This window comes from Gorilla gorilla, chromosome 19 (genome assembly GCF_029281585.2).
Source record: "Gorilla gorilla gorilla isolate KB3781 chromosome 19, NHGRI_mGorGor1-v2.1_pri, whole genome shotgun sequence".
Taxonomy (NCBI): Eukaryota; Metazoa; Chordata; class Mammalia; order Primates; family Hominidae; genus Gorilla; species Gorilla gorilla.
This window is the reverse complement of record NC_073243.2, coordinates 22,683,800-22,799,183: the sequence shown is the minus strand read 5'-3', so window position 1 is coordinate 22,799,183 and position 115,384 is coordinate 22,683,800. Positions and strand designations below refer to the sequence as shown.

Sequence of the window (115,384 nt, the reverse complement as noted above, 5' to 3'; positions counted from 1 at the left end):
ACATCATTCTTTTGGGCTTGGATAGAGTCGTTGTAAGCTAAAGAGGTGGGAGGGAGAGAGTCAGGGGCCAGATGTTCCACTTCCAAGGTCCCCAGTCCCCTGCCCGAAGTCTTGAACTGACACATAACCAGGCCCACACTCACGCTCCAAGAACTTGTTGAGCTTCTGAACATGCTGGTCCCAGCTTTCAGTGTCACTGACATTGACAATGACATCAAGGTTCTCAGTCTTGGGGCGAATCATCAAGCCTACAGCCAACAAAGGCAGAAGTTGGGGGTATCTATAAGATGAGGGACTGCACACAGAGAGAAGAAAATGGACACAGGGAACACCAGGGTGGGGACAGCGGTGAATATCTGAGATCGTCTTCATGGGAGGGTGATCTCCTGTGGCTATCTGCCACATGCCCAAATCACACAGCTCCCAACTGCAGTAAATGGGAAGGTGGACAGATTTCAAGAACTTCCAAGCACGTGGGGATTGGGTCATCAAAATCAAACTCCTGGAAGAACTATGAGTTCCTTCTGGAGGTTTGGGGGCACAAGAGCAGTTAGAGTAGCTGGCAGGGGGAGCCTCCACACTCACCCGGTGTGGCCAGTCGGTCCTGGTACTTGGGGGTATGGTCGGAGACAGTCTGCAGCATCACCCACATGGTGAGGGTGAACATGGCGGTGAGGAACCCATAAAAAACGAGGTAGAAGAGGAGGATAAAGGCTAGGGAGGAGGAAACAGGGTCAGCAGGGCCCAAGGTACCCACCATAACCTCACCTATCCCCACACACCCCTCTACCCACTCTGAAGTTCTGCACTGGGACTGATCACAGAGCCACAGGGATGTCTTAGAGCCTTCCTCTGGGAGCAAAATGAGACAAAGTGGAAACAGGCAGTTGTGTCTGGCTTCTAGCCATGGCTCCCAGCCCCCTCCTGGTCCTAGGGCACAGTGAAGCCCGACCTTGTGGAGGTCTGTTATTTTGCCTCCAATTACATTTCCAACTTCTCAACCATGCATAGTCCTGACAAGGCACACATCTGTTACCTCTGCATTCGTACTCATGCTTAAAGCTGTGCTAGCATGGTGCCTTTTAAAGCGGGTACTGGTCACCATTCACAAGCAAACCCTCAAACCACCCCGCAGAGACTGGACCCTCAGATTTGAATAGCAACATCTCTCTCCTGGTGCCCTTCAGAAGCCAAACTTTGAACACAGTTCCTGAAATGAAAGACCTAACACTAGCCTAGCTACAAATCTCTCAGAGACGGCTTGTTAGAACCTTCAACAGTCACCCCACCCTCAGTTCACACCCAGCACCCTGGGCAGAGGCAGGGAGGAAAGGCAGAATCTCCCACAGCCTTTCCTTGGTGGGATCTCTCCATGGCTCCCCTCCCCTGAAGTAAGGACCCAAGGGCCGGCTGTTCCCACCACCCTGGACTCCCAATCCTTCCATCTCAGAGGACACTTCTTCCATGAAGTCCTCTGGCTCTCCCAAGCATTGCTGGATTCTTCCCATCCCAGGGGCTGGAGTTTGAGTTCCCTGAGGGAATGGATTGCATGGGACCCACTTCGTGTAGGCCCCTGAATGGGTGGACTGATGGGGACAGTGCCCAGTGTGGAAAGATTGTAAATCGTGTCACACAGTGTCCTCTGTCCCCTGTGTCTCAACGTCCCAGCTTGACCATCCCTCTTGGAAGAATTCCACCCCTCACCTGCACCTGTGCCGGTCACCAGACCCCTCCACCCCCCCAACCCCCGACCACTACAACTCCCTGAGTCCTGCCATGGTCAGCCTGGGGAGGCTTCCAAGTCATCCGACTGTCACAGGCACCTGGCTGGCTGATGCACACAAATCACCACAGTGACCACTCCTCCCTCCGTCACCGACATGGGAGCAAAACCTGCAGCCTCGGTAAAACTCATACCATCAGCAGCCCCCCAACCCACAAAGCAGTCCCAGAAGGCTCCCAAGGCCAGGCGGTGGGATACAGACAACTTCCGCCGTGAAGAACCCCCCTAACACACCCCCCAAGACCCGCCCCCTCATGAACGTTCCCAGGGTCCAGGGGGTGGGCACGAGCTAAAAATAGACGGGGCTGCGGAGCTAGTGAGAGCCGGAGGGAGGGAAGGGGCGCTCTTTGGAGGTGGGGGACGCCCGTGTGGAGCGGACAGGCCCCGAGAGGGAGTGTGAGCGCCGCGGCGCGGACACGCAGGCGGAGCTGGCGACCCCCCGCCCGAGGGGGCTCCGCGGGGGGCGGGAAGGCGGCTGTGACCTACTTTCTCCGCCTCCGCACGGCCAGCCGGGGAGATTAGACTGGCGATTCGGCCCCCTCCCAGCCCAGAGCCCGGCAGGGAGGCTGGACGCCGGGGACCCGGGAGGGGAGCTGGGGCCGCGTCGGCGGGACCCTGCGCCCCTGAGGCGTCGCCCCGCGGCTTCCCCCCGCCCCTTGCGTGCCGGCCCTGCGTACCCCAGCTGGTCCCGGTGCGGCCCATAAACTGGTGCGTCCTCGGGTTCCACACGAACTCCTTCCACTCCTCAACCACCTGCCCGCAGCTCTTCTTCTCTTTCTGGATGACCATCTTGGCGGCGCGGGGCGAGTCCGGGCGCGGGGCGGGGGGTTGCGGAGAAGCGGGGGCGCCGCGCGCTGAAGCCCTCCACACACCCAAAAGCACGGGAAGCGAAGGCGGCGGGGGCAAAGGAGACCCCTCTCAGATATGCAGCTGCTGCAGATTCCGGGGTGCACGGCCACGCGCTGCGGGGTGCTGGCAGCGCGGCGGGAGATGCACCGATCCTAGGCCCCCCAACTGCGATGAAAAGGGGTGCTGTCAGAGCAGGGGAGAATAACAAGAGGAAGGGGTATGAATGCAGCTTCACCCCCCCCAAACCGTCTAGAAACAAAACGAAATGGGGTGCAAAAACAGACGGCTACAAAAACCGAGCAGAACGCAGAAAAAAAGCGGGGTACAAAAAGGCAGAGAGAGGTGGGGGAGGGGGCCGCCCCGAAATCCAAGACGCAAAGAAGCTGTGGAACGAAGCTCAAGGCTCGCTCCGCCAAGCGGAGACCACTGCACCGGTGGTGGCTCAGCCGCGGGGGTGGGGCGGGGACGCGCAGCTGGGGGACAGCCAGGGATGGGGGGCCCCCCAGGCGGAGGCTCCGCTCCTCAGCAGTGCGGGGCCCGCGGTCGCCGAGCGCGGTCTTTATACTCTGCGGCTCTGGGGGTGCCCGCCCCCTTCCCACCCCCAGAAGCTCCGCCTCCTCGCCACTGGCCCAGGCGACCTCATACATATGTAAATATGGAGAGGTTGGGCCCGCCCCCCTGACTCCTCTTAGGGACCTAGCTGTCTCTCCATTACCCCCACCCCAGGTACTAGACTGGGACAGGGTGGGAGGAAGAGATAGAGGGCGTGTCCGGGCGGAGTAGAGGGAAAGATAACCCCACAGAAACACAACGGCAGAGAGAGAAGTCGATATATACTCAAAGGTGGGGGCCCCAGGCAGGGAGTTAGAAAGAGACTAAGATACAGATGCGGCGGAAGAGTCCGGGAGCAGATGGGGCAGAATGTCAGAGGAATAAAGAGCTAGAGATCAAGAAAGAGAGCGAAGAGACCAGCCGGGAGGCTGGCCGAGCCAGGAGGGAAGCTAGGACAGGCCACGCAGAGATGGATAAAGGCCACCCCCAGAGGGACGTTCCCCTGTTGGGAGCCGCTACCAGTCCCCCAGACGCCTCCTTCTCCAATCTCACAGCCCCTGTCCACACCACCTGGCTCTGTCCACGTGCAGAGGCTTCCCCATCTTCCCATCACGTCTCCCTGAAGCCCTCTCAACACCACATTCCCAGTCCCCAGCACTGCCCTGAGATCCCAGCCCTGCAGCCAGGTCTACTTCGGTTCTCTGCCTCCTGGCACCCCCACCCCCACGTCTGAACTCACCTCTTTATGTGTCTACTTGGGTCAACAAACATTTATTGAGCACCTCTATAGACTGTGTGCTGTAGCCCTGGCGAGGCCAGAGAGGTTACACTGAAGCCACATCTCTCACGGGGCTCACAGTCTAGGGCCGGAGTACACTTGCTCTAAATACCACATGTTAAGAATCATTATCTCAAGCCGGGCACGGTGGCTTATGCCTGTAATCCCAGCATTTTGGGAGGCCGAGGCGGGCAGATCACGAGGTCAGGAGTTCAAGACCAGCCTGGCCAACATGGTGAAACTGCGTCTCTACTAAAACTAAAAAAATTAGCCGGGTGCGGTGGTGGGAACCTGTAACCCCAGCTACTCAGGAGGCTGAGGCAAGAGAATTGCTTGAACCTGGGAGGTGGACGTTGCAGTGAGCCGAGATTGTGTCACTGCACTCCAGCCTGGACAAAAGCAAAACTCCATCTCAAAAAAATGGTATGCATTGAATGAATGAATGAATGGGAGTTGGGGCTGGCCTCTGAAGGGTAGGTAGTCTTCCAGGACAAAGGAATGAAAGGCACACAGGTGTGAAGTCAGGAGTAAGCACAGTCTACCCCATGAGTGGCTGGCTTGGCTCCAGGGGAGAACTAGTCGGAGACTAGTGGGAAAGGAGGTTGGGGACACAGCATGGGTGTGGATTGCGGAGTACCCTGCAGGTTAGACTGAAGAATCAGGACTCTATCCTACAGGCTAATAAGAAGCCACCGAAGAACTTTCAGCTGAGGAGTGGCCTAATTAAAGCTGTATTTTGAGAAAATTAATCCCGAATATGCTGCAGAATAGACTGAAGCATGGCCAGCTGCTTAATTGTCAGGATCCAGTGCAAAACGGAAATGCAGGGACCCTTGTTCAAAACCTAGGGGAAAAAATGCCCTTAGAGGCACTAAAATATAAACTTTTTTTTTTTTTTTTTTGGAGACAGAGTCTCACTGTGTCTCCAGGCTGGAGTGTAGTGGCATGATATCTGCTCACTGCAGCCTCTGCCTCCAGGGTTCAAGCGGTTCCTCCCTCAGTCTCCCGGGTAGCTGGGACTACCACCACGCCCGGCTGATTTCTGTATTTTTTTGTAGAGATGGGATTTCACCATGTTGGCCAGGCTAGTTTTGAGCTCCTGACCTCAAATGATCCACCTACCTTGGCCTCGCAAAGTGCTGGGATTACAGGTGTGAACAACCGCACCCAGCCTAAACTATTTTCCTTTCATCCATAGTTCTTTCAGCTTCTCATGGTTTTTTGTTTTAGAGACAGGGTCTTGCTATGTCACCCAGACTGGAGTGCAGTGACATGATCTTGGCTCACTGCAACCTCCACTTCCCAGGTTCAAGCAATTCTTCTGTCTCAGCCTCTTGAGTAGCTGGGATTACAGGCACAGGCCACCATGCCCGGCTAATTTTTGTATTTTTACTAGAGACAGGGTTTTGCCATGTTGGCCAGGCTGGTGTGGAACTCCTGGACTCCTGGACTCAAGAGATCCACCCACATCAGCCTCCCAAAGTGCTGAAATCACAAGTGTGAGCCACCGTACCCAGCATGTCCATGAACGACCTTCCAGTCTCAGCCTCCAGGTAGCTGGGGCCGCAGGCACACATCACCACGCCTGGCTTTCTCATGGTGTTTTCTTCGTTGCTATTTAATGTTTACATGTTTTTTTTTTCTTTTTTTGAGACGGAGTCTCACTCTGTCGCCCAGGCTGGAGTGCAATGGCGCGATCTTGGCTCGCTGCAACCTCCACCTCCCGGGTTCAAGCGATTCTCCTGCCTCAGCCTCCTGAGTAGCTGGGATTACAGGCGTGCACAACCACGCCTGGCTAATTTTTGTATTTTTAGTAGAGATGGGATTTCACCATGTTGGTCAGTCTGGTCTGGAACTCCTGACCTCGTGATCTGCCCACCTCAGCCTCCCAAAATGCTGGGATTATAGGCGTGAGCCACTGCACCCGGTCTCTTTCTCTTTCTTTTTTAGAGATGGGGGGGTCTCTTAAAAAACAAAGATGGAGGTCTCTGTGTTGACGAGGCTGGTCTCAAACTCCTGGCCTCAAGCAATCCTGCCATCTTGGCCTGCCAAAGTGCTAGGATTGCAGGTGTGAGCCCCGCCTAACATTTTTCTATCTTCAGCTTCCTGATAAGGAAGGAAGGACTGAAAGGAAAAGGAACTATGGGTTACCTCAGCCTTCCCTTTCCTTCTGTGTCATTGTTGCCAGCGTAAGTGGCCAAAACAGGGACATGACTAAGAAAAGATCTGGTAAGATATGGTGATCATCCATGCCTCCTACAATGCCATTGCTTCCTTTCCATGTTCATAGCCAAGTTCTGCTTCCAGTGGAGAGTGTGGTCTCTCAGCTGTCAGCATTCCCACTTACTCTTTTTTTTTTTTTTTTTTTTTTGAGATAGTCTCTTATTCTGTCACCTAGGCTGGAGTGCAGTGGCGTGATCATGGCGATCCAATCCTCCCAGCTCAGCCTCCTAAGTAGCTGGGAGTAGCCCGGTGGCTACTAGTCTCACCGGGCTAAATGCCTATCTACTAGTCCACCTGGCTAAAATGCCTGGCTAATTTTTAAAGAAGTTTTTCATAGAGATGGGGTCTCGCCATATTGCCAAGGCTTGTGTTGAACTCCTGGGCTCAAGGGATCCTCCCGCCTGGGTCTCTCAAAGTGCTGGGATTACAGGCAGGAGCCATTGTTTTTGAGGTTCCTTGCAGAGGGAGCTTTTCCATGTTCACGTCCAATTCAGCAGCTGGCCGGGCTCAGCCTCACATATTCAGTTGCAGACATAATGTGCTTACCTTATACTCATCTGGAGTCTGGCTGAACTCCCACACGTTGTAGGTTCCCCAGAATTCTGTGCCCATGTTGCATCTGGAACGCTGTGTGAATGGGACGTATCTCCTCTGCTCACACGCATGCGCCAATGCTCCACTGGATGTTACTTACAAAGCACAAATTCAAAGATAGAACTATGAAGAATTTCAAGACGGCGATGGCATTCAGCTCCATGAATGTTTGGGAGGAAAAAAAAGCAACAGCAGAGTTTTAAACCAAACAACTATGAGCATGGGCCTTGCGCCACTGTGCAGGTCGCACGTCAGGAGGCTGGCCTTGGACTGGAGGGAGTGGGTTTGAGGATGTGGATGGCAGTTTGGATGTGAGGTGTTGAGAACTTGGGCTAAGGATTTAAGGTGACAGTTGAAAGGAGAAGAAAAACTTCTCCAAGGAAAACCGGCAAGATTTGAAGAAAGATTAAAAGAGGTGGAGATAATGATTCTTTTTTTTTTTTTCTTGAGACAGAATCTCGCTCTGTTGCCCAGGCTGGAGCACAATGACATGATCTTGGCTTACTGCAACCTCCGTCTCCTGGGTTCAAGCGATTCTCCTGCCTCAGCCTCCTGAGTAGCTGGGATTACAGGCTCCCACCACTGCACCCGGCTAATTTTTGTAGTTTTAGTAGAGACGCAATTTCACCATGTTGGCCAGGCTGATTTTAACTCTTGGCCTCAGGTGACCCACCCACCTTGGCCTCCCAAAGTGCTGGGATTGTAGACATGAGCCACCATGCCTGGCCCACTCAATGCATATCTAAACAGCATTCGCTTAGAGTCAGGTGCTATTACTATTCTGGTCCCTGTGTTCCTGGGGCTGCCACTCCAGTAGACAATTAACAAAAGCAAACAAATACAACGTTTATATTATTATTATTATTATTATTATTTTGAGATAGAGTCTTGTTCTATCGCGCAGGCTGGAGGGCAGTGGTACAATCTTGGCTCACTGCAACCTTATCTCCCGGGTTCAAGCAATTTTCCTGCCTCAGCCCCCCGAGTAACCGGGATTACAGGCATGCACCACCATGCCTAGCTAATTTTTGTGTTTTAGTAGAGACCAGTTTCACCATGTTGGCCAGGCTGGTCTCCAACTCATGACCTCAAGTGATCTGCCTGCCTCGGCTTCCCAAAGTGCTGGGATTACAGGTATGAGCCACCGCACCCAGCCTAATAATGTTAATATTATGCAGGAAAAAGAACAGGCTAAGCTACCAGAGAGTGCCTGGATGGTCAGGAATGGCCTTACTGAGAAAGCAACTTTTTTGTTTTGTTTTGTTTTTTATACGGAGTCTCTGTCGTCCAGGCTGGAGTGCAATGGCGTGATCTCGGCTCACTCCAACCTTCGCCTCCTGGGTTCAAGTGCTTCTCCTGCCTCAGCCTCCCAAGAGGCTGGGATCACAGGCGTGCGCCACCATGCCCAGCTAATTTTTGTATTTTAGTAGAGACGGTTTTTCACCATATTGGTCAGGCTGGTCTCGAACTCCTGACCTCAGGTGATCCACCTGCCTCAGCCTCCCATAGTGCTGGGATTACAGGCATGAGCCACCGCACCCAGCCACAACTTTTTTTTTTTGAGACAATCTCTGTCTGCTGCCCAGGCTGGAGTACGGTGGTACAACTGTGGCTTACTGCAGCCTTGAACTCCTGTGACAGAAATGACTGTTCATGTAAGACTCACACACCCAAAAGGAGGTCTGAGGAGAGGTAAGGGAAGAGATTTCCAGGAAGAAGGAAGTGAAAGTACAAAGGCTGGGCTTTAATGAGCAAAGACAAGATGAATACAGCAAGAGATTGAAGACCTAGGCAGGGGCCAAACCATAAAGGGTCCTTGTAGACCCTAGAGAATGGTTGGATATTTTTGACCTCATATCTCATCTAGTGGATGTGGTTTGGATTTTAATCCAACCACCATGAAAACAATTCTGTGGTTTCAGGAAGGAGAGTGACATAATCACATTTAATGAAAATTGGCCGGGCCCGGGAGCTCATGCCTATAATACCAGCACTTTGGGAGGGCCAGGCGGGCAGATCATTTGAGGTCAGGAGTTCAAGACTAGACTGGCCAACATGGTGAAACCCCATCTCTACTAAAAATACAAAAATTATCACGCCTGTAATCCCAGCACTTTGGGAGGCCTAGCCGGGCGGATCACTTGAGGTTAGGAGTTCCAGACCAGCCTGGCCAACATGTGAAACCCTGTCTCTACTAAAAATACAAAACTAGCTGCGCAGCCGGGTGCAGTTGCTCACGTCTGTGATCCCAGCACTTTGGGAGGCCGAGGCGGGAGGATCATGTGGTCAGGAGTTCAAGACCAGCCTGACCAACACAGTGAAACCCCATCTCTACTAAAAATACAAAACATTAGCCAGGCATGGTGGTGGGCACTTGTAATCCCAGCTAATAGGGAGGCTAAGATAGGAGAATCACTTGAACTCAGGAGGCAGAGGTTGCAGTGAGCCGAGATTGCGCCCTTTACACTCCAGCCTTGGCAACACTGCGAGACTGTCTCAAAAAGAAAAAAGACCAGGCATGGTGGCTTATGCCTATAATCCCAGCACTTTGGGAAGCCGAGGAGGGTGGATCACCTGAGGTCGGGAGTTTGAGACCAGCCTGACCAACATGGAGAAACCCCGTCTCTACTAAAAGTACAAAACTAGCCGGGCGTGGTGGCACATGCCTGTAATCCCAGCTACTAGGGAGGCTGAGACAGGAGAATCACTTGAACCTGGGAGGCAGAGGTTGCAGTGAGCTGAGATTGTGCCATTGCACTCCAGCCTGGGCAACAAGAGTGAAACTCCGTCTGAAAAAAAAAAAAGGGCTGGGCGCGGTGGCTCACGCCTGTAATCCCAGCACTTTGGGAGGCCGAGGCAGGCGGATCACGAGGTCAGGAGATCGAGAACACGGTGAAACCCCGTCACTACTAAAAATACAAAAAATTAGCTGGGCGCGGTGGTGGGTGCCTGTAGTCCCAGCTACTCGGGAGGCTGAGGCAGGAAACCCGGGAGGTAGAGCTTGCAGTGAGCTGAGATCACACCACTGCACTCCAGCCTGGGCAACAGAATAAGACTTCCTCTCAAAAAAAAAAAAAAAAAAAAAATTGGGCCGGGCGCGGTGGTTCACTCCTGTAATCCCAGCACTTTGGGAAACTGAGGCGGGTGGATCACCTGAAATCAGAACGTCAAGACCAGCCTGCCGGGCGCGGTGGCTCACACCTATAATCCCAGCACTTTGGGAGACTGAGGCAGGTGGATCACTTGAGGTCGGAGTTCAAGACCAGCCTGACCAACGTGGAGACACACCGTCTGTACTAAAAATACAAAATCAGCCCGGGTGGTGGCGCATACCTGTAATCCCAGCTACTCGGGAGGCTGAGGCAGGACAATCGCTTGAACCCAGGAGGCAGAGGTTGCGGTGAGCCGAGATTGCGCCATTACACTCCAGCATGCAAAAAGAGCGAAATTCCGTCTCAAAAAATAAAAATAAATAAATAAAAATAAAAAGTTCAAGACCAGCTTGGTCAACGTAGTGAAACCCTGTCTCTACTAAATATACAAAAAAGATTATCAGGTGCCGGTAATCCCAGCTACTCAAGAGGCCAAGGCAGGAGAATCACCTGAACCCTGGAGGTGGAGGTTGCAGTGAGTCGAGATCGCACCATTGCACTCCAGCGTGGGTGACAGAGCGAGACTCCGTCTCAAAAAAAAGAAAACTCTTGTGTGTGTTTTATCTCTTCAACTAGACTCTAAGCGCTCTAAGCTCTTTGAGAACAGGCCTTTGTCTTAGACTATTTATACTGTCTTCAAACTCAAGAAACCCATAGAGCTACCAAAGATAGTGCCTGGTTGAATTGGCATGAACATGGAAAGGCTCCTTCTGCAAGGGACCTCAGAGGCAACTTGCTCTTTCCTTCCTCAGGCAAGCAGCACTGAAGTGATACAGCCTCTGTTTGTAAAGATGATACCTGGTCCTATCCTCAAAACGTAAAGCTTAGCAAACACAGCCAGGGGTGGCCTCCGGATTCCCGGCTCAGTCTCTACCCTTGTACCCCATGTTCACTTGGAAAGAAAGAAATGTCTTCTCTGCACTGTAGGGGGTTTATGGAGTAAGGATGAGATACCTGTTGCTCCCTTTCCTTGCTGTCTTCTCCTGCAAGTTTGGAGGAGAGAACGGAGGAGGGGGGAGGAGCCCCAGCATTAAGCGCAACATTGGTGTTCTGAGGGAAACACGCTGAGAGAGGGGAGATCTGAAAAATTTCGGGGAGAAGAGCTGTTACAAACCTCCAGCCTCTTCCTGGAGCCCACCTTTCCAACCAGCATCTCCAGAAAGAAACCAGGGCATGAAAGCCTTCACACCCCCTCTTTCATATCTAGACCTTGTCCTGGTGTGTCCGGAATTGGTGGGTTTTTGGTCTCACTAACTTCAAGAATGAAGCCACAGACCCTCGCAGTTGAGTGTCACAGTTCTTAAAAGGCGGCGTGTCCGGAGTTTGTTCCTTCTGATGTTCGGATGTGTTCGGAGTTATTTCCTTCTGGTGGGTTCGTGGTCTCGCTGGCTCAGGAGCGAAGCTGCAGACCTTCCCCGTGAATGTCACAGCTCTTAAGGTGGCTTGTCTGGAGTTCATCGTTCCCGCCAGTGGGTTCATGGTCTCGCTGGCTTCAGGAGTGAAGCTGCAGACCTTCAGAGTGAGTGTTACAGCTCATAAAGGAAGTGTGGACCCAAAGAGTGAGCAGCAGCAAGATTTATTGCAAAGAGCAAAAGAACAAAGCTTCCACAGTATGAAACGGGACCCAACGAGTTGCCACTGCTGGCTCCGATAGCCTGCGTTTATTCTCTTATCTGGCCCCACCCACATCCTGCTGACTGGTCAATTTTACAGACAGCCGATTGGTCCATTTTACAGAGAGCTGATTGGTCCATTTTGACAGGGTGCTGATTGGTGCATTTACAATCCCTGAGCTAGACACAAAAGTTCTCCAAGTCCCCAGTAGATTAGCTAGATACAGAGTGTCAACACAAAGGTTCTCCAAGTCCCCACCAGAGTTGTTAGATACAGTGTCGATTGGTGCATTCACAAACCCTGAGCTAGACACCGGGTGCTGATTGGTGTGTTTACAAACCTTGAGCTAGATACAGAATGCCGATTGGTGTATTTACAATCCCTTAGCTAGACATAAAGGTTCTCCAAGTCCCCACCAGAGTAGCTAGATACAGATTGTTGATTGGTGCATTCACAAACCCTGAGCTAGACACAGGGTGCTGATTGGTGTGTTTACAAACCTTGAGCTAGACACACAGTGCCGACTGGTGTATTTACAATCCCTTAGCTAGACATAAAGGTTCTCCAAGTCCCCGCCAGACTCAGAAGCCCAGCTGGCTTCACCCAGTGGATCCCGCAGCGGGGCAGCAGGTGGAGCTGCCTGCCAGTCCCCTGCCATGCACCTGCACTCCTCAGCTCTTGGGTGGTCGATGGGACTGGGTGCCATGGAGCAGGGGGCGGTGCTCCTCGGGGAGACTCGGGCTGCACAGGAGCCCCCGGAGTGAAGGGGAGGCTCAGGCATGGCAGGCTGCAGGTCCCGAGCCCTGCCCTGCAGGAAGGCAGCTAAGGCCCGGCGAGAATTGAGCACAGCAGCTGCTGGCCCTGGTGCTAATCCCCTCACTGCCTGGGGCCGGCAGGGCCGGCCGGTGCTCCGAGTGCCACGTCCACCCGGAATCGCGCTGGCCCGCAAGCACCACGTGCAGCCCCGGTTCCCACCCACGTCTCTCCCTCCACACCTTCCTGCAAGCTGAGGGAGCCGGCTCCGACCTTGGCCAGCCCAGAAAGGGGCTCCCACAGTGCAGCGGCGGGCTGAAGGGCTCCTCAAGCGCGGCCAGAGTGGGCGCCAAGACCGAGGAGGCACTGAGAGCAAGCGAGGGCTGTGAGGGCTGCCAGCATGCTGTCACCTCTCACTGAGGGCTGTACCCGTCGATCTCCTTCCCGTCAGTCCATGCAATTCCAGGGACTTAGCCGTCTGGGTTCCCAACAAAATGGGTGTTTGCAAAGACAAGAACAAGGAAAGAGAAGACTTCTGAAACACAGATATGTGGGGAGAGGGGAATGGAACAGTGCTGTTTAATGGGGACAGAGTCTCAGTTTTACAAAGATGAAAAGAGTTCTGGAAATGGATGGTGGTGATGGTTGCACAACATCGTGAGTGGAGTTAATGCCACTGAAATGTACACTTAAAAATGGTTAAGATGACAGGAGGCTGAGACGGGAGAATTGCTTGAACCTGGGAGACAGAGGTTGCAGTGAGCCAAGATCGCGCCACTGCAATCCAGCCTGGGCGACAGAGCAAGACTCCATCTCAAAAAAAAAAAAAAAAAAAAAAAAAGGTTAAGATGGTCCAGCCGCGGTAGCTCACACCTGTAATCCCAGCACTTTGAGAGACCAAGGTGGGAGAATCATTCAAGCCCAGGAGTTCCAGACCAGTGGGACCCTCGTCTATACAAAAAATTTAAAAATTAGGCCGGGTGCGGCGGCTCACACCTGTAATCCCAGCACTTTGGGAGGCCGAGGTGTGTGGATCACTTGAGATCTGGAGTTCGAGACCAGCCTGGCCAACACGGTGAAACCCCACCTCTACTAAAAATACAAAAATTAGCTGGGCACGGTGGCTCACGCCTGTAATCACAGCACTTTGGGAGGCCGAGGTGGGTGGATCACCTGAGGTCAGGAGTTTGAGATCAGCCTGGCCAACATGGTGAAACCCCGTCTCCACTAAAAATACAAAAATTATCAGGCCTGTAATCCCAGCTACTCGGGAGGCTGAGACAGGAGAATTGCTTGAACCCAGGAGGCAGAGGTTGCGGTGAGCATTGATCGCACCACTGCACTCTAGCCTGGGCGACAGCAAGACTCAGTCTCAAAAAAAAAAAAAAAAAAAAATTAGCCAGGCTTAGTGGCGCATGCCTGTAGTCCCAGCTACTGGGGAGGCTGAGGTGAGAAGATTACTTGAACCCAGGAACTGGAGGCTACAGTGAGCCATGGTTGCACCAATGTACTCCAGCCTGGGCAACAGAATGAGATCCTATCTCAAAAACAAAAAAAGGGTTCAGATGGTAAATTTTATGTTGTGTATATTTTACCACAATCGAAAGAAGGAAGGAAGGGAAGGAAAGAAAGAAAAAGAAAATAAGAGAAGAGGCCAGGAATGGTGGCTCGTGCCTGTAATCCCAGCACTTTGGGAGGCTGAGTGGGGAGGATTCCAAGAGTGGGGCCAAGAGTTTGAGATCAGCCTGAGTAAGATAGCAAGACCGCATCTCTACAAAAAATTTAAAAATAAGCTGGGTGCAGTGGCCTGCTCCTGTGGTCCCAGCCATGAATGCACCACTGTACTACAGTTGGTAACACAGCAAGGCTGTCTCTAAAAAAAAAAAAATAGAAGAAAAGGAAGAAAGAAAGCCAGATGTGGTGGCTCATGCCTGTAATCCCAGCACTTTGGGAGGCCAAGGCGGGTGGATCACTTGAGGCCAGAAGTTTGAGACCAGCCTGGCCAAATGGTAAAACCCCGTCTCTACTAAAAATACAAAAAATTAGTCAGGTGTGGTGGTGCATGTCTGTAATCCCAGCTACTCAGGAAGCTGAGGCAGGAGAATCGCTTGAACCCAGGAGCTGGAGGTTGCAGTGAACTGAAATCGCGCCACTACACTTCAGCCTGGGCAACAGAACCAGATGCTGTCTCAAAAAAAAAAAAAAAAAAAAAGCCTGACATGGTGGCTCACGCCTATAATCCCAGCACTTTGGGAGACCGAGGCGGGCAGATCACAAGGTCAGAAGATTGAGACCATCCTGGCTAACACAGTGAAACCCCGTCTCTACTAAAAATACAAAAAATTAGCTGGGCGTGGTGGTGGGCATCTGTAATCCCAGCTACTTGGGAGGCTGAGCCAGGAGAATCTCTTAAACCCAGGAGACAGAGGTTGCAGTGAGCCCAGATCACGCCACTGCATTCCAGCCTGGGCGACACAGTGAGACTCTCTCTCAAAAAAAAAAAAAAAAGAAGAAGAAGAAAAAGAAGAATAGATAAGAAAATAAAGTTTATTCACTGACAAGATCAAGCTCCAACTCCTCAGCAGGACACACAAGGCCACATAGCCCAAGGAGTCCCCACCTGCCCTCACTCCATCTCAACCTCTCCATGGTTCATCCACATCACACGCCCTCCCAGATCTTTGATACCCAGCAGGCTCAGACTAATATGTCAGGAACTATGTGAGAACTAATATGTCAGGAACTGTGTGAGATTAATAAGAACAACATTTCTTATATATATTGAGAAATATATATATATATCATATATTGAGCACTTTCTGAATGCCAAGCACTATGCTAGACATTAAAATGTCTACATGATTTCATCAAATCTTCACAGTAACCTTCTAAGATAGAGAAACTTCCCATTTTGTAGATGGGGAAACAGTAATAGAGGTTTAGTCATTTGTTCAACTTCGCCCATCTAACAACTCGTTTCTTTTGTTTTTTTATTTTTTTGTTTTCTTGTTCCGAAGTCTTGCTCTGTTGCCCAGGCTGGAGTGCAATGGTGCAGTCTCAGCTCACTGCACCCTCCGCCTCCCAGGTTCAAGCGATTCTCCTGCCTCAGCCTCCCCAGTAGCTGGGATTATGGGAGCCCGCCACCACGCCCAGCTAATTTTTTGTATTTTTAGTAGAGATGGGGTTTCACCATGCTGGCCAGGCCGGTCTTAAACTCCTGATTTCAGGTGATCCGTTCACCTTAGCCTCCCAAAGTGCTGGGATTACAGGCATGAGCCACCGCGTCCAGCCATAACTCATTTCTTTGATGGTCCTTAGTAGAACTAGCAACTAGGTTTCTTGGCATCTCAGATACCTCTGCTAAAGCATTTTACATGTCTATCTCTCTCTCAAGACCCTGGTTCTGGCTGGGCCCGGTGGCTCACGCCCTTAATCCCAGCACTTTGGGAGGCTGAGGTGGGCGGATCACCTGAGGTCAGGAGTTTGAGACCAGCCTGGCCAACATGGTGAAACTTTATCTCTACTAAAAATACAAAAATTAGCCAGGTATGGTGGTGCATGCCTGTAATCCCAGTTACTTGAGAGGCTGAGGCAGGAGAATCACTTGAACCCGGGAAGCGGAAGTTGCAGTGAGCCAAGGTCACGCCATTGCACTCCAGCCTGGGCAATAGAGGGAGACTCTGTCTCAAAAGAAAAAAAAAAAAAAAAAAAAAAAAAAGGCTGGGCGCGGTGGCTCACGCCTGTAATCCCAGCACTCTGGGAGGCCGAGACAGGCAGATTATCTGAGGTCAGGAGTTCGAGACCAGCCTGGCCAACATGGTGAAACCCCATCTCTACTAAAAGTACAAAAATTAGCCAGGTGTGGTGGCACATGCCTATAGTCCCAGCTACTTGGGAAGCTGAGACAGGAGAACTGCTTGAGCCTGGGAGACAGAGGTTTCAGTGAGCTGAGATCATGTCACTGCACTCCAGCCTGGCTGAAAGAGCGAGACTCTGTCTCAAAAGAAAAAAAAAGGCCAGGCACAGTGGCTCACGCCTGTAATCCCAGCACTTTGGGAGGCCGAAGCGGGTGGATCACGAGGTCAGGAGATGGAGACCATCCTGGCTAACACGGTGAAACCCCATCTCTACTAAAAAAACAAAAAATTAGCTGGGCGTGGTGGCGGACACCTGTAGTCCCAGCTACTCAGAAGGCTGAGGCAGGAGAATGGCGTGAACCCAGGAGGCAGAGCTTGCAGTGAGCCAAGATCACGCCACTGCATTCCAGCCTGGGCGAAAAAGCGAGACTCCGTCTCAAAAAAAAAAAAAGACCCTGGTTCTCCAGCCCAGTACCAAGTTTTATATTCATCTTTAGAGTCCCTGTGGTGGGCTACACAGTATTTAACCAATGTATCAGCAGCCAGTACATGTTAATTGAATGAAAGTTGGGGGTGGGGCGCAGCAAGAAGGGAGGGAGAGAGAGAGACAGAGGCAGTGGGTAGGATGGGGTGAGTGGGTAGATCAGGCCCAGAGGCTTTAGTGTGTGCTGCCAAGCTCTGAAAAGTTTTTGGGGGTGTGGGGAAGGCAGGGGACACTGGGCAGGCATCGTAGGTGCCCTTGGTTGGGGGCCTGGCAAAGTCAATGTCAAAGCGAAGTCAGTCTTAATGAAAGAGTGTAGACAGCTCTGGATGGTAATCAGGAATCCTGGAATCTAGGGCAGGCTGGGGAAAGAGAGGTTGGGGGCACAGTGTCCTGGAGAGTGTGGGGTGGAGGGAGGAGAGAAAAGCCAGCTCCGAGGAGATTCCAGGGACAAAAGGTCAGGATATTGGCACTCGGAACAACCCCCTTGGTGGGTGCCCAGGTACATCCGGGCTCTTTAACCCCCTCCCTACTGGCTCACACTCCACAGGCCTCCACAGGATGACTTCTTTTCATTATTCAGGTCTCTGCTCAAATGACTTCCCTGACCACCCAGCTAATGTTGCCCCTCCCCTCTCCCTCCTATTATATTACAGGGTTTTGTTCCCTTTATTGCTCTAACCGCTATCTGAAATAATCCTGCTTATTTGTTTGTGTTCTTGTTTGTGTCTGCTTCCCCTCTACTATGCTATAAATTCCATCAGAGCGGGGATAGTGTTTGTCCTTTTCTTTTTTCTTTCTTTCTTTTTTTTTTTTTTTGAGACGGAGTCTTGCTCTGTCGCCCAGCCTGGAGTGCAGTGGTGCGATCTCTGCTCACTGCAAGCTCCACCTCCCAGGTTCACACCATTCTCCTGCCTCAGCCTCCCAAGTAGCTGAGACTACAGGCGCCGCCACCATGCCCGGCTAGGATGGTCTTGATCTCCTGACCTCATGATCCGCCCGTCTCAGCCTCCCAAAGTGCTGGGATTACAGGCGTGAGCCACCGCGCCCAGCCTGTGTTTGTCCTTTTCACCAACGAATTCTCAGTATCTGGAACAGTGCCTAGTACATAGCGGGTGCTCAGGTGGCCTAGGTTAGCCCTGAACATCAACAAGGGGCCAGAGTTAAATGTGGATGCCCTCTCCATTGCTGAAGACTCCACTACCAACACTGCTGGCTGGGTGGAGGCAGTTGTAGATCCTGAGAGGGTCTATAGGGTCAAGATTAGGAGAGGTAGAAGGTGGGGCTTGGGATTTGTGTCTTCTACCCTACAGACTCCCCAGGGCCTCCTTACCCTGGGGTCATTTAGGTCCCGGCTGATCTCTGCAGAAGGGGACAGCAGCTCCAGTGAGTGGCTCAGCCTGCTGCCTGGGTTACTGGTGAAAAGATTCTTGTAAGAAACTAGGAGTCTTGGACACTGGGATTCTCATGGGGTCTGGAGATGGAGGATGCTTTAACCTAATGGTTCTTTTTAAGTTTTTTTTTTTGTTTTTTTTTTTTTTTTTTGAGACAGAGTCTCACTCTGTCACCAAGGTTGGAGTGCAGTGGCGCAATCTCGGCTCACTGCAACCTCCACCTCCCAGGTTCAAGCAATTCTCCTGCCTCAGCCTCCCGAGTAGCTGGGATTACAGGCGCCCGCCATCATGCCCAGCTAATTTTTGTATTTTTAGTAGAGACGGGATTGCACTATGTTGGCCAGATTGGTCTCAAACTCCTGACTTCAGGTGATCCGCCCACCCCGGCCTCCCAAAGTGCTGGGATTAAAGGTGTGAGCTACCACACCTGGCTGACCTAATGGTTCTTGAGAGGAAAGAGGATGGGGGGCTTTAGCCCCAGGGCTCCTTAGTAGGCTGGGAGCTTTGGGCTAGGACATAAGGGTTCCTAAGAGGGCTGAAGACTGGGAGCTGGTGGGTAGGGGCTATGGGCTTGGATACGAGGGTTCCCCAGGGAGGGATGCTGGGCACCAGCATTCTCTAGAGGTCTGTGGTTGAGAGCTGGGTCACCGTATTCTTTGAGGGCAGAGATATTCCCGAATCTGTCTGTTTTTCCCAGCTGGGACCAGCACAAGCCAGTTCTTGCTTAACGGAGTACAGACAAATTTGTCTGGGAACGCAGCAAGTGGACCAAGACTAGGAGAGAGAGAGAGAGAAGCTACTTTCTCCCTCTGCTCTCCTCCCTTTTTCTTTCTCCCTGCCTCCACCCCTTTTTCCAGAACCCCTACCCACATCTCTCTGTGACCCTCTCACGCCCCCTGCTGCTTCTTCCCTGGGCAGCAACGGCCAGTCCAAGGACCAGATGACTTGAGATGTCAAAATCCCATCTCTTCTCTTCCTCCTGATCTCTCTGGACCAGCCACAGAGGCAGGAAACTGGTCTCAAAGGGAGTAGCTTCTGCGGAACGAGGTGGGTCCTGGCTTCCAGAAAGTGACCTGTATCCAGAGTATGTCTGTCTGTCGGGGCTTTTGCTGGGATCTCAGCCTAAGAAGTCCTCATTTCCAGCCGGACGCGATGGCTCACGCCTGTAATCCCAGCACTTTGGGAGGCCGAGGCAGGAGGATCACCCGAGGTCAGGAGTTCTAGACCAGCCTGGCCAACATGGTGAAACCCCACCTCTACTAAAAATACAAAAAATTAGCTGGGGGTGGTGGTGCATGCCTGTAATCCCAGCTACTCGGGAGGCTGAGGCAAAATAATCGCTTGAACCCGGGAGGCGGAGGTTGCAGTGAGCCGAGATCACGCCATTGCACTCCAGCCTGGGCAACAAGAGCGGGAAACTCCATCTCAAAAAAAAAAAAAAAAAAGAAGTCCTCATTTCCTTAGAGAACCTCTCCTTGACGCTCAGACTAAGTGAAGGCCTCCTAGTCTCCATGTTTTCTTTTTTTTCTTTTTCTTTTTTCTTTTTTTTTGAGATGGACTCTTGCTCTATTGCCCAGGCTGGAGTATAGTGGCGCGATCTCGGCTCACTGCAAGCTCCGCCTCCCGGGTTCACACCATTCTCCTGCCTCAGCCTCCCGAGCAGCCGGGACTACAGGTGCCCGCCACCACGCCCAGCTAATTTTTTGTATTTTTAGTAGAGACGGGGTTTCACCGTGTTAGCCAGGATGGTCTCGATCTCCTGACCTCGTGATCCGCCCGCCTCTGCCTCCCAAAGTGCTGGGATTACAGGCGTGAGCCACCACGCCCGGCCAGTCTCCATGTTTTCACAACTCTCCAATTCTTCTTTATCAGTGCTTCCAACTATCCACTTATTAGTTAGCCTTTGATGGATGTCTGCTTCCCTATGGGACTGTGGGCACCAAGAGGGTAGGAACCAGAGTGTTTTTGCTCATTAAGACAACTCAATACTTGGCACAGTGCCTGGTACACTGCTAGTGCACAGTGAATATTTGTTGAATAAATGAATAATCAGTAACTTTCAAAGGGGGTTCTTAGGTGGAGCTTTAATGGGAAGTGTCAGTGCCATTGCCTGGGCTCTGGGGGCAGCTGTGAGTCCAGATCTCATGGCTTCTGTTCAGGGCCTGGTCCACATCCAGCCTCTGACCTTGTGCCCAAAGGCCATTCAGGCAAAAAGAGGTAGAAGAGTCTTCTCCTAGAGGGAGGTAGTGCAAAGGTGGCATTAGAGCATTAAGGTGGCTCGGATCCAGAATCTTCTCCCCACTTTTCCACTCCTCCAACCTGAGTTTGCAAAAGCACTACCTTCCACTGCCCCCATATCTTCTTCTTGTGGCCTATTCTTCTTCCCTCCCAGAGGTTTCCTTCCCCTCAAAATGTGCCGCCTCCCTTGAGCTGTTTCCAATGTTGTGCTCGTGAACTTGAACATCATTCTCTCTTACCTGGTAAAGCCCCCAGGAAGAGACGCCCTTGAGGCTTGGCCCAGAGGTTAAGGAGGGGAGCCAGGCCTAAGGGAGGCAGGGCAAGGACCTCCATCTTCGACCCTTGGCCCAAGACCACCCTGGACATACTCAGCTTCAGCTGAAGAGGGAGTCCCAAGACCAGGGGCAGATCCAGCCCTGGCCCTGACCCAGAAGACAACACCACCTTCTGCAGAGTGTGTGGGAAAGGGACGGTAGAAAGAGAGGGAAGAATGAGCCGGGCCTACTGCCTGTGGCCTCACCCCTAGCTGCCTTAATTCTGCCTCTTCGCTATGCCTCCACCTACTGGCCATTCTCATCACTTCAATCCTGCCCCAATTTTTTTTGGCTTGACCCTTTTTGAAACCACACCTGCCCCAAGTAAATATGCAGTCTAAGTCAAAACTGTTTGCTTGCTGTGGGGAGCTTCAAGATATGTCCCTCGCCCCTACCACCCACCTGAGTGCCATCCATAAGCCTTATTTTTCTTTTTATTTTTTTGAGACAGGGTCTCACTGTGGCCCAGGTCAGAGTGCAGTGGCACATCATAGCTCACTGCAGCTTTAAACTCCTGGGCTCAAGTGAACCTCCTGCCTCAGGCTCCTAAGTAGCTAGGGCAGCAGACATGTGCTACCATGCCTGGCTAATCTTTTTTTTTTTTTTTTTAGACAGAGGTCTCTGCTATGTTGCCCAGGCTGGTGTCAAACTCCTGGCCTCAAGTGATCCTCTGGTCTTGGCCTCCAGCACCTGGGATTACAGGCAAGCACCACCATGCCTGGCTAATTATTAATGAAAAACAATTTTGTGGAGCCAGTCTTGCTATGTTCCCTGGGCTGGAAGCCTTCCTAATATTGACATTTTGGACTCCCCTCTTCCCTCATTGCTCCAGGCTCCACTGAATACAGGCAACGCCCCACTGTCCCCCTTTACTTGATCTTGGAGGTGGAGACTGAGCCAAGATGGATTCTCCGGTGTCCCAAGAGCAAGGAGGTGGCCTGAGCCTGCTGCCTGCTTGAGTCCCAGGTCCAAAGAGAAGGCCCAGGGCTCTGCATGAGGCTGGGGAATGTCTGTGGGGAGAAATGATTATCCTGAGGCCTCAAAGCTGGGGTCTCAAGGAGGAAAGGGGCCAGTGGTAGAGGGGGACAGAGGCAGGCTGAGCTGGCCAGGGCGGGAAAAATAGACTCCGAGGAAATCTACCTCGGAGACTGAATTCTGCCTGAGTCCCTGGAGGGAGAAATATCCCGGGATTTGATTCTACATCACAGCTTCTGAGGCTAGTGGGGGCAGATGCTGAGATCTCGGCCTGTTTGTCCAGCCAGGAATCCCGGCGCAGGCAGCCATCCAGGGTAGGAACCAGCTGGAGGGTGACAGAGATAAGATATGGGGATGTAGAAATCAGGGCATCGGAGCCGCAGTCCCGACCTCCCTGCCCTCAGTTGACTCCCCTCTGAGCATTTGGCCTTCCCCTTGCAGCTCTCAACCCTTCCCCTCTCCCTAAAAGTGTGGACTTAGATTCCCATGGCCAGCCACCCAGCAGTGCTTTACCAAGCCTTGGCTAGGGTTCCACCCCTGGGGTGTAGTTACCGGCAACCGAAGGTTGGAAGCGGGGAAGAGCAGCCCCCCAAGCGCAATCCTCATGATGGGATGGCGTTTGCTGGTCAGGGGCCCAGAGACCTGTCTCAGGCGCAGCACCTCCTCCCCATCCACCTTCAGCAGCACAGAGTCCCCCTCCATCTTGACTTCCACCTGCAGGAAGGTGGGAAGCAGAATCAGAGGCCCCTGGGATCTGTTTCTGCCACCTTCCTGTGAGGCAGCCTAGTACTACAGTGGAAAGAACGTGCCTTAAAGAAGCAGCTAGCATGCTGCTAGCCTTGGGTCACTCAGCTCTTGTCACTTATATACTGACTGAGCCTTAGAATTCCCATCAGAAAAGATGGGGCCAAGAATAGCTACTTTGTGGGGGTTCGTGTGGATTAAACGAGATGACAGTGGTAAAGGGATGCCCAATAACTTGGTTTTGTTCCCTTTCCTCAGACCAGCTCCAGACATCCCTCCCCTGAGGACCAGAGCTAGCTTACCTGGTGCCATCTCCCATCATCCAGCCGTGGTCCAGCACCCACCGTAAGCTGGGCCCAGTGATTGTGCAGTTGGATCTCAGGCCTGCCGTCTCGAAGTCCCAGCATAAACCAGTCATCCTTAGGGTTGGTATCCCCATAAAAAATCACTCCCTCTGGGTCCCAGGTTCGAACCTCAAAGGAGGAGGAGGTTCTGGAAGGATACAGAAGGAAAGATTGTGTATGTCATGTGTCCTTTGAGAACCAGTGTGGGTTTGGGGGAGATGGTGTTCACAGATAAGGAAAGGAAGACAGGGAAAAGAGAAGAGCTGATGGAGAGAGGGCAGAGCCAGGGGACTGGGTCAAGGGCTAGGCCAACCCCATACTTTGTGATCTTGGTGAGGTCAAAGGTCATGACAGCGATAGGCTCTTGTCCTGGGCCATTGCTGAGGTGGACAGCCGGAGGGTCGTGGGCGCTCTATCAGAAAGAGAAAACAAACAAAGCTGAGTAGGGACATGTCAGAGACAGACAGAGGGAGAGGCCCTGCTACAGGGCCAGAGGAGAGAAGGGAAGACTGCATGAGCTGAGTGCCCTGTCCCGCTCCTGCACCTGGGTGGGGAGAACAGGTCTCAGGGCCCATCCCTGGCAGGTGTGACGCAGTAGTAGCAACAGCAGCAACAGCAGCGACAGCAGCAGGCGCGAGGTGGCCAGTGGGCCTCTGCTCTCCATAATCAGCCACTGTCCACTCGGCGGCTCAGACAACTCTTGGGAGAATGTGTAGAGGCAGGCAGCCTTGCATGTGGGCGGTGGAGGGTTAAAGGTTGCCCAGGGAGGAGGGGGTAAAGGAAACAGGGGCACTGACCCTTGACCCCTGCCCAGGGGCCCAGTCACAAGACTCAGCTATCACCCCTCTGGGGATCAATGGGGTGAAGGACAGAGTCCCCTCCACTATCATCCTCCACTGCCGAGAAAGTTTCTGAACTGGGAGAGGATATTCCATCTCCCCTCTCCTCCTCTAGGGCCTGATCTAGGTCCTCCAAGATTTCTGTCCACTCGGGGAGCCTGCATTCACAGGCCTGAGGTCTAGAAACAGTCCTCCCCTGCGTCCCAAGTAGCATCCTGTATCAGGACTAGAAATGAGATAATGGAATCCTAAATTTCTAGCTGAGTGACCTTGGGCAAGTCACTTCACCTTTGTGCTTCAGTGTCCTTGTCTGTAAAATGAGGAAAATAATACTTTACGGGGTGACTGTGAAAGAGGGTTCATTGAGAAAATGCAGGCGCAGTGCCTGGCATCTGGTCTGAACTCCTCCCCCAGTCTTTTCCCAGGCCTCTGAGGCCTGTCTCCCAAGAAGATATTGTCTGTGTGTATGATTCAGTGAATATTAAGAAGGGACCTGCCCCCGCCTCTCAGTTATCTTCCCTTATCCATTTATTACAGGGCCTAAACAGTCTAGCAGTAGAAATCACCCACTCCCTGACCCATTTTATTTTATTTTATTTTATTTTAGACAGAGTCTTGCTCTATCACCCAGGCTGGAGTGCAGTGGCGTGATCTCGGCTCACTGCTGCCTCTGCCTCTCGAGTTCAAGCGATCCTCCTGTCTCAGCCTCCTTAGTAGTTGGGACTACAGGTGCACGCACCACCACGCCCAGCAAATTTTTTTGTGTTTTTAGTAGAGACGGGGATTTCACCACGTTGCCCAGGCTGATCTTGAACCTCTGACCTGAAATGATCCGCCCACCTCAGCCTCCCAAAGTACCTGGATTACAGGCATTAGCCACAAGGCCTGACCCTCCCTGACGCATTTTATTTTATTTATTTATTTGAGATGGAGTTTTGCTTTTGTTGCCCAGGCTGGAGTGCAATGGCACGATCTCGGCTCACTGTAACTTCCACCTCCCAGGTTCAAGCGATTCTCCTGTCTGAGCCTCCCGAGTAGCTGGGAGTAAAGGCATGCGCCACCATACCTGTCTAATTTTTGTATTTTTAGTAGAGACGGGGTTTCACCATGTTGGTCAGGCTGGTCTCAAACTCCTGATCTCAGGTGATCCGCCTGCCTCTGCCTCCCAAAATGCTGGGATTACAGGTGTGAGCCACTGTGCCCACCCCATGACCCATTTTAAAACGCAAATGACAGACCGGGCTTGGTGGGTCACATCTGTAATCCCAGCACTTTAGAAGGCTGAGGCGGGCAGATCACTTGAGGTCAGGAGTTCCAGACCAGTCTGGCCAACATAGTGAAACCCCATCTCTACTAAAAATACAAAAATTAGCCAGGTATGGTTGCCCATGCCTGTAATCTCAGCTACTCCGAGGGTGAGGCAGGAGAATCGCTTGAACCCGGGAGGGAGAGGTTGCAGTGAGCCGAGATCGCGCCACTGCACTCCAGCCTGAGTGACAGAGTGAGAATCCATTAAAAAAAAAAAAGAGAGAAGAAAAAAGAAAAAAAAAATTAGCCGGGCGTGCCGGTGCGCGACTGTAGTTCCAGCTACTCCGGAGGCTGAGGGAGGAGGATCGCTTGAACTCGGGAGGTGGAGGCTGCAGTGAGCAGAGATCGCGCCACTGCACCCCAGCCTGGGCGACAAAGCAATACACCATCTCCAAAAATAAATAAATAAATAAATAAATAAATAAATAAAACATTTAAAAAATGCAAATGCCCCCAAGAGGTAACACTTCATGCTACTCAAGAGCTGCAGGAAACAGCTTTCAGAGCTGAGGGTCTTAAGGCTTACCCAGGGTCTGGGCGGGTGAGTGAGCCTGAGGCTAAAGCAGGTTATCACTGCATATGTCAATTTAAAAAGCACTGCGGGGGAGCCTTTGAACCGCGGGGTATCTCGACCCAGGTTGGGACACCCACACAACCGCAAGGAAGCCGCTTCACTCCAACCTTGAACTCTACCCAGGAGCCCAGTCACAAGATCCAGCTGTCGGGGGTGGGGCTTGGGGGGACGCGGCCGTGCCTGTTCTCCAAGCTGATTGGCTGACGGTTGTGCCCCCTGCTGCGACAGAATTCGAGGGGGTGGGGCTTTGCCCGGACAGAGGATCGCCTCGCTGGCCTACTCTCTCCTCCCGTACGGCGCCGGAATCCCAGCTCCACTTACCAGGCCGCGGCTACCCCGCCGCCCCCCCGACTCCCGCCACCCCGCTCTCCCAGGCTCTTCAGGATCCAAGTCTGTAGGCCCTTTAAGGGGTCTAGTTGCCGTTTGCGGGGCCCTGGGACTTTGGTCCCAGACAGCGGGGATCCGGATGGCTTCCGTGCGGATCCGAGAGGCCAAGGAGGGAGACTGTGGAGATATCCTGAGGCTGATTCGGGTGAAGACTGCGGACCGGAAACCCGAGAGTCAGAGTGGCGCGGCCAGAGCGGGGTCGTAGGAGGCCGGGGCAGGGGGAGGGGCTCGCCTTGGGAACCTGCTCGGGGAGCAGCGGGGCCCTTCTGCTCTAATCTAGCTTCCGTACCCACGCCTTAGGAGCTAGCCGAATTCGAAAAACTCTCGGATCAGGTGAAGATCAGTGAAGAAGGTGGGGGATCAGCGCCCAGGTTCTGGCGGAGGCTGGGGAGGAAATGAGGGATGGGTTCCCCAGGCGACAGCTCCAGGCTGGGCATACACCCACGTCCTCTTTCTCTATCTCTTTGTCACAACTCCAATCTCGGCAGCCCTGAGAGCAGATGGCTTTGGAGACAATCCTTTCTATCACTGTTTGGTAGCAGAGATTCTTCCAGCGCCCGGGAAGCTACTGGGTAAGAGCACCTGGCCTTTGGAAGTCCACCTCTCCAGCCGGCCTCAGAGGTCTCCCCACAGGCTCCCGGAAGCCTTACTCCCCTTTTCTCTCTCTCAGGGCCCTGCGTGGTGGGCTATGGGATATACTATTTCATCTACAGTACATGGAAGGGACGCACCATTTATCTGGAGGATATCTATGTGATGCCGGAATATCGGGGTACTGGGCAGAAGCTGAGGCTGGGGTGGGAGCAAAGCACCCCACAGACCCCACTGTTATCCCCTGTCCCCATAGCCCAGCCTGTGTCCTTTTCTGATCCCCTTCAGCTCAAACAATAGCTATTTTTTGCCTCTTTCTCTCCACAACAGGTCAAGGGATTGGTTCCAAAATAATCAAAAAGGTGGCTGAGGTGAGGAGATGGGTGGGGCGACAAGTGAGGACCTGAAGAAGCAAGGGTATATGGAGGGGGGACCCGGGTTGAAAGAGGGAGTGAGAAAACCTTTTTCTTTTTTGACCCCAGAAAAGTTAGTGTTGTCTTCTCCCACAGGTGGCCTTGGATAAGGGCTGCTCCCAATTCCGCCTGGCCGTCCTGGACTGGAACCAGAGGGCCATGGACTTGTACAAGGCCCTAGGAGCCCAAGATCTGACGGAAGCTGAGGGCTGGCACTTCTTCTGCTTTCAAGGAGAGGCAACGAGAAAGTTGGCAGGAAAGTGACGCCGCCATCCCTAGGAGGATCTCTCTCTTGAGTTTCTCCTTCCCCATCAGCTGAAGCACTCTTCAGAGACTATGTCCACAGACACTGACGCTGAGGCCTCCCTGGAGGAAGGAGGGTTGGGGGTGCCTATTCTCAAGTACTGGAAGAGCAGAATTGAGGGAGAGACCTTTCTTCCTTGTTGAGGGTGAAAAGTAAATAAGAATTACATGTCCTGATGTGGTGTTGGGTCTTTCTTTTATTTCTTTCTTTTTTTTTTTTTTTTTGAGACAGAGTCTCTGTCGCGCACGCTGGAGTGCAGTGGTGCGAACTCCGCTCACTGCAACCTCTGCCTCACGGGTTCAAGCAATTCTCCTGCCTCAGCCTCCCGAGTAGCTGGGACTACGGGTGTGCACCACCATGCCCGGCTAATTTTTAGTAGAGACAGTGTTTCACCATACTGGCCAGGCTGGTCTCCAACTCCTGATCTCGTGATCCATCCGCCTCGGCCTCGAAAAGTGCTGGGATTACTGGTGTGAGCCACTGCACCCAGTCCAAAGTCTTTTTTTTTTTTTTGAGATCAAGTCTTGCTGTTGTCCTCAGGTCAGAGTGCAAGGAGTGCAATGATTTGATCTTGGCTCACTGCAACATCCGCCTCCCGGGTTCAAGTGATTCTCCTGCCTCAGACTCCCGAGTAGCTGGGATTACAGGCGCCTGCTACCACATGCGGCTAATTTTTGTATTTTTAGTACAGACGGGGTTTCACCTTGTTGGCCAGGCTGGTCTCAAATTCCTGACCTCAGGTAGTCCGACTGCCTCGGCCCCCCAAAGTGCTGGGATTACAGGTGTGAGCCACCGCACCCAGCCCACAGTCTTTTCTTTTTTTTCTTTTTCTTTTTTTTTTTTTTTTGAGACAGAGTCTAGCTCTGTCACCCAGGCTGGAGGGCAGTAGTGAGATCTTGGCTCACTGCAAGCTTTGCCTCTTGGGTTCTCACCATTCTCCTGCCTCAGCCTCCTGAATAGCTGGGACTACAGGCCCCTGCCACCACGCCCGGCTAAGTTTTTGTATTTTTAGTAGAGACGGGGTTTCACTGTGTTAGCCAGGATGGTCTCGATCTCCTGACCTCGTGATCCACCCACCTTGCCTCCCAAAGTGCTGAGATTACAGGCGTGAGCCACCGCGCCTGGCCCGACAGTCTTCATTTTCAATCTGGTATGCCCTACAAAAGCTCATGCCTGGCCGGGCTCAGTGGCTTATGCCTGTGATCCCAGCAGTTTGGGAGGCCGAGGCGGGTCGATCATCTGAGATCAGGAGTTCGAGAGCAGCCTGACCAACATAGCAAAACCCCATCTCTACTAAAAATACAAAATTAGCCAGGCGTGGTGGCAGGCGCCTGTAATCCCAGCTACTCAGGAGGCTGAGGTAGGAGAATCGCTTGAACCTGGGAGATGGAGGTTGCAGTGAGTCAAGATCATGCCACTGCACTCCAGCCTGGGCAACAAGAGCAAAACTCCATCTCCAAAAAAAAAAAAAAAAAAAAAAAAAGCTCACGCCTGTAATCCCAGCATTTTGGATTTTGGGAGGCCGGCAAATTGCTTGAGCCCAGGAGTTCAAGAGCAGCCTGGCCAACATAGGAAAGCAAAGTCTCGTCTCTACAAACAATACAAAAAAAGCCAGCACGCAATGGCGTGCTCCTCTAGGCCCAGCTACTGGGGAGGCTGAGGCATGAGAATCGCTTGATCCCAGGAAGTGGAGGTTGCAGTGAGCCGAGATCATGCCACTGCACTCCAGCCTGAGTGACAGAGCCATACCCAGTCTCAAAAACAAAAACAAAACAGCAACAACAAAAATCTCAACACTTTGAGAGGTTGAGGGTGGAGGATCACTTGAGCCCAGGAGTTCAAGACCAGCCTAGGCAACATGGGCAAGACCACATCTCTACAAAATTAGGCCGGGTGTAGTGGTTCATCCTTATAATCCCAGCACTTTGGGAGGCAGGCAGATCACTTGAGGTCAGGAGTTCAAGACCAGCCTGGCCAACATGGTGAAATCCCATCTCAACTAAAAACACAAAAATTAGCTGGGTGTGGTGGCACCCATGTAATTCCAGCTACCTGGGAGGTTGAGGCATGAGAATCACTTGAACCCGGGTGGCAGAGGTTGCAGTGAGCTGAGACTGTGCCACCGCACTCCAGCCTGGGTGACAGATGGAGACTCTGTCTCAAAAAAAAGAAAATGGCCGGGCGTGGTGGCTCACGTCTGTATCCTAACACTTTGGGAGGCCAAGGCGGGTGGATCACTGGAGGTCAGGAGTTTGAGACCAGCCTGGCGAACAGGGTGAAACGCTGTTTCTACTAAAAATACAAAAATTAGCTGGTCTTGGTGGTGCAAGCCTGTAATCCCAGCTACTTAGGAGGCTGAGGCAGGAGAATCACTTGAACCTAGGAGGTGGAGTTTGCAGTGAGCCGAGATTGCACTACTGCACTCTGGGCGACAGAGCAAGACTCTGTCTAAAATAAACAAACAAACCCAAAGAAAACAAAAACTAAATAAATAAAATTTGCCCAGGTCAGTAGCAAATGCCTGTAGTCCCAACTACTCAGGAGGCTGAGGTGGGAGGATCACCTGAACCCTAGAGGTTGAGGCTGAAGTGAGTCACGTTTGAGCCACTACACTCCAGCCTGAGTGACAGAGTGAGACCTTGTCTCAAAACAAAACAAAAAAAAAATAGGTTGGGTACAGTGGCTCACGCCTATAATCCCAGCATTTTGGAAAACCAAGGTGGGTAGATCAATAGAGTCCAAGAGTTCAAGACTAACCTGGGCAACAGGGCAAAACCCAGTCTCTGCAAAAAATACAAAAACATTAGCTCAGCTTGGTGGCAAATGCCTGTAGTCCCAGCTACTGGGGGGCTGAGATGGGAGGACGGCTTGAGCCTGGGAGGTTGAGGCTACAGTGAACTGAGAACCTATCAGTTCACTCTGGCCTGGGTGACAGAGCAAAGCCCTGTCTCAAAAAACAAACTTTAATCACTAATGCAGAAGATAAAAGAGTATAAACTAGGAAACTTAATACTTCCAAAATTGTTTTTGTTTGTTTGAGATGGAGTTTCACTCTTGTTGCCCAGGCTGGAGTGCAATGGCACGATCTCACTCACTGCAACCTCCACCTCCTGGGTCCAAGCAATTCTCCTGCCTCAGCCTCCCGAGTAGCTAGGATTACACGCATGCGCCACCACGCCTGGCTAATTTTGTGTTTCTAGTAGAGATGAGGTTTCTCCATGTTGGTCAGGCTGGTCTCCAATTATGACCTCAGGTGATCTGCCCACCTCGGCCTCCAAAAGTGCTGGGATTGCAGGCGTGAGCCACTGTGCCCGGCCAATACTTCCAAAATTTATCTTGCCCCCATCTTGTTTTGTCTTTGGTTTTCAGAGTTTACTTTTTTTTTTTTTTTTTTTTTTGAGACGGAGTCTTGCTGTTTCACCTAGGCTGGAGTGCAGTGGCGCGATCTCGGCTCACTGCAAGCTCTGCCTCTCAGGTTTGTGCCATTCTCCTCCCTCGGCCTCCTGAGTAGCTGGGACCACAGGCGCCTGCCACCAAGCCCAGCTAATTTTTTTTTTTTGTATTTTTAGTTGAGACGGGGTTTCACTGTGTTAGCCAGGATGGTCTTGATCTCCCGACCTCATGATCTGACCACCTCGGCCTCCCAAAGTACTGGGATCACAGGCGTGAGCCAGCGTGCCCAGCCCAGGGTTTACATTTTTAATGTTATTACCCTCACCTTGGTCCCAGATCTTACTAATATTCATAGAATATCTTTGCACTCCAGTATCACTCCATTTTCACAACCACCCCCATGTCTACATCCTTGGGCTCCAGCCCATTCATCACTTCATTAGCCTTCTATAAAATGATCCTGGCCAGGCCAGGCGCAGTGGCTCACGCCTGTAATCCCAGCACTTTGGGAGGCCAAGGTGGGCAGATCACCTTATGTCAGGAGTTCCAGACCAGCCTGGTCAACATGGTGAAACCCTGTCTCTACTAAAAATACAAAAATTCGCTGGGCGTGGTGGTGGGCGCCTGTAATCCCAGCTACTTGGGAGGCCGAGGCAGCAGAATTGCTTGAACCCGGGAGGTGGAGGTTGCAGTGAGACAAGATTGAGCCACTGCACTCCAGCCTGGGTGACAGAGTGAGACTCCCTCTTACAAAAGAAAAAAAAAAAAGTGATCCTATTAGGTGTTGGGGCTGATTGGAGTGGGGTGAAAAGGGCCTGGGTTCTGTCCATTCTAAGGGAAACAGAGTGGAGGGTATTTAGGCTAATGGCTTTTTAAAGGGAGAATAAAGAAAACTTGGGCTGGGCGTGGTGGCTCACACCTGTAATCCCAGCACTTTGGGAGGCCGAGGTGGGTAGATCATTTGAGGTCAGGAGTTTGAGACCAGCCTGACCAACATGGTGAAACCCTGTCTCTACTAAATACAAAAAAAAAAAAAAAAAAATTAGCCGGGCATGGTGGCGCATGCCTGTAATTCCAGCTACTTGGGAGGCTAAGGCAGGAGAATCGCTTGAACCCAGGAGGCGGAGGTTGCAGTGAGCCAAGATTGCGCCACTGCACTCCAGCCTGGCAACAGAGCAAAACTCCATCTAAAAAAAAAAAATTAAAATGTCTCTTAAATCTGTCCATAGCTCTATCCTTACTTGCAAAGTTCTCACTCTTTGAAAATTGCCACAACCTCCTTACTGGTCTCCCAGCCTCCTTCTGTAATTTCTCCCCCAGTTCCATGGGATTTTTTTTTTTCACAGATATACATTATGTACTTTCTTTATTTTATTTTATTATTTAAATTTAATTTATTTCTTTATTTTGAGACCAGTTTATGCAGCTGGTTTTTTTTTTTTTTTTTTTTTTTTTTTTAGACAGAGACTCGCTCTGTTGCCCAGGCTGGAGTATAGTGGCATGATCTTGGCTCACTGCAACCTCTGCCTCCCAGGTTCAAGTGATTCTCCTGCCTCAGCCTCTTGAGTAGCTGGGATTACAGGCGTGCACCACCACGCCCAGCTAATTTTTGTATTTTTTTAGTGGAGACGGGTTTTCACCATGTTGGCCAGGCTGGTCTCAAACTCCTGACCTCAGATGATCTGCCCGCCTCGGCCTCCCAAAGTGCTGGGATTACAGGTGCGAGCCACTGTGTCAGGCCCATAATTTTTGTATTTTTAGTAGAGATGGGGTTTCTCCATGTTGGCCAGGCTGGTCTCGAAATCCTGGCCTCAAGCAATCCTCCATCCACATAAATGATAATACATTTGCCCACGTGGCAATCAAATCCACAACCTTGGTGTTAGCACCTGGCTCTAACCAACTGAGCTAACTGGCTATTGCAAATCTTGATTTTTTTTTTTTTTTTTTTTTTTTTGGTGACAGGGTCTTGCTCTGTTGCCCAGGCCAAGTGCAGTGGTGCAATCATGGCTCACTGCAACTTTGACCTCCTGGGCTCAAGTGATTCTCCCACCTCAGCCTCTCAAGTATCTGGGATCACAGTCAGGTGCTATCAAGCCTGGCTAATGAAAGCAAAATTTTTGGCTGGGCACGGTGGCACATGCCTGTAATTCTAGCACTCTGGGAGGCCGAGGCAGGTGGCTCACCTGAGGTCAGGAGTTCGCGACCAGCCTGACTACCATGGTGAAACCCTGTCTCTACTAAATACAAAAAAATTAGCTGGGTGTGGTGGCACATGTCTGTAATCCGAGCTATTTGGGAAACTGAGACAGGAGAATCGCTTGTACCTGGGAGGCAGAGGTTGTAGAGAGCCGAGATCGCACCATTGCACTCCAGCCTGGGTAACAAGAGCAAAACTCCGTCCCCCCAAAAAACAAAAAAAAAATTGTTAATCTGGGCACCGTAGCTCACGCCTGTAATCCCAGCACTTTGGAAGGCTGAGGCGGGTGGATCACTTGAGGTCAGGAGTTCGAGACCAGCCTGGCTAACATGGTGAAACCCCACCCGTCTCTACTAAAAATACAAAAATTAGCCAGATGTAGTGGCAAATGGCTGTAATCCAAGCTACTTGGGAGGCTCAGGCAGGAGGATCTCTTGAACCCGGGAGGCAGGGGTTGCAGTGAGCCAACATCGTGCCACTGCACTCTAGGCTAGGCAACAGAGTAAGACTCTGTCTCAAAAAACAAACAAACAAACAAACAACAAATTTTTTATCGGAGACTAGGTCTCACTATGTTGTCCAGGCTAGTATTGGACTCCAGAGCTCAAGCAATCCTCCCACTTTGGCCTCCCAAAGGAGGGAGGATTACAGATGTGAGCCACCACGCCTGGCCAGTATTACCACTTCTTGATGTCTCTTTTTCTTTTTCAATTTTTTCAATTTTTTTTTTTTTTTTTTTTTTTGGAGAGGGATAAGGAGTCTTTACTTTTTTAGAGACAGGGTCTTTTTCTGTTGCCTAGACTGGAGTACAGTGGCACGACCATAGCTCACTGTAACCATGAACTTCTGGTCTTAACTGATCCTCTTGCCTTGGCCTCCCAAAGGGCTGGGATTACAGGCATGTGCCACTGCTCTTGGCCTTACTTCTTAAGGTTGAGGCTGAAATGAGGCATGTTTGAGCCACTGCACTCCAGTGTTTTTTGTTTAGGCATTAGCTATTGGCTTTGCACTGTTGAGGATGAAAAGCTAGCCCTTCAGAACAAGGATCACTGAGGTTAAAAAAAGAGAAGCACTTTTTTTCCAATCTGCTTATCACCCCACCTCCACTTCCCATCCTCCTGTGTTTAGTGTTTACTTTTTTTTTTTTTTTTTTTTTGAGACGAAGTTTCGCTCTTGTTGCCCAGGCTGGAGTGCAATGGCATGATCTCGGCTCACTGCAACCTCTGCCTCCCGGGTTCAAGCAATTCTTCTGCCTCAGCCTCCTGAGTAGCTGGGATTACAGGTGCACGCCACCACGCCTGGCTAATTTTTGTATTTTTAGTAGAGATGGGGTTTCACCATGTTGGTCAGGCTGGTCTCGAACTCCTGACCTCATGATCCGCCTATCTTGACCTCCCAAAGTGCTGGGATTACAGGCATGAGCCACCACACCAGCCTTAGCATTTACATTATTATGATTTTTTTTTTTTTTTTTTTTTGAGACGGAGTTTCACTCTCAATGCCCAGGCTGGAGTGCAATGGCGCGATCTTGGCTCACTGCAACCTCTGCCTGCTAGGTTCAAGCAATTCTCCTGCTTCAGCCTCCCGAGTAGCTGGGATTACAGGCATGTGCCACCACACCTGGCTAATTTTGTATTTTTAGTAGAGATGCAGTTTCTCCATGTTGGTCAGGCTGGTCTTGAACTCCTGACCTCAGGTGATCTGCCCACCTTGGCCTCCCAAAATGCTGGGATTACAGGCGTGAGCCACCATGCCTGGCCTCATTATTATGATTATTATGATTATACGAATACACGTATGATCCATGTGGATAGTTACAATTCTTTTTCTTTCCTGTACCATTTTTGTTTTCCCTGGAATTAATAACTGCCTTGTCCTCTCTGTTTGCTTAGTTTCCTGTGTACTCTAATTTATCCCCAAATTCTACCTTAATTAATCTCTTATAAGGATATACAAACACTTAGGGATTTCAATCTACGTCATTTTGAAGAACTTTCTCAAAAAGCCCTTAGACCTGCTCCAGTCCAGAGAGGCGATCTTGAGGCTGCGCAATTGGGATCTCCCTTCACCTTCATCCTGGGGATCCTCTTTGCCTCTCTCTTGTGTTGACGTCCTGTTTTCTGGAACCTGTGTTTCCTCTTTCTAGGTTTACTCTTCTTATTTTGATGGAGCTTTTTGAGAAAGAGTACCGGGAGGTAAATTTGTTGGGAACTTAAAAGCCTGAAAATGTCTGTTCTATTACTGCACTTAATTGAGAGTGTCGGCCGGGCGCAGTGGCTCATGCCTATAATCCCAACACTTTGGGCAGCCAAGGTGGGCGACTCACCTGAGGTGAGGAGTTTGAGACCAGTCTGGCCAACATGGTGAAACCCTGTCTCTACTAAAAATACAAAAAAAAAAACCTAGCCAGCTGTGGCAGTGGGCACCTATAATCACAGCTACTCAGGAGGCTGAGGCAGGAGAATCACTGGAACCTGGGAGGCAGAGGTTGCAGTGAGCCGAGATCATACCACTGCACTCCAGTCTGAGTGGCAGAGTAAGACTCTATCTCAACAACAAAAAAAATTGAGAATGTGGCTAGGTATAGGAAACGAGGTTGGAAACAATTTTTTTTTTTTTTGAGACACAGTCTTGCTCTGTCACCCAGGCTGTATGTAGTGCAGTGGTGTGATCTCGGCTCACTGCAACTTCGGCCTCCCAAGTTCAAGAGATTCTCCTCCCTCAGCCTCCTGAGTAGTTTGGATTACAGGCACACGCTACCACGTGTGGCTAATTTTTATATTTTTAGTAGAGATGGGGTTTCACCATGTTGGCCAGGCTGGTCTCAAAGTCCTGACCTCAGATGATCCACCCACCTCGGCATCCCAAAGTGCTGGGATTACAGGCGTGAGCCGCCACACCCAGCTAATTTTTGTAGTTTTGGTAGAGAAAGGGTTTCGCCATGTTGCCCAGGCTGCTTCTGAATGTCCGAGCTCAAGTGATCTGCCTGCTTCAGCCTCCCAAAGTGCCAGGATTACAGGCGTGAGCCACCACACCTGGCCTTGGAAAATTTTGTTGAATAATTATTACCATTGATTTTAGATGATTTTATCCTTTCCAGATAATTGTTTCTGTTATCACTTTCTGGAATTCTGGTTATTCAGTTGTTGTATCCCATGGACTAATCCTTTAATTTTCTTATATTTTATTTTCCTTTCTTCTGTCACCTTTATTTATTTTTGTTTTTTATTTTAATTTTTTGAGATGGAGTCTCGCTCTGTCACCCAGGCTGGAGTGCAGTGGCACAATCTTGGCTCACTGCAACCTCTGCCTCCTGGGTGCAAGCGATTCTCCTGCCTCAGTCTCCCGAGTAGCTGGGACTACAAGCGCGTGCCACTATGCCCGGCTAATTTTTGTATTTTTAGTAGAGATGGAATTTCACCACACTTGTCTTGAACTCCTGACCTCAGGTGATCCACCCGCCTCAGCCTCCCAAAGTGCTGGGATTACAGGCATGAGCCCTGTGCCTGGCCATGGTTGCAATATTAATAATTATTATAAATATTAATAATTTTTCCAGTGTCTTTCTTCTGCCATCACACTATGAAGTCAGAGACTTCCAAGTCTGTTTGTCTCCACCATTAAATACAAAAATTTAAAAATTAGCCAGATGTGGTGGCTAAGCTCAAAGGGCAAAAAAAAATAAAACTTAGTAAATTCATCACCTTATTTTCTAAACCTTTATCTCCTATGTTATCTCTTCCATGATTGGCATTACCATTTACTCTAATCCAAGAAGTGGATGGAACATAGGACAACTCCCAGAATGTGAAGTTTTCCTGCTACTACCCTTATTTCATGACAATTTTTCCTATTTTGAATTTCCCCAGCATTATTTATTATTATTATTACTATTTTTTGAGACAGAGTGTCGCTCTTTTTGCCCAGGCTGGAGTGCAATGGCACAATCTGGGCTCACTGCAACCTCTGCCTCCCAGGTTCAAGCAATTCTCTTGCCTCAGCCTCCGGAGTAGCTGGGTTTACAGGCATGCACCACCATGCCCAGCTAATTTTTGTATTTTTAGTAGAGACGGGGTTTCACCATGTTGGCCAGGCTGGTCTCGAACTCCTGACCTTGTGATCCACCCATCTTGGCCTCCCAAAGTGCTGGGATTAAAGGCGTGAGCCACCGCGCCGGGCCACTATTATTATTATTATTTGTTGTTGTTGTTGAGATAGAGTCTCGTTCTGTCGCCCTGGCTGGAGTGCAGTGGCACGATCTCCGCTCACTGCAACCTCCGCCTCCTGGGTTCACGCCATTCTCCTGCCTCAGCCTCCCAAGTAGCTGGGACTACAGGCGCCCGCCACCACGCCCAGCTAATTTTTTTTTTTTTTTTTTTTTTTTGTATTTTTAGTTGAGATGGGGTTTTACCGTGTTAGCCAGGATGGTCTCGATCTCCTGACCTCGTGATCCGCCCGTCTCGGCCTCCCAAAGTGCTGGGATTACAGGCATGAGCCACCGCGCCCTGCCATTATTATTATTTTTAAAGACGAAGTTTCACTCATTGCCCAGGCTGGAGTGTGGTGGCATGATATCCACTCACTGCAACCTCCACCTTCCTAGGTTCAAGCGATTCTCCTGCCTCAGCCTCCTGAGTAGCTGGGACTCCTTCCGAGTAGCTGGAACTACCACGGTTAATTTTTTGTATTTTAGTAGAGACGAGGTTTCACCATGTTGGCCAGAATGGTCTCCATCTCCTGACCTCGTGATCCGCCCGCCCGTGATCTCGGCCTCCCAAAGTGCTGGGATTACAGGCCTGAGCCACCGCGCCCGTCCTAATTTTTGTATTTTTAGTAGAAACAGGGTTTCGCCCTGTTGAGGCTGGTGTCAAACTTTTGGGTTCAAGTGATCCACCGCCTGAGCCTCCTAAAGTGCTGGGATTACAGGAGTGAGCCACAGCGCCCGTCTGAAACTGTTCTTAAAGCTTTCTTTCTTTTCTTTCTTTCTTTCTTTTTCTTTTTCTTTTTTTTTTGAGACGGAGTCTTGCTCTGTCGCCCAGGCTGGAGTGCAATGGTGCGATCTTGGCTCACTGCAACTTCTGCCTCCCAGGTTCAAGGGAGTCTCTTGCCTCAGCCTCCCGAGTATCTGGGATTACAGGCGCGTGTCACCACGCCCGGCTAATTTTTGTATTTTCTTAGATGCGGGGTGGGGGGAGGGGGGTGGGTTTCACCATTTTGGCCACGCTGGTCTCGAACCCCTGACCTCAGGTGATCCGAAGACCTCAGGTGATCCACCCGCCTCGGCCTCCCAGAGCGCTGGGATTACAGGCGTGAGCCACCAATCCCGACCAAAACTTCCATTGTATCACAATCTCTTCAAGGTAACAGCCATGACTCTTAAATCTACTACAGTACAGAGTTACAGATTCTTAAAATAACGGCGATGCATACGCGAAGAGGGTAAAGCTCAGCGCGTGCGCACCAAGCACCTTTTTCCTTGCGGCGACTCCTCTTCTTTTTTTTTTGGAGCGTGCGCACCAAGAAAGACAAAGGTGGGGAAAGTGACCAAGCAGTCGTTAAGGCGCATGCCCATCATCCCTAACTTGTCCAAGCCCGGTGGGGCCAGCGGCGGCGGAGTGGGTGTGGCCTGAGCGCTGTGTGACTGTGCGGCCGCCGCCCAATCGGACTGAGCGAGCCCGGCCCCTCCCTCCCTCTGACTGGTTGGTTCTCAGTGTTGTGGGGCGGGGAAAGGAAGAGACGGGGCGGCTGGGCGGTGGGGCGGTGGAGCGGTGAAGAAAGAAGGCTAATCTTGTTCTGCGCAAGCGCTAGCAAGCGACCAGGAGGGGGAGTGAGAGAGTGAAAGGGAATGTGGAAGCCCCGATGCGCTGGCTGGCGCTAGCTGGGGCTCTAACCTTGACGCCTGCGCCGTGGCCCTCGGGGCCCCGCGCGCAGCGGGCGGGTGCCCGGTGCGCCTGCGCAGTAGGCGGCGGTGGCAGGGGGAGGTGGAGGCTGTGGAGCGGCAGCGGCAGCAGCGGGTCCCGGGACTGAGGCAGCAGCGGGGGCGGCGGCGGGCGGAAGCTGAGGTGACGAAGGCAGCGGCGGCGGCGGCCGTTTCCCTCACGGTGGCGGAGACCAAGGCGGCGGCGGCGGACGGGGAGCGGCCCGGCCCCGGCCCCCTGCTCGTTGGCTGTGGCAGGGCCGCCGTGGGGCCGGCCCGGCTCCCGCCCCCCGCGGCTCCCCCTCCGGCTCCTCCTCCGGGGAGACGCCGGGGGCCTGGCCCGGCCCGCACTCAGACTGCTGCTGCAGCCGCCGCCGGGGGAGTCGGAGGCGGTGGCGGCGCCATGGGCGGCCTGGCCTCTGGGGGGGATGTGGAGCCGGGACTGCCCGTCGAGGTGCGCGGCTCCAACGGGGCCTTCTACAAGGTGAGACGGCGCGCCGACTGGGGACGCCGGTCCTTAGCCCCCTCCCCTGGCCGGAGCAGGAACGCGTGGGGCGGGATCGAGCTTCTGGAACTGAGTCCTGGCCCTTAGAATCTTGGACCCTTGCTCCAACCCGCAGCCTATCCTGGGAGACCGCTTAGAGTGAACCCTGTTCCTCTTATTTTTGACCCCTCTAAGGCACCTGCACCTGCTTCTACCCCCATCTCAGGGAGAATGAACTTCAGGCCATTATTGTCCCTGGCTTGGCGCTCCCCGCTCCGCAGGAGAGACCCCTTTACCCAGCTTCTAATTGACTGTGTCCGTTGTCTGGTGGAAGACATACCTTAGACCTTAATCACATCTTCCCCACGGTCCAAGCACATGGAGAATTGTCTTTCTTCCACACGCTCCCCTTGGGAAGGCCCTCTGTCCCGTATCAGATCCTTTCATCTTCCTCAGAGAGGCCTCTGCCTACTGGCTCTGGAACACTCACCCCACTTTCATCTTATATTCCGGTTCCCAAGCCAAGGATAAATGGTCAGATCCATTTACGACGTTTGGCATCTTTGACCTCAGGAACCCTGGGTTGGATCAGTCAAGTTGCTTCCCAGCCAGCCATAAGGTGGCATCTTTCACAAGTCTCTCACCCCACCACACCTTGATCTCAAGGCCCACTGGTCTACCATTCTACTCAGGAATGGATTTGAGGTCTCACTTAGACCTCAGATACCTTCAGGTCATTCATATAGTTTCTTCGTCTTGAGGCATGTAAGCTTCATAGTCATAATCTCTAAAAGGATCTCTGAAAGGAAGCTTATGAGGTTCCCTTCTGTTTATCTTAAGATTTCCACTTCTTGAAGACTCTTGGCCAACTATCCCAGTTCGGGAATCTGACAACCTTTTTTGGAAGACGGGATCATCTTTCAAAGACCCTTCCTTATTTCACCTCCCCCTTTGCCCAGGATTTGGTTCCTTAGAACTCCTTATAATACCACCTTCCTTATCTGCTCTGAATCTATTTTCTAGGACATTTTTTTCCCATTTAGATTAAGCCAGAGAGAGCCCTTTCTTGCCTCCCAAGAGTTTTTCTTTGTGTGACTGTTGGTATTCTGAACCTCTTTTGGATTTGATGCCTGGAATTGTCCTAGAGACTCTCCTGATTTCTGTCTCATTCTTTGATTTCACCCTGGGGAGCTGGGGAAGAGATACCTTCCCATGGCATCACTTGTTAAGAGTGGATCCCCCTTCCCCCTTTCCTTCAGTTCCCCTCAGGCCTTTTCCCCCCACAGTAGTCCTCTCTAGTTTCTCATGCCCCTGGAAATGTCTTTCTTTGACTCCTTCTCTAAATCATATTTTTCTATAACTGCAGAGGGTCTTGTAATTTCTCTTGGGTGGTTTCTGCCTCTACTTCAGTTGCTAAGTGCATTGTAGTCATTTTTTTTTTTTTTTTTTTTTTTTGAGACGGAGTCTCGCCCTATTTCCCAGGCTGGAGTGCAGTGGTGCCATCTTGGCTCACTGCAAGCTCCGCCTCCCTGGTTCACGCCATTCTTCTGCCTCAGCCTCCCGAGTAGCTGGGACTACAGGTGCCCACCACCACGCCTGGCTATTTTTTTGTATTTTTAGTAGAGACAGGGTTTCACCGTGTTAGCCAGGATGGCCTCGATCTCCTGACCTAGTGATCCACCTGCCTCGGCCTCCCAAAGTGCCGGGATTACAGGCGTGAGCCACCGCGCCCGGCCATTGTAGCCATTTTTTACTCACTCTTCATACTTACCCATTTTTGCCTTACTTCCCTCATCAGATTTATTTCTCTGCGGTGACTGTGGGTACCCATGTCTAACTTCTCAATTCAAGTTTTTAGCTTTTTCTCCTAATATTTCTGTATTCCTGTGTAATCCCCAGGAATCACCTTATTCCCTGTCTAGCTGAAGGAAGCTCCCTGCTGATCTCTTTTTGTCATTTTGTGCATACTTGCCTAACTCTTGGGACTTTTTCTTCTAGCCTGCCTCCATAGCATTTCTGTTTTCTTTGGCAAAAGTCTCTAATTCCTTTCTGCTTTTGATAGAGCACATTTGTCTCTCATATCCTTTTCCCCAAACTTGCATTACCTTTGTTGAAATAGCTTCCTAAAGTGGCCCTCCCTGTTTACCTTGGTATCTTTTCCTTCATCTGGGTCCTTACCACCCCCAAATTCTGAGTTCCAAGAAAAGTGATTCTTAAGTTGAGTCCAAGATCAAGATATGATGTTTGCTTTGTTCTAGGAAGCGTAGGAGCCCTGCACAGCTGGGAAAGATTGGTATCCAGTTCAAATGAACTGTATGAGATGGCTGGGAAGGGACACGTTTTCCGTTCCACATATAAGTGTCCAGCAGAAAGTCTCTCTGAATCTTTTCCCTTTCTCCTGTGTGCTGTGGCAGTGATAGACTTGAATAGATGGGGACCAGGATACTGTGATTCAGAGAGTAGAGTTTGGGGTTGAGCTGAAAGCCAGGTAATGTGATAATGTGGATCTGGGCAGGTTAGCATTTTCTGCCCTGTTCCTGAGTTAAAAACCACAAATCCCTAAATTCAGGCTAATCTTCCACTCTCAGTACCCTACAGATACTTATCCGTTTTGACCTTGCTGCTGATTTAATATTCATGACTCAGCAAACTTGGGATGGGTCAGGGAGTATTTACACTGCTTCTGGAATTGTACATTTGGGAAGGTCCCTTTCTCCTCTCTCAGAATTGGGCCCTGTTGTCAGTTTTCTTTTCTTTCTTTTCCTTTTTTTTTTTTTTTTTTTTTTAATTTGAGACAGGGTCTCCCTCTGTCATCCAGGCTGGAGTACAGTGGCGTGATGTCGTCTCACTGCAGCCTCCGCCTCCCAGGTTCAAGTGATTCTTGTGCCTCAGCCTCCCGAGTAGCTGGGATTACAGGTGTGCAACACCATGCCTGGCTAATTTTTGTATTTTCAGTAGAGACGGGGCTTCGCTATGTTGGCCAGGCTGGTTTCTGACTCCTGACTTCAAGAGATTCGCCCGCCTTGGCCTCCCAAGGTGCTGGGATTACAGGCGTGAGCCACCACGCCCTCCCTTCAGTTTTCTTAAAGGATAAAATATTAGATCTGGGATCTAAGTTATTTTGTAGCTATCTGAAAATTAAGTTTGTCAGAATTTACTCTTTTTTTCTGTTTTTTTTTTTTCATGTCAGACTGGCATCCGTAACAAGGGTTGAGGGAGGCATACCTCACACGTGAGCTTGAAACCTCAGTCATCATGCTTAAGACGTACAAAATGGTCTAATGTATTTTATTCTTTAAGTTGTACTCTCCCAAATGAAGTATTCACCGTCCAGGGCGCAATCTTCCTACTTCAAACCTCATCTGGATATCCTAATCCCCATTCCTTTCTTAATCAACATGACATCCTCAGCTTCAGTACTTGGTTTTTACTCAGACTGTTCCTGCTCTTCTCCTAGAACCCCCTCCTTTGCTTTGGGAGTCTAGAACTAGAAGACGGTGAAGGTGGGGACCAATTTTATAACTTCTAATTTGAGGAAACCAAAGTACCTAGGAACCTGGGGCTCTCTCTTCCTCTGCTGGCTTGGTGCCAGGCTCCAGAAGCCAAAGCCAGGTGATGCTATGGCCACTGAATCAAGTTATCCTCTGGATCTAGGTGGCTACCTAATACATTCCACCCACCTGCTCTTGCCTTCCCCTGCTTATTTTCACAATGAGCGTAGACTGAGCAGAACTTGGGGCTCACTTCCACCACAGATACCCTTGGAGGAAAAAACTAGTATGGGATGAATGGGTGGAATTTAGGAGCAGAGACAGGATTGGAATATGAAGTTGGGGACAGAGCTAGTTTTGGAGACTAATTGAAGGAAAAAGACCCTGGAAGTATACGGGTTGAGTGAGATTTGGTTGAACTGCTGAGTAATGTGAGAGATTACTCCATTCTGAGCTTTGCATTTCTGCCTTGGAAGTCATGGTAGCTGGGAAAACTAGGGTAATATTGCTGCTCACCCTGGGGCCAAGCCTAACATGGTGGAGGAGAATTGGATTACACCATAGGCATAGCCGATTTGAATATATCTAGGAGTAGAAATCTCTCCACAAAAGCAGTAAGTTAGTGATTCTCATCTCTGTCTCTTTTCCACTTTTTTCTGTCAGTGTAACTCCTGCCTTGATAAACTGCTTCTAAGGCCTGGAGTAGACATTTTGGGTAAAGAATTGGATAAAGTCAGTGGAAGAGGCTGGTTGGAATAATTCTAGAAATCCAGATGACCCTGCAGCCTCTGCCTCCTGGCTTCAAGTGATTCTCATATCTCAGCCACCCTGAATAGCTGAGGTTACAGCCATGTGCCACCATGCCTGGCTAATTTATATATATGTGTGTGTATATATATATATATATACACACACACACACACACACACACACACACACACACACACGTATATATATAGTAGCAATGAGGGTTTTGCCATATTGGCCAGACTGGTCTCGAACTCCTGGCCTCAGCTGATCTACCGACCTCGGCCTCCAAGCGTTGGGATTACAGGGAAAAGAAGAGGGAATGGATAAAATATTAGTGGTTGTGGGAGTTGGGAGGACACTTGAGCAGGAGCTAAGGGAAGAACCCAAAAGGGAAGAGAGACCCAGGCAAGTAGAAGTAAAAGTGCCTCAGAAGACTTGAATGGAGAACAGTAGGAGTTGGCATTAAACCTGAATGAACATGCTCATAACTCAGGTTCTTTTTGAAAAAGGAAAAAAATCTGAATGAAGAGTAGAAAAAACATTTCTGGAGAAGAGAATGTCAGAGAAAGAAAAAGCATGGGTAAAAAAGAGGCCAGGAAGTACCAGTAGTAATTAAAGCCTTGGGCAGTAGTAAGGCTCTAAGAAAGAACATTCAGTCAAGAATGATCTTGACTGACTGCAGCCTCTATAACAAGACATATCCCTAAAGACGAGAAAGGTAGCTTGTAGGAAGAGTGAAATGCAGGCTTAGATTTTCCCATCGTAAGGAAATAGCAATCTGGTAAGTGTTTGTGATTGATTAGTTCTATGAGGTGGGAGCTGTGCATTTGCCAAGGGCATTTTTGGTGTTTTCTCTCCTAAGTTTAGCCTTTGTCCCTAGCAGCAAAGCTCATGAATAGTTCTTGTGTATTAGCCTTTTGAAACCTCTAATTCTTTTATTTTTGTTTATTTATTTTGTTTTTTGAGTCACGGTCTTGCTGTGTTGCCCAAGCTATGGAGTGCAGTGGTGCAATCACAGCTCACCACAGCCTCGACCTCCCTGGCTCAAGTGATCCTCCCACCTTAGCCTCCTAAATAGCTGGGACTACAGGCACAAGCCATCATACCCTGCTAATTTTTAAATTTTTTGCAGAGATGAGGTTTCCTTGTGTTGTATGGGCTCTCTAAGTTTTTTAAAAAACATCTTTATTGAGCTGAAATTGACATACAACAAAGTAGACATATTTAAAGTGTGCCATTTCTTAAGTTTTGACATGTATGTAACTGAAACCATCACAGCAATCAAAGGAATGAACATTTCTGTTACTCCCAAAAGTCCTCCATCAACTACCAATCTTCTGTCATTATACATTAAATTGCCCTTCCTGATTTTCGATAGAAATGAAAAGGCAGTTCAGTTCGGCTAAGGAAGGATAGTCTTTTCTTTTCTTTTCTTTTCTTCTTTTTTTTTTTTTTTTGAGGCAGAGTTTGCCCTGTTGTTTAGGCTGCAGTGCGATGGCATGATCTTGACTGACTGCAGTCTCTAACTCCTGGCTTCAAGTGATTTTTATGCCTCAGCCACCCTGAATAACTGAGGTTACAGCCATGTGCCACCACGCCTGGCTAATTTATATATTATTATTATTTATTTTTTTTTTTTTAGTAGCGATGGGATTTTGCCATATTGGCCAGACTAGTCTTGAACTCATGGCCTCAGCTGATCTGCCAGCCTTGGCCTCCCAGTGTTGGGATTACAGGCGTGTGCTACCACCCCCGGCCAGAAAGGATAGTCTTCAACAAACAGTGCTGGAACAAGATATCTTTAGGTAAAAAATGGGCTGGGCACAGTGGTCACACCTGTAATTCCAACATTCTTGGAGGCTAAGGCGGGTGCATTGCTTGAGTCCAGGAGTTCAAGACCAGCCTGGGCAACATAGTGAAACCCCGTCTCTATTAAAAAAAAAAATTTAATTTAAAAATATATTTAAAAAAAGTGGCCTGGTGCGATGGTTCATACCTGTAATCCCAGCACTTTGGGAGGCTGAGGCGGGTGGATCACCAGAGGTCAGGAGTTTGAGACCAGTCTGACGAACATGGAGAAACCCTGTCTCTCTTAAAAATACAGAATTAGCCAGGGTGGTGGCCCATGCCTGTAATCCCAGCTACTAGGGAGGCTGAGGCAGAATTGCTTGAACCTGGGAGGCGGAGGTTGCGGTGAACCAAGGTTGCACCATTGCACTCCAGCCTGGGCAACAAGAGCGAAACTCTGTCTCAAAAAAATAAATAAAAATTTAAAAATTTTAAAAACATTGATCAATACCTCACCTTATATATAAAATTTAATTCAAAATGGATCATAGGCTGGGCACAGTGGCTCACATCTTTAATTCCAGCTTTGAGAGGCTGAGGCAGATGGATCACCTGAGGTCAGGAGTTCGAGACCAGCCTGGCCAAGATGGTGAAACCCTGTCTCTACTAAAAATATAAAAAATTAGCCTGGTGTGGTGGCAGTTGCCTGTAATCTCAGCTACTCGAGAGGCTGAGGCAGGAGAATTGCTTGAACCCGGGGGGTGGAGGTTGCAGTGGGCCAAGATTGTGCCATTACACTCCAGCCTGGGTGACAGAGTGAGACTCTGTCTAAAAATAAAGGATTATAGATGTAAATGTAAAACAAAAAACTGAAAGTTTAAGAAGAAGACATAAGAGAAAACCTTTGTGGCCTTGGATTAGGCAAAGATTTCTTTTTCTTTTTCTTTTTTTTTTTTTTTTTTGAGATGGAGTTTTGCTCTTGTTGCCCAGGCTGGAGTTCAATGGCATGATCTTGGCTCACTGCAACCTCTGACTCTCAGGTTCAAGTGATTCTCTTTCCTGAGCCTCCCAAATAGCTGGGATTACAGTCATGCACCACCACACCTGGCTAATTTTTGTATTTTTAGTAGAGACAGGGTTTCACCATGTTGGCAGGCTGGTCTCGAACTCCTGACCTCAGGTGATCTGCCTGCCTCGTCCTCCCAAAGTGCTGGGATTATAGGCGTGAGCCACTGTGCCTGGCCTGGGCAAAGATTTCTTAGATATGAAACCAAAAGCACAGTTGATAAAATAATAAAATTCATAAGCTAGACCTTTTTCAAAATTAGAAATCCCTAATTGTATGTGAAAAATAGGGAGAAGGTAGAAAAATTGGGAGCATAGGGGTGAATGCATGGCTTTGGCCTCCTTAGTGAGGACACAGACCACAGGAGGTGGATCAGCTGTTCAGTCATCCCTCTTGCTCTTGTCATAATATCAAGATTGGAGTCTTCCATAAATTTTATTATCCTTTATAAATTATCAGTGTCATTCTAGATTCAATTCTAGTATTAAAAAACCGATGTTTTTTAAGTCTTAATTTTTCCTTCTGTAAATTGTGTTCATCACAATTTTGAACTTGTCTAGTGTTCCGATTATTGTCTTAGGACCCATGCATCAGGGCAGCGAGTCTGCTCAGATCTCTTGCTGTATTGCGGAGGTAGGCCCTTCTCTCTCGACAGATCCTCATGTCCTCTAGGTGTTCCAGGACAGCCTCACACTGTCTCATGGGATATTCTTAGCCTTGCTGAATGTTGTTGGTATTTTAATTGAACTCTGGCAGGCTGCTTAGCACAACAGGAGGCAGACAGATAGGGAGGCCCCTGTGGGAGCCTGAGTAGATCACTGGTTTCCAGGCTGTTCTGATGCAGGTGGTACATACACCTCTCCATGACAATATCATTTCCTTTCTCTGTTTGACTGCCCATATTCTTTCCCCAGTGCGGCCTTTCAGGCTGTCTCATTACACCACTTGTGTCCCTATCTAAAACTCAAGTTTAAGGTTTTGTGGTGTCTTATTCCCTTGATGGCTAAGGTGGAAGTAAAAGGTCATTTTGTATTTTTTGCTTTTTTCTAAAATCCATTCTAGGGCTTTGTGAAGGATGTCCATGAAGACTCTGTCACCATCTTCTTTGAAAACAAGTAAGACCTTGGGAATAGAGAATCCAGCATACTAGGTCCTAGAAGGAGAGTGGAGAAGAGGGGGCAGCTGAGTCCTATGAGGCATGTAATAGGTTGGGAGAGCTGAGGGTTTGGGTGGGAACTCATATGGATCCCAGGAGAGGAAAGGGCTGAGAATTTGGTGAGGGTGGGGGCATTTGACCCAGTATTTAGAGTCTAGAAAGAGATGGAAGACACTACTACGGAGCAGGGCCTGGGGTTTAGCCTCTAATTATCCAGATAGGTGGAACTCGCCCAGCTGAGGCAATAACCCTTTTGTAAAGAAATGGGCAACCATATCAGTCAGAGTAGCTTTTTCATATTATTGTTTCTATTATAGCTGGCAGAGTGAGAGACAAATTCCTTTTGGGGATGTCCGGCTACCACCTCCAGCTGACTATAATAAGGAGATCACAGAAGGGGATGAAGTGGAGGTAAGGGCTGTGGAGTACACCCTTTCTAAATGTCACTTTTCCCCAGAATTCTAGGCTTTTCTCTGGTTGGTTCATGTTCCTTCCTCCCCAGCTAAGCCATATCCAGCCATGTAGCCTATGGAAATGTAAAATGCAACAGTTCCCCTTTTATCACTGTTGTGATCAGCCAAACTCTCAGGGACATCCCCAGTTTCAGGCGATTTGCCTTCCATTTATGGTAACAGCATCTAAAATCCAGTGCCCTCTGATTTTTTTGTTGTTGTTGTTGTTGTTTTTTTGAGATGGAGTCTTGCTCTGTTGCCCAGGCTGGAGTGCAGTGGCGCGATCTCGGCTAACTGCAACCTCCGCCTCTTGGGTTCAAGCAATTCTTCCACCTCAGCCTCCCAAGTAGCTGGGATTACAAGCACCTGCCATCATGCTCGGGTAATTTTTGCATTTTTGTAAAGACATGGTTTCACCATGTTGGCCAGGCTAGTCTTGAATTTCTGACTTCAGGTGATCCACCCGCCTCAGCCTCCCAAAGTGCTGGGATTACAGGCATGAGCCACCATGCCCTGCCGTCCTCTGATTTTTAATTAGTTCCTTCCTCTGGTTTCTTGTATCCTTGGTTTAAGATACATCCCAGGCTGGATGCAGTGGCTCACACCTGAAATCCCAGCACTTTGAGAGGTCGAGTGGGGCAGATCACCTGAGGTCAGGAGTTCAAGACCAGCCTGGCCAACATGGTGAAACCCCATCTCTACTAAAAATACAAAAAATTAGCTGGGCGTGGTGGCGGGCGCCTGTAATCCCAGCTACTTGGGAGGCTGAGGCAGGAGAATCGCTTGAACCCAGGAAGTGGAGGTTGCAGTGAGCTGAGATTGTGCCATTGCACTCCAGCCTAAGCACCAAGAGCGAAACTCTGTCTCAAAAAAAAAAAAAAAAAAAAAAAAAGATGCATCCCAAATAACTTTTTTTTCTTTTTGAGATGAAGTCTCACTCTGTTGCCCAAGCTGGAGTGCAGTGGCGCGGTCTCAGCTCACTGCAACCTCCACTTCCTGGTTCAAGTGATTCTCCTGCCTCAGCCTCCTGTGTAGCTTGGAGTACAGGCATGTGCCACCACACCTGGCTAATTTTTGTATTTTTAGTAGGGGTGGGGTTTTACCATGTTGGCCAGGCTGGTCTTGAACTCCTGACTTCAGGTGATCAGCCCACCTCAGCCAAAGTCCTGGGATTATGGGCATAAGCCACCGCGCTTGGCCTCTTTTTTTTTTTGTGGAAGTGGGGTCTCACTATGTTGCCCAGATCGTTCTTGAACTCCTGTGCTCAAGAGATCCTCCCGCCTTGGCCTTCCAAAGTGCTGGGATTATAAGCGTGAGCCACTGTGCCCAGCAGCCCCAAATATCTTAATGGTTGTTCTGTTGTTTATGTTGCCCAAGCTGGTCTTGAACTCCTGGGCATAAGCAATCCTTTTGCCTCAGCCTCCCAAAGCGCTGAGATTACAGGTGTGAGCCCCACCGTGCCCGGCCTCCTCATCCCTTTCTTGATGCTTTTGGGTGGTCTTCAATATCTCTTTGATTCTCTACTTTTCTTCAGGTTTATTCTCGAGCCAATGAACAGGAACCTTGTGGCTGGTGGCTGGCCCGGGTGCGGATGATGAAGGGAGATGTGAGTGACTGGGAATGCCTTTGGAGAACTACTGAAACAAATATTTTATTCATAGAAAGTTGCTCAGGTCATCCACAACTTCTCCTTTTTTACCATGTGCCAGTTCTATGTCATTGAATATGCTGCCTGTGATGCCACCTACAATGAAATTGTTACCCTGGAGCGACTTCGGCCAGTTAATCCCAATCCCCTTGCAACCAAAGGCAGCTTCTTCAAGGTTACCATGGCTGTGCCTGAGGATCTGAGAGAAGCGTGAGTGTTAAGGATGGTGGGAATGAGGGCTCTCTTTACAGCCCTAATCTCTGGCTTTATTTCTCCCAGGCATCACTCCCACTTTGCAGTTTTCTCTGTTGTTCCCCTGGCCCTCTACTAGAGCCCTTCTTGCTAAGAAGACACTTAGTTTCTTTATTTTCCCATCCTTGTTCTTTAACTGTGGTCCCTCTTCTTTTCTTTTCTTTCTTTTTTTTTTTTTTTTTGGAGACAGAGTTTTGCTCTTGTTGCCCAGGCTGGAGTGCAATGGCACAATCTCGGCTCACCACAACCTCCACCTCCTAGGTTCAAGCGATTCTCCTGCCTCAGCCTCCCACGTAGCTGGGATTACAGGCATGCACCATCACACCCGGCTAATTTTGTATTTTTAGTAGAGACAGGGTTTCTCCATGTTGGTCAGGCTGGTCTCGAACTCCTGACCTCAAGTGATCCGCCTGCCTCGGCCTCCTAAAGTGCTGGGATTACAGGCATGAGCCACCGCACCCGGCCCAGTCCCTTTTCTTTTCTTATTTACTCAGCCCTGCTCCTCTGAATTTTTTTTTTTTTTTTAATAGAGACAGGGTCTCACTATGTTGCCCATGCTAGTCTTGAACTCCTGACTTCAAGTGATCATCCTGCCCTAGCCTCCCAAAGTGCTAGGATTACAGGTGCAAACCACCATGTCCAGCCTCCCCCGAACTCTTCACTGTACTCTCTGCATTCTGCCCTCTGAGTACTTTTTTCTTCTGCAGCTGCTCCAATGAAAACGTCCATAAAGAGTTCAAGAAAGCCCTGGGAGCCAACTGCATCTTTCTCAACATCACAAACAGTGAGCTCTTCATTCTGGTGAGTTTATTCTGCCTGAATTTCACATAAGCCTTTTGAACATTTTTTCTTTTTCCCTTTTTAACCCCTTTGCAGAAAGAGAAGGGCTTAAATGTGCTTATATTTATTTGTCAAGAGGACTTTATTGCTCCTGACTCCTACAGGCCCAGGTAGCCCTACCTTTTTTTTTTTTCTTTTTTTTGAGACGAAGTCTCACTCTTGTCGCCCAGGCTGGAGAACAATGGCACAATCTCGGCTCACTGCAACCTCCGCCTCCCGGGTTCAAGCAATTCTCCTGCCTCAGCCTCCTGAGTAGCTGGGATTACAGGTGTGCATCACCACGCCGGCTAATTTTTTTTTTTTGAGATGGAATCTCACTCTGTCGCCCAGGCTGGAGTGCAGTGGCGCGATCTCAGCTCACTGCAACCTCCACCTCCCAGATTGAAGCGATTCTCCTGCCTCAGCCTCCCGAGTAGCTGGGATTACAGGCGCCTGCCATCGCGCCTGGCTAATTTTTTTTGTGTATTTTTAGTAGAGACAGGGTTTCACCATGTTGGCCAGGCTGGTCCTGAACTGCTGATCTCCTGATCCACCCGCCTCGGCCTCCCAAAGTGCTGGGATTACAGACGTGAGCCACCGCGCCCGACACGCCCGGCTAATTTCTGTATTTTTAGTAGAAACAGGGTTTCACCATATTGGTCAGGCTGGTCTTGAACTCCTGACATCGTGATCCGCCCGCCTTGGCCTCCCAAAGTGCTGGGATTACAGACGTGAGCCACCACGCCCAGCCTCTGACCTTTTTTTTTTAAACCTGATAATCATGTTGCCATCTGGGTTAGAGACCCTCTCTTGATATTTGGACTTTCAGAAATAGAGTATGTAGCTCTCACCTTATGCTTGCTCCTTGCTTTCTCTCTAAACCATTTTCCTTCAGTACCCCGATAGTCAGCCTTTGTGGGACTGACAATGAGTCTCCTCCTTCCTAGCTTCATTTCTTTTTTTTTTGAAGACAGAGTATCGTTCTGTCACCAGGCTAGAGTGCAGTGGCGCAGTCTCGGCTCACTGCAACCTCCGACTCCCGGGTTCAAGCGATTCTCCTGTCTCAGCCTCTGGAGTAGCTGGGATTATAGGCATGTGCCACCACGCCCAGCTAATTTTTGTATTTTTAGTAAAGACAGGGTTTCACCATGTTGGCCAGGATGGTCTCGATCTCATGACCTCGTGATCCGCCTGCCTTGGCCTCCCAAAGTCCTGGGATTGCAGGCATGAGCCACCGCGCCCGGTCTCCTAGCTTCATTTCTTAACCGTTTTCCTGGGACTTAGGCATCCTGATTTCTAGTCCCTGGCTCTCCCTTAGTGTTTATTCCAAGCCAGTTTTAATGACTTTCCCACTGGTTTCCTCCCAGTCAACCACAGAAGCCCCTGTGAAGCGAGCATCTCTGCTGGGTGATATGCATTTCCGAAGCCTGCGCACCAAACTGCTACTTATGTCCCGCAATGAAGAAGCTACCAAGCACCTAGAGGTAACTTTTAGCTCCTTTTCCTTCTGCTGAAGGGTATTGTCTTCCTCCCTTCCTACCCTGTCCTCCACCCATGCTCTTGTGTTTACAGAACAAAGACTAAGGCTTTTTCTGGGCAATTAAACCTGGGTCAGCTATTTTATCTCAGACTCGTCCAGATGGCAGAGCTCTATCACGGTATAGTGCAATTATTTTCAAATTTCTTTTAGCCAATTTTTTTTTTTTTTTTTGGGAGACAGAGTCTCGCTGTGTCGCCTAGGCTGGAGTGCAATGACACGATCTCGGCTCACTGCAACCCCCGCCTCCTGTGTTTAAGCGATTCTCATGCCTCAGCCTTCTGAGTAGCTGGGATTACAGGCGTGCGCCACCACACCCGGCTAAGTTTTGTATTATTAGTGAGATGGGGTTTTGCCATGTTGCCCAAGCTGGCCTCGAACTCCTGGCCTCATGTGATCCATCCACCTCAGCCTCCCAAAGTGCTGGGATTACAGGCGTGAGCCACCACACCTGGCTGAATGGGTTTTTTTTTTTTTTTTTTGAGACGGAGTCTCACTTTGTCATCCAGGCTGTAGTGCAATGGCATAGTCTCAGCTGACTGCAACATCCGCCTTCTGGGTTCAAGCGATTCTCCCTCCTCAGCCTCCTGAGTAGCTGGGACTACAGGCGTGTGCCACCATACCCAGCTAATTTTTGTATTTTTAGTAGTGATGGGGTTTCACCATGTTGGCCAGGCTGGTCTCAGACTCCTGACCTCATGATCCACCTGCCTCAGCCTCCCAAAGTGCTGGGATTACAGACATGAGCCGCTGCGCCCGGCCTTGGTCTTGAACTTCTAGGCTCAAGAGATCCATCTGCCTGTACTTCGCAAAGTGCTAGGATTACAGGTGCGAGCCACCACATGCAGCCTAGACTAGAATATTTATTTTTTAGGGTGGGCGTGGTGGCTCATGCCTTTAATCGCAGCACTTTAGCACTTTGGGAGGCCGAGGCAGGCAGATCAATCCGAGGTTGGGAGTCGAGACTGGTGAAACCCCATCTTTACTAAAAACACAAAAATCAGCTGGGCGTGGTGGCACACGCCTGTAATTTCATCTACTCGTGAAACTGAGGCAGGAGAATCGCTTGAACCTGGGAAGTGGACGTTGCAGTGAGCCAAGATTGTGCCATTGCGCTCCAGCCTGGGTGACAAGAGTGAAACTCTGTCTCAAAGAAAAAAAGGATATGACTGGGCGCGGTGGCCCACGTCTGTAATCTGAGCACTTTGGGAGGCTGAGGCAGGCGGATCACCTGAGGTCGGGAGTTCAAGACCAGCCTGGGCAACATGGGTGAAACCCCGTCTCTACTAAAACTACAAAAATTAGCCAGGCGTGGTGGCAGGCGCCTGTTGTCTCAGCTACTCGGGAGGCTGAGGCAGGAGAATCGCTTGAACCTGGGAGGCGGAGGTTGCAGTGAGCCGAGATCACACCATTGTACTCCAGCCTGGGCAACAAGAGTGAAACTCCATCTCAAAGAAAAAAAGGATATTTCTTGTTTTTTTTGTTTGTTTTTTGAGATAGCGTCTCTGTCGCCCAGGCTAGAGCGCAGTGGCGCTATCTTGGCTTACTGCAACTTCCACCTCCCAGATTGAAGCGATTCTCCTGCCTCAGCCTCCCAAGTAGCTGGGATTACAGGTGTGTGCCATCACACCTGGCTAATTTTTGTCTTTTTTAGTAGAGATGGGGTTTCACCATGTTGGCCAGGCTGATCTCAAACTATGGACCTCAGGTGATCCACCCACCTCGACCTCCCAAAATGTTGGGATTACAGGTGTCAGCCACCACGCCTGGCCTGACTAGAGTATTTCTGTGAGATCTTTTTGAATTCTGACATCGTATAATTGTCAGATTCCCTTTCGCTGCTATTATACTATTCTAAGTGAATAGGGTGTGTGTGTTTGAATACCATTTCCATGTATCAAGGGAATTGATCTTTTTGGGAGGCTTTTTTCTGTGCCTGTGCAATTTCTGGGTCATGATAATCTTTGACTTCTTCAGGGATCCTGCTCAGGGCACTGGCAGGTAAAAATTCACCATTACCTTCAGATGATACAAACTTAATTTTTTGTTTTTGTTTTTTGTTTTGAGACGGAGTCTCAGTCTGTTGTCAAGGCTGGAGTTTATGTAGTGGTGCGATCTCAGCTCACTGCAGTCTCTACCCGCCGAGCTCAAGTGATCCTCTCATCTCAGCCTTTGGGTGGGTGGGATTACAGGTGCATGCCACCATACCTGGCTAATTTTTTTTTTTTTTTTTTTGGAGACAGTTTCCCTCTGTCACCCAGGCTGGAGTGCAATGGCACAATCTCCGCTCCCTGCAACCTCTCGCTCCTGGGTTCAAGCGATTCTTGTGCCTCGGCCTCCCAGGTAGCTGGGATAACAGGCACGCGCCCCCACGTCTGGATAATTTTTGCTTTTTTAGTGTTTCACCATGTTGCCCAGGCTGGTTTTGAACTCCTGACCGCAGGTGATCCACCTGCCTTGGCCTCCCAAAGTACTGGGATTACAGGCATGAGCCACTATACCTGGCCCTAATTTCAGTATTTTTAGTAGATACGGAGTTTCACCATGTTGGCTAGGCTGGTCGCGAACCCCTGGCCTCAAGGGATCCACTTGCCTTGGCCTCCCAAAGTGCTGGGATTATAGACATGAACCATTGCACCTGGCCTAATTTTTTTTTGTTGTTTTTTAATTTTTTGAGACAGAGTCTCATTCTGTCGTCCAGGCTGGAGTGCAGTAGTGCGATCTCAGCTCACTGCAACTTGTGTAGTTAGCGCAGAGTGAGCAAAGGGAGACCGATACAAAATTCGGTCAGAGAGTAGATCATGTAAGACATGTACGGTAGGCTGAGGAGGGGGGATTTTATAGTGCGTGTACTGAGAAGCCATTGAGTTAACAGTGCCTTCTGGTTTTTTGTTTTGTTTTGTTTTGTTTTGTTTTTGAGACGGAGTCTCGCTCTGTTACCCAGGCTGGAGTGCATTGGCGTGATCTCGGCTCACTGCAAGCTCCACCTCCCAAGTTCACGCCATTCTCCTGCCTCAGCCTCACGAGAAGCTGGGACTACAGGCGCCCGCCACCACGCCCGGCTGATTTTTTTGTATTTTTTTTTAGTAGAGACGGGGTTTCACCGTGTTAGCCAGGATGGTCTTGATCTCCTGACCTCGTGATCCACCCACCTCGGCCTCCCAAAGTGCTGGGATTACAGGCGAGAGCCACTGTGCCCGGCCGAAAGTGCCTTCTGTTTTAAACTCCTGTTTCAATGACAGATTGAAAGGGGGGCAAGAATGGAAGCAGGAACAGAGCACAGTAGTCCAGGTGAGAAACTTGAACTGGAGTGCTAAAGGAAGAGAGAGAGAGTAGTTTTATGTAGGATAAATTTTACGAGTAAAACCAGTAGGACTGACAGGCTCTGTGATACTGAGAGATACATATTTCGTCTCCTGACCAGGCTCCTGGCATTCAACTTCTAAAATCCTTGGAATCTCCAGTGATGTGTGTTTTTGTGAAAGGGGCCGGGTGCTGCGGCTCACGCCTGCAATCCCAGCACTTTGGGAAGCCGAGGCAGGTGGATTGCCTGAGGTTAGGAGTTTGAGACCAGTCTGGCCAGCATGGTGAAACCCCTTCTCTACTAAAAATACAAAAAAAGGGAGGCAGAAGTTGCAATGAGCAGAGATCACGCCACTGCACTCTAGCCTGGGTAACAGACCCCATCTCAAAAAAAAGAAAACCCAGCTGTTCTGCAAGCTTATCTAGAAGACGCTTATAAGTCATTGTAGATCTCTTCCCCTCCCCTCCTAATGTAGTGATTTTGAACACTCAACTTAGTTTATTTTTCCAACTTTCTCTTCTTGCCTGGTATAAATCCTTGGTATAATTCAGTCCTATCCAACTTGGAAGTGGGAAGTAGTGTATTTCAATCTAGGAATTCTCCTTTCAGGTATTGTTTCTATTTGGTGCTTACAACATGGGATTCACTCCTAAAACCTTTCCTGTCTTCCTGCCCCTGAACCCAGGGGTTCCTCTAAGGACTGATTGAGAAATGAAGTGAAAGCCTGGTGTTCTAGAGGCATGTTTTCTGTTTTTCTTAACCCCTCACTTTTTTTTTTTTTGAGACAGAGTTTTGCTTTGTCACCAGGCTGGAGTGCAGTGGCATGACCTCGGCTCACTGTAACCTCCAACTCCCTGGTTCAAGCAATTCTCCTGCCTCAGCCTCCCAAGCAGCTGGGATTATAGGCACACCCCACCAAGGCCAGCTAATTTTTGTATTTTTAATAGAGACGGGGTTTCACTATGTTGGCAGGATGGTCTTGATCTCCTGACCTTGTGATCCACCTGCCTCAGCCTCCCACAGTGCTGGAATTACAGGCGTGAGCCACCGCGCACAGCCTACCCCTCACTTTTTACTTAAGTTGTTGAGTTTTATTTGGGGATGAGTTGATATTTGTTTGATTAAGGTAAGAGTTCCTTACACTTGCATGTACCTTGTGAGAAGTACTTTCACACCAGCCTTGTCTAATCCTCTTGCTAGTCTTGAGAATAAGATAAGTTGGATATAATCACTTAGCAGATGACACAAGAGGCAGAGTATGTTTTGTTTAAGATCACACAGATAGATACTCTTAGGGACAGATACTGTTAGGGCCAAATCCAGAACTTCGGTGTGTCCCAGTCCAAACTCTGCCCTCTTTACCTTTCCTCCCCCACAAACCACTGGTATTTGGAAGGAGTGGAATTAAAAGTTCCTGACCTTGGCCGGGCGTGGTGGTTCATGCTGGTAATCCCAGCACTTTGGGAGGCTGAGGCGGGCGGATCACCTGAGGTCAGGAGTTTGAGACCAGCCTGGCCAACATGGTGAAACCCTGTCTCTACTAAAAATACAGAAATTAGCCAGGCATGGTGGTGGACACCTGTAGTCGCAGCTACTCAGGAGGCCGAGGCATGAGAATCACTTGAAGTCGAGAGGCGGAGGTTGCAGTGAGCCGAGATCGCGCCACTGCACTCCAGCCTGGGCGACAGAGCGAGACGCCATCTCAAAGAAAAAACAAAAAGTTCCTGACCTTTCCACACAGGTCCTCGTGGTCAGCGGACTCCAGAGTGGTTCTAGCTTTCTATTAATATCACACAGTTTTCCTTATTTAAGTTATGCAAAGGGTCGTGTGCCTGGGACTGTGAGATTCTACCACCATGATTCCTACAGTGACTTTTCCTTTCAGACAAGCAAGCAGTTGGCAGCAGCCTTCCAAGAGGAGTTCACAGTGCGAGAGGACCTGATGGGACTGGCAATTGGGACTCACGGTGCCAACATCCAGCAGGCCCGAAAAGTACCTGGGGTGACCGCCATTGAGTTGGGTGAAGAGACCTGCACTTTCCGCATCTATGGGGAGGTCAGCAAAGGATGTCTTTCTTCTGGGTCTCTTAGGGGATAGAGGGAAGAGAGGCCGAAGTAGAAAATAAACCTCAAACTGGGCACAGTGGCTCACACCTGTAATCTCAGCACCTTCAGAGGTCAAAGTGAGAGGATCACTTGAGCCTAGGAGTTTGAGACCAGCCTGTGCAACATAGTGAGACCCAATCTCTACAAAAATTTAAAAATTAGCTGGAAGTAGTGGTGCGTACCTGTAGTCGCAGGTACTTGGGAGGCTGAAATGGGAAGATAGAGGGGAGGATCACTTGAGCCTGGGAGTTTGAGAACAACCTGGACAACATAGAGAGACCCTGTCTTTACCCCCCAAAAAAACCAAAAACCAAAAAACGTTAACTGAGCGTGGTGGCATGCATCTGTGGCCCCAGCTACTTGGCTACTTGGGAGTCTGAGGCAGGAGGATCACTTGAGCCTGGAAAGTCAAGGCTGCAATACACCATGATGGTGCCACTGAACCAACCTGGGCAACATAGTCAATAGAGTGAGACCAAAAAATCCAAAAAATAGACCAGATCTCTGTTGCCCAAGCTGGTCGTTAACTCCTAGCCTCAAGCAATCCTCCCTTCTTAGCCTCCGAAACTGTTGAGATTATGGGTGTGAGCCACTGTGCCTGGCCAAGGTCCTCTGTTTTTTTTTTTAAGTTATTTATTTGTTTAATTTTTTTTTTTTTTATGAGATGGAGTCTAACTCACTCTGTTGCCCGGGCTAGAGTGCAGTGGCACAATCTCAGCTTATTGCAACCTCTGCCTCCTGGGTTCAAGAAATCTCCTGCCTCAGCCTCCTGAGTAGCTGGGATTAGAGATGTGAGCCACCATTTTTTGTATTTTTAGTATTTTTGTATTTTTGTATTTTGATTTTTGTATTTTTAGTAGAGATGGCGTTTCACCATATTGCCCAGGCTAGTCTTGAACTCTTGACCTCAATTTATCCACCTGCCTCCAGCCTCCCAAAGTGCTGGGATTACAGGCGTGAGCCACCACACCCAGCTGGTCTTCTGTTTTAGTAACAACTCCCCGCTGTTCTTCCTTTAGACTCCCGAGGCTTGCCGACAGGCCCGAAGCTACCTTGAGTTTTCTGAGGACTCAGTGCAAGTGCCCAGGAACCTGGTTGGTGAGTTGGTGGTGTGTATATACAGTTAGAGGTCAGAATCAAGATTCTCTACAGTGATTCTGAGCTTTTATCCAGGATTGGCACCTCCCTGTGGACTCCCAGTTTCACAAGGACAGAGAAACAGTCTGTAATGGGAGTGATAAAAATGAAAGAATAAATTTCTAGGGATTGCAACATTTTGTCCTGTAAAAACACATCAGAAACCTAGAAGCAGGAGAATGAAGTAAATGGAATCCATATAAAGAAAATGAGGCTGGAAGATGGTGTATCAGCTTTATTCTTATTTCCTTAAAAAAAAAAAAAAAAGGCTGAATTCCTCATTTACCTATTCCAGGCAAAGTGATTGGAAAGAACGGGAAAGTGATCCAGGAGATTGTGGATAAATCTGGTGTGGTGAGGGTTCGAGTGGAAGGTGATAATGACAAGAAGAACCCCAGGGAGGAGGTATGGGTACGGGGCAAGTGGGCATAGAGATTGGTTTCCAGAAGTAAATGGGATTGTCCTCTGAGGGCTGGGATTGTTCTTTGAGAGGGTGGAATACGGAAAGTTGTTTAACACTAGTAGATTTAGAGCCCAGAATGATCCCACTGGGCAGGCTCTCCTAGGAGACTGGGTGGCGTTAATCCTTCCATTTCATTTTCCTTTCTGATCCATCGTTTCTGCTCTCTGTTCTCCAGGGAATGGTTCCCTTCATTTTTGTTGGCACCCGAGAGAACATCAGCAATGCCCAGGCTTTGCTGGAGTATCACCTCTCCTACCTGCAGGTACCCAGGCCGGGAGAGAAAAATGCTGGGTGTGAAAAGGGAACTAAGACTGCTGTGGGGGTCAACTCAGGGATTTTGGTTCTCTGTTTGTCTCTCCGTGTAGAACAGAAAACATTTGTGGAAATTTGGGGCTATAGGGTTGGGTCCCAGAATTTTCCTTGTTTAGCCAGTGTCTTCCTTCTCCTTGCATTCCTGAGAGATTAGATATAGAGGGACAGTCAGGGTGGAGAAGCATGAAGAAAGGCACTGATCTTATTTCTCCTTCCCCTTCTTCCATCTTTTACCCAACCAGGAGGTAGAGCAGCTTCGCTTGGAGAGGCTACAAATTGATGAGCAGCTTCGGCAGATTGGGCTGGGCTTTCGCCCTCCTGGGAGTGGGCGGGGCAGCGGTGGCAGCGACAAGGCTGGATATAGCACCGATGAGAGCTCCTCCTCCTCCCTCCATGCGACTCGAACCTATGGGGGCAGCTATGGGGGCCGTGGCCGTGGCCGGAGGACAGGCGGTCCTGCCTATGGTGAGACAGTTATGGGAACAGGAGGCAAGGAGTGGCAGGGCTTGTGGGTAGAGGCAGAGGTCTGGATGGAAGTTTGGGGAAATCTGGAATGGAGATGATGAAAAAGTGATTGATTGGCTGGGGGACTTGTGAGTGAGAAGGAGAATTCTTCCAGTTTGGGGGATGTGATGGATCCTGAGGTGGGATGAATGGCCGTGAATAAATCCCATTGTGTTCTTCAGGTCCCAGCTCAGATGTGTCTACAGCTTCAGAGACTGAGTCAGAGAAGAGAGAGGAGCCCAACCGAGCTGGGCCTGGCGACAGGGATCCCCCAACCCGAGGGGAAGAAAGCCGGAGGCGGCCGACTGGGGGCCGGGGTAGGGGACCCCCACCTGCCCCCCGGCCCACTTCGAGATATAGTTCTTCATCTATTAGCTCAGGTACCAGACAGCTGGGTTCATGAATATGGGCCAAAAGGAAAGATGATGGGCACCTGACTGCCAACTCCTCTTCTTCCTCTGACCAGTGCTGAAGGATCCAGACAGTAATCCCTACAGCCTATTGGACACGTCTGAACCAGAGCCCCCGGTTGATTCAGAACCTGGGGAACCCCCCCCAGCAAGTGCCAGGCGCCGCCGCTCCCGCCGCCGCCGCACTGATGAAGACAGGACCGTCATGGATGGAGGCCTGGAATCAGATGGGCCCAACATGACAGAGAATGGCCTGGGTGAGGGTGTGCCTGGGGTCTGGAAAGTTAGAGATGGGTAGGAGTCGAGGGTGGGAGGTTGGATGTGTGACTCTGGTTTTTTCCTACCCTACAGAAGATGAATCAAGACCTCAACGTCGTAATCGCAGCCGCCGCCGCCGTAACCGTGGTAATCGGACTGATGGTTCTATCAGTGGAGACCGCCAGCCAGGTCAGCCAACTCTGGACACCAGAATCCTTCCTCAGAGCTGAGAGAATGGGATGCTCACCCCTGTGAAAATCAGGGGTTCGGGTTCAGTGGGTGTCTTAGGCTGGCTACCACAATTCCATCTGAAAGTCTTAATCTCCTGCCTTCCCCAGTGACTGTGGCTGACTATATCTCACGAGCAGAGTCTCAGAGCCGCCAGAGGCCACCCCTGGAACGCACTAAACCCTCAGAAGACTCTCTTTCAGGACAGAAGGTAGGCAGGCAAGATGTGCTTTACCCCATCCCTTTTTTGTTGTTACTCTGGGGCAGGGGGCACAAAAAATTTCACAAATCTCCTACTGAATTGCAGAGGCAGCTGTGTCTGATGGAGTTTAGACCAGTGTAAACTTTGAATAGGATAGAGAGGAAAGTGTGGTTCACATTTTCTGGATCCCAAGTAAGAGAGACTGGATCATGAGATCAGGGAACCAACCTCTGGATCACCAAATGCCAGGAGGGCTTGGATGGTAGGGAATGTCTCCCACCTGAATTTCTACTCACCGCTTCTTGCTTTTCTGTTTTCTTTCCCACTTTCCCCTCAGGGTGACTCTGTCAGCAAGCTTCCTAAGGGCCCCTCAGAGAATGGGGAGCTCTCCGCCCCCTTGGAGTTGGGTAGTATGGTGAATGGGGTTTCATAAAACCTCCAGCCTGCACCCCTCCCTTCTCCATCTCGCTTGCTGCCCAACACCATGGCCCTCACAGGCCCAACTGACCTGCGCTGGAGCTGCTCTTATCTAGGGGGGAGGGGGGTGGCACAGCAGCTTGGGTACCCCCCAACCTCCAGGAGCTAGTGGAGGGGTGTGTAACAGGGTCATACCCCCTCCCTCTTGTCCACCCTACCCCCAGGGTAAGGGGAGCGTCTCTCCTTCCCCATCAGACTGGATGTGCCTTTATCCTCTAATGCCCCAATCTCTCTCTGAACACCCCCATTCTCCACCTGTTGGTGGGGGGTGCTCCTTGACCCACCCAGATTTGACCGTTCAGGGGGCCTCCCCTGCTATCCCTCCTCCCATCCTGTACCCCCCATTTCTGGGGCCTCATCACTGTGGAAGACGGGGATAGTAAGAGATAAGTGGGTGGGAGGCACGGGGAAGGTTTTGGAGTAGAACCAGGGGTGTGTATGAAGGGGGGTGACAAGGTCCCCCGGGGGAGGGGACCAACCTTGTCTGGTGGATGAGAAGGCGTATTTATTTTTCACTGTACAGTATTTAAAAAGAGAATAAAAAAATCCAAATGGCTGTCTGGCTCCTGTGCCTTCTTTGTCCCCAGTTTGGTCCATTTGTTTCTCTAGGACTGACCTGCCCTGGCCCTTGGCTCTTGTTTTCTGTTCCTCCACATCTGACTTCTCTTCATTGTCTCTTGTCCCAAAGATGGTCTTACTTCTGGGAATTCCTTACATTCCTAAGCTCCCCAGGCCCAGGTTCTCCCTCCTGGTTCAGAGGAGGGGGGCTTGTGCCTTGTTGCTTCTCCCCTCCCCCAAGTTTGCTGGTGGAGGGAGTTGGGCCACTCCTATACCCTGAGTCACAGCACAGGCTAGGCAGGGCTGCTCAGAGCTGGAGCTGTTCCTGTAGAAGCTGAGAGCCAAGGCAGGCTGCTTAATCCGATTACCTGAGGCCTGGGGCTTGGGCTGGGCCGTTGGGCAGAGTGGGGAGCAGGGTTCCCTCACAGCAGCCTCTGGAGCCCGGGGTCCAGCCTTGGTGGTGTTCTGTTCTGGCTCCAGGCTTTTTCTCCGGCATGCGCATCACAGACCTCTTAACTTGGGGAGTTGTCCTGGGTTTCCTGGCTCCCGCCTCATGACTTGGACGACTGAAGCTAAAACTTGCCATAATTCAATAGCAGTGGAGAAATATAGGTTTAGGGACTGGAGTTGGGAGGGCTTAAGTTTTCTCACTTGGGAAAGGGGTTGAATCACGGCCCAAGCACCTGCTGGAATGACTCAGGAAACAAAAATGGTCTCCCTCCTCGGCCCTTCTTGCCCCAGGGGCAGGTCTGGGATTTGAGGAGCAACAGGCACCAGGAAAGGGGTTGGGGTGGTGGTCCGGGATGCTCCCAAGCTCCTCTCAGCACAACTCGGGCCCCGAGGGCACTTCATCCCCCTGTGTTTGATCCCATTGTGGAAAGAATTGGCTTTAAATTGCCTGTGCTTCAGGGAGGGGAGGCAATCAGCAACAGGCTGGAAGGCCTGACATCAGGTCTTGGGTGGGGGGGGGGGAGCGGAGGCTGTGGCACCCTGAGGGTGTTGGGGGCTGGGACAAACAGGACACCTGGGTTTACCTACGGGCTGCGGATGTTGGCGCCCTGAAGGAGGTGCAGTCTTATGGGAGGGACAGGGGCGGAGTCAGTCTTTAAAAGCTGTTCCCAGGTCTGGCCCGCCTGCCACAAACGCTGAGCCCAGGTGGGAGAGGTCTGCGGTATCCGCACCTGGCAGCTGTCGGAACTCCGGAGACCACAAAGGGGTTTATGGTTTACCCCCTCCACGGAAGGTCGGTCTGATCGCAGCTGCGGGTCGGGGAGAGGGACCGGGGGGTCCCCCAGTCAGTAGGCCTCAGAGCACCTCTTCAGTGCCGGGGCACCAGACAGCGGATTTTGCATTCGACTCTTCCCAAAGTGTGCCGAACAGGTTGGAAGCAAAGGCTCCGGTTTAAGCTCTGGGCTTGGGGATACAATACACTTTCTAAGGACCCAAGTTCCTCGGCAACGACTCCAGACTGGGAAGACCTTTCCATTTTCAGGATCGACGCTTCACGTTGAGGGGAGGGCATTCAAGACGCCCTCTTAAGGCTTCTCCCAACCCATGGCGCTACCAGGCTCCTCACAGGACCAGGCCTGGAGCCTGGAGCCTCCGGCTGCCACGGCTGCTGCCTCCTCACCTTCGGGACCCCAGGAGCGGGAGGGCGCTGGGAGCCCCGCGGCCCCCGGGGCGCTGCCCCTGGAGAAGGTGAAGCGGCCGATGAACGCGTTCATGGTGTGGAGCTCCGCTCAGCGCCGCCAGATGGCGCAGCAGAACCCCAAGATGCACAACTCCGAGATCTCCAAGCGCCTGGGCGCGCAGTGGAAGCTGCTGGACGAGGACGAGAAGCGGCCCTTCGTGGAGGAGGCCAAGCGGCTCCGCGCCCGACACCTGCGCGACTACCCCGACTACAAGTACCGGCCTCGGCGCAAGGCCAAGAGCTCGGGCGCCGGACCTTCCCGCTGCGGACAGGGAAGAGGCAACCTGGCCAGCGGCGGCCCGCTCTGGGGGCCGGGGTACGTGACCACCCAACCGAGCAGAGGCTTTGGGTACAGACCCCCCAGCTACTCGACAGCCTACCTGCCCGGCAGCTATGGGTGAGTGCCTGGGAAGCGGGCCGAAGACGGAGGCCCATGCGCCCCTCTTCTGGAGCCTTGGTGGGGGCGGATGCCGGAGGACGGGAGCCCACCCAAGCAGAGGCCACTCGCGGCCAAGGTGTGGCGGGCGCAGGCCCAGTACCTCCCGGGCCTGTGTAGGGTGGGGCGGGTCAGGGTTCTCCCAGAGGGCGTTTGCATCTCAGTCTGAAGGTGGTGGCCCTGTAGGGTCAGGTGACTGACCCCTGGATGCGACTGTGTCCTAGTTAGATGCCCCGTTTCCCCCGTGCTTCTGGCCTGTGTGTGACCCAGCTTCCTCTCCCAGCCCCCAGGGCAAGGAGAGGCCGAGCTCATTCTGCCCTTTCCTGGCCTGACTCCCCAAGAGGAAAACAGCCGTGCAGCACGCAAGCCCGCTCCCGAGCATGCCCCAACAGGGCCGCGGGCTCTCCATCCCGGGGTCGGCTTCCATGCCTGCTGCGCCCAGCAGGCTGGGTAGCCAGGGCTGGGTGGGTGGCACGCTCTACCCTGTCTGCCCAGACTCACCTCCAACCCAGGGAAGTGCCCTCTAACCTCTTGTTTCTCTCTGCAGCTCTTCCCACTGCAAACTGGAAGCCCCCTCACCGTGCTCCCTCCCTCAGAGTGACCCTAGGCTCCAGGGGGAGCTGCTGCCCACCTATACCCACTACCTGCCCCCTGGCTCTCCCACTCCATACAACCCTCCCCTTTCTGGTGCCCCCATGCCCCTAACCCACCTCTAACCCTCATGGACGCAGACCTCAGCGGACGGGCCTCATCCTCCTTTTTTAATCCAGCAGCATCCCCTACCCCAGGCTGTCAACCCTTTCTCCTGTTGGACTACAGTTCAGAGGCAGCCTGCAGTCCTCCCATGATAGCCAGGGAGAGCCGCACAACATACAATTATATTTTTGGTAGTATTAAACAGTTTTGTATTATTCAACTGAGTCTCCAGTCTTTATTGTCCCATCTGTTCCCCTCACTGCAGCAGGAACCAGCCCCATCTCCACTCCCTTCCGCCTAGACCTGCCAGAGCAGGAACCTCCTCACCCCACCCTGGGGCCCTGCCTGAGTCATTCTCCGTCCCCCTTCCCCCACCCCAGCACTGGGGTCCGGGAGACAGTCCCAGCCGGGCTGAGGGAGGGAGGCAGCCACAGCCTCCCAGTCCCTCCACTCTGCCGTCCAGACTCGGTCTTCCAGGGCCAGAAGGGAAGCAGGGAGGCTGGAGAACAGGGTAAAACATTTGCCCAGGATAGTGTTAAACAGCTGGAAATTGCTGCTAGAGGAGGAGGCTTGGCTGAATGACTGAATTAATAGTACATGTACAGGGCTTATGAAAGCACTCAGATGTCAAAATTTTGGCTTGGGAGACTCTACCCCCATCCTCTCCTTTTCTAAGGATCTGGATCCATCAACCATTTGTTTCCACTAAAAGAAAACCCTGGCTCAGAAAGTCTGCAAGTGCAGAGGAATGGAGGATGAGTAAGTCCTGGCTCAGATGGGGAGAACCCTGAGGTTGGGCGAATGAGTGGAAACGGAATGACTCCAGTAGCTGGCTCTACTGCGCCTTTTTCTGCTTGTGGGGAGGCTTTGCATTCCAGTAGAAGAGCAGCTGGGCGGCGATGAGGCCGTTGCAGAGAGAGGAGACCACAAAGGTCCCAGCCATCAGGGGATCTCCGGTTTCCTGGTTGCAAGAGACAGAGCCAGGGTTACCCTTCAGCATAGCTCAAGAACGGTTTCCTTATGGACAAAGGTTCCTGATGGGGCAGCTTTGGCCCTTAGCTGGGAGAAGTAAGACGAGGTTTTAGTGCCTTCTAGAAGGAAGATGTTGCACTCACCTGAATGGAAGTGAAGATTCGGGCCAGGGAGCCCCCAAACAGCAGGAAGACTGTGATGGCTGAGAGCTGGCCTGTGTGCCCATTGTGGTAGTTGGTGGCTGCCTGGAGAAGCTAGGGGAGGAGTTGAGACCTTTGGCTCTGTCACCTGAGCTCTTCCCATGCTCCCCCAAGTCCAACACCCCCACACTTTGATCTTCCACTCTTCCCCTCCACCCTGCCCCCCCAACATCTTGTCCCTTGCTCCTGGTACCCACCCTCCCCACCACCACAGCAGGCACATTGGAGGCCTGGAGCAGGGTGACTACAGTCAAGGGCGTCAGAGGTGAGAGAAGCACCAGAAGGACCAGGCCGTAGCAAGCGAGGAAAGCGACACCTAGGGGTGGGGAGACAGGAGTCCTTGTCAATCTCCCCACATCATTTGGCTTTCCCAGACCTGAGTTCCCAGCAGGGTTCCCAGGAACCACACAGCCTGCTCTTGGGTAAGTCCCCAGCACCTTTCACAGTCTGTCCTCTGTAGTGCATGACCAGGAAGCAGATGGTGATCGTCTGGAGCATCAGGAATAAGGCTTCACCCCAAGAGCTGCAGAGTCAAGAGTTGGGAGGAAGAAAGGTGGGCCTAGAAAGAGGCAGGGAAAGCCTCCATAGCCCATCCATCCAGGGACACCATGTTCTGATCACGCTTCTCTACAGCCCCCACACGGGACTGGCTCATTCTGAATCGTGGCCATTCTTGGGTTGCTCACCCCTTCTCAAGATCACCTCCACTGGTGATGATTAGGTTTCTAAAAGGGCTTAAAACTTTCCTAGCCCCTCGTCCCCCCTTTTTTTTTTTAAGACAGAGTTTCGCTCTTATTGCCCAGGCTGGAGTGCAGTGGCGCAATCTTGGCTCACTGCAACCTCTGCCTCCCAGGTTCAAGTGATTCTCCTGCCTCAGCCTCCCAAGTAGCTGGGATTACAGGTGCCCATCACCACACCCAGCTAATTTTGTATTTTTAGTAGAGACAGGGTTTCACCATGTTGTCCAGTTCGAACTCCTGACCTCAGGTGATCCACCCGCCTCGGCCCCCCAAAGTGCTGGGGTTACAGGCGCAAGCCACTGGGCCCGGCCACTTTCCTGCCTTGTAACCTCCTTCACCTTAATCCCCATTAGAGTTGTGGGTATTACTCTTGGGGTGGAAGGGTGGGCCCCTCACCTGAATGGGAAGTTGTTAGTGATGCTGTAGACCATGGTCCCAGTCAATGCCACTAGCTCCAGCATTACAGACTGGAGACTCAACCCTTCAGCACTCTTGGCTCCCAGGATTTTAAACACCTGGGGCAGCTTTACTAGGGGAAAGATGAGAAAAGTAGGACTGAGGACTCTCCATTCTTTGGGATGCAACACAACAGCTATAGAACGAACACCCACACAGTTGATGGCCTCTCAGCACCTCCACCCCAACCCAACAGCTGGAAAGAAAGATAAGAGACATACCTAGAAGTGAGCCAGCCACAATGCCCAGCCCCAGGCCTTTGCTGAGGAGAGTCTTGAGGCAGGGGACTGAGGAGAGAAAAAAGGGTAAGCAGACAGGAGATGTCTGAAACCCAGGCCAGGGCTTGAAGCTCCTGTGGGCTCTCCCCGAGCCCCCTTACCTACACCAGGGTCTCGCATTGTCTTGGGGAGAGGAGAGGCGGAGGGCAGTGAGAAAGTCCTGGTCCTTCCTGCTCCAAACCACCACACTTTTTTTTTTTTTTGAGACAGAGTCTTGCTCTGTCACCCAGGCTGGAGTGCAATGGCCCAATCTCAGCCCACTGCAGCCTCTGCCTCTTGGGTTCAAGCAATTCTCTTGTCTCAGCCTCCCAAGTAGCTAGAATTACAGGCACACACCACCATGCCCGGCTAATTTTTGTGTTTTTAGTAGAGACAGGGTTTCACCATGTTGGCCAGGCTGGTCTCGAACTCCTGACCTCAGATGATCCACCTGCCTCAGCCTCCTAAAGTGCTGGGATTATAAGCTCGAGCTACCGCACCGGGCCCCAGACTGTTACTTTCCAAAACAGCTTTTCTCCGATGCCTACCACCCCCCACATCCAATCTTCCATTCCCTATAAATTAACACCCAAACTTGGCTTGACCTCCACGGCTCTCCATTGCTTCCCCATATAAAGCTGAGAAATGCCCAAGAGGTCTCTGATCCTTTATTTCCCTTCTCTGGGCCAGTGGGTGCCCCATTTCACATGTCTTCTCTCCAAAGACAAGTCTTCATACCATTTTTTTTTCTTATTTTAATTTTGAGACGGAGTTTCACTCTTGTTGCCCAGGCTGGAGTGCAATGGCACGATCTAGGCTCACTGTAACCTCTGTCTCCCGGGTTTAAGCGATTCTCCTGCCTCAGCCTCCCGAGTAGCTGGGATTACAGGCGCCTGCCACAACGCCCGGCTAATTTTTTGTATTTTTAGTAGAGGCGGGGTTTCGCCCTGTTGGCCAGGCTGGTCTCGAACGCCTGACCTCAGGTGATCCACCCGCTTCGGCCTCCCAAAGTGCTGGGATTACAGGCGTGAGCCACCGTGCCCGCCCCATACCACTCTTTCTTGAAACTCTGACTGTCCCTGGCCCCTACTCAGGGACTAAACCTTACCCTTTCAGGGCTTGCTTTTATGCCCTGGCCATCCACAACTTCTCTAGCCTTGAAGCCTTCCCCTCAAGGAGCTTGGTCTAGTGGGAGTCTGACTCTCACGGGTCATGAATGCGGCTAAAACAAAGTGCCCCACGAGCTCAAGAGAGGTACCATGAACTGACAGGGGCAGACTGATGCTTCCCAAGCGGTCTGACGGTGGGCCTTGTGGAGCTGTCTCGCAATCAGAAAAAGGAAGGGAGGCAAATTATTCCGAAATCAGACTATGAGCAAACCTGGAGGCTGGAAAGAAAGCAATCAGGGTGGCGGAGCCTTTGGGGGTGCAATGAAGGCCCGATTCATCAGGGGCTTTGAATTAAGTTTAACCCTGCTAGCGATCTAATAAAGGTTGGCATGATTTGACTTAATTTTTATTTTGTTTTATAAAAGTTGACTCTTCCGTTTTTCATTGTCGCTACAGCACAAACTCCACAAAGAAGTAATTCCACCCGGTGACTTCCCCACTGGCACTAATATGGTGTCCTCCCTCTAAGGACCCCGAGACACTTCCGCCCTTCTCAGAAGTGACTTCCGTCCAGCTCGGCATGGCGGCAGTCACTGCCGTCACTTAGTCGCCGATTAAGCCTTGGACTAAGGGCCCACGGTCACTCGAGTAGGACTGGATCGGATGCTGAATAAAACTCACCGTGAAGCAAGTCCCACTGAACGAAAAGTTGGTCGTAGCATTTCTCAGGTAAAAGAATCGGCACGAGCAGCCGTTTAAGCGGTCCATCCGCCTCGGCCGCCATATTGCAAAGCTAGCTTCCGCCAGTCTCTCCAGACCGCCATGGACTTTCGTTGCGCGTGCGCGCTGCGGACACTCCGCCTCCCGTTCTTTTCCCGCGGCGAAGCTGGCCCGCCCCGTGCTCCCCGCTCTTTCTGACGCTACCCACCCTCGCTCTAGTGGCGTAAAATAAGTCTCAGTCAGGGACCACGTTTTGGACGCGCTGTTGGAATTCTAAAGCTTGCCGAAGCTGCACGCCTGCGCAGTTAGACCTCCCACGCCTTTGTTGACGCTTCCAGTTTGGAAGCCAGATTTACACCCCTGCCTTTCTCCGCTCCTCCTGCTGGGCGCCATCTTGTCTTGTCCTAGCACACTTTGTATTGTTCGAAGTTGAGAAAGAAGGAGGCCGAGTCTCCGAGGTGGCGTTGGGTGGGGGCGCTACTAGCTCCCGTTCTCTCAGCGTCTCTAGAGGGAAGGGCGCCGGTGGGAGCAGGAGAGTCTGCACCCGGCAGGCCTCCTTAGGTGCCGGGTTGCGCGCAGGGCCCTGTGCTTGTCTCGCCTCCGGTTGGCTCAGGCCTCGGAGCATGAGCGCGCCGGCAACTGCTGGGCCCGGGACAGTGAAGCAGAGGAGGAGGTGGGGGAGGCGAGCCCAGGTCGGGGAAGGGCAGCACCTGAATCACCCTTGGGGCCCAGACCCCCAAGAGTCTCCGGGGAGCCGAGGCCTGGCGAGGCAGTCCCGGGGTTCGCCCCCTCCCCCCTGGCCCGAGGGCGCACCACGTGCTGGGCAGAGACTTCGGCGAGGCCGAGTGGACCCTGCAGCGCTGCTTGGGAAAGGGCACCTTGGACTACCTGGTGGGGGCGTTGTGCTTCGTTACCGACCGCCAGGACGCCAACCCACGGTGCCCACCCGTGCGTCATTCCGCTGTGGATCAGCCCTTTGGCGGCCCCCCTCCAAAGTCTACAAGGTCACACGGATGTCTGCAGGCAGAGGTGGGGCTGCTGGGGCCCTGCCAGGTGAGGGCTGCCCTTGTGGGGCAGTCTCTGGGCCTTGGAGGCCGGAAGCCTCCTGGGGCTCCTACGGCTGGGGGGTGCTGCTCATCCTGGCTCCCAGGGATTGCGCCATAGCCAGCTGTAATGGGTGGGACTGGCGCTCACTGCTGGTGCAGGCTGTGGCCATCTGGGAGGCCCTTTCTAGAATCTGGACCTTGGCTGTCCTGAGAGTGACACTCCTCACCTCAAGTACTGGGGGCATGAAGTTAGGCTTGGCGGGTGGCCCTATCTGGGGGGCATGCTGTTCCCAGGAGCCCCCAGTGGAGGTCAGAGTACCCACTGCTCCTTCTTGATTCAACCCCTTGCAGGTGGGATAGGAGCATCCCAGGTGCTGCGAGGGTTTGATTCAACCCCTTGCAGGTGAGCTAGGAGCATCCCAGGTGCTGCGAGGGTTTAATCGGGCTCTTCTGCTGGCCCTGAATATGGTGGACAGGACAGGACATTCTCATTGCTCAGGAGCCACTGGCGCTGCCTTTGAGAATGAAGTTCCACAGCCCCCCACTCATTGCTTTGGCTGTCTGCTGCATTTGAAACTGTACGAGGGTCAGGAAAAAGGCTGCGGGGATGAATGGCTCTACCGGCTTGCCAGGGATGGGGAACTGGAGCAGCCAGTGGCCCCAAGAGGAGGAAGGAAGGGAGGCACGGCAGACCCAACACCAGCTGTGCCAGGCTTTGGGGGGTGAACCCATGAGGCATCGTCACACACTGACATTTTCATCCCTCCTCAGCAGCTGCTTCCGGCTCCCTGAGACCCAGCCATGGAAGGCATAGAAAGGCACATGACAAGAAACTCATGGCTTTTAATCCTGGCAGGACAAGGAAAACCCCGTCAAAGATTTGCATAAATTTTGCTGCTCTCCTGCTGGGCGGGGGGTGGGGGGGGCAGTTCGTCACATTTAATAAAACTCTCTCCCTCCCTTCTCCCGACTGCATTATCTCATATTTATTTATTTGAGACAGTCTGGCTCTGTCGCCCAGGCTGGAGTGCAGTGGCGCGATCTTGGCTCAGTGGCGCGATGACGGCTCACTGCAACCTCCACCTCCTGGGTTCAAGCAGTTCTGCCTCAGCCTCCCAAGTAGCTGGGATTACAGGCCAGCTGGGATTACGCCGCCACACCTGGCTAATTGTATTTTTTAGTAGAGACAGGGTTTCACCATGTTGGCCAGGCTGGTCTCAAACTCCTGACCTCCAGTGATCCACCTGCCTCAGCCTCCCAAAGTGCGGGGATTACAGGCATGAGCCGTCATGCCCGGCTTTCTTTTTGTTCTTCAAGAAAGGGAAGGAAAATAACATTGTCTTTGAGCCAGTTGCGTGTCGAGGAAATAAGGGCACCCCCCCCCCCACCACACCCCAACCCCCTCAGTGCCCTGGGGTTCGAAGCAAATGCTCAGAGGGCCTGGTAGGCAGATGGGCGTCTCCGGATGATGCAGAAGGCAATAAGCACCAGGGCGAGGAGGCCAAGAAGGATCAGGCCGATGATGAGAGGCAGCAAGATGGACCGGTCACTGGGGCAGGAGAAACCTGGCGGAAGGATAGGGCAGGTAGGTGTTTGCAGTGACATGCTGGTTGGGATAAAGGTGGGAGGAGGGAATGGGGGGATGCTGGGGAGTAGGAGATTGGTGAGGAGCTCACCACAGTGACTCAGCAGTGATAAAAGGGGGACACTGGCAGAGTCTTGTAGAGGATGGAAAGAAAGCTGCCCTGTAGCCATGACAAGCTGGGACGGCGAGATTTGGGGGGTTAAGAAGAGAGATGAGTGGCTTATGGGCCTGGGGAAGGGGTTTTCAGTGCAGTGGGAGGATTCTAGGAGGGAAGGAGTAGGTAGGTCTTACTTTGCCCAAAGACCCCTGTGTGGGGCAGCTGAGCAGCCTGGAGCCTCAGGGAGAGCAGGTTGAGGTGGACAGCTGGTGAAAGAATGATGCTCGAGTTGCTGCAACTGAAGCTCTGGCCCAGGGGTGCTTGGAGATCTCGAAGGGATGCATTCTGAGCCGAGAATGTCCACTCTGGAGGAGTGAGGAAGGGTCAGATCCTATCCACCTCCCTGGCCCCAGCTTAGTCCTTTCAGGAACCCTGGCGTCTAGTGGTAGCAATGAGAAAGGGAAGGAGGTTACTTACGTGCTGCATGGGGGAAGGACACATTGTACTCCACCGCCATGTAGCTCAGGTAGACAACCTTCTGCTGGAGGTCCTGTGAGGCGAAGAGGAGGGCGCAGGTGGTATCCCTCTCCACAGAGGAAGGAGTAGCGTGTGGGATTGGGAGGGGTGGGGCGCCGGGAGGCTGAGTGAGGGGTGAGACTGAGGTCATGGCTATACCTGCATGAATCCAAAGCTGAGGTGTCCATAGGGGAATGAGAGAAGCAGGTGGGGATGGGCACCCTCACAGCTTCCCTGGACCTTGGTTTTTTTGGGGTTCAGTACAGAGATGCCCCAGGCCTGCGGAAGTTAAAGATTGGAAGGTCACAAGACTGCATGCGATGCCAGCCAAAGTTCCCTGTCCCCTCTTCCTTCTTCCCTCTGAGCCTATATCCAGTCCTGCCTCCCTCCCCTCTCATCCCCCAGTTTTAGCTTTACCTCTCCTCCACCCTGGGTTGTGTACATGACTCGAATCTGAATCTGGGCTTGGAGGTGGACACAGGGCTGGGAACCATTGGTCCACGTGTAGTCTCCAATGGTCTCCTTGGAGGTTGGGCTAGGACTCGGAGAGGGTGGAGGTGGTTCTGGGTGGGCAGAACTGGTGAATCCTGGGCTGGTGGCAGTGCTGTTGCTTGTTGGATGAACCGTGGCATTTCCATGACTAGTGGTGGCAGGACTGTGAGTGGCAGTTGAGGGTCCCTGGCTGGTGGCAGTGCTATTGCTTGTTGGATGAACTGTGATGTTTCCATGGCTGGTGGTGGTGGGGTTGTGAGTGGCAGTCGTGGGTCCGTGGCTGGTGGTGCCTGTGGTGGTTGTCCTGTGAGTGGTGGTTTTGTGGCTCTTGGTAGTCCTGTGGCTGGTTGTTCCAGTGCTCTCTGTAACCGTGGGTGTCACCGTGAAGGATGGCAGCAAAGTAGCTGATTTTTTGTGAGGACAGTCATTCCCTGTCCCCTGGGCTTTTGGCAGAGAGGAGATGGTTAGCAACCCAGGGCAGGCTCCCTCCCAGGGGCCCCCTCCCCTCAGCCTCCTTCCTCCTTACCTGCCAGTAGCCCCAGCAGGGCCCCCGAGAAAAGCACAGCCAGCCTCATGGCTGAACCGCCTCACCCAAAGTCCAGCTAGGCTGTCTGCACCAGTTGCTCAACCCTGCTCCCTCAGCCCTCTCTTGGAAAGGAGGAAATGAAAGTCTCACTTCCTGTACTGGAGATGATCCCACCCACAGCCTGACTCAGGGGCCTCAGCTCTAGCCACCTCTCTCTTAGTCATTAGTTTTTGTAATTAAGTTAGGGGACTGTTGGCCCTGCTTCATCAGGGCAAAGTCAACAGTGTCACATGGGTGCAAACAGGGAGTCCTAGGGCAGTTGATCCACAGGGATCCATGTGTCAAACTCAGCGAAACTTGCTTGGCAGTTGTGGCAAGTGGCTATGGGAACAGCTGAGGTACAGGCCCCTCCCTCGGTGGGGAAATCAGTTTCCACTCCCCTTTCCCCTGGACCTCTGGGCTGACCCCTGTACTACTTCCTCTTGGCTGAGGCATGTGAGGGGCTTGTGACCATCCACACCCAGCCCTCTACAGAGGGGCAGCACTCCAGTCAGCATTGTCATTCTCAGAGCCGGGAACATGGCTTTCCAGGGTCTGGGAACTCAGATGGTGACAAGCAAGCAACAGCCCAAAGGTAACCATCTGCTGGGGAAGGGGGGAGCAGAGATGCACCCAGTAGCAGGTGGGAGAGGGAAGGGGAGGTAAGAAATGAGAAGCCCAAACAGGCAGTTTCCAAGTCATTTTATTCAGAATTTTGTGTTTGTTTCCTGAATCAATAAATACTATACAAAACAATGTAAAAATGGCTACCATTTTCTCTCCCCTGCTTCCCCCCACCTGGGGACAACCCCCTGGGCAACCTCACTTAGGGGTTTTAGGGGTTCTCCCTCCAGATTTGGTCCAGCAAATGAGGCTGAGTGACATAGTCCCTTGAATCACTTTCAAAGCTCAGCTGAGGTGAGGAGAGCCTCTGGGATCTGGAGGTTACTAGGTTAGGGAAATGGATTAGTGTTTTTTTTTTTTTTTTTGGGAGAAGAGCCGGCGCCTGGGGCAAGAGCCTACCCCAAAGAAAAGGGTGTCTAAAATGTTCACGGTTCCTTCTTTTGCCTCAAAAAGTGACATTTATTCAAAGAAAAAAATGACAAGATGTCCATCCCTTGGCTCCCTTCCCTCCCCCCTCCTGCTGCTCCTCAGCCCCCCGAGATTGAGCCCTGGCTGGGGCTGGGTGGCAGGACAGCCCCTCAGATGAGGTCAGCAACATTGAGGGGCATTTCCTCAATGGAGGTGTTGTAGAAGGTCTCAATGTCTCGAAGAGTCCTCTTGTCTTCTTCTGTCACCATGTTAATAGCCACACCTTTACGGCCAAACCGTCCACCTCGACCGATTCTGGAAAACAAGGAAGGGGATGAGGAATATCAGGAGCTTTAAGCCCAGGGAGGGCCAGGTGTGAAGGGGTAGGGGAGTGTTCCAGATCTACGCTTACCTGTGGATATAGTTTTCCCTGTTGGTGGGAAGGTCATAGTTGATGACTAAAGAAACCTGCTGCACATCAATGCCTCTGGCCTACGTCAAGAAAGACAACTCTTCAGCATGTGCACGGAGGACACTCTGTCCCGGAGGGAAGACACTTAGGCATCCATGTGGGCAGCCAAGGAAGGCAGAGGAAATAAGCATCCCAGTTCCCCAAAGGCCTTAGGCATGCCAGATTCTATTCCAAGCTGCTACTTTCCTGAGAGGCACTGATGTCCCCTTGGAGAGGGAATCACCTTGGATCCTCCCTTCTGCCTTTCCTATCAGTTCCCTCTACTCACCAGCAGGTCAGTGGTAATCAAAACTCTGCTAGAGCCTGAACGAAACTCCCTCATGATCACGTCTCGTTCCTTTTGGTCCATATCTCCATGCTGGAAGAGAAAACAAATATGCAGCAGACCAGGTAGGCACATGGGTTCCAGGAACCTTGGCTTCAAGTAGGACACTTCTGACGGGCAGACCCACAACAGGCTGGCAGCGGGCAAACACACCATGGCGGATACAGTGAAATCTCGAGCATGCATCTTCTCGGTGAGCCAGTCCACCTTCCTCCGGGTGTTGATGAAGATGACTGCCTGGGTGATGGTCAGCGTTTCATACAAGTCACATAGTGTGTCCAGCTTCCATTCCTGGAGGTTGGGGGACAAAAATCAGTCAGGGGCTATACCCAACAACTCACTACCAGGCCCGCCTCCTGCACTGGGCCCCACCTCTCGTTCCACGTTGATGTAGAACTGGCGGATACCCTCCAGGGTCAACTCTTCCTTCTTGACAAGAATCCGAATGGGGTCCCTCATGAACTTCTTGGTCACCTCAAGCACATCAGAAGGCATTGTGGCTGACAGCAAAACTACCTAGTGGGAAAAAAGGCCAGTCTTAGAGTGCTGGTTCCTTCCTGAGGCCTGCTCCCTTCCCTAGCCACACCTAAAACTGAAGCAGATGCATAAAAAGGCTCAAGACAAGAATCCAGTATTTGGTTCCCCTGGCACTTGCTATTTTTCAAGAATCATCAGCTATTCAAGCAAGACTGTCCTCACCTGGGTGTTGCTGTTGAGCTTTTGGAATATGTCATAGATCTGGTCCTTGAATCCACGGCTTAACATTTCATCAGCTTCATCCAGTACAAACATCTTGATGTATTTGGGGGCTAGAGAAGAAAAAAAAAGCCAATATATAGCATATAATTAGGGAAATGTGGGAGAGATATATCCAACTTCGCTGATAAACAGAGAGGGGCCAAGTAGTCTGCTCTCAGAGTACAAAGACTGATCCTTTGCCCAGGACCTTCCCGCCAGGCAGACAACAGCCCTGGGAAGTAGGACACTGCCAGGGCTGCACTGGCAGGGAAGCCAGAGGCTCAGATGACACGCATGGGCTCCATCACAGAGCAGCTCTTCCCCCAGAGAGAAACCAGCATCCTTGGGAATGACTCTGGCTTACGCTGAAAGACTGAAAAGCGTGCACAAGAGCAAAGTGACCCAGGGGATTGGAGAACTGAATTACTCACACAGGTATCTCCGGTTAAGCATATCAAACACACGGCCAGGGGTACCCACGATGATGTGGGGAGCTTCCATCTGCAGTTTCTGCACCTCAGCACGCACGTTGGTGCCCCCGATACAGGCGTGACAGGAGGCGCCCATGTAGTCTCCTAGTGCCATGACCACCTTCTGTATCTGAGCAGAGAGAGGCAGATGCTCATATGTCAGCTACCACTGTGCCCGGCACCATTCTTAAATGTTTTTCATGTATTGATTCCTAACCAACAACTTTGGGGCATGCACTATTAAACTCACATTCAGCTGAGAAACAGGCAGAGGCTAAAATCCACTTAAGATCGTGCTGTCAATAGGTGGCAAAGACAGGATTTCAACTCAGTCTGGTTCCTGAGTGTACAGTGATTCACAATGAGGCCGCTCAGATAATTAATTCAGTTTCTTACTCTAGATATTTAGAACCCTTAACCTTCTGAAAACTAATTTGACCAACTGCCTCATCACGCAGCAACCATTTTTTTTTTTCTTTTTTTGAGACAGAGCTTTGCTCGTTGCCCAGGCTGGAGTGCAATGGCACAATCTCAGCTCACTGCAACCTCCACCTCCTGGGTTAAATTCTCCTGCCTGAGCTTCCCGAGTAGCTGGGATAAAAGGCACACGCTACCATGCCTGGCTAATTTTTGTATTTTTAGTAGAGGCGGGGTTTCACTATGTTGGCCAGGCTGGTCTCCAACTCCTGATCTCAAGTGATCTGCCTGCCTTGGCCTCCCAAAGTGTTGGGATTATAGGAGTGAGCCACCGCACCCAGCCAGCAACCCGTTTTATAGAACAGGTGATGCATATCCATGTCCTGTTGCACTCCTGCCACAGGACCCAAGCCACGAGGCATGTTCACTCTGAGAAAACTGAGAGCCAAGTGCCTTAGAATGGAGCTCTGCTCTAACTTCTTACATTATCCACACCCAGAATAATCACTGCCCCCGCCCACCACAGAACATTTAAAAACATGCTCTGACATCAGTGTTGCAGCATGACCCAGGAAAAAGTCCAGCATTAGAATTGTGTGTGCCCCAGGCATGAAACAGCTCTGGCCATTAAGCAAGGGTGAAAAAAGGACTGTCCATCTGCTCTGACTACTGTAAGATCACCCCCACCACCAAGGTGTCTCTTAGCCCATAGTGAAGGTGCTTATTCAGAACACAGTCAAACTTGCCCAGCCAGCCAGGCTTCACCCAACAGCCTTCGCATTTGAGTCAGGAAATGGGTGGAGGAAGCAATGGTTACGTTTGGGTTAAGAAATAGCTTTTAATTAGCCCAGCAGGTCTTGAGAGTGTTAGGGCACCCATGTCTTCCTCCCAAGGTGGTGATCAGAGAAGACTTCTCTGGTCCTTGCATTATACTCATCATCCCTAAATCAGCCCTTAAGGAGGGAATAGAAGCCACTCTTACCTGCTGAGCCAATTCTCGAGTGGGTGCTAGGACCAAGGCCTGGGTGGCTTTTAGATCTAATTCAATCTGCTGCAGAATCGATATGGCAAATGTGGCCGTTTTCCCAGTCCCAGATTGGGCTTGAGCAATCACATCATAACCTAAACAAATAAATTAGGAGTTGAATGTGGTAAAGAGCATACCCTTTGGGATATTCAAGTCCTAGGTTAATGAGGTCAATAAGCAACCAATGAACCAAGCATTTCATGGCTCACAAACTACCTTCCCAATCAACACAGTTACACAATGGGAACCAGATCAGAAACAAGGACCAGTTATTAACTCATCTAGTATTGCACACCAAGCTGGACTAGAAACATGGCTGTAGATGCAAGTATAAGCTGGCTACAATACCACCTCTTTAAAGGAAACCTATGTGTCCAAGGCATGAACCAGGCATGGGCACGGATCAAAAGCCAAGCTGGGATGAACAAGGAGTTGCTTTGTCCCTGGCTGATATGAGATGGGCATCACCAACCAGATGCCACTCTACCCAGGTCAGGGACAGTCCACAATGTCTTCTGGGACTGAGAGGTCTCACCCTTGATACAAGGTAGAATGGCTCGCTGCTGGATGGCAGAGGGCTTCTCAAAACCATAGGCGTAGATGCCACGGAGAAGGGACTCCGAGAGGTTCATGTCATCAAAGCTGTCAACAATCTCATTCCAGTTACTCTAGGGGATGCAAAGAAATTAAAGCTTGAGTCATGGAAAAGGTGGAGCTGAGCTGTAGTCTCAGAGCAAACAGAATCTGGTGCCTACTAACAAAAGCCTCAGAGCTTACAACCCCTCCTCCCTTTAGGGAAACCAGCTGCTTCTAGATGGTCTGGGAAATCAATCAAGAGGCCACTCTAACTCTATACAACTGTAAGGCTGAAAGTTGTAATGGGGGAGGACAGAATTCCATTTCTCCAGTCTCACCTCGATGACGCCTTCGGGCTCCATCCCATCGGGGCCATTGTCTCTGGATCTGTTGGTTTAAAGCACAAGTTTTGTCCCCTGCCCGACCGAAGCACTCAGAAATCCTGACAGCCGGGCTCTGTCAGGAGTGGCCTGCATGATGCCATCAACCTGCTCTCCCAGATCCAACTCCCACCAGCTCCCAAAAAGTACCCAAAGGAGGAGTTTCTATAAAACTGAGGCATTTGCCCCATGCAGGCAGCGGCTCAGGCCAGGCCACCCCCGACATAAGGGGGTGACCCTTTCTGAAGACAGGCTGGCAGGCGTGCCGCCGCGCTCACGGTACCCAGAGGTGGTGCTTGCCGCCGGGTCCACGTGGGCCCGACCCAGCCGCTTAAAGCCCAAGCGCGTGCACCTCCCACCGCAGCACCAGCGCGCTGGAAGTCCCGCCCTTCACCTCCCAGATCGGAGGGTAGGACATCCCCTTCCCCCCACGTCATCCCGCCCGCGCCCTCCCCCACTCCCTCCAGCCGAAGCCCCCCCTCGCGTTGCCCGGATGTGGGAGGCCGCGGGCGGTGGCGGCCTCGCGCACAATGAGCCCAAGCCGAGCTAGCAAAGGGGGAGATTGCACAACACTTAGAAGCGAAGCAGACTGGGGGAGGGGAACGCCTCAGGCCACCATGTGCTCGCTCCCTCGACCACCCGGCGGCGTCTCCCACCCCTCCATGGAACAATCCACATCCCGCCCGCCCCCGTCGCGAAGTAGCGTCGCCCTCCCATACCTCAGGCCGCTCACCCCCGAAGGAAGGTGGACCTGCCCATCCGCAGTTTGCCAATAGCCCGGCTTGTGCGGCAAAATGGACCCGCCCGCCCGGCGCCGGGTGGGCTCCTGGTGCCTCACGCGGCCGCTCCTCGGGGTTAGGCTCAGTCCTGGCCGTCAAGAAAACCAGCACACTGAACGGCCGGTTTCTTCTCCCCGACCCGTGTTTTAGCCGCGACGAAGTGACTGGATCTAAGGACCAGGCACCCCCGCCTCTCGCGAGTGGTACCGTCAGAATGCTCCGGAACCCCGCGCGCCGTCCCTCCCCCGGCACAGGGAGGCAAGCGGACCTGCCGGCTCTGGGCCACACATAGTGGCGGCCGCCTCCACCTTTCTTTCCCACGCCAGGTCGCGACCCCGTCTCGCCACTCAGCGCCAGGGCTTCGCGCAAAGCACCGCCTGGGGTCGAGGCCTCGTAACAGACCTCGCACGCCTGACCCTAGCCGGGCTGTCCCTGCCCTCCGCCTCGACCTGGTGGCCGCGTCGGCCGTGGATCTTCCCCCTCGCCCCTCCAGGTCGGACCCTCCCCCCACCCGGCTCGGTTTCTCCCGCAACCCTGGTGGGCCTCTCAGCTACCCCCGGCCGGCCCGTCGGAAGGGGGCGGCAAAATAAGCAGCCACAATCTCTTGCAAATGCCTTTCTTACCGGGAATCCTGACTCGCAGACATGATCCTTAGAAACTAGGGCGGAGTGCCCGCCTATCGACAACTTATAGAGCGCCCGACTCCGCCCCGGCCATCGCATTGGTTTGGCCGCCCCGGCCCCGCCTGCCGGCGCTCAGCAACTCGGCATGACGTTAGTTCCTAGTCGCTCCGGCCCGCAGGCACCATTGGATAACTCGAGTGCCTATCAAGGTGAAGGCCCGCCCCGCAGCCTCATTGGCTGGAGGGCCCGCCTTTCTCGCCGGTACGGAAGTGACATAGAGGAGTCAGGCCTCGAGGCCTGGCAGCCATCTTGGGGCCCTGCGCTCTCACACGTGCGGAGGCGACAGTGCCTTGGTCATGTGGCTCCGTAGGCCCTATCACGCAAGGGGGGCGAGGTCTCAGCCTCCAGAGGCTTCCGGGCTCTGGGGGTTATCGCTTCCCTTTACTTCTGCTCCAGGTCTCCACTGGACTCAAATGTTATTTGTTTTCCCCTGTAGCAGAGATGGATTCGACACTGCCTGGACGTGTGCCAGGGATGAAGGAATCAACAGCGATAGCGTAGGGATGGGGGGATTCCCCTGGCTGGATGGTGGAGGGATGGAAGAAAACTGTAAAGGGCTTTGGGGTACTATCATGAATCCTGGTCGGTCCCCTCCCCAGTCCCTTGTGTCCAGTTCCCCAGCTTCCCTCTCGGATGCCCTTATTCTTGAGGCTTATCTACTTTCCCTCCTTCCTGCTCTCTGCTCCCATCTGGGGCATTTGTTTGGGTGATGAAGACAAGGTGTTGGCAGTGCCTGAGCCAGGGATGGAAAGCTGAACCCTTTAGTCTCAAGAGCCTGGCTGGAAGGTCTGAGCTAAGCATATCCACTAATTTGAAGCCCCTTAAGGAAGACCACCACTTACGTATCAACAAAGGATCCTTTATTGACCAGAGCAGGACCGTGGCATTTATATATATATATATATATATATATAAAAAAGTTTGAAGATCTGGCAGGCAGTGATCCTATTGTCCACCCACCACCCCCAGCACTGATTTCCTGCTCCCTGCACGGGGAAGGGGGAGGATGACTGCTCCACCCAGGCCACAGGGCCACACTCCCCTGCAAACAGAGGAAGAAAGGGGCTTTTCTGTAGCCACCCCCTGCACATCAGAAATCAACAAGTATTCTCTCAAAGAAAAAAAAATACAGAAATTGAAACATTTAAATATGAAAAACCAAAGGGAAGTGAGTGGGAAGAGGCAAGAGAGGAAAGGAACTGGAGTTTCTTGGGAAGGGACTCCCATGTCCCCCTTCCCATTTATGGGCTTGGGGTCTGGGGTACGAGGCTCACACAGTGAGTTTGCAGTGACACAGCTCCTTGTAGATCTGCCGACGAAGTTTGGGCATGTCCTGCTGGGTGAAGCTGAATGGCTGAGACAGGGCCAGATGCTTGCAGTACTGGGTGTTAACAAAGCAGGCCATGAGAAACCCCCCGTGTCAGGACCTGTGCTACACATTTCATATGAGATGTGTCTCCATCCTTCAGAGAACATCCCCAAAGGGAGCCAGGGTCCCATAGCCTGGGGTTCAAAAACAGCCTGACTCTAAAGCTAGTGTTCTTACTTGATACATGATAGAATGTTTTAGATGGAGAAAATACACTGAGTTGGAGGTTAGCAGGGAGCTCTATGAAGGCCAGAGGCCCAAGACTAGAGACCCAGTCCCAATGTGGGATGGAGAAGCCCAGAAGAGAACCAGTGAAGCCAGTGTTTTGGTGTTCTAAAACATTACTTCCTGCTCCACAACTGACTATGAGCCAAATGAGGGGATGCACAACAGCCTCCCGACCCTTTAACCCAACTGACTTCAGAGCTAGAGGAAGTGGCCCCATCATCTGCTTACCTGCAACACAAAAGCACCACAGTCACTGTCATTATTCTGCCTGGCCACATTCTAGAGAAGAGAAAGAAAGCAGGCCGTTCACATGGAGACTCCCAGGGGTAGGACTTCAATTTCTGCCTTCTACCACTATCCCCACCAACACCCTATACCCCTCCCTCAGGAAACTCACCATTTTGAAGTAACCTTTCCAGCCCTGGTGGAAATCCAGTCGGTCTTTCTTTACCGCCTCTGCCTGTAGATACTTGGCAATATGCTATGTGGATGGGGGAAAAGAAAGTGATGCCCTAAGTTTCTCAATTGAACACAGTATGGTGGGTACAGTGGTGGCAGACACCATGCCCAGGTCGCCCCTCAAAGACCCAAAGCCCACCCTTCTTCCTGCAATGCCTTGCCACTGCATCTCCCCACATTTTGCCCATCTCTCTCCTACCCCCTCAAACCTTAGGGCAGCGGCGGTTCAGGGTACGCTGCGAGTCAAAATAGGTGATGGTGCGTCGCCTCACATCAACAGAGATGAGGGACCAATGCACCTCCAGGTGGATGGGGATTAGCAGTAGCTCCTTATTGAAGATGTCCACCTAAAGAGATAGTGCCACAGGTCAGGTACAACACACAGAAGTCTTGCCTTTTGCCATGAAGGTTCTAGAGAGGAACAGAGACACGGGTAAGGGAACCAAGTGAAAGAACAGAAGACCCAAGCCCTAGATTGTGGGCAAGCTCAGGATCTGCATGTTTCAGTTCTTCAGGGTAAGGGAGGAAGGTCAGACAATGGAAGTGACATCAGAACGAACACTTGAGAACCCATGATGGGCAGGTGCTTTTCACACTTTAAAGGGAGAAGCACTTAGCAGCTAAGAACCCAGGCCCAGGATTCTGGAGCCTGCCAGAATTTAAATACAGCTCCTCCATTTACTGGCTTATGACGGTGGGCAACCTACTTAATAACCTTCTATACCTCAGTTTCCTTATCTGTCAGGAAGTGTAAATAGTAGTACCTACACCTCATCCATTTGATATGAGGATTAAACTAGTGACTATCCATAATACACTTAGAACAAGACACAGCACAGAGTAAACACTCAGTTAATGCTCATAACAATCCTACTGGGAAGTTCTCACATTCAACCTAACAGATGAGGAAATTGCAGCTTGGAAAGTCGTGACTTGCACAAGGTCATAAAAGAAAGAAATGGCAGAAGTGGGACTCAAACTCAGTATGAAGAAGGCCAACATGTTTTTCACTGTATGTCACCACCCTTCCCTCTACTGCAAGAAGATCCCTGAGGGTGTAAGCTCTTGATTTTGAGGACTGAAATTAAGGAATGCTGGAGCCAATCATCCTGCCTAGCTGTAGAAATTTCCTGGCCTTTGAATGGGAGGGCAGGGAAACCAGAAGAGAAAAGAACTCTTGATTTTCCTCCCCCAACCTGTTCCTCTCCCACTTTTCCCATTACATAGGCCAAAAACCTAGGCATCATCCTCCATTTCTTTTTCTTCATTTCCCACATCCAACCTGCGGAGGAAAAAACAAATCTTTTTTTTTTTTTTTTTTTTGAGACGGAGTCTTGCTCTGTTGCCCAGGCTGGAGTGCAGTGGCGTGATCTCGACTCACTGCAAGCTCCACCTCCTGGGTTCACGCCATTCTCCTGCCTCAGCCTCCCAAGTAGCTTGGACTACAGACACGTGCCACCTCGCCCGGCTAATTTTTTGTATTTTTAGTAGAGACAGGGTTTCACTGTGTTAGCCAGGATGGTCTTGATCTCCTGACCTGGTGATCTGCCCGCCTCAGCCTCCCAAAGGGCTGGGATTACAGGCGTGAGCCACCGTGCCCAGCAAAAAAACAAATCTTCTTTCCTACTATACTCTCACAACACAAAATACTTCTGTAACCTGTGGTCACCAAGAAGTGTTTGTGGGGCTTTCTCTCCACCAACAACCAAGCAAGCAATTTTGCGGTGGACACAGCTGGGTATCACCCAATTCAATTCCAACACTATCTACCTGGAGATAATGTGTCACAGGTTTAGGGCTCAGTCTCACAAGGCTGCCCCCAATTCTGATGCCAGTCCTAAGCCCCAGGTTGTTTTATCTGTGTTTCTCACCAACTGGTTAGATCAGCGTTCCCATCACCCCCTCCTTGAATTTGATTAATTTGCTAGAGCAGCTCACAGAACTCATGGAAACACATTTACCAGTTTATTAACAAAGGGTAGTACAAAGAGTACAGATGAAAAGATGCACACGGAAATGTACCGGGAAGAGGCCTGGAGGCCATCCTGTGGGAGCCTCCATGCCTTCAGCTATCTAGAATGTCTCCAAACTCCTCCTCTTGGGTTTTTTTTTTCTTTTTTGAGACAGAGTCTCACTCTGTCACCCAGGGTGGAGTGCAGTGGCACAATCTCGGCTCACTGCAACCTCTGCCTCCCGGGTTCAAGCGATTCTCCTGCCTCAGCCTCCCGGGGACTACAGGCGCACGCCACCACGCCCAGCTAATTTTCATATTTTTAGTAGAGACAGGGTTTCGCCAGGTCGGCCAGGCTGGTCTCAATCTCTTGACCTTGCGATCCATCCGCCTCAGCCTCCCAAAGTGCCGGGAGTACAGGCGTGAGCCGCCGCACCCGGCCCCTTTTGGGTTTTTAGAGGCTTCACTACTAGGCATGACTGATTAAATCACCGATCCTCGGTGATTGCCTTAACCTTTGGCCCCATTCCCCTCCCAGGAAGTTGGTGGGGGTGAGGCTGAAAGTTCCAACCCTCTAATCATGAAGCCACCTAGAGGGGCTAGCCATGAATCAACTCATCAGCACACAAAAACACACATCACTGGAGATTCCAAGGATTTTAGAAGTTGAATGCCAGGAGCCTGGTCAGGAGACCAGATATGTATCTCTCAGTATCACAGAGCCTGTCAGTCCTACTGGTTTTACTCGTAAAATTTATCCTACATAAAACTACTCTCTCTCTCTCTTCCTTTAGCACTTCAGTTCAAGTTTCTCACCTGGACTACTGTGCTCTGTTCCTGCTTCCATTCTTGCCCCCCTTTCAATCTGTCATTGAAACAGGAGTTTAAAACAGAAGGCACTTCTCAGCCTGCTTAAAACTCAATGGCTTCTCAGTATACACGCAATAAAATCCCCCCTCCTCAGCCTACCGTACATGTCTTACATGATCTACTCTCTGACCGAATTTCATATCCATCTCCCTTTGCTCACTCTGCGCCAACTACACAGGTCACCCCCACAAGCCCTCTGTTCCTCAGCCATGGTTTTTCACTGTGGGTCTTGTGTACTTGCTATTCCCAGGTCTGCACACGGCTGGCTGCTCATCATTCACGTCTCAGCTGTGAGAGGCCTTCCTAGGTCACCCAATCTAAAGTACCCGCTTTCCACGCTATGACATTACTGTGATTTTTTTTTTTTTTTTTTTGAGACCGAGTTTTGCTCTTGTTGCCCAGGCTGGAGTGCAATGGCGGGGTCTCGGCTCACTGCAACCTCTGCCTCCCAGGTTCATGGGATTCTCCTGCCTCAGCCTCCAGGAATAGCTGGGCTTACAGGCCACCTGCCATCACACAGGGCTAATTTTTGTATTTTTAATAGAGATGGGGTTTCTCAGTGTTGGCCAGGCTAGTCTCGAACTCCTGACCTCAGGTGATCCGCCCGTGTTGGCCTCCCAAAGTGCTGGGGATTACAGGCGTGAGCCACTGCGCCCAGCCTCACATTACTCTGTGTTGATCTGCCCACAGCACTTATCACTAGCTGCAATTTAACTTTATTCTCACTCCACAAGGGCAAGTTTTCCTTATTTAACACTGTATATCCTTACTGCCTACACACACATGAGACGTTTAATCTTTGAAAGACTGAATGAACACGGTCAGGGAAAGGGCTCAGAGAAAACAAGACTCTCATTCTTTAGAGGCAAGGCATTACACAAGTAGATGTGAATTCAAAACTCACGTTTTTGGTCCACCTTTTCACCCCATCATAACCCTTGGTACGGAGTTTATCATAGAAGAAACTATTGAAGAAATGCACCTGTGCCAATGACACAAAAAAGCTCAATGGAATTAAAAGACCTCAGACTCTCCCACTAAGTCTCCCCTCCTCAGTCCACTGACAGTAAAAACAAATTCTGGGTTTTTTCTTTTTTTTTGGTAGAGACAGGGTCTCACTATGTTGCCCAGCTTGGTCTCAAACTCCTGGCCTCAATCTGTCTGTCTGCCTGCCTCGGCCTTCCAGTGCATTGAGATTATAGGTATGAGTCAACAAACCAGGCCTTTTTTTTTTTATTTGAGGCAGGGCCTTGCTCTGTCGCCCACGCTGGAGTGCAGTGGCATGATTTCGACTCGCTGCAACCTCTGCCTCCCGGGTTCAAGCGATTCTCCCGCCTCAGCCTCCTGAGTAGCTGGGACTACAGGTACCCGCCACTATGCCCAGCTAACTTTTTTGTATTTTTATATTTTTAGTTGAGCCAGGGTTTCACCATGTTGGCCAGGCTGGTCTGGAACTCCTGACCTCGGGTGATCCACCCGCCTTGGCCTCCCAAAGTGCTGGGATTACAGGAATGAGTCACCGCACCCAGCCAAAGTTGTTTTTTGTCTTTTTTTTTTTTTTGAGACAGAATTCCGCTCTTGTTGCCCAGGTGGGAGTGCAATGGCGTGGATCTCGACTCACCGCAACCCCTGCCTCACGGGTTCAAGCAGTTCTCCTCCCTCAGCCTCCCGAGTAACTGGGATTATAGGCATGCACCACCATGCCCGGCTAATTTTGTATTTTTAGTAGAGACGGGATTTCTCCATGTTGGTCAGGCTGGTCTTGAACTCCCGACCTCAGGTGATCCACCCGCCCTGGTCTCCCAAAGTGCTGGGATTACAGGCATGAGCTACCATGCCCAGTGGCCTTTTTCTTTTTTTAAACCTTGTTTTACAATAGTTACAATAGGAACCCATCCCAATCCTTGGGGCTGGCCATAGCGAAAAACACTAAATACTGGCAGAAAGGAAAACAACTGATAAATCCAGGGCCCAAGATTACGGATTTGAAATTAATACACTACCACTACCACCTCTCTCCCTGAAACAGAGACCCTCTCTGTGTAAAATGAAAGAGATGAAAGGAGCTTAAAAAGCTGCTTAAAACTGCAGAAGTTCCTCTGGGTACTGACCTATCTGGTTGGGCCTACCTTTTCAGGGACTGTGTCCATGACCAGGTCTCCATACATGTTCATCACCTGGGGAGAAGATGGGAGGCAGCTTGCCATGGAGGGTGCGGCATGGGTACAGGGCTCCCCCATGCAGAGGGCCCCAGACACCCTGCTCCCTGAATCCCCTCTCAGGCCTGTTTCTCTACCCTTTCTCACCTGGTCATTGAGCCAGTTCTGTCCATACAAGGTCCCCAAGTCATCCATGGTCAGCACGTGCCGCTTATAGGCCACTCGGAAGCCCCTCACCATGGCATTGCCTGGCATCCGCTGGTAAGACTGGATCAGCTGCAACACCAGGCCCTTCCTGAGTAGGCCAAGGGTGGAGTCACACAAAAGATGATGCAGCTGGGGCACACAGAAATACCTACTACTCCCTGGAATACAAATTCTAACTGACTCCCTTTTTTCTGGCTCATGATGGGTCCTTCTGAGGACCTGCGAAAGGCCTACTCCCCAGAAAGATAAACATGACTACTCAGGTAGAACATTTCAGGGTCCCAGGTAAAGACTCTCCCATCAGCTTCCAAGGACTTGGCACCTGCCTGCAGAGTCCTCCCCTTCAGCTCTAGCTTCCTCCTCCCCAACTACAGCCCTATGGAAGAAAAGGCAGCAGTATTCTCTCCACACCCCCAAGGCCCCAGCCCTTCTTTCAAGGAGGGCTTTCAAGCCTCACCTGGAAGGGGTGGAAAACTCCTGCTGGAAAATGTCCTCCAGCTTCTCTACTACCTCATCAGTGCTGAGGGGTATGAGGCTGCCATACGTTTGAAGGAATTCGTCCAGGATGCCTGGTGGAAAGGGAGAGAGGAGGGGGTGAGGCCTCCAGACTCTCCTCTAGGAGTCGGAGGAGGGAGAGAGGCTAGTTGCTTAAGGGCTCCTTACTCTGTACGCAGGTCACATGCTCCTCTCGCAGGGGGCTGTGCTGGCCGGCTTTCTCCCCAGGCCTCTCTGCCTCTTCTGCCATGCCCAAATCTGAGCCCTGAAAAAGCTCCTGGGCCACATGGTCCCCGATGCTGCACACATTGCTGATGAGGATGCTGGCATCAGGGGGTGCCAAGCTGCGCTCCCCTTCTGGCCCAGATTGTCCCCCAAAACCGTTGGGCAGAGTACATGAAAGGAGGCCTATAGGGCAGGGGAAATGGAATGAGCATGAGAGACTGGCCTGGGGGAAAGGACAATGGGATGCACACAGTTAACTCATGCATGCAAATAAGACCGCAAGAAGGATACACTGAAGCAGAATCCACCAATGTCAATCCCACTCCAAGAAACGGGGACCCCATAAGCATGAGATAAACATGTCCAAGAGATTCTACAGGGATGGAGAGAGAGTTCCTACTCATAGACAGGAAGAAAGAAAAAGGATTAGCATTTAGAAATGAAAACTTCAGGGATATCTGTCACCACTATATGCCAAACACCTAGCATAGTAGCCAGCATATTGTAAAGGCTCAATGAATACTAGAGTATGTAATAAAGACCTAGAGAGCCTGAAACTGTTTGGCTGGAGTTCTCCAAAAGGGAAATATTCTTTCACAACTGTAAGATGATGTACTCCACTACTGGGAGAGATCCCATCCCGTCACTTTGGGAATGGTACCCTCTGGAGATGTATACACAGGGGTTCTTATACTGAGAGGCCGACAAGGGATTTCGTGTGGACAGGATTTCTCTAAACCACATCTCCCTTTCTCATCTGCGCTCAAGACCACGGGATACCTACTTAGGGAATCTGTTTCCTAGCTCTGCCTGGGAAACTGCCAGGCTCACTCCCAGGCTTACTTTCTGCTCAAAGTGGGGCTTAATGGAGACATTTCGCAGCTCTTCTGGAGCCGTCACTCTTCCATCCTACTTTCCTTAAGCCCAACTCTCACCATGGCAACAGGCTCCTGGTGCTCCAGGCTCTTAACCCTCCCTAACCCCTCCCCCGCAACCCCACACCCCTTTCCCACCTTACCCGAGTCAGGGTCCAGAGGAGACTTTGGAGTCCACCTGAGTCCATCTTCCTCCATGGGGGGCCCAGAGGGCACTGGTGGAGACCCTCTCACCCCATCCTCAGCCATGAGAGCACCTAGCAGACCCAGCCGGGGTGGAGGTGGCCCCCGGGGGGAGTCAAAACGACAACAGGGGGATGGCACCTGTGGCGTCGCACCCCCTTCCTGGGGTGAAAGATGGTTCTTGGGGTGTGCGAGGCCCCGCCGCCGGCCCCGGTGGCGCCCCCAAAGCTTCCAGTGGAATGTCAGCGAGGTGCTTTTTGAGTAGAGCAGCATCCGGAAGGCTCTCATGGCTCGGCGGCGGCGCTGTGAGCAGGTTTTTCGATGAGTGGGGCGGGAAGGGCGGGGCCGCTGGGAGGTTCCCAGCTGACTCCATCTTGGGGGCAGCCTCCAAGCTGCCCCTTCCTCCTCTTCATCTTCATCCTCCTCCTCCTCCTCTTCTTCCTCCTCTTCACTTGCTGAGGCATCAAAAGAGGGTCGGGGGACAGGGAGGCGTCTGGCTGGCACTGTGGTCCCTGACCCAGGATCTGGCCCAAACCCTCCACCTGACTTGAGTCGGGGTTTGGGAGGTGGGGGCCAACGAAGACGCTCCCGCCTGGGACTTGAGTAAGCTGGGGGTATGCCGGGTCCAGGAGGCTCAGGCCCCCAGGACCCGGTCCCTTGTATAGTCTCTTTCATCTTCCAGTACCCTGAAAAACAAAAGATCAGGGTATCAAAATCTAAGCATCACCCCACCGCAGATCCTGCCTCTCTTCCTGGCCATGCCTCCTCTGGATTCAGATGCAAATAAAGAAAAGAGGAAAAAACGCAAAACTCCTAACTTAAGATCTTCCCAGTTAACGCGGTCCACAAGGGGCCCTTTAGGGTCTGTGCCATCATCTCTCCCCAGTCCAGAGACAAGGGAAAATGGCTAAGCAGCAGGCTTCAGAGATCTTATTTCTAAGATCACCAGGCCAAACCCAATAGCACTGCCAGGTTCTACGTCTTTATTTTAATACCACCAGGGCTGTCCTTTGAGGGCCCAACAAGGGCAATTTCTTTCCTCAGGGACATGATAACCGTGGTACTTGAGGAGAATGCAACTTGCACGTGGAAACTGGACTGGAATGGGAGACAGTTCTCTAACACCCTGGATGAACGGGGGGCATGGGAAGCCTGCGGTCATCTCAAGTGCAGATGCCAGGGATATGGTTCAGGGGGCAGAGGCTGATAAACGGGGAAGAACTTTGAACGAAACTTAAAGAGAACCGAATCAAGACGCTGGGACAGAACGGAGCGCACAAGCCAGGCCGGCCCAGCCCCCTCCTACTTCATCCTCGGGGACCAGAATGCAACCCGGCACCAGTCCGGTCCCACGAGCTTGGATGGCTCGGCGCACACGGGCCTTAAGAAGCCCCTATGCGGGCCTCTGGGCCCCGGTTCGGTAGGAGCGAGGCCCAGGAATGGGAGAGGCCAAGGCAGGGCTGGGGGGAGGGGAGGGGGCGTCCTCACCGGGAGCGGGGAAGCCGGGCGGACGGGCCCGAAGGCGGGCGTCTCCGGCCTCAAGCTTCCCGGCTCATCTCTCCGGCGACGGCGGCGGCCCCGCCACTCCTGCTGTCTTTAGGCGCAGCCGTCTCAATTCAGGATTCCAACGCTTCTGGGCCGCGTGCCGCGCCGCCGAGCACCCCGCCGCGCCGCCTCTGGCTCTGCTTCAGCTGCAGCTTCCACCTCCACCTCCACCTCCGCCACCGCCACCACCAGCGCCACCGCCGCCGCCACTCCTCCCCCCTCCTCCTTCCCCTCCCGCGAGCCCCGGGCCCACCGGCAGCGGCGGCGCACGATTAGTACGTCACACCCGGCGAAGAGCGCCGGCGCGGCCACCAAGCGCGCAGTCCCGTCTACCCGAGGACGCCGGCGCCACGGGACGGGCCAGCCCAGAGCGCTACGCGAGGCTGCGCCTGCGCACATCCGCCGCCCGGCCGCGCGTGGCGGCCCCGCCACTTTCCCTTTTGCGCCGCGCTCTGTCTTCTCCGCGTTCGCGGGCCTGACCTAGCGGCGTCCCCAGTACCTTGATCCGGCGGGGGGCGCGCCACAGGAGAGCCGGGAGGGCGGGAGATCCCCGTACGAGGACCGGGTTGAGGCGAGGCAGTGGGGGAAATGGAGCCGGGGTATCATTCATTCTATTTTATTTAACTTTAAGCAGGGCTTGATCAGAAAGAAGAGCTCAGAGGAGTGAGGCAACACCAACACCAGGGCGTACGATACATCCGAGGCTCCTCCGACACCAGTTCCAGCCCGGAAGGGCTTGGAATGGCCTGCCACGCCGGGGCAATGGAGCGCGTGAAAGCCAAACCTTGGGACCCGAAGAGTAATTTGACTGCGAAGGCACCGTCATCGTCGGGCACCCCCTGTAGACGGGCGCATAATAGCTACATCTCTGGAGATAGTGATGGAAACTGGGGTCCGATAGATGGAGAGAAGGACGTAGGATGAGGCTTCTTGTGGGGTGAAGAGGCTGAGGGCACCTGGAGAGAGGTGTGGCATGGAGAACCAGGGGTTTTCCCTAGCAGAGGGCGGCTTCGTGGACTTCGGCCAACCGGCGGGTGCTTCCCTCGAGCGGCCGCTAGATGGTGGTGCTGTTCTGGATGCTTCCAGTGGGCCCCGACCAGGTCTGGACAATGCCTGGCGCCCGTCCCCCGCCCCTCATCTACACACACGCAAGAATTCGGAGCTCCATGGGGAACAGAAGCAAGATATCCGTAAAATCAAAGTCTAGGGGGTGGGAATGAAAAGGGAAAAGTGAGGAACGGGGAGCCAAACCCAGGAAGACGCCTCTGTTCCTGCACATTCCCTCTCCTTTATATACTCAGCTCTTGGCTGTCTCCAGTATGTACCCACCCTGGTCTTCCAAGCTGGGAGCCACTTTTTATAACACAATCACAGTTTCACAAACCCCAGGAAGGTTCCATGTGGAGAGAGGTTAAGTTTCGCCCTTGCCCGGGGAATTATGACACTCAGAATATCCCCTTGGTGTAAATGGAAGACACCTGAGAAAAGAAAGTAGATTCGCAGTGAAGCACAGCCATCCAGATGCCCTGTTTCCCCCTGCCTTCTCCACCTCCACCGTTCCTCTGCCTCCTGTAAGGACCCGGCATTCTGCACTTCACTCCTCAGACCCGCCTCTGTTTAGGTTTCCAACCTCCCTCCTAGCGGTAGCTCCTTGCACTGCTACCCCTGGTCAGAGACGTCCTGCTTTCGGCTGCCCACACGGCTCTCACCTGCGCTATAGCAGCTGTTGTAGGCCCGGTCCGGGTGGGAGGGCATACTTCTTATACATCGGAATAGAGTCTCCTGCCTTCCTTGGCCTTCTCGAGACACCACCTGACCCATGGTGAAAGTCACGTCTTGAAACAGGACCTGGCAGGGAAGGGAGATGTTGAAGAAAACAGGATGGCCTGGCTCAGTTCTGGCAGGCCTCAGGAGCGCTAACGAGGGAAGAAAGAAGGGTCTGCTAGGTTTGGTATGAATAGAGGGGTCAGGAACCCTCAGTAGGGGGCCAAAGAGGCCCTCTGTGAAGCTCAGAGTGTGGCTGGGGTTACCTGGCTATACAGCAGATAAACTCCAGCATCCCGGATTCGGACACCATATCCTTGGGCCTGTAGGCCTCTCCCACGCCTAAGAGCTGGTTGCCACATCACCTCTGTCACATCGGAGTCATCTGGAGGTGAGAGTGTGTCGGTCAGGACTTCTTGGCACTCTCAGGTGCTTTTTGGTTCTTTCCCTTTCACCTATAAGGACCCCTTGAGCCCAAGTGCCAGCCCGAGTTCCTGGTTATTGCCCCTCCCCAAAGCCATTATTTAAAATAGTGCTCACCCTTGGAGGTGGCGTTAATGGGAACCAGGTGCAGGACAGAGTGCTGCTCTGAGGAGAGAAGGAGGGAATCTCAGCCGCGTCCACTTTACCCCGTTGTGCTGTTGGCAGCCTCCACCCTCACCCTGACTCGGGCTTACAATCCCCACGCTGCTTGATCACCTCCCACCCCTGCTGCACCCTGGAAGCCTCACTCTTCTGTTTTTGGGTGAGCACTGCTCTCCTTTTCCGGGATCTCTCCCCATTCTCCCAGGCTTCCAGGGCATCGGAACTCTGCTCATGGAAAGAGGGTCAAGGTTAGGTTAAGATGCGAGGGTCCCAGGCAGCCTTCCTTCCCAGCCCTCCCCTGCCCCCGAAATGCCTCAAATCTCTCATGCACATTTTCCCAGCACCCTGAGTGTTGGTGCTGGCTGCCCTCCAGGATTTGTTAGGTATGAGAAGCATTAACCTTTAACAGTTTCCTTTCCTGGAATGGCCGCGCCCCTGACTTCCAAACCGGAGACCCTCTCTTGCACCCCCTTGAAACTTTGCAGACCAGGAGGCCCAGAGACCCCCCCATGCTAACCATCCTCTCCCAGACACCCTCCTCCCCTCACTCACCTGCTCCGGGAGACTCTGCCAGGGATACCCTTCCCCATTCTGGGAGGGGCCTCCTGTCCTCTGCAGCCGGCTCACCTCTCTCCTGAGGCTCTGCAGCTCTGTTTGTTGGGTCAGCAGAGCCATGGCACAAGCCACAGCCCCCAGAGCTGCCCCCCAACTCAACCAGAGGGCAACTGAGAGTGCCGGCTCTCTGACCGGGCCCCCCATGTTGCCTGGAGGCCCTTTGGGGGCTAGCAAGAAAGGAGATGAGGCTGGCATGAGCTGGGGACCCTGCCAACAGCTGTGGTTTCAAGAGTGGGGTAGCAAGGAGGTGGCGGGGCGGGTAGGGGTACGGGCAGTGGTGTAGAAGGGAAGAAGGTTGTTACGCAAGGAGAAATAAAAAGGAACTTGAGAATAAAAAGGAGGGAGGAGGAAAGCAAGCTAAGGGTACTGTTAGTGCTCCTGGCACTCCGTCGTGGGGCCAGCGTTGCCTTGAGACCCTCCACCCTCCCTCAGCCTCAGGAGAATTAGGTTCCAGTCCCTCTAGGAAGGACAGGGCTGCCAGTGACACCCAGGAGGAACAGGCAGTGCGCAGGAACCCTGGGGCGGCCCCAGGGTTGGGGGAGGGAAGGTTGGCTGGCTAGAGGGCATTGTGCCAGGAGCAGGATGGGGGGCCAAGCTGGGCAGTGTCCAGGGTCAGGGCGAGGGTGGAAGACCCTCAGGCTCAAGCACAGCAGAGATCGCTGGGGCAGTTCACTAGGGGTGACTGAAGGTGGGAAAGGAGGGGTGGGCTCGGTGGCGAGGAGAACCAGGGGCACGGAAGCAAGAAACTGGCTGAGTTCTGGGGTTAAGGCTGGGCCGGGTGTGTTGGAATAAGGCCTGCACTACTCCCTGTGCTGAAATTGGCAAGCAGGACTTCCTGTTTCCCGAGAAAAGCTCTTACATAAGGCTCTGGACGAAGAGACAAAGCAGCGGCCTCAAGCCCCCCGGCCACTGCGGGATTCCTCCCCAGCACACAGGGTTCCGGGTTCCCGTGTGCCTGCTGACTCTCAGCCCCTCCTCCAGGCTGGCTCCTGCCCGCCCCACCTCCCAGCCAGGGCCTGTGCCAGCACCTGCTGAATGTCCGAGGCCACCAAGAGGAAGGGCCCCTGCTCCTCCTGGCCAGGGAGGGATTTCCCCGCAGGAGGAAGTCTGCCTCCTAGGCCAAGGAGGCCGCTTCTGCTGTACCTTGGGCAGAGGATTGATTTTTTCCTGGGCAGTGTGCCTTCCTACCTCTGCTCCCACCTGGGGGTTGGAGGCATGGAGGTCCCCGCCCCCAAGCCTGAACATCATCCTGGAATTCCAGCTGTGCCGCTCCGCAACGACCCCTTCACGTGGCACCCAGCTACCCTGAGAGTGTCCCCTGAGCCCCAATAAAGAAAGAGACTATGACTTATTCTATTTAATATCCATTTATCAACATTTTGTCACAATAATAATAAAAATAATATCTGTTTTAAAAATCCACAGGGAATTCTCAAGGGAGGAGCTTATCTTATTTCTCGCCCCTCACATTTGGGAACTCCTGGCCTAGGCCCAGTCTCTTTGGCTTCCTGCCGCCAGGTCCAGCCCCTCTTAGTGCCTGAAGTGGGGTCTTCTGGACCCATCCTTGCCCACAGAGTACAGTGAACACAATGCCCTGGGGGTCTGTGGCCAGGGGGGAGTCGAGATCACTGGGGGCCTCAAAGGGTCAGGGATTGGGGAGCTAGTGAGGTGGAGAGTGGGCGGTGGGGGGAGTTGTAAGATAAGAGTGGGAATACTGTATTTATGTGGGATGGAAAACACGTGAACAGGCCCAGGCAGCCTCTAGAGGGAGGGGCAGGTCTGGAGCAAAGAGCAGCTGAGGGTGGGGCAGAGGGGACTGGGTGCCCAGAGAGCTGTCGAGGGGAGCCGGCAGCCTGGGACGACTGCGGGGAGACCAGGGCCCCTCAGTGAACCTGGAAGAGTCCAAAGTAGGTGAGGAAGGGGGCAGCCTTGAGATGGGCCCAGGGGAGGGTGCGGATCCGCAGGGAGGACCCTGGCCGCAGGGCCAACAGCCCAGACACCTGGCAGAGGCGGAGCTGGGGCCCGAGGGAACTCGCCGCAGTGGCTGAGAATTCCTCCAGGCAGCGCAGGGCCAGCACACCATCCACCAGCAAGTCCAGCTTCAGGTAGACAGCCTTCCCCTCATCAAAGTGCACCTGGGGTGGGGACAACAGGTCGAGTCCAGGCCTCTGCCTGCCCTCGCCTCAATTTCCAATTTCCTCAGCGACGCAGGCATCCCATCCCACCCAAACCCCAACTCACCCTCCCAGCCCTGTAGCTTGTCCCCCACTCTCCTGGCAAACCCTTCGCCACTCCCTTACTGCGTTACCCATGCAGCCAGATGGGGCTTACCTGACAGTACAGGTAGTAGAGCCCAGCCCGGGTGACTATAAACTCCCCGATCTGGCGGTTGTAGCGCAGAGGGCTGGAGCTGTTGATTCTGGCTTCCTCCCAGCCACTCACTGTCCCGTCCACACCTGAACACGGATGCTCAGAGATAAGGAAACGTCTCTCTACAGGACTCCCCCACACTCCCCAGGGATCCATTGAGCATATGAACATTCGGCGCCCACTTTACCCAGAAGACTCATAGATCACCCCGGGCAAGGGAGGACCCATCCCCTATGACGCCCATAGTTGACTAGGAAGTTATGTCAAAAAATCTAATGTATATGGCCAGAGACATTCAGGGCAGATTGTCACCTGCAGTCACTTATGGGGAGAAGAGTAGAACTGAAGGAGAAGCGTGAGGGGATTTAATGTTTTACTTCATGGATATCTATATTATTTGCTTCTTTTATATGGAGGATGTAAACATACATTATCTGAATTAGTACAACTAAAAATAATAAAATGAAACCCAATTGTCCATCAACAAAATGTCTATCCATATAATGGAATATTATTTGGCCATAAAAAGAGTGAAGTACTGATACACACTATGGCACAGATGTGCCTTGAAAACATCATGCTCAGCCAGGTGCAGTGGCTCACGCCTGTAATCCCAGCATTTTGAGAGGCCAAGGTGGGCGGATCACCTGAGGTCGGGAGTTCGAGACCAGCCTGGCCAACAAGGTGAAACCCCGTCTCTACTAAAAATACAAAAACTAGCAGGGCATGGTGGCAGGCACCTGTAATCCTAGCTACATGGGAGGCTGAGGCAGGAGAATTACTTGAACCTGGGATGGGGAGGTTGCAGTGAACCAAGATCATGCCACTGCACTCCAGCCTGGGCAACAGAGCTAGACTCTGTCTCCAAAAAAAAAAAAAAAAAAAGTAACGCTCACTGGGCATTTTTATTTCCACCAATGGGTTCCCACAACCTGTGCTCTGCAGAGTCTCCAGCCCTGAAGTTTCCTTCCCTTCCTTACCCTGCCAACTGCACCATCTGAACAGCAGTAGCCCCTCAAACTCATCTCAACCAACACTGAGCTGACTCCCCTCATCCCACTCTTGCTTTACTGTCTGTTTTCCACATTTGGCTTCTGGTTTTGCCACCAGGGGGATACTCAAGCCTCCCTCTCCTTTACCTACATCATTAATCGATCACCAGTTCCTATCGATCCTGCCTCCTAAATAGCTCTCCCCCCTCTCTCCCCCATCTGGTGCCTCCGTCTGGTTTTCACAGCATTCCCTGTTTCCATTCTGGCTTCCTCCAGTTTATTCCCTACACAAAGCCACAGAATGAGTCTCTAAGATGCAGATGTAAGCCCGCCTCGCCTCGCCTTCCTCCTTCCGATGGCTCACCTCAGAATAGTTCCCACATGCCACCGTGTGGCCTGGCTTCTGTCTCCAGCCTCATCCCCATCTCGCTCCTCTAGCACTTTCTGCTTCTGCCACGCTGAACTTAGAGTCCCTCAGCCTCATCATGCTCTGGGCAAACCCGGGGCTTTTGCCCCAGGGGCTGCTTCTGCTTGCACCCACCATTCTTGACCCCTTGCCTGTCTTGTCTTACGCTCCTGCTTCAAGGCCCAGTGGCACCTTGCGATACAGGGAGAGAATCCCTGACTCCACAGCCATGTCTGTCTTCCCCTGTGTTGCCAGGTATCTTGGCCACTTTTATTATTGTTTTTGTCATATTCCACTGTAATTACAAATTTTTTTTGAGATGGAGTCTCACTCTTGTCACCCAGGCTGGAGTGCAGTGGCGCAATCTCGGCTCACTGCAGCCTCCACCTCCTGGGTTCAAGTGATTCTCATGCTTCAGCCTCCTGAGTAGCTGGGATTACAGGCATGTGCCACCAAACCTGGCTAATTTTTTTTGTATGTTCCTGTAATTAAAAATTTATATGCTTGTTTCCTCTCCTAAACAGTGACTCCTTAAGAGTTGGTCTGAGGCTGGGCACAGTGGCTCATGCCTGTAATCCCAGCACCTTGGGAGGCCAAGGCGGGTGGATCACGAGGTCAGGAGATCGAGACGCTCCTGGCTAACACGGTGAAACCCCGTCTCTACTAAAACATAAAAAAAAAATTAGCCAGGCGTGATGGCAGGCGCCTGTAGTCCCAGCTACTCGGGAGACTGAGGCAGGAGAATCACTTGAACCCGAGAAGGCTGCAGTGAGCCGAGATGGCACCACTGCACTCCAGCTGGGGCAACAAGAGCAAAACTCCATCTCAAAAAAAAAAAAATGGGTCTGACCGGCTGGGCGCGGTGGCTCACGCCTGTAATCCCAGCACTTTGGGAGGCTGAGTTGGGTGGATCATGAGGTCAGGAGATCGAGACCATCCTGGCTAACACGGTGAAACCCCATCTCTACTAAAAAATAAAAAAAAATTAGCCAGGCGTGGTGGCAGGCGCCTGTAGTCCCAGCTACTTGGGAGGCTGAGGCAGGAGAATGGCATGAACCCAGGAGGCAGGGCTTGCAGTAAGCCGAGATCGCGCCACTGCACTCCAGCCTGGGCGACAGAGTGAGACTCCGTCTCAAAAAAAAAAAAAAAAAAAAAAAAAAAGAGTCTGGATATTAGTTGCTGTGGGCACCTAGCCTGGCCCCTAGCAAACAGTAGGTCTTCAATGCCTGTTGAGTCAATGAATGAATGAATGAATGTCTGGATAATTGCCAAAATAAGTGGTCTATACAGAGGGGAGGAAGGCTGATCTGGGCATGAAGAGTAGGGAGGGCAGAGAAGAGAGGGCATTCCTAGCTATGAAGCCAGCCTGAGCAAAGGCTGCTTGTAGCCAAAGGGCATGGTGTGCCCAGGACCACGGAGGGCTTGCCTGGTATATCATTTTTCTCCAGCCACAAACCTCACCTGGACATTCTGTCCTGCCTGGCAATCTTACATTCCCCCACGAAGCTTGCTTTCATAATCAGCAGGTTGAGATTTTGTACCATTTCTCCTCAAATCTCCTGTCTCCATCTCCCTAGTTGTCCAGAGGACCTAGAAGTCATCGAGCAAAGGTTCCCTCATCTCCCCCCAGCAAATCTACAAACCCACCTGTTCTCTTGTTCTCCTTTGACCCTCTGGTAATGGTGGGAGATGTGTCCTCTCTTCTTTCTGGAAACTTCCCTCTCCCCTTTTTGGATGTGGCCCCTGCATGGACCCCTCACCCCTGCACCAGCCACCTCGCCTTTCATGCAGACCATGTCCAGTACACAGGCACATTCTAGCTGGGTTCAAATCTTGGCTCCACCACTTAGTATCTCATGGCCTCAGACAAGTTGTGTAACCTCCATCTGTAAAATGGAGGTAATTAGAGTATCTTCCTTTTAGGGCTGTTGTGAGGATTAGATAAGACCAAACACAAGTGCCAGACACAGTGCCTATCTCAAGAAAGCCCTCAGTACATGTTAGATCAGATGAAAATAGTATTGTTCACAGAACTAAACTTTTCCTTGGTCCACACACCCCTCCACCTACTGGCCTATTTCTCTGCTCCTTGTTACAGAGAAACTTCTAAAAAGGGTTGTCCTAGGCTGGGTGGGGTGGTGGCTCATGCTTGTAATCCCAGCACTTTGGGAGGCCGAAGCGGGTGGAACACCTGAGGTCGGGAGTTTGAGACCAGCCTGACCAACATGGAGAAACCCTGTCTCTACTAAAAATATAAAATTAGCCGGGCGTGGTGGCGCATGCCTGTAATCTCAGCTACTCGGGAGGCTGAGGCAGGAGAATTGCTTGAACCCGGGAGGTGGAGGTTACGGTCAGCCAAGATCGTGCCATTGCACTGGATCCAGCCTGGGTGACAAGAGTGAAACTCTGTCTCAAAAAAAAAAAAAAAAAAAAAAAAAAAGGTTGTCCCTGCCTCCAGTTCCTTATTTCTCATTTTCTTCTCAACCCAATGCACACTGCCTTCCTGTTCTAACTATGCCACTGAAACCACCCTCTTTAAGGTCAGCAGGACTTTTCACGTTACCAAACCCAGCCATCATTTCTCTGTTCTCATTTCATGTGATCTCTCAGCTGCATTCAACACAGACAGCCACATCCTCCTTGAAACAGTGGTTTCTCTGAATCCAGGATGCCACCCTCCCTGGGTTTCTTCCTCTCTCTCCAGCTTCTTTTCAGTCTCTGCTGGTTTTCCCCTCAGCTCCACTTCAAGATGCCCAAGAGTCTCAGGGCTTCATTCGTGGGGCCCTTCTTTCTCCTGGCGTCTCACCCAATCCTGTGGCTTTAAATGCCATTGATAGGCCGGGCACAGGGGCTCACGCCTGTAATCCCAGCACTTTGGGAGGCTGAGGCTGGCGGATCACCTGAGATCAGGAGTTCAAGACCAGCCTGGCCAACACGGTGAAACCCTGTCTCTACTAAAAAATACAAAAATGAGCTGGGTGTGGTGGCACCCGCCTATAATCTCAGCTACTTGGGAGGCTGAGACAGGAGAATCGCTTGGACCCAGGAGGCAGATGTTGCAGTGAGCCAAGATCGCACCACTGCACTCCAGCATGGGTGACAGAGCGAGACTCTGTCTCAAAAAAAAAAAAAAAAAAAAAAGCCATCCATATGGCCATGACTCCTGGCTTTATCCGTCCTGACCTAGCCTAAGCTAGTCGACAATGTCCAGCCATCCATTTGTGGAATTTACTTTATTGTCATTTATCCACTTGTTTATTTTAGACTTCTCAATGTTAATAATTATCTTACATACTTCCCAACCTATTTATTCCTTGGTCAACCCCTTCTTAGGAAATGGCATCATTCTTCCCAGAGATACCCAAGTTAAAAATCTAGAAGCCAGCTGGGTGCAGTGGCTCATGCCTGTAATCCCAGCACTTTGGGAGGCTGAGGCGGGCAGATCACTGGAGGTCAAGAGTTTGAGACCAGCCTGGAAAACATGGCAAAACCCCATCTCTACTAAAAATACAAAAATTAGCCAGGCGTGGTGGCACACGCCTGTAATCCCAGCTACTTGGGAGGCTGAGACGGGAATCTCTTGAACCTGGGAGGCAGAGGTTGCAGTAAGCCGAGATCACACCACTGCACTCCAGCCTGGGTGACAGAGTGAGACTGTCTTAAAAAAAAATAAAAAAATCTAGAAGTCCTCTGTGATTCCTCCCTTTCTTTTATTCTTCACCTCCAACCCATAAGTCAGTAATATCTTCAGGACACAGGCTGAACCCATCCACTTCTCACCATCTCTGCTGTGAACCCCTCGGCTGAGCACTCCTCATGCCTCCCTGCCTCTCACAGTGGAAAGACATTCTGGTGAGGGGGATGGTATGTGCAAAGTCCAGAAGAGGCACACCGGGAGCAGGGGTGTCAGCCCAGCAAGCATGAAGACAGCATAAGAATGCAGGGAAATTAGGTTGAGACCAGACCACGAAGAGACTGGAAGCCATGTAGAGAGCCAATACCATAAGAAAAGTGAAGTTTAGGGGCTCAGCATGGCAGCACAGGTCAGATGGAGTGGAGGGGTAGGGAGGGTGTGGAGTGGGGAAGCAGCAAGAGGCTGGATTTGAGGTTCTGAGGTCACGGTGCTGAGGTAGAGGGTGGGGTAGAAATGGAAAAGATGAGCAGACACTAGCAGCATTTTGAGAAAAAGATCATCAGAACATGGAATATGGAGGAGACAGAAGAAAAAAGAATGAAAAGTGCTTCTTGGAGAAGAATGAGGGCTGAAGGAGAGAGCTGGGACAGTGATTTGCTGGGGGAACTGGGCAGAGTTCTAGGGAAGAGTAGGGGTCTTTCATGGGGCCCCACGCCTGGGTCACAGAGAGAACCAAGACCTTCATGAACTGGCTTCTGTGGTTCTGAGACTGATGGCTGGGAAGGGAGTGGGAGGTCAAAGGTTTTCAAGGGCCCTTTTCCCAGGAGGCCAGTGCTGTAGGGGGGGATGGGGTCTCACCTGCCTGCGCTCCGTCCTGTCCAGGTCGTGGATGAACTGTAAAGTACACGAAAAGGCTGGTGAGACCTGCCCTGACCCTCTGCCACCTGCCCCTCTCCTCCCGGGTATGGCTCACCCATCACCCACCTTCATAATGGGCTGCGATCGCTCTTCGAGCCCGTGTTTTCCGGCCTTTAGGTGCTGAGGATCAAGGAAAGACAGATGAGCAAAGCGGGCCCTAGTGGGGGTCCCAGAGCAACTCTCCCAGCCCCATTCCCCTCCCAGGAACCCTGGCATCCTTATTCTTGTCCAGACTCCTGGCCTTAGAATCTCAGGCCTCATCTTCCTCAGTAAGTAGAGTGACTATGATTTGTCATCCACGCTGGGATACTGCTGAGAGCAAAACGGGAAGCTGCTGCTAATCACACCGAGATAACAGGTGGGGGCCAGGACAACTGCATGCCGACTTGGACACGTGGTCATCCAGCCACCCCATCATCCCATTCCTAAGTCTCTTTGCCTACTGGGGTCCAGGCCTCTGACTCCCAGGCCTAGTCTCCATCAGGATCCCAGTAGTTCTTCTAACTCATGGCCACCCTGCCTTCCTGTTTGGGGTAGGGTCTGAAGGAGCACATCCATATGACAGAAGGAGCTTCAGAGGAGGGCGAGAATCCCTAGGTTTGAGTCTTGGCTGGTTAGCTGCATGACTCTGAACTCCTTTCACCCTCCGTGCCTCAGTTTCTCCCTGTGGATAATGGTTTTTGCTCTGCCCGCTTCCTGAGGTTGGGATAGAGGGATGCTCACCACTTCTGCGAGGCCGAACTAGTCGGTTCAGGAAAGGCACAGGATCCTGGCTTTCTTCTGTCTGGGGATTCAGTTCCTAGGGGAATTAGGGCAGGGTTCAACCACAGACTCCCAGAGATATAAAGTGAGACAGATGGGGCCTGTCAGGAGAGCCACCAGCCAGCAATAGACACAGAAGTCAGGGACAGATTAAGCCCCTCAGCCAACTACAGCTGGGGCACCGGGCAAAGGTGAAGCTGGGAGTCAGGCCCCAGTCCTCACCCTTTCCTCTAGACCAGCTACACTTTCCCACCCACACACGACCAACGCAGACCCTGCATTCAATTGGCACATTGCACACATGCCCACACCCAGTCACCACGCACAGAGGATACACACCCTGTACACAACCGCACCCCTCTTCCACGCAGACTCACATATCTTATACAACCACGTCACCCCCAGCCAATAAACACCTCAGACTCAGGTGGCACAACCCCAGCACAAACCCCTCACACAGAGTTGTCACCACGCACACACACCCCTGCAGACACACACCCATGCACGCACTGTGTTCACACACACCCTGCACACACCTCGAGTACGGCTGGCACAGCTGCACACACCTGCAGCCTCGGCAGTGCACACTTCCCATGCCCCAGCAGCCTGCAGACCGCGCCCACGCCCACTCACCGACGGGTCCTGGTCCTCCTCTGCCACCAGCTCCTCCTGGGCAGGCTCCTGCTGGGAAGGAGGGAGCGTTACCCTGTGCCGCTCCACCTGACATCTCACCCTCCACCCATCCTCCCTTCCCCTTGTCTTCAGCCCACGCGGCCCCCAGCGGCCCCTCTGCAGTCTCAGCTCCTGACGTGCCCAAGAAGGGGTGCGCAGCGGGGCCTCACCTGGGCGGACAGCGATGCCCGGCTCCCCAAGCTGACCACGGCCAGCAGGAGGCCGAGGCAGGCCAGCGCCAGGCCCAGGCCCAGCGCGAGCGGGACCAGCAGGGCGGTGCCCGGCTCCCCCCGGCGCCCCCTCCGCCTCTGGCTCCGACGGGCGGCCATGGGGGCGGGGGGCTGTGCCTGCCTCACCGCCCCCCCATCCCGGGACCCGAGGGATCGGGGGAGGGGGAGCCGGCGGGCGGATCGGGCCGGGGAGAGGGAGGGGCAAGGGAAACGGGGCGGGAGGGGGCGCTGGGGACAGGAAGCCGGACGCTGTGTGTGATTAAACTCCGAGCCTCTCGCCGGGCGCTGTGCGCGCAGCGAACGGAGTGGGCGCCCACCCGACCTCTGAGCGCCCAGCCCGGGCGTGCACCACCAGGGCGAGGTCCGTTGTGTGCGGCCGCGGGAGCGACGGGGCTATGCATGTGCGGGCACCTCCTGCGGGGAGGTGGGGAACTCAGGAAGGCCTGTTGGTTCAGATTCTTCTGTGTCCCTGTGTCTTCAGAGATAAGGACCCTCCTTTCCCCCAGGTGCAGGGAGGGCGCCTCTCACAGGAGGCTATTATTTGCTTCTTCAGGAAAAGGGCAGGGAGTTCCAGGTTGTATGACCTGGTTCAGGGAACAAGGGCAGGAGAAGGTAAGAAAGATCCTTCGGCTTCTGCGGTTTTCTCAAATTCCTTCAGCTTAAAACACTCACTGTGCCGAGGTGCATCGTTTAGGGTAGCACGTTCTGAAGCCCATCATTACCAATGATTGCCAAGCATCTGAGGAGGACCAGCAGCACGCAAAAGAAACACCAAAATTGGTCCGGCAGGTGGCTTACGCCTGTAATCCCAGAAGGCCAAGACTGGGGGCCAGGAGTTCAAGATCAGCCTGGGCAAGAGCAAGACCCCATCTCTACAGAAAAGTTTTAAAAAATTAGCCCACGCCTGTAGTCCCAGCTACTCAGGAGGCCGAGGTAGGAGGATTGTTTGAGCCCAGGAGTTTGAGGCTGCAGTGAGCTGTGATTGCACCACTACACTCCAGCCTGGGCAACAGACCTTGTCTCAAAAAAAAAAAAAAAGAAAGAAAGAAAGAAAGAAAGAAAAAGGACCAAAATTGGCTGGGCGCAATGGTTCACGCCTGTAATCCCAGCACTTTGGGAGGCCGAGGCGGGTGGATCACGAGGTCAGGAGATCAAGACCTGCCTGGCCAAGATGGTGAAACCCTGTCTCTAATAAAAATACAAAAAAATTAGCCGGACGTGGTGGCAGGCGCCTGTAGTTCCCAGCTACTCGGGAAGCTGAGGCAGAGAATTGCTTGAACCCAGGAGACAGAGGTTGCAGGGAGCTGAGATCGTGCCACCACACTCCAGCCTGGGCAACACAGCAAGACCCTATCTCAAAAAAAAAAAAAAGAAAGAAAGACCAAAATTAACAAACAAAATTTGACATTGGAGGAAACAGAGATAATTCAGGATACAAAGAGTACTACCTAATATACTTAAAGAGAGTCAAGAAAAAGCATCCATAGAGCTGGGCATGGTGGTGCATGCCTGTAGTCCCAGCTACTCAGGAGGTTGAGATGGGAGGATCACCTGAGCCTGGGAGGTTGAGGCTGCAATGAGCTGTGATCACACCACTGCATTCCAACACGAGCAACAGAGTAAGACCCTGTCAAAAAAAAAAAAAAAAAAAAGTATGCAAAGAAAGAAAAGCAGTTAGAATCTCCAGAAAATTTTCAAAACTGAAATCACAATGTAAATAAAAAACAGCTGGGGCCAGTTGTGGTGGCTCACGCCTGTAATCCCAGCACTTTGGGAGGCCAAGGCCGGTGGATCACAAGGTCAGGAGTTCAAGACTAGCCTGGCCAAAATGGTGAAACCCTGTCTCAACTAAAAAAACAAAAATTAGCTGGGCACGGTGGCGGGCACCTGTAATCTCAGCTACTCGGGAGGCTGAGGCAGAGAATTGCTTGAACCCGGGAGGTGGAGGTTGCAATGAGCCGAGATCGCATGACGGCACTCCAGCCTGGGCGACAGAGCAAGACTCCATCTCAAAAAAAAAAAAAAAAAAAAAAAAGCAACAAAACAGGCTGGGCATCATGGTGTGCACCTGTAGTCCCACCTCAGTCCCAGTTGGGAAACTGAGGCAGGAGGATCGCTTGAGCCCAGGAATTCCAGGTTGCCATGAGCTATGATCTGGGCACTGAACTCCAGCTTGGGCTGCAGAGCAAGACCCTGTCTCAAAAAAAAAAAAAGATAATAAATAAATAATAAAATAAAAATAAATAAATACAGGCTGGGCATCATGGCTCACGCCTGTAACCCTAGAGCTTTGAGAGGTTGAGACGAGAGGATCTCTTGAGGCCAGGAGTTCAAGACCAGCCTGGGCAAAATAGTGAGAACCCCTTTCCATCTCTATAAAAAATACAAGAAAAATTATCCAGGTGCGATGGCATACCCCTGTAGTCCCAGCTACTGTGGAGGCTAAGTCAGGAGGATCACTTGATCCCAGGAGTTTGAGGTTGCAGTGAGCTATGATCACCCCATTGAACCAAAGCCTGGGCAGCAGAGTGAGACCCTGTCTCTATAAAAAAGAAAATAAATAGGCCGGGCACAGTGGCTCATGCCTGTAATCCCAGCACTTTGGGAGGCCAAGGTGGGTGGATCACCTGAGGTCAGGAGTTCGAGACCAGCCTGGCCAACATGTAGTGAAACACCATCTCTACTAAAAAATACAAAAATTAGCTGGGTATGGTGGCACACGCCTGAAGTTCCAGCTACTTGGGAAGCTGAGGCAGGAGAACTGCTTGAAATAAAATAAATAGGCCAGGCACAGTGGCTCATGCCTGTAATCCCAGCACTTTGGGAGGCCAAGGCAGGTGGATCACGAGATCAAGAGTTTGAGACCAGCCTGGCCAACATGGTGAAACCCTGTCTCTACTAAAAATGCAAAAATTAGCCAGGCATGGTGGTGCACGCCTGTAATCCCAGCTACTCGGGAGGCTGAGGCAGGAGAATCACTTGAACCTGGGAGGCAGAGGTCGCAGTGAGGCGAGATTGTGCCACTGCACTCCAGCCTGGGCGACAGAGTGAGAGTTCATCTCTCAGAAAAATAAAAATAAAAAATAAAATAAAATAAATGAAACACAAGCTATAACACAACATAATTGTATTTAATTGATACAGTATCAATTTAGGGCCTTAGTGCTTGCTTGCCACATTGTCCTTTGAGTGACACATGGATTATGGGATGGAGTGTGTGGAGAAGCAAGTGTAATTCCAGCCCACTGTTTGGCCTGAGGGTAAACAACGTTCATGTGGCCATAATAATGTAAATATCTTTGGCTGGATTTCAACTTTTAGAGTCAACCTGTAGAAAAATCCAGAAGACTTAATGGCAGCAAAGACTGCAAATGCCCACAATTTTCACTTCTTTTTTTTTTTTTTTTTTTTTTTTTGAGACGGAGTCTCGCTCTGTCACCCAGGCTGGAGTACAGTGGCACAATCTTGGCTCACTGCAACCTCTGCCTCCCAGGTTCAAGTGATTCTCCTGCCTCAGCCTCCCGAGTAGCTGGGATTACAGGCGTGCACCACCATGCCTGGCTAATTTTTGCATTTTTAGTAGAGACAGGGTTTCACCATGTTGGCCAGGCTGGTCTCAAACTCTTGATCTCGTGATCCACCCGCCCTGGCCTCCCAAAGTGCTGGGATTACAGGCATAAACCACCGCGCCCGGCCTATTATTTTTTTAAGATGGAGTTTCACTCTCATCACTCAGGCTGGAGCGCAATGGTGTGATCTCAGCCCACTGCAACCTCTGCCTCCCGGGTTCAAGCGATTCTCCTGTCTCAGCCTCCTGAGTAGCTGGGATTACAGGCGCCCACCACCATGCCAGGCTAATTTTTGCATTTTTGGAAGAGACGGGGTTTCACCATGTTAGTCAGGCTGGTCTCGAACTCCCAACCTCAGGTGATTCACCCGCCTCAGCTTCCCAAAGTGCTGGGATTACAGGCGTGAGCCACTGCACCCGGCCTCTACTTGATTTTTATTATCAGGTGAATGCAGCATTTTAATTTGTAAAAAGAAAAAAATTGTACAGCAGCAAGCCTGCTGAGGAGAGGGAAAGTCATTACTCACCTCGGCCAGCGTGTGATCACACCTGCTAAAGGGAAAAAACAGGGACTGGAGCCTTGGAGACAGCAGATCATCCTCAGATCCTTTAACTTTGGCTTGAAAAATTAATTCAATACACTTAACCTTTTTGTTCTTGGTTTGCGGCCAAAGTTAAAATTAACTTGCATTTTTTAGGACACTGATAGGAAGTAACTTGGGAAACATGCAGGAAAAATACTGAAAGGAAATCTGCCAATATTTTTTATTCCTGCCTTTTTACACTTTTCTTACTTTTCACCTTTTCAACCAAGATACTAAAGGAAAAAAAGGCTTTGTCATTTTGTTTTTTGTTTTTCTTTTAATCCAGCTTGATTAGTATCACTTAAATACAAGGCCATGCCTGGTGCTCACGCCTGCAATCCCAGCACTGTGGGAGGCTGAAGCGTGCAGATCACTTGAGGTCAGGAGTTTGAGACCAGCCTGGCCAACATGGTGAAACCCCGTCTCTACTAAAAATACAAAAATTATCCAGGTGTGGTGACGCATGCCTGTAATCCCACTTACTCAGGAGACTGAGGCAGGAGAATAGCTTGAACCCAAGAGGCGGAGGTTGCAGTGAGCCGAGATCCCAGCTACTTGGGAGGCTGAGGCAGGAGAATCGCTTGATCCCAGGAGGCAGAGGTCGCAGTGATCTGAGATCGTGCAATTGCACTTTAGCCTCGGCGACAAGAGTGAAACTCCGTCTCAAAAAAAAAATCACTTAAATGCAAATAAAGAATTTCACGTAGTCTGTAAGGGTAGGGACTGTGTATGCTTTGCAGGCATTGTATTTCCAGGGTCAGCAAAAGTTTGTTGAATGAATAATTATGGCCTAGCCTTCCCAGTCTGGCAGTGACTACTGAATATGGTGATAGTAGCAGCCTGAGAGTGGACAGTGACCATTCCAGTTTGCCGGGACTAAGGAGGTTCCCAGGATGAGGTACTTTCAATGCTAAAACCAGGACAGTTCTGGAAAAACCAGGATGAGTTGCTAACAGACCCAAGAGAGGACTAAATGCCACCCCCAAGCCACCACCACACTCGCTTTTGGTCAAAATTCTTAAGCTTTATTTAAGCTTTAATCAGTCAATCAAACAACTCAAATCCCTGTCCTGGGCTTCTTTCTCTTTCCACTTCTACCTGCCACCTCCGTCTTCCCTACATGTATGTCTGTCTGTATTTATCTGTTTGTTTGTTTGTTTATTTATTTATTTATGTGAGACAGGGTCCTGTTATGTTGCCTAGGCTGGTCTCAAATTCCTGGGATCAAGGGATCCTTCTGTCTCAGCCTCCCAAGTAGCTGGGTTTACAGGCGTGTGCCATCATCCTGGGCTCTTCCCCAGACTTTACCTACCTTCTCTTCACTGATGACCCTCCTGTCCTCTTCTCCCCACTTCCCCAGTGAACATGTGCTCCACGTGGTTGGTCATCACCACAGGTCTCTCTTGTACTAAATCCAGCAGATACACCTTGGCCCTCATCTTACTTATTTGCAGCCTCTACGATTGTTTCCCACTCTCATTCTGAAGTCCTCCTTCCTTGGCCTCTTACCATTCTGCCTTCTAGTTTCCTTCACTGGTTATTTTAAGAACATAAATGTGCTATATTTAAGCTAGTTCATTCATTATATTACCAAGCTTGGTATCACAAATAGACTTCATATAGAAATGCTATAATCCTTCCTTCCCCTCCTTCCCTGCCTCCCTCTGTTCCTTCCATCCTTCCATTCCTTTCTTTCATAATAAGATGTTCCAGCTGCACCTTGTACTTCCTCAGCACCAGCCCTGAGATCAGAAGCCATTTCTTCAGGGAACGGTGCCCTTTCACGGAGAAGGATATTTAGCAACTAAGATCTGGGCACCGGGTAAACTCAGCATTCCTGGAAGTGAGGCCTTTTAGCAGACAAAGATAGGATAGATACATATTGCATAAGTTCACAAGGACACTCTAATTTCGGTCCAACATCACAACATTCTGCCTCACGTCCCCTGTCCCATATATGTATCCCCTGTGTTAGTCTTGATGACAATGCTGTGTTTCCATCATTGCATTTCTCACAACTCGCACTTCTGGTCTTCCTCCCTCACTCAACCGTGAAGTTCTACTGGTTCAGGGGCCAAGTCTGTCTTGTAGACCATTGTTTCTCTGGTGTCTTGCTTAGTGCCTGACACACAGTAGGCACTTTATGTATTTGTTGAATGAATGGGTGGTCCCAGGGAATTCCCCAAGAGACTCTACCTGGGCCTCCTCTCCCTGGATAGGGGCTCCCTCTGAGCTCCACAGATGCTTGTTTTTGCCCCAGCCACACCACTATCTCATCATGTTACCATCTGGGCTCACCTGACTCTCCTACTGTCATGTCATAGGGGTGGGGACCATGGTTTACTCATCTTTGTTCCCTAGAACCTGGCTAATGCCTTACCATAGTAGTTGCTCAATAAATATTTGTTACATAGAAGAGTGAACGATTTTGCTCAAATGCCACAGCCAAGATATGGAAGCACCAGAATTCAAACCTGGGTCTCCAAAATGACCTCCTGTCTCCATACCTGTTCCATTCCCCTCTGGACGAGGGAAGAGAGGACCCAGCCTGATAACAGTGCGGGGCTTGGTGGGGTTGCAAGGCTGGGTGGGCAATCCTGAGCCTGACCTGTTTTTTTTTTTTTTTTTTTGAGACGAAGTTTTGCTCTTGGTTTTTGTTTTTTGTTTTTTGTTTTTTGTTTTTTTGAGACAGAGTTTCACTCTTGTTGCTCAGGCTGGAGTGCAGTGTTGTGATCTCCACTCACTGCAAACTCCACCTCCCGGGTTCAAGCGATTCTCCTGCCTCAGCCTCCCAAGTAGCTGGGATTACAGGCATGCACCACCATGCTTGGCTAATTTTGTATTTTGTATTTTTAATAGAGACAGGGTTTCACCATGTTGGTCAGGCTGGTCTCGAACTCCTGATCTCAAGTGATCCCCCCGCCTCGGCCTCCCAAAGTGCTGGGATTATAAGCATGAGCCACCGCAAGCGGCCTGAGCCTGACTTTCATCAGCTCCTTCGCCTTTGTACCTTCTCTGGCTATTCCAGTTTCCTGGGTCACAAGTTTCCTACCTTTATCCTCAGCTCTCGATTTCTTTTTGTTTGTTTGTTTGTTTTTTGGAGACGGAGTCTTGCTCTGTCACCCAGGCTGGATGACAGAGCGATCTCGGCTCACTGCAACTTCCACCTCCCACATTTAAGCGATTCTCATGCCTCAGCCTCCCGAGTGGCTGGGATTACAGGCATGTGCCACTACGCCCAGCTAATTTTTCTATTTTTAGTAGAGACGGGGTTTCGCCATGTTGGCCAGGTTGGTCTCAAACTCCTGACTTCAGATGATCCACCCGCCTCGGCCTCCCAAAGTGCTGGGATTACAGGCATGAGCCACCGCGCCCTGCCTCTCCATCCATTAGATATCTGCCTCCAGGTAAGATTCAGCCCAGAGCCGGGGCTGAGTATCAGAAGGGGCTGTATTCTGGGGATTGGTGGGGCGTGTGCCCTGGACACTCTCTGCTTGGCCTGGCTTTTGGGCCTGTAGCTCACACCTGGCTGTGGTGGTGACATGGTGCTTGGCCTGATGGCAAATGTGATCGATCTGGTTTGGCCCCTGGCTCTTGGTGCCTCCCTCGGCCTTGGCCCTGGGCTGCAGCTTGACTCCGTTCTAGCTTGGCTGTGATGGCTCAGACTGTCTGGGTTCCCTCCCAGCAGGAGGGAGTGCGGTAAAAGCAAACACAAGTCTTGATATCTCAGTGGCAGTTGCCTCAGACACTTTTGGGAAGTCAAATGTAAACACACAAATCAATAAAAAACAAAAACATTGTGTGTGCCAACAGCCATTAACCCTTTGGCCAGTGATGGGTGGGAAATGGGGTATCTGGGTTCTGGTCTGCACTGGCTTCTGGCTTTTGGCAAGGCCTTGAGTGGGCCCCCCAGCTCTCTGGGTCTCACATGGAAAAATGGGCTAAAAACAAATCCGAGGCCGAGCACGGTAACTCAGGCCTATAATCACAACATGTTGGGGGTGGGTGCGGCGGCTCACTCCTGTAATCCCAGCACTTTGGGAGGCCAAGGCGGGTGGATCACAAGGTCAGGAGATCAAGACCATCCTGGCTAACACGATGAAACCCCGTCTCTACTAAAAATACAAAAATTAGCCGGGCGTGGTGGCGGGCGCCTGTAGTCCCAACTACTCGGGAGGCTGAGGCAGGAGAATGGCGTGAACCCGGGAGGCGGAGCTTGCAGTGAGCCGAGATCGCGCCACTGCACTCCAGTCTGGGCGACAGAGTGAGGCTCCGTCTCAAAAAAAAACCCAAACAAACAAACAAACAAAAACACTTCGGGAGACTGAGGCAGGAAGATTGCTTAAAGCCCAGGAGTTCGAGACCAGCTATCCGGGCAACATAACCAGATCATGTCTCTACAAACAATTTAAAAATTAGCCAGATGCAGTGGCCTGTCCCTGTAGTCCCAGCTACTTAGCAAGCTGAGGTGGGAGGATCCTGTGATCTCATGACTGCACTTTAGCCTGGGCAACAGAGCAAGACTTTGTCAAAAAAAAAAAAAAAAAAGAAAGAAAAAAAGGAAGGAAGGAAGGAAAGAAAGAGAGAAAGGAAGGAAAGAAGAAAGGGAGAGGCTAGGCACGGTGGCTCACACCTGTAATCCCAGCACTTTGGGAGGCCAAGGTGGGTGGATCACCTGAGGTTGGGAGTTCGAGACCAACCTGACCAACATGGAGAAAACCCGCCTCTACTAAATATACAAAAATTAGCCGGGCGTGGTTGCGCATGCCTGTAATCCCAGCTACTCTGGCGGCTGAGGTAGGAGCATCGCTGGAACCTGGGAGGCAGAGGTTGCAGTGAGCTGAGATCGAGCCACTGCACTCCAGCCTAGGCGACAGAGTGAGACTCTTAAAAAAAATATATATATACATATACACATATATATATACATATATATATACACATATATATACACATATATATATACACATATATACATATATATACATACATACACATATATATACATATATACACATATATATACATATATATATATGACAAAACCAAATGCATACATGCAGCTATGAAAGAAATAAGCTCTGAGAGATATTGTTAAGCGAATAAAGCAAAAATACAAAGACACATGTAAACACACACTCATAGAGCTTGTATTTGCACAGCCTATGTTTCTGGAAGAAGACACAGAAACTGGTACCAGTGGCTTCCTCTGTGGAAGGGAAATTGGGTATGTGGGGTCTGGTGAGAGAATTTTCACCATACACTCATTCCCATATGTATGTCTCATCTATTGTAAATAAACAAATAATGAAATGTTTTGCAAAGAAGAAGGGAATTATCAACAATTTTCAAAATGTGTGTTTTCAAAACTAACTTCAATCTAAATCTAATTGAAACCTAGGCTGGGCATGGTGGCTAACGCCTATAGTCCCAGCACTTTAGGAGGCAGAGGTGGGAGGATCACTTGAGCCCAGGAGTTCAAAACCAGCCTGCTCAACACAGCGAGACCTCATTCTCCACAAAAATCATTTTTGGAACCTGGGAGGCAGAGGTTGCAATGAGCCGAGATCATGCCACAGCACTTCAACCTGGACAACAGAGCAAGACTATGTCTCAAAAAAAAAAAAAAAAAAGAAATCTGGCTGGGCCTAGGCCAAGCTAACTATGGGAGGAATGTAGTTTATAGTTTAACGTTGAAAAAAGATGACAGCAGTCCCTTCTCAGAAGTGACCCCTCTGGGGACTAAAACCACCTTTGTAAGACTAATAAAAGGCCACAATGATAGGATTATGGGAGGGGCATGAATTCCACTAAAATGTAGGCATAGTTAAATGATAACCAGCCGTTCTTCTGTAATTCCCTGACGCTCAGGAGTCATGTAGCCAGAGTTCACAAGATCTGTAACTTCCCCAGTTGCTTCTGTAGATAACATCACTATTTTCAAAACCTAAGATTGGTCTTTTTCAGATATTTTTCAGACATTTGCATGTGGGCAGACCAAAGGAAGCCACCTGGATTGTGACTTATACCAAGGAGCTGACTCACCCCATCCTGATGAGACGGGATAGTTCCCTTGACCCCCCTCACGGGCAGGAACTGGAATGGCTCCTTTAACTCAGCCCACCGCTGGCCACTCCTCGTGGGAGGGGGCACGTGAGTGAGTGAGTGCAGTAAGGAGCGAACAAATGCTGGAACCAGCCAGTCACTCCTTTCTGGTGGGAGCAGGCTGTGTGCAGCCCCGCAGCAGCGTCCAAGAGTGTTACAACCGATGCTTTTTCAGCTCTGCCATCCAGGAACAGCCAAGTACCAACCAGCTCAGCGGAGGGTCAAGGTGGCAGCCCCTGCCCGCTCAGCACCCAGGTTCTGTCCATCCAGCATCCAGGAATAATCAGGCCACTTGAATGTCTGAAGTTAGCCACGTCTATCTGTAGTCTCCGACGCTCAGATGCTTCTCTGCTCGCCACTCAGCTGCTTGTATCCTCAATACTTAGCTGCTTGTGTTGCTCTGCCAGCTGAAGTCTTTTATGGGCACAGGATAGGGGCGGAGCAGGCCAAAAAGGCAACATTTGGGTGGGAAAACGGGGTCAGCTGTTTTCATTTAGGGCTAGAGTTCCAGGATTAAGGGTGAGGTTTACCTGGGAGCCCAGCTCTTCTGTATCACTGTGACCCCCCCACCCAGAAACTGACTCAGTGCAGAGAAGACAGTTTGGACACTTCTATTATTTCATACTCAGCCAGCAGCGCCCCTTCCCTAGCCCCCAACACCACATTATTCTTAAAAACCCTAACTTCCAAGTTCTTGGGGAGGTGGATTTGAGAAAAATCTCCTATCCTTCCACTTGGCTGACTCATGATAAACTCTTTCTCTGCTGCAACACCACTGTCTCAGTGAATTGACTTTATCTGTGCAGCAGACAAGAAGAATCTGTTAAGCTGTAACACTGAGACAAGTAGGACTGAGGCCTCCACCTCTGCCCTTGTCTGTGGCTGAATTGTTAGGCTTTTCAGTTGAAATCAACAAAAAGCATCCCTAGACCTAAACAGAAAAGGAGTTTATTGGAAGGTCACAGGTACCTCCCAGAACTATCAGGAAGGCAGGATAACCAGGCTCAGGAAACAAGCTGGGTCAAGGCAACTACAGCATGAACAGGGGCAAAGCTCACTGTAGAGCTGGTCTGGTGAGGACATAGCCTCCTCAGGCCCTGCAGGACAAACACTCATGCCAGGACGGCCAGCACCACTGGCCCTGGACGCTGGAGTCCGCTGCCA

General features: G+C 51.5%; 12 protein-coding genes, 3 non-coding genes and 1 pseudogene across 36 annotated transcripts in view; 4 read left to right on the top strand and 12 right to left on the bottom strand.

Annotated features, from left to right (window-relative positions):
* Positions 1 to 3,179, bottom strand: part of ATP1B2 (ATPase Na+/K+ transporting subunit beta 2) — a 6,881-nt gene extending 3,702 nt beyond the window's left edge. The window contains exons 1-4 of the mRNA XM_004058512.5: positions 2,461 to 3,179; positions 586 to 714; positions 144 to 248; positions 1 to 37 (exon numbers count right to left, since the gene is read on the bottom strand). The exon at positions 1 to 37 is cut by the window's left edge and continues 169 nt beyond it. Of these exons, the coding sequence (XP_004058560.2) occupies positions 1 to 37; positions 144 to 248; positions 586 to 714; positions 2,461 to 2,572 (383 nt within the window). The 5' untranslated portion in view covers positions 2,573 to 3,179. The remainder of the gene's footprint in view (positions 38 to 143; positions 249 to 585; positions 715 to 2,460) is intronic.
* A 16,920-nt stretch (positions 3,180 to 20,099) lies between these two features.
* Positions 20,100 to 25,613, bottom strand: SHBG (sex hormone binding globulin). 8 transcript variants are annotated; one of them, XM_055367395.2, is made up of 8 exons: positions 25,319 to 25,613; positions 22,966 to 23,057; positions 22,604 to 22,793; positions 22,110 to 22,271; positions 21,723 to 21,882; positions 21,456 to 21,592; positions 20,508 to 20,715; positions 20,100 to 20,263 (listed from the first exon to the last, which is right to left on the bottom strand). In XM_055367395.2, exons 2-8 carry the CDS (start codon positions 22,992 to 22,994, stop codon positions 20,115 to 20,117), a joined length of 1,035 nt encoding a protein of 344 aa, XP_055223370.2. In that variant the 5' UTR covers positions 22,995 to 23,057; positions 25,319 to 25,613; the 3' UTR covers positions 20,100 to 20,114. The 8 variants fall into 8 exon arrangements, with proteins under 8 accessions (XP_055223370.2, XP_055223365.2, XP_055223366.2 ...); XM_055367390.2 differs by lacking the exon at positions 25,319 to 25,613 and adding an exon at positions 23,190 to 24,051; XM_055367391.2 differs by lacking the exon at positions 25,319 to 25,613 and adding an exon at positions 23,190 to 24,051 and having other exon boundaries at positions 22,200 to 22,271.
* SAT2 (spermidine/spermine N1-acetyltransferase family member 2) lies at positions 25,595 to 27,237 on the top strand. The gene is made up of 6 exons (XM_055367398.2): positions 25,595 to 25,898; positions 26,054 to 26,105; positions 26,242 to 26,325; positions 26,424 to 26,525; positions 26,675 to 26,715; positions 26,854 to 27,237. Exons 1-6 carry the CDS (start codon positions 25,833 to 25,835, stop codon positions 27,019 to 27,021), a joined length of 513 nt encoding a protein of 170 aa, XP_055223373.2. The 5' UTR covers positions 25,595 to 25,832; the 3' UTR covers positions 27,022 to 27,237.
* An 11,314-nt stretch (positions 27,238 to 38,551) lies between these two features.
* FXR2 (FMR1 autosomal homolog 2) lies at positions 38,552 to 61,971 on the top strand. Its single transcript, XM_055367381.2, has 17 exons — positions 38,552 to 39,055; positions 47,213 to 47,265; positions 47,624 to 47,717; positions 49,293 to 49,364; positions 49,468 to 49,616; positions 50,366 to 50,459; positions 51,845 to 51,961; positions 57,204 to 57,374; positions 58,444 to 58,522; positions 58,857 to 58,966; positions 59,200 to 59,286; positions 59,579 to 59,801; positions 60,023 to 60,220; positions 60,307 to 60,507; positions 60,602 to 60,697; positions 60,847 to 60,947; positions 61,276 to 61,971. The coding sequence occupies exons 1-17, from the start codon at positions 38,975 to 38,977 to the stop codon at positions 61,369 to 61,371; spliced, it is 2,022 nt and encodes a 673-aa protein (XP_055223356.2). The 5' UTR covers positions 38,552 to 38,974; the 3' UTR covers positions 61,372 to 61,971.
* Positions 42,240 to 42,333, bottom strand: LOC115931362 (uncharacterized; annotated as a pseudogene).
* A 1,144-nt stretch (positions 61,972 to 63,115) lies between the features above and the next one.
* SOX15 (SRY-box transcription factor 15) lies at positions 63,116 to 65,015 on the top strand. The gene is made up of 3 exons (XM_055367387.2): positions 63,116 to 63,216; positions 63,466 to 64,060; positions 64,647 to 65,015. Exons 2-3 carry the CDS (start codon positions 63,528 to 63,530, stop codon positions 64,813 to 64,815), a joined length of 702 nt encoding a protein of 233 aa, XP_055223362.1. The 5' UTR covers positions 63,116 to 63,216; positions 63,466 to 63,527; the 3' UTR covers positions 64,816 to 65,015.
* MPDU1 (mannose-P-dolichol utilization defect 1) lies at positions 65,001 to 70,047 on the bottom strand. Of its 4 annotated transcripts, XM_004058502.5 has the most exons (7): positions 69,211 to 70,047; positions 67,385 to 67,450; positions 67,104 to 67,236; positions 66,405 to 66,490; positions 66,165 to 66,283; positions 65,911 to 66,021; positions 65,001 to 65,756 (listed from the first exon to the last, which is right to left on the bottom strand). In XM_004058502.5, exons 1-7 carry the CDS (start codon positions 69,311 to 69,313, stop codon positions 65,631 to 65,633), a joined length of 744 nt encoding a protein of 247 aa, XP_004058550.1. In that variant the 5' UTR covers positions 69,314 to 70,047; the 3' UTR covers positions 65,001 to 65,630. The 4 variants fall into 4 exon arrangements, with proteins under 4 accessions (XP_004058550.1, XP_018868605.1, XP_018868604.1 ...); XM_019013060.4 differs by lacking the exon at positions 66,165 to 66,283 and having other exon boundaries at positions 66,344 to 66,490; positions 69,211 to 69,353; XM_019013059.4 differs by having other exon boundaries at positions 65,911 to 66,283; positions 69,211 to 69,353.
* MPDU1-AS1 (MPDU1 antisense RNA 1) lies at positions 68,856 to 71,310 on the top strand. 7 transcript variants are annotated; one of them, XM_019013065.3, is made up of 3 exons: positions 69,647 to 70,278; positions 70,647 to 70,698; positions 71,067 to 71,310. In XM_019013065.3, the coding sequence occupies exons 1-3, from the start codon at positions 69,873 to 69,875 to the stop codon at positions 71,107 to 71,109; spliced, it is 501 nt and encodes a 166-aa protein (XP_018868610.1). In that variant the 5' UTR covers positions 69,647 to 69,872; the 3' UTR covers positions 71,110 to 71,310. The 7 variants fall into 7 exon arrangements, 4 of the variants coding, with proteins under 4 accessions (XP_018868610.1, XP_063556658.1, XP_055223364.1 ...); XM_063700588.1 differs by having other exon boundaries at positions 69,873 to 70,278; positions 71,070 to 71,310; XM_055367389.2 differs by having other exon boundaries at positions 69,873 to 70,302; positions 71,070 to 71,310.
* CD68 (CD68 molecule) lies at positions 71,119 to 73,660 on the bottom strand. 2 transcript variants are annotated; one of them, XM_004058505.5, is made up of 6 exons: positions 73,512 to 73,660; positions 72,911 to 73,428; positions 72,653 to 72,772; positions 72,455 to 72,527; positions 72,172 to 72,342; positions 71,119 to 71,860 (listed from the first exon to the last, which is right to left on the bottom strand). In XM_004058505.5, exons 1-6 carry the CDS (start codon positions 73,558 to 73,560, stop codon positions 71,727 to 71,729), a joined length of 1,065 nt encoding a protein of 354 aa, XP_004058553.2. In that variant the 5' UTR covers positions 73,561 to 73,660; the 3' UTR covers positions 71,119 to 71,726. The 2 variants fall into 2 exon arrangements, with proteins under 2 accessions (XP_004058553.2, XP_055223357.2); XM_055367382.2 differs by having other exon boundaries at positions 72,911 to 73,347; positions 73,512 to 73,654.
* A 577-nt stretch (positions 73,661 to 74,237) lies between these two features.
* EIF4A1 (eukaryotic translation initiation factor 4A1) lies at positions 74,238 to 80,525 on the bottom strand. The gene is made up of 11 exons (XM_019013058.4): positions 80,390 to 80,525; positions 78,946 to 78,994; positions 78,567 to 78,699; positions 77,987 to 78,126; positions 76,549 to 76,717; positions 76,079 to 76,188; positions 75,752 to 75,895; positions 75,533 to 75,670; positions 75,323 to 75,412; positions 74,995 to 75,074; positions 74,238 to 74,897 (listed from the first exon to the last, which is right to left on the bottom strand). The coding sequence occupies exons 1-11, from the start codon at positions 80,410 to 80,412 to the stop codon at positions 74,753 to 74,755; spliced, it is 1,221 nt and encodes a 406-aa protein (XP_018868603.1). The 5' UTR covers positions 80,413 to 80,525; the 3' UTR covers positions 74,238 to 74,752.
* LOC115931333 (small nucleolar RNA SNORA67) lies at positions 75,148 to 75,284 on the bottom strand. The gene has a single exon (XR_004067840.1). It is a non-coding gene; the product is annotated as a small nucleolar RNA SNORA67 (small nucleolar RNA).
* On the bottom strand, positions 76,289 to 76,430 carry LOC115931365 (small nucleolar RNA SNORD10). Its single transcript, XR_004067868.1, has one exon. It is a non-coding gene; the product is annotated as a small nucleolar RNA SNORD10 (small nucleolar RNA).
* On the bottom strand, positions 78,398 to 78,532 carry LOC115931336 (small nucleolar RNA SNORA48). Its single transcript, XR_004067843.1, has one exon. It is a non-coding gene; the product is annotated as a small nucleolar RNA SNORA48 (small nucleolar RNA).
* Positions 80,526 to 81,287: 762 nt separating the features above from the next.
* On the bottom strand, positions 81,288 to 91,221 carry SENP3 (SUMO specific peptidase 3). The gene is made up of 11 exons (XM_019013051.3): positions 90,959 to 91,221; positions 89,431 to 90,156; positions 88,356 to 88,595; positions 88,150 to 88,261; positions 87,633 to 87,780; positions 87,456 to 87,503; positions 86,231 to 86,308; positions 82,715 to 82,852; positions 82,444 to 82,527; positions 82,275 to 82,325; positions 81,288 to 81,830 (listed from the first exon to the last, which is right to left on the bottom strand). Exons 2-11 carry the CDS (start codon positions 90,143 to 90,145, stop codon positions 81,720 to 81,722), a joined length of 1,725 nt encoding a protein of 574 aa, XP_018868596.1. The 5' UTR covers positions 90,146 to 90,156; positions 90,959 to 91,221; the 3' UTR covers positions 81,288 to 81,719.
* Positions 91,222 to 91,615: 394 nt separating this feature from the next.
* TNFSF13 (TNF superfamily member 13) lies at positions 91,616 to 95,052 on the bottom strand. Of its 4 annotated transcripts, none has more exons than XM_019013053.3 (7): positions 93,917 to 95,051; positions 93,511 to 93,589; positions 93,320 to 93,367; positions 93,046 to 93,164; positions 92,725 to 92,863; positions 92,400 to 92,493; positions 91,616 to 92,218 (listed from the first exon to the last, which is right to left on the bottom strand). In XM_019013053.3, the coding sequence occupies exons 1-7, from the start codon at positions 94,172 to 94,174 to the stop codon at positions 92,212 to 92,214; spliced, it is 744 nt and encodes a 247-aa protein (XP_018868598.1). In that variant the 5' UTR covers positions 94,175 to 95,051; the 3' UTR covers positions 91,616 to 92,211. The 4 variants fall into 4 exon arrangements, with proteins under 4 accessions (XP_018868598.1, XP_018868599.1, XP_004058539.1 ...); XM_019013054.2 differs by having other exon boundaries at positions 92,345 to 92,493; positions 93,917 to 95,050; XM_004058491.4 differs by having other exon boundaries at positions 91,616 to 92,493; positions 93,917 to 95,050.
* A 275-nt stretch (positions 95,053 to 95,327) lies between these two features.
* On the bottom strand, positions 95,328 to 104,306 carry TNFSF12 (TNF superfamily member 12). Of its 2 annotated transcripts, none has more exons than XM_019013055.3 (7): positions 103,904 to 104,306; positions 103,695 to 103,745; positions 103,023 to 103,098; positions 102,366 to 102,419; positions 102,240 to 102,275; positions 96,311 to 96,435; positions 95,328 to 96,114 (listed from the first exon to the last, which is right to left on the bottom strand). In XM_019013055.3, the coding sequence occupies exons 1-7, from the start codon at positions 104,060 to 104,062 to the stop codon at positions 95,863 to 95,865; spliced, it is 753 nt and encodes a 250-aa protein (XP_018868600.1). In that variant the 5' UTR covers positions 104,063 to 104,306; the 3' UTR covers positions 95,328 to 95,862. The 2 variants fall into 2 exon arrangements, with proteins under 2 accessions (XP_018868600.1, XP_004058544.1); XM_004058496.4 differs by having other exon boundaries at positions 103,695 to 103,742; positions 103,904 to 104,303.
* Between the last annotated feature and the right edge of the window lie 11,078 nt (positions 104,307 to 115,384).

What these genes read in the sequence shown, in the direction of transcription:
- EIF4A1 (XM_019013058.4), bottom strand. Translation starts at nt 80,412, where the DNA reads ATGTCTGCGAGTCAGGATTCCCG. An exon ending in CTCGAGAATTGGCTCAGCAG is followed by an intron (nt 76,718 to 77,986) that starts GTAAGAGTGGCT and finishes CTCTCTGCTCAG; the next exon opens with ATACAGAAGGTGGTCATGGC. An exon ending in GCTTAACCGGAGATACCTGT is followed by an intron (nt 76,189 to 76,548) that starts GTGAGTAATTCA and finishes TTTCTTCTCTAG; the next exon opens with CCCCCAAATACATCAAGATG.
- MPDU1-AS1 (XM_055367388.2), top strand. Translation starts at nt 69,873, where the DNA reads ATGAGCGCGCCGGCAACTGCTGGGCCCGGGACAGTGAAGCAGAGGAGG. An exon ending in GGCTGCTGGGGCCCTGCCAG is followed by an intron (nt 70,303 to 70,646) that starts GTGAGGGCTGCC and finishes AACCCCTTGCAG; the next exon opens with GTGGGATAGGAGCATCCCAG. An exon ending in TTTGATTCAACCCCTTGCAG is followed by an intron (nt 70,699 to 71,066) that starts GTGAGCTAGGAG and finishes ATCCCTCCTCAG; the next exon opens with CAGCTGCTTCCGGCTCCCTG.
- SHBG (XM_055367390.2), bottom strand. Translation starts at nt 23,309, where the DNA reads ATGGAGAGCAGAGGCCCACTGGCCACCTCGCGCCTGCTGCTGTCGCTG. An exon ending in GTCTCCACCTCCAAGATCAA is followed by an intron (nt 20,716 to 21,455) that starts GTAAAGGGGGAC and finishes CACACTCTGCAG; the next exon opens with AAGGTGGTGTTGTCTTCTGG. An exon ending in CTTCCTGGGGGCTTTACCAG is followed by an intron (nt 20,264 to 20,507) that starts GTAAGAGAGAAT and finishes ACCTCCCTCTAG; the next exon opens with GAGAAGACTCTTCTACCTCT.
- FXR2 (XM_055367381.2), top strand. Translation starts at nt 38,975, where the DNA reads ATGGGCGGCCTGGCCTCTGGGGGGGATGTGGAGCCGGGACTGCCCGTC. An exon ending in CCTGAGGATCTGAGAGAAGC is followed by an intron (nt 49,617 to 50,365) that starts GTGAGTGTTAAG and finishes TTTCTTCTGCAG; the next exon opens with CTGCTCCAATGAAAACGTCC. An exon ending in AAGCTACCAAGCACCTAGAG is followed by an intron (nt 51,962 to 57,203) that starts GTAACTTTTAGC and finishes TTTTCCTTTCAG; the next exon opens with ACAAGCAAGCAGTTGGCAGC.
- SAT2 (XM_055367398.2), top strand. Translation starts at nt 25,833, where the DNA reads ATGGCTTCCGTGCGGATCCGAGAGGCCAAGGAGGGAGACTGTGGAGAT. An exon ending in ATATCCTGAGGCTGATTCGG is followed by an intron (nt 25,899 to 26,053) that starts GTGAAGACTGCG and finishes CCCACGCCTTAG; the next exon opens with GAGCTAGCCGAATTCGAAAA. An exon ending in TGTGATGCCGGAATATCGGG is followed by an intron (nt 26,526 to 26,674) that starts GTACTGGGCAGA and finishes TCTCCACAACAG; the next exon opens with GTCAAGGGATTGGTTCCAAA.
- SENP3 (XM_019013051.3), bottom strand. Translation starts at nt 90,145, where the DNA reads ATGAAAGAGACTATACAAGGGACCGGGTCCTGGGGGCCTGAGCCTCCT. An exon ending in TGAAAAGGTGGACCAAAAAC is followed by an intron (nt 82,853 to 86,230) that starts GTGAGTTTTGAA and finishes CTATCTCTTTAG; the next exon opens with GTGGACATCTTCAATAAGGA. An exon ending in TGAACCGCCGCTGCCCTAAG is followed by an intron (nt 82,528 to 82,714) that starts GTTTGAGGGGGT and finishes CCATCCACATAG; the next exon opens with CATATTGCCAAGTATCTACA.
- TNFSF13 (XM_004058491.4), bottom strand. Translation starts at nt 94,174, where the DNA reads ATGCCAGCCTCATCTCCTTTCTTGCTAGCCCCCAAAGGGCCTCCAGGC. An exon ending in GGCAGAGTCTCCCGGAGCAG is followed by an intron (nt 93,590 to 93,916) that starts GTGAGTGAGGGG and finishes TTCCATGAGCAG; the next exon opens with AGTTCCGATGCCCTGGAAGC. An exon ending in TTTATCTGCTGTATAGCCAG is followed by an intron (nt 92,864 to 93,045) that starts GTAACCCCAGCC and finishes CTTCCCTGCCAG; the next exon opens with GTCCTGTTTCAAGACGTGAC.
- MPDU1 (XM_019013059.4), bottom strand. Translation starts at nt 69,313, where the DNA reads ATGGCGGCCGAGGCGGATGGACCGCTTAAACGGCTGCTCGTGCCGATT. An exon ending in TGTGGCTGGCTCACTTCTAG is followed by an intron (nt 67,237 to 67,384) that starts GTATGTCTCTTA and finishes TCTTTCCCCTAG; the next exon opens with TAAAGCTGCCCCAGGTGTTT. An exon ending in ACTAACAACTTCCCATTCAG is followed by an intron (nt 66,491 to 67,103) that starts GTGAGGGGCCCA and finishes TTGACTCTGCAG; the next exon opens with CTCTTGGGGTGAAGCCTTAT.
- TNFSF12 (XM_019013055.3), bottom strand. Translation starts at nt 104,062, where the DNA reads ATGGCCGCCCGTCGGAGCCAGAGGCGGAGGGGGCGCCGGGGGGAGCCG. An exon ending in AGGAGGACCAGGACCCGTCG is followed by an intron (nt 103,099 to 103,694) that starts GTGAGTGGGCGT and finishes TAATTCCCCTAG; the next exon opens with GAACTGAATCCCCAGACAGA. An exon ending in AGTTCGGCCTCGCAGAAGTG is followed by an intron (nt 102,420 to 103,022) that starts GTGAGCATCCCT and finishes CTTGATCCTCAG; the next exon opens with CACCTAAAGGCCGGAAAACA.
- SOX15 (XM_055367387.2), top strand. Translation starts at nt 63,528, where the DNA reads ATGGCGCTACCAGGCTCCTCACAGGACCAGGCCTGGAGCCTGGAGCCT. An exon ending in TACCTGCCCGGCAGCTATGG is followed by an intron (nt 64,061 to 64,646) that starts GTGAGTGCCTGG and finishes TTCTCTCTGCAG; the next exon opens with CTCTTCCCACTGCAAACTGG.
- CD68 (XM_004058505.5), bottom strand. Translation starts at nt 73,560, where the DNA reads ATGAGGCTGGCTGTGCTTTTCTCGGGGGCCCTGCTGGGGCTACTGGCA. An exon ending in CCTGCTGGGGCTACTGGCAG is followed by an intron (nt 73,429 to 73,511) that starts GTAAGGAGGAAG and finishes CTCTGCCAAAAG; the next exon opens with CCCAGGGGACAGGGAATGAC. An exon ending in GTCCTTCCCCCATGCAGCAC is followed by an intron (nt 72,343 to 72,454) that starts GTAAGTAACCTC and finishes TCACTCCTCCAG; the next exon opens with AGTGGACATTCTCGGCTCAG.